This window comes from Pseudonaja textilis, chromosome Z (genome assembly GCF_049901715.1).
Source record: "Pseudonaja textilis isolate UNSWEBS1 chromosome Z, rPseTex1.2, whole genome shotgun sequence".
NCBI lineage: Eukaryota > Metazoa > Chordata > Lepidosauria > Squamata > Elapidae > Pseudonaja > Pseudonaja textilis.
Window position 1 is genome coordinate 72,230,609 of NC_142008.1, and position 121,745 is coordinate 72,352,353.

The 121,745-nt window shown below is 38.4% G+C and overlaps 2 protein-coding genes across 3 annotated transcripts; one reads left to right on the forward strand and one right to left on the reverse strand.

Moving 5' to 3' along the window:
- Positions 1–1,075: 1,075 nt before the first annotated feature.
- VOPP1 (VOPP1 WW domain binding protein) lies at positions 1,076–61,553 on the forward strand. Of its 2 annotated transcripts, none has more exons than XM_026702289.2 (5): positions 1,076–1,615; positions 29,257–29,315; positions 53,271–53,348; positions 57,081–57,217; positions 59,239–61,553. In XM_026702289.2, exons 1-5 carry the CDS (start codon positions 1,568–1,570, stop codon positions 59,418–59,420), a joined length of 504 nt encoding a protein of 167 aa, XP_026558074.1. In that variant the 5' UTR covers positions 1,076–1,567; the 3' UTR covers positions 59,421–61,553. The 2 variants fall into 2 exon arrangements, with proteins under 2 accessions (XP_026558074.1, XP_087771568.1); XM_087915442.1 differs by lacking the exon at positions 1,076–1,615 and adding an exon at positions 19,800–19,850.
- Positions 61,554–79,605: 18,052 nt separating this feature from the next.
- LANCL2 (LanC like glutathione S-transferase 2) lies at positions 79,606–121,240 on the reverse strand. Its single transcript, XM_026702291.2, has 9 exons — positions 120,865–121,240; positions 113,908–114,025; positions 89,467–89,674; positions 88,435–88,582; positions 86,400–86,546; positions 85,131–85,313; positions 83,975–84,151; positions 82,845–82,917; positions 79,606–80,894 (listed from the first exon to the last, which is right to left on the reverse strand). Exons 1-9 carry the CDS (start codon positions 121,081–121,083, stop codon positions 80,779–80,781), a joined length of 1,389 nt encoding a protein of 462 aa, XP_026558076.1. The 5' UTR covers positions 121,084–121,240; the 3' UTR covers positions 79,606–80,778.
- Between the last annotated feature and the right edge of the window lie 505 nt (positions 121,241–121,745).

Below are 121,745 nucleotides of genomic sequence, written 5' to 3' on the forward strand. Positions count from 1 at the left end.
CACTATATCAGATTGGCTCTCCATAGAATATGCGACAGGAATTCTATTGTGTGGCTATGAGGATGGGAATTAACATTTGCCAGATTTTAGGATCCAGGTGGGGCCGTAACATCCTGAAAGGGGAAAAGATTGTCTTGACTGCTACTTCACCAGAAGTTCAGAATCCAGGGGATCTCTAAATTCAGAACATGTTCCTTCAAGGAGAGAGCAACCTCATCTAGTCAGTAACAGAGCTTGATCTGAGCCAAGATCCTTCTGGACAACAGCAACTCCATCTTGCTGGGATTAAGTCTGAACTTCTTTCTATCCATTCAGCCCTCCACAGCTTTCTAATCCTGGGTTACAACTTCCATCACATCTTGACTTGGCATGTGAAGAGCATGTAAAGCTGCATGTCATATGAAACAAAGTTCTTTAATGTATTATCCATCCAATTCCATGGACTCAAGTGCCTTTAAGAAGGTTCATGGTTGGGACTGGAAAGCAGATTTACATAGTATCAAATTTTGTGTGTGTGTGTGTGTGTGTGTGTGTGTAGCTTGATATTTTCATTTTGCTTTTTAAAACACTACAAACACCTGTTACCTACCTAGCAAGAAGTATCCTCCCAGCTTCTGGAGTTTTATTGTAGTATATGATAAGAATTAACATATATGTAGCTAGAAATTTCTCAGCTTCCCATCACTTGATTCTTGACGAATGTATCTTTTTATGTACAGAGAGCATATGCACCAAGACAAATTCCTTGTGTGTCTAATCATACTTGGCCAATAAAAAATTCATTCATTCACTTTGTAAATAACCACGTAGGAGAAATGGTAGAGATGAACTAATCGGCACAACAAAGGTCTCCTTCCCCACCAGTCCGCCGTCGACTCATTTCCCGACTTCTTCTTTTGCTGCTCTTTAGCTCTGCATTCTGGGCTAGCTCGCCTTTCTCCCGAGCCCTGGTTGCCGCCCGCTCTTCCTACCTAAGTAGTGGGAGGCAGTCCTGTGGGCGAAAGAAATAGCTATTGCTTAGCAAAGTCTGCAGGCGGTCCCTGGGCGGGGACTTTCCACCCTACAAACCTACCCTGCTATTCATTCCGTTTCCGCCAACTGCGTTGCGGCCTCTCTTTGTGCTGCTTATATAGCCCTCCCACCCGTCCTGGTCACTGGAAGCCCTCCCGGAGCAGGATCGACGTCCGGAGGCATCAATTACGGGAGACATGCCGTGATTGGTAGTTAAATAAGAGGCGTTTTCCAGCGATTGTGGAAATCCGGAGCTCCAATCAATTTCTTTTCGTCTCACCTGGAAAGTGAACGATACTTTCCATTTCAAAGCCAAGCAAAGGAGCGAGGATCCGTTTGTCTCTTTGGTCTTTGCTCCGCCTTTCTCTCCTCACCAGACCACTTGGGGTCTTTTGCAACCACCACGCCTCACCCCTATCCTGTTCTTGATCTCTTCCTTTTTCAACCTTTTAAAGACGGCATCCTGGAGGGAATGCCGCTCCTACTGACAGCTTCCAAGTGCATCTGAGAAAACCAGGCAAAAAGAGGGACCCTGGACGGAGGGAAAAAAGGAGAAATGAGCCCTTTTCGGCAGGGAATATTAGTATTGCTCTTATTCCTGGAGGTAAGTTGAAAGGGCCAAAAATGGCCTCTGTAAATGCAAATCACCTCTTTTCATCATTTGAAATGTTCTACACAGCAGCCTTATGGAGGGAGTGACTTCTGAGGTTTGCAGAGATTAGAATCAAGATAGACAGCCAAGTTGAGGGAGACACCAAAATATTTCTTAAACCTGTACCCAGGATTTGAAAGAAAAGGATTCTTTGTGCCAACAATGCTTTCTCTTTTGTATGAGGGAGTGCTTGGTAAAGTCTGAAGTTACTCAGCTCACATATGGTTTGTTATCTCAGACCAGATTTTATATGTATGTTATTTTCCAAGGAATACTTCTTTTTCTCCCTGAAAAGTAGCTCTGGGAAATGTAATGAAGCATAGAAAGGGCTACTTAATGTTTTGAGGCAATTTTTCTCCACTAAATTCAAGAAAAAGTAAGGCTTTGGTTAAGATTCCAGTTTCCTTTGCATGATTGATTTGCTGTTTTTTTCCAAATTTCCTGCAATGCACATCTTGGTCTTAAACAATGAGTTTTAACTATGCGTCTTGTCTATAACTAAATTAAATTTCAATATGAAATTATCCCCTCCCCTACTTCTCCCCAATTATTTTTCTTTTTCTTGTTATACACTTTGGTTTATAAAGAGCACAAGGATAACTAAGTGTTGAAGAGGTGTATCACATAAGCTTTTTGAGTCTCTAATAGCTGTGCCAGTTATGAAAGAATCTCTATTTAAAGTACTTTTTATGGGGAAGATCACAATTACATGGTATGTTTTAAACTTCCTAAAGAGGCTGAGTCCTAAATGGGCCAGCCCATTAAAAGCTCTTTATATTAAAAGCTGTGTGTATATAATCCATATATCTGAAGAGCCTGCTGCTAGAAGTGCACATTTGGCATGGAAGTGTCTTTCCCCCATAGGAATAGCTGTGAGGGTGTGGCCATTATGCCTATTAAAGGTGAGGTTAACTCATCTGTTCTCATGACTGCGCTTCTGTGAGTTGCAACAAATGCTCAGGTTTGCTGTACTTGTTTTGGTTACTTTCTTAATTCTATTCTTATACATTTCTCTCAAAAGCTGAATTATGTAAGTTAAATTCATCAGGTTATCTATCATTAGAAAGATTTTAGAGATGTGCTAAAAAGCTCTATTTGCAATTTCAGAAAAATAAGGATAAGTGGTAATTATGCAAAAAAGCTTATGCTCAGGGCCATATTTAGATTTCAGGAAGCTAAGACACAAGGATAAATTCTGACTTAACTTGACATGCCCTAAGGCTGGATGGAACTGAGCAACCAGGACTATTCATAGGTCAGGTCATAGTACATAGGACTTTGGGAGCAAATTAAATGCATGATTTGAACTTAGAGACTGTTGTGAAATTGTTCTTTCCAGAAATTAAAGGAAGAAGGTTCAGCTAGTTTTTCTTGACCACTTTTTGTTACTATTCTAGCGTCCCTATGTGTTTTTCCCTGTTTTAGGAAGAGTGAAAAAGCAAATACTTAAATAGGAACATGACATGGACATATTGACACATACATTTTTATGGTTACCTGGAAGTAATTTTTAACTCACCACATTTATTACGTTGAGGATCTGTGTACCAAATGAGTGCAGAGTAGTGATATCTCTTTAAATATATGGTGGGAATGATCAAGAAGCTACTTAGATGGCTTTTGTTTTTGCACGTGCAATCTGCCTTTTGACTTTTTTGGATGTTTCTCACCCAAACTATTTGAATTTGGATCTGGTATCTTGCTGATAGTTGGCCCTAGAGAGTAATTGTGTTTTATTTTTTTAGAGAGAAAATTATGCAAAAAAGATGGAAATGATATTTCATTGTCTTTAGTGATACAATATTATGGAACAGTTCCTGTGCACAAACCCATGTGGTTCTATTGTTCTATTTTGGCTTTTGGCAGATTTTTAAAAATTGAATAGTTTGTGTAATAGTAACTTCTATCTTTACTTTTAATTTCTGCCATCTTTGCAAAGTTTATTCCTTAAACATTTGTTAATTTATTTAAGAAAATATTTAAAATAATTGCATAAGATAATCCCACCTCTTCCACTTTCTAACTAAGATGACAGTTTGGTTTTGAAGAAACTCTCAAATACCTTCCTGATATTTAAGTATTAGCAGGGAATTAAAAACATCTGTAAATTCCTGCAAGGAGTGTTTAATTTAGTTGCAGCGTGATCCTCTCCTTGTTGGGAAGAAAACCTGACTGTACAATAGCCTGTTAGATAACGGATAACAGATAATCAGAGTTGGAAAGGACCTTACAGGTCATCTAGTCCAACCCCCCACCCAAGCGGGAGACCCGACACCATTTCTGACAAATGGCAGTCCAATCTCTTCTTGAAGGTCTCAGGTGATTGTGCTCCCACAACTTCCGAGGGAAAGCTGTTCCATTGGTTGATTGTTCTCACTGTCAGAAACTTTCTCCTTATTTCCAGATTAAATCTCTCCTTGTTCAGTTTCCATATTATTCCTTGTCTGGCTTACAGGCACTTTAGAAAATAGCTTGACCCCTTCCTCTCTGTGGCAGCCCCTCAAATATTGAAAGACTGCTATCATGTCTCCCCTGTCCTTCTCTTTATTAGACCAGCCAAGCCCAGTTCCTGTAACCGTTCTTTGTATGCCTTAGTTTCCAGTCCCCTAATCATCCTGGTTGCTCTTCTCTGCACTTTTTCTAGAGTCTCAAGATCTTTTTTATAATGTGGTGACCCCAACTGGATGTAGTACTCTAGGTGTAGTCTTACTAAGGATTTATAGAGTGGTATTAGTACCTCACTTGATCTCGATTGTATCCCTCTGTTAATGCAATTTAGGATTGCATTAGCTTTTTTGGCTGCTGCTGCACATTGCTGGCTCAGTTTCATTAACATCCCAGGGTTTCTATGAATTTTGCTTTGTAGTGAACTGAATGAAAACATATTTATTTAGCACATGAAACATTAAATTGTATGGCAAATGATGATGATTTAACCTAATGCCTTTCAGTTGCAGAAAGGATTATGCTGCTTTGGGAAATCACTGATGCTAGAATAGGATAGGATAGGATAGGATAGGATAGGATAGGATAGAATATAATTCTTTATTGGCCAAGTGTGATTGGACACACAAGGAATTTGTCTTGGTGAATATGCTCTCTGTGTACATAAAAGAAAACATACATTCATCAAGAGTCAAGAATCATAAGGTACAACACTTAATAATAGTTGTAGGGTACAATAAACAATCAAATCATACTAGGAAACAGTCAATAAAAATAGTTAGGATACAAGCAACAAGGTTACAGTCATACAGTCATAAGTGGGAGGAGATGCGTGAAAGGAAGGATGGGAGGATTAATAGTAACTAATAATGCAGACTTAGTAAATAGTTTGACAGTATTGAGGGAATTATTTGTTTAGCAGAGTGATGGGGTTCAGGGAAAAAATGTTCTTGTGTCTAGTTGTTCTGGCGTGCAGTGCTCTATAACATAGTTTTGAGGGTAGGAGTTGAAACAGTTTATGTCCAGGATGTGAGGGGGTCTGTAAATATTTTCACAGCCCTTTTTAAACTCTGCAGTATTTAGGTCCTCAATGGAAGGAAGGTTGGTAGTAATTGTTTTTTCTGCAGTCCTTTTTCTGAAGTTTGTGTCTGTCTTGTTAGATTGCAGAACCAAACCAGACAGTTATAGAGGTGCAGATGACAGACTCAATAATTCCTCTGTAGAACTGTATCAGCAGCTCCTTGGGCAGTTTGAGCTTTCTGAGTTGGTGCAGAAAGAACTTTCTTTGTTGTGCTTTTTTGATGACATTTTTAATGTTAGGTATCCATTTTTGGTCTTGTGATATGATTGAACCTAGAAATTTGAAGGTCCCTATTGTTGATACTGTGTTGTCTAGTATTGTAAGAGGTGATAGTGTGGTAGTATATAAATCTCTGATGCTTCACTGGAAAATGGACTCTCTTTCTTTCTTTCTTTCTTTCTTTCTTTCTTTCTTTCTTTCTTTCTTTTCTCTCTCTCTCTCTCTCTCTCTCTCTTTGTTTGTTTTTCATTTAATCTTTTAGTCAATTTGATCTGTTTGATATTCATTAAGCCTTTATTACCATAAAGTAATAGTAGCTTCAATGCATCTTCACTATTCTTCAGATAGTCTTCTAGTGCCTTTTTTCCCAACTTGCAACATTCCACATCTCAGTAGTCTGGCAATATCATTGTATGGATGAAGGGCATAGTTTCATTGATTTTATTTTTCTGATATATCTTATCCAGGCTTTCTACTTCTGTTTGGGTCCAATCCAATATTTATATGACTGGAATTCCCCAGGCATTAATTGCCTTAATGATATTTCCTTCACTGAGTTTGGACATTGAGATCTTCATTCTCATAACAACAAATAAGCTTGTGGGATGCTGTTTTGATCTATTCTCTTCAAGAATCAGCAATATTATGCTAGGCTTAAGAGTTCAAAAAAGCATTTTATTATGCTAGAAGCCTTGAATTTCATATTAAAACATTTGGTACTTTAATGACTAATATTGATGATGCAAGCTGTTCTTGAGCAGGGGCCCTCAAACTTTTTAAACGGGGGTCAATTCACAGTCCCTCAGACTGTTGGAGGGGGCAGACAGGCTGGGTGGGCATGACTAGTGGTCATGTGACTGGGTGGGCATGGCCAACTTAACAGTCCATTAAACAATGCACATAAATTAAACTTTAATTTGTTTTGCTCCTTTTGTTTCCATATTGCTCTTTTGGTTGACTTTTTTTTTACTAGATTTTTTTAGTTGTTTAGAAGTCTAGTGGTCCACTTCAGGAAACTCAGTTTTGTAGCAATTCTTCTCGGCACCAAGGAACTTACGATCAACAAGTCTCTCTGTCTCTTTCTCTGTGACTGGCCTCTCTCTCTCCGTGCGCCCCATTTTTTACCTCTCCCACCTTCAGAATCTCTCTGTAATAAGGGCTAAAATGACCCACTTTCATCCTCCCAGGGCATCTGTGCATAACCTCTCTTCAGGCCAAAATTGTTGGCTTTACCTTTCAGTTCCAGCCTGAGGAGCTCACAAAGGTAAGTCCTGCGCTTGGCCGAAGGGTGAGCCAGCGGTAAGTGGGGCAGTCTCCTGCGTGGACCAAATTAATGGCTTCAGTGGGATGGGCTCTAGTTTGAGGACCTTTGCTTTTGAGGTATATTAGTATTGCATCATAACACTGAAGACTCAGGTCAAAAGTAAAGAGTCTGGAATAAATGATAGCAGGAATACTTTAGCTGTTTGTATGGAAGATCATTATGCAAACTTTCCCATCTCATTGGCTTTCTTGGAATCCTTATCTTATAGAATTGACCCACTCTGTGAAGTTTTTTTATATGAGTATACAGATCCTAGAGGTCTCATTTAGTTCAAAATTTAGCATCAAGTGCAGATGTTGATGCTTTTCCATTCTCACACTTTTTAAAATTATTGTGCTGCTAGGATTTCACTTTATTCTGTTCTATAAAAAAAAATTTCTACCAAAAGCTGGTTAGTTTCTCAGTTTCACTGCTTCATTTCTCTTTGCTATCAGTAACATCTCATTTTTCTAAATAATATTGCCTACTTTCATCCAAAACTTTTGAACCAGTTTCACATTAAATGTTTGTGCCCTTATCCATGCCACAGAGGAGATTGCATATTAGACCAGTAATTTTCTAATTTCTAAGCAATTCTTTATTCTTTTGATTATTGCTCCATCTGTTTCTGAGAATTTAAAAGAACTTTTTAAATATAAGCATTTACATTAGAAAATGGACCAATTAAATATGTTCTGTATCCTTAGGACTAAATTCAGTTCATAATTTAATGTAGTAGTGTTCAGATTTTTCATCTTTACAGAAGGTATTTCTGCATTATTTGCAAAACCCAGTGCAAAATCCTTGTTTCTGAAGCCATACTTAAGAATTCCTCAGAATATCCCAGATAGGCCTATTGTGTAATTTTATTATAATAGTATAATTGGAAATGATAATCTGTCATTTATCTCATAAGATAAACGAGAAAGTTATGGCTTGGCCAAAGTATTAGATCAGGGATGTCAAACTCGATTTAATTGAGGGCTGCATCAGGGTTGCATCAGAGGGCCAGGGTGGCCAGGGTGGGCATGACACAGGACTGTGGTGGCCAAATGCTAAGGCAGGACTTCCTTGAGACCCTCCCTCACTCATTATAACCAACCTTCCTTCCTTCCTTCCTTCCTTCCTTCCTTTTCTTCTTTTTTCTTCCCCCTTCATTCTTCATTCTCCTCTTTCCTTATTTCTCCTTGCTTGCTCTCTTCCTATCTTTCCTTCTTTTTGTTTGTCTTTCCACTTTCCCTTTCTCCCTTCCTGTCCTTTCATTTTTAGTTTGTTTTGATAGCTCTCTGTCAGCAAAAACAGAGCAGGGGCGGGGGCTTCTGTGATAACAGATCAATGAAATTTCAAAGCACCTTTAGCTATGGGTTATTGGCATTAACTGGATTAAGGGAATTCCCTTTATGTAAGCAGAATATACAGTACTAAGTGCAAGAAGACTGGGAAATATTATGTAGCACAATACCTTCTTTTTCCTGTCTCAGTTGAGCAAAGATGAGAAGAGAAATTATTAGAATAGATAGAAGCAAGGTCTGTGGGTCTGATGAAAGAGATCCTGAACTGAATTGAATAATACACATGTAATTTCCTTATGTAATTCCTAAGGAAAATTAAAGAAATTGTATTACTTAACCTTTTAGGGATGTGGCAGTGTAGATAGCCAGATTGAATAATCTGGTTCCCCCTCTCCCTATATTAATGTAGGCTCCTTGATTGCTTTTCATTGAAAAAGCAGAATGGGAAAATATGAAGAGATGTGCCATTGTATTCCAAGCCAGTTTCCTTCATCTTCCCCATATACATTTTCTAGAAAAAAATAGTGATACTAATAAACTATGCTTGTTATTTTAGTATTAAAGAAGGTAAATATATATCAGTCATTGTTTGCAGACAAAACAGTTAACTAATAGATTTGGGTCCTACAATTATTGATGACATAAGTCCTCGAATGAGGGATTTAAAGCCACATGAAACCTTTAGATTAGTTAAAGAAGTTCAACTAAAATCAGTGGATATATAAAAACAACTATATTCTTTATTGTAAACACTAAAGCTTAGATTTCAAGCTGTGGTTATAAAACATTGCTAGGAACAGTGGTGGGATTCAAAATTTACCACCACTGGTTCTGTGGGCATGGCTTGGTGGGTGTAGCTAGGTGGTCATGTGACTGGTGGGAGTGGCCAACTCGATGTCACTCATGGCAAGATGGGACAGCACCTTGCTGTGAGTGATGTTGAGTTGGCCACACCCAGTCAGTCACATGACCAATGCTGAAGAGACAGGGCGATTGCCCACATATGTATCTTCCCCCCCGCCTCTGCCCTTGGGCTGACAAAATAAAAAGAAGGACTTGGGCGAACTTTTCTGCTTCCTGCCCCCTGCTTCACACGCACACAAATGGGACAAACAGTGACCATCAGCTTCCCCGGGGTGCACCGAATGTATGATTCACACGTGCAAATAACAGCAACATCAACCATCAGCTGTTTCTTAGTTCAGCTGTGGCATGGCAATCCACTCTGCTGCACAAATCAGCTGAGTTAAGAAACAACAGAATATAGGAGAGGTGAGAGGTAAGAGCGGGGGCGGATGGAAGGGGCCTGTCAAAATTTTCCTTACCAGTTCTCCAAATCAGTCAAAATTTTCTCTACCCAGATGCAAGAACCGATCCAAACCAGCTGCCTGGCAGGGCCCCTGCCTGGTTGAAAACTACAGACCAATCTGCAAAGTTAAGGAATCAATTATTAATCAATGCATTACCTTCCACCTAGAGTCAAACAACTTACTCTCCAATAAACAATTTGGTTTCAGAAAAAAATTGTCCTGCAATTTGCAACTTCTACATTGCAAAAACATATGGACTCACTACACTACTTGACCAGGATAAAGCAATAGATGTAATTTACATTGACTTCTGCAAAGCCTTTGACTCAGTGTTACATGACAAACTACTATTAAAATTAAATTCTTATGGCATTTCCGGATCCCTTCACAAGTGGATTACTACCTTCCTGTCAAACAGTCAACAAATAGTAAAAATAGGAAAAGCTCTATTAAACCCTGCACCAGTTATCAGCAGTGTCCCCCAAGGGAGTGATCTAGGACCAGCACTCTATACAAATGACTTTGTGATCACCTTATTAGCAACTGCGTCCTCTTCACTGATGATGTAAAACTATTCAACACCACCATCAATGCTACCATCCTTCAAAAAGACCTTGATTATGTGTCTGAATGGTCTAACAGTTGGCAACTCCAAATCTCAACCAACAAATGCTCTGTCCTACACATTGGAAAAAAAAATCTATATACCAAATACAAGCTAGGCGGATATGACTTTGTTGATGACCCTCACTCTGTTAAGGACCTTGGAATTCTCATATCGAACGACCTAAGCACCAAAGCTTACTGCAATAGTATTGCCAAAAAGGCTTTAAGAGTTATAAATTTAATTTTATGAAGCTTCTCCTCTGGTAATACTGATTTGTAAACTAGGGCATTCAAAACCTTTGCTAGAACTCAGCTCTGAAACCTTTGCTTGAATTCAGCTCTGCTGTCTGGAATCTGCACAGTATATCAGACATAAATACAATTGAGCAAGTCCAGAAGTATTTTACCACAAGAGTACTACATTCCTCTGATTGCCACAGAACACCCTACACCACCAGACTTGAGATTTTAGGCTTAGACAACCTTGATCTATGCTGGCTAAAATTGGACTTAAGCACACTACATAAAATCATATGTTACAATGTCTTACCAGTTGATGAATATTTCAGCTTTAACCACAACAACACAAGAGCACACAACAGATATGCACTTAATGTAAACCACTCCAAACTTGATTGCAGGAAGTATGATTTCAACAACGGAGTGGTCAATGTCTGGAACTCACTACCTGATTCTGTTGTCACCTCCTCAAACCCCCACTCCTTCACCCTCAAATTAACCTCTGTTGACCTCACTCCATTCCTAAGAGCTCTGTAAGGGGTGTGCATAAGCGCATAATCGTGCCTACTGTCCCTGTCCTATTGTCCCCAATTATTAGTTCCTATTTCTTATATTTAAACTTATGTTTATTCTTATTTCTATTGTATTGTAAGCTTTTGACAAAATAAATAAATAAACAAATAAATAAATAAATATTGGTATGAATGTCTGCACATGCATACATTTTGATACTGTTGGAAGAAAAATCCAATCCGGTTCCAATCCAGGAGAAAGGTACTGGAAATAAAATGGAGGCTGATTGGAAATAAGGACTTTGTTTATTAATGAGCAGAACAACCACAGCAGGCAGTTCTGGAATGGATACAAGGATTTTTATACAGTTTACAGTATTTTGCAATTTTGAGGTTTGTTTTGTGTCCTTTTATTATTTGATTGATTTTACTTGTTTTGCAAAGGCTCATGATAGGTTTTAATTATCGGCTTCCTTGGTCTCAATTCTGTCAGGCACATGTAGTTGATTTTTATCCTGTTATCTATTGCCTCTAGTCTGCCTTTCTTAATGGACCTATATTATTTCCACTTATCTCAATGAATGGGGTTAAGGTCAGGCCCTGTCCTTCTTAATACCATCATCTGGAGCTGGAGCTGTTTGTTTATGAATAGATTTGACTGATATCTTAATGGGCACAAAATATCAATCTCTAAAGACTTCAGGCATCTGCTGGAGGCTACTTTCTGCCTTTGTTAAGATTTTCTCAATTTCTTCTTTGGGGAAATATAATATTTTGCCTCTTTTAATATTCTCCAAAATATGTCATTCTTCTGGGGTGTGGAGGACTGTGACTAATACTTTTTGTAGTCCCCAGATACATTTTGAAGCTATTTAGGCATTGTACTAGGTCAGGGGTCTGCAACTTTAAACACTCAAAGAACCACTTGGGCCCATTTCCCACAGGAAAAAAACCCACTGGGTGGGCATGGCCAACTTCATGTCACTCCCACCCACTCACATGATCTGGCATGCCTACCCAGCCACAAAACCTTTCTCGCTCTATGTCTCTCTCTCGCCCTCTGTATTTCTACCTTTCTGCCCCTCTCTTCTACTCTCTTTGTATCTTCTCCTCTCCCCCACTCTCTCTGTATCTCTCTCCCCCTCTCTCTTCCTCCCTCTCCCTGTATCTCTTTCCCTCTCTCCCCCTTCTTTCTCCCCCCTCTCTGTCTGTCTCTTCTCCTCTCTGTATCTCTCTCTCCCTCTCTCTTCCCCTCTATATATCTCTCTCCCCCTCTCTGTGTGATGACCCAGGATGTGTCACAAAAGCAACACAGTCAAATAAGCAAGAAATGTCCCTTTAATACCTCCAACTTTTTTGAAACCCAGGAACAATTGCCAGCTGCAGCAGGGGCTTCCCTCTTTGACCCAGCCAAGGGGTGGGCAGGTTGGGTGGCGGGCGGCTGCTCATTTAAGAGAGGTCTCCCCAAGCGTGCGCACCCTCCAAGCCATGCCACAGCCAACCAGGGGGTTGTGAGAGGACGAGGGGGAGGAGGAGGGTTGCCTGCCCAGATTTGTGATAGTTCTTCAGTCAGCTCAGATTTCCAGAAAGAAAAAATAAAAGGAATAGCCAAGAGCCCCAAAGAGAGCTTGCTCACACACACACACACTCCAGTCCTCGTATTAGTGAGGCATACCCAGCACCAACAAGGGCCTTAAGGTACACCTAGCACCAACAAGTAGCAAGAGTAAGGTGCTGGAGAATCAGCCCCGGCCGCTTCTCCATCCCCCGCTGTTGCCATTACCTTCTAAGGCCAGGCAAGGAGCGGGGCTAGCCAGTGATGAGACAGGGTGCCACAACAGAGGGTCCAAAAAGCCACATGTGACTTCGGAGCCATGGGTTGCTGACATCTGTACGAGGTGAACTATTTTGAATCTCTTCCTCCTCCGTTATCACCACTATCACCACAGTTTTGAAATGGCTTTAATAAACAATTGGAGAATTTTCTATATAGCACCATCTATACAGTGCCGTTTTACCAAATGTAGAAATTTTCAATTATTTAGAATTATTTCATATGTGAATCAATAAATTAACTATATGCTATATAACTGTTATAATTGTTGCTGCACTCAGCGTGATAGGTTAAAACTTGGATTGCCAGCTTGGAGTTGGAATCTAAGATAAATCAAATATATCTTCGTCTAAGACCTAAGTTTGTTTGTTTATTTTTTTTGACTAAAAATAAACCTGAACGGGAAGGTTAATTGCTCGTATCTCAATTCTGAATTGCATCATTTTCTACTCCCAAATAAGGAAAGTTACTTTGTTGGTCATATAAAAAATAGGACGAGTACTTTAATAAAGTTTACCTAAATTAGTTTGGAAATTGTTCTCCTGAATCTTCCTCAGACTAGGTGATAAGAAAAACAGAAAAGTAAAAAAGATATTAAGAATCTCAAGAAGAAAAATTTTAAGTAGCCAACATCCTATCATGTTTTATCAGGTGTGTTGACAGTTTCTTGTTGTAATTAGAGTTGTCCTAGATTTCTGGAATGAGAAAAACAATAATGGTTGAGGATCTTTTTTTTTAAAGAAACACTTGAACCTTATTTTAATAAAAAAAAACAATAATCCACTTTTACATCAAAATTTCTTGATGAATAAAAACATAAATAGAACAAACGAGACAGTTTTTGCCAAATAAAAATTTGGGGATATAACAATAGCACTTTATATACCGCTTCACAGTGCCTTTACTAAGCAGGTTTTACAGAGTGAGTGTATTGCCCCCAACAATTGGAATCTCAGAAGGATGGAAGGTTGAATCAGCCTTGAGCCTGGTGAAATTTGAACTGCCAAATTGCAGTCAGCTGGCAGTCAGCAGAAGTAGCTTGCAGAACTGCACTCCAACAACCTATGGTTGGGGATGATGGTTGTTAAGTCAAGAAACCTATTTATTCTCCCTCGAGCTGCTCGGATCATCCAGAGAGTGGGAGGTGCTCCAGTCTGCGTCTGTGTAGGCTGGACTTAATCATTAGGGAACGCTCCGCCCTCTGTCACATGGTCCCTTGTAGCCTCCCAGTTTATGCCCAGCCTTTGCAGAGTTAGGCTGTGTGTTTTGATTGTGCTTCCCACTCTTTGGCTGATTCAAGCAGGATAATATTTCAGTTCAGGTTTGATTTAAGCTTATTATTTCCTTAGCCTCTGCGCATCTGGGGGTGTCTTGAGACTTAGGGGTGTGCGTTTTTCGCCCCCAGGGGACTGGGCGGGCAGCTTAGCAACACTTAGTGCTAACACCCCCCCTACCCCCTGCTGTTTATTTCTTTTTTTCCTGCCTTGCTGTCCTGGTGCCTTTCTAAGGTCTGGAGCCTTTTTTATACTGGTTTTCCCCCCACTAACGCCAATTTCAGCATCCTCGCCCTCGTGGCTTGCAGGATGCACCCACCCTGAGCCGCCCGCTTTGCCTTTCACTTTCGATTTCCAGGTGGCCGCCATTTTGGGTGCTGCCTCATGGCCGGCGACATTTTGCAGGCCTCCTATTGCTGCGACGTTCTGCTGGCCCTAGGCTTAGGCTCCCAGGCCTAGTAGGGCTGATTTCTCTATCTCCCTCTCCCAGAGGGGAAAAAGAAAGCTGTTCTTTACTCTTTACTCTGTTAATGGTTGGTGTAAGTGTTGGCTTCGCAGCAGATCTCAGGGTGGGGAATTAGAAAAGCAGCCACTCCCTCCCTGAGTGGGGGAAGCTGCCTGAGGCCTTGTATTGCTGGCGTTGATTTGGCTGATTGGCTTCTCTTCCTTTTACCAACTGCCAGGTTGTTATTCAGTCTAATACAGAATATCTTCATATTTCCTTACATGGGTAATCCAATCTCATTCAGTTGGCATTTTTTCTCTCTCAGATTTGCTTAGAGAGACCTAGCTTCCATCACTGTCGCTGCAGTGTGTTTTCCTGGATCCTTATCCTGGTGGGATATAATTGTACATTAAAAGTCTATATCTGTGGCAGTTTTTTTTTTTTTAATTTTTTTTTTGGTCATATTTTCAGATTATTCATTGCAAATTCCAAAAGGGGGCGCGGGCCAGTTTCTGGATACCCGGCCTTACCCAGGTCGTATCCTAGGCGTGCCAACCGCCTGTACACACACACACACACACACATATATATATTTCTATATATTCATTTTGATACTTCTGTTGTTTTACCATGGCAGATGATAACCCTAACTCCCGCCATTCTTTGAAGGCGAAATCTAAGTCTCATCATGTGCGCAGACAGGCTAAGGAAACCTCCCAGGAGACTTCTAAGGCCTCTCAAAGGGTCGCCTCAAGGCGTCATAAGGCACTAGAGAGGGAGTTCGATAGGCACTCTAGGGTGACTCAACCATCACCCCCAGCCGCCCCTTCTACTTCCAGGCACCCCCCACTCCAGTTTGTTCCCCTCTCTCCAGGCACAGCTCATCCCAGGAGTCTCACGACCCTGGACCAGCTACCAGCCGGATGCCTGAAGCAACCTTCACTCCCACGGCCGCTGGCCTGAGACAGGAGGACCCACCCACGATCGAGATGCCTGAGTACATGAGAACTTGGATGGAGCAGGCTATTCAACAGGGGATAGCTCAAGGCATGCAGCAGATGGCCGGATCAAGCCTTCCTCAGACGGTTCCCGCGCAAGAACCGGTGCCAACTAGGTCCATGCCCACCCTGGACCCTGCTCCTGGTCAGGTACCCTCCCGGGGGGCCAGCCCTCTTCCAGAAAGGGAACCGGAGGAGGGAATGGAAATTTTAGACCAATACAGGGAGGAGGAGCACCTTGAATGGGGATCCACCTTCCATGGGGAACCCTTTTCAGATTTAGACCCGATGCAAGCAGAGTTGTCGGAGGACGAGGGCCTTACCCCGTCCAGCCTTCCTTTGTGGGGTTATTCAGGCCCCACATGTTTTAGTCCATCTTGTTTAAGGCCAAGAACACATCGGGCCTGGCCACTCAACTTCCCCCTGTCCCCCACTCCTCTGGGGAGGAACTGGAGGACGCAATGTTCAAACAGCCCGTGGTGGCCGAGGATGTGATTCCCGCTCCTCCCATTTTCCACGATCTGGTTTCCAACCAACTGGGTTTACGGGGCTCCTCCGGCCCCATCCACACAGGATAAGAGGTTCTTTAACCTCGAACCGGGTTTCTGCTCCCTCCTCAATACCCCGGAGGTGGGACGAGCCCATTGTTGGTCTCGCCTCTTTCTCCTCCCCGAGTGACCCACTGGAGGCCCTCAAACCCGAGGATAGGAGGTCTGAATTGGCCTTGCGGCGGGCTCATCTAGCCGACGCCTGGGCAATTAGATCGGCCACCGCAGCCTCCTTCTTTACCAGGTCCTCTATCCGGTGGCTCCATCAACTGAAGGCCCACATCCCTCCATCCAATACACGGGCGCTGCAGGACATTGCCAAAATCACAGCGGTGGCAGAGTTCTCAGCGGACGCCACATACCATTCGGTTAAATTCGCCTCCCGGGCGTTAGCGTCCCAGGTCACTGCCCGCCACCTGCTCTGGCTCAAACCATGGCAGGCGGACGTGAAGAATAAGGTCAAGCTGGCCTCCACCCCCATTAGAGGGGAGAAGCTCTTTGGGCCGACCCTGGACCCTCTCTTGGCCGAAACTAGGGGAAAGAAGAAATTCCTTCCTCCTCTTTTTTCGGAGGCCTGACTCCCGAGCCCTCAGACCTTTCGAAGAGGATCCTCCCGGTCCTTCTACCAGTCCCCTTCCCCCCAGGTACCGAGACCTCCCTCGTATAGAACATCATATTCCCAGGATCGTTCCGACCCGAGCAATCGAAATAGGAGGGGCGGAGGATTTAAGCGTCCCTTCAGGGGTTCCGGGGAGACCCTTCCGGCGCTCCAAATGAATCCTTTCTTTTCCCCCCATTGGTGGTGGGCTGAGGCATTTCGCCGACCTGTGGGATTCTACCACTTCCGACAGATGGGTCAGGGACTCCATCAGGTTTGGACTCGCTCTGGAGTTCAACTCTCAACCTCCCGAGTTCTTCATGTCATCTCCCTCCTCTAGGGACCCCTCCAAACGCAAATTAATGGATGCGGCCATCCATCACTTACTCTCTATCCAGGCCATCCAGCCAGTTCCCCCCTCTCCAGCGAGGCAGGGTTTCTATTCCCACCTCTTCGTGGTTCCCAAGTCCTCGGGAGGATGGAGGCTATCCTGGACCTCAAGCGGCTCAACCGCTTCCTAAACCCCGCAAATTCAAAATGCACACCCTCCAATCCATTTTGCAGGGTACCAGGCAAGGAGATTGGCTATCTTCTATAGACCTCTCTGAGGCATACCTCCACATCCCAATTCGGCCTTCACACTCTAAATTCCTTAGATTCTGTTACAATCACCACCATTTTCAGTATGTGGCCCTTCCCTTTGGGTTAGCCTCCACTCCCAGAGTTTTCACTAAGATCCTCGCGGTCCTGGCAGCTCGCTTAAGGGACTGCCCGGTCCGTCTCCACTGCTATCTGGATGATATCCTCATCCTGTCCCATTCACAATCCCAAGCAGAGCGGGACACCAAGACTACTCTCTCCGCCCTCCACGCCCATGGTTTCCTGGTCAACCAAAAAAAGAGCCAACTGGTCCTTTCTACCTGAATTGCCCACTTGGGGGCCATCATTGACACGGTGCAGAAAAAGTGTTCCTTTCCTGGAAAGGCTTCAGAGTATTCGAAATTCAATTCAGGTTATTCGCCGATCAAAGAGGGCTTCTCTGTTAGATTTATCTAAATTACTGGGAAAAATGCTTTCATGCATCTCTATTATTCCTTGGGCCCGTCTTCATACCAGGTCCCTGCAGTGGCTCCTGCTTCCGTTTCAAAGGTCTGGCAGAAGCAACTCAAAATCCTCCATCAAGGTACCTCCAAAGGTCCTCTCGTCTCTCCTCTGGTGGACCAACCCTGCCATCAACAGGGGTCATCTCTTCAAAGATCCCCAGCGTCTCGTCATCACCACAGACGCCAGCCTGAGCGGCTGGGGCGCTCACTTCCAGTCCCTTACAACACAGGACAAATGGTCCCATGCAGAGCGTGCCTGCAGCATAAACTGTCTGGAGCTCCACGCCATCCACCTGGCCCTCCGCCACTTCCTGCCTCAGGTATGCGGGCGGCACGTCCTTATTCTCACGGACGTTACCGCCAAGGCCCATGTCAACAGGCAAGGCGGGACCCAGTCTATTCGGTTGATGAGAGAGGCCGAGAGACTCTGCCGTTGGGCAGAGTGTCACCTCCTCTCGATCAAAGCAGAACACATTTCGGGGGCCTCAAACACCCGAGCGGACTGGTTAAGCAGGGCCACCGTGGACCAGTCCGAGTGGCGCATTCATCCATCCCTTTTCAGGGAGGTGACCATGATCTTCGGTCTCCCGTTAGTGGACCTCTTTGCATCCCCCTGCAACTCCCAGCTCCCTCGGTTCTTCTCCAGATTCCCTTCCCCCGGGGCCGAGAATCATGACGCACTTCGCTGTCCGTGGCCCCCCCGGACTCCTGTACACCTTCCCCCCCCGTTAGCTTTGCTTCCCAGGGTCATTCAGAAACTGATCCAGGAGAAGGCAGATCTGATTTTGGTGGCCCCCTATTGGCCCAGGCGACCATGGTTTGCAGACCTCCGCAACCTCTCGGTGTCTCCCCGTGGAGAATCCCTCCGGACAGGATCTCCCTGTCTCAGGGGCCCATTCGACATCCGGAGCCCCAATGGCTCCAACTAACCGTGTGGAGGTTGAGCGGGAAAAGTTGAGGAAGGAGAATTTATCTGACCAGGTCATTAACACGATCCTGACCGCCAGACGGCCTTCAACCAATCGGATATACGATGCCACCTGGGTCAGCTTCTGCAGGTGGTGCCATTCATCCATGGTCAACCCGCTCTCGCCTTCGGTGGCCCAGATTTTGAATTTTCTCCAGGATGGGCTCAAAAAGGTCTCTCACCTAATACCCTGAGACGCCAGGTAGCGGCCCTCTCAACTGTCGTCTCCGGCGACAATCTGGGTCCCCTCTCTCACCATCCCCGTATCAGGGCCTTCCCTAAGGGGGCTACTAACCTCCGTCCCCTGTTGTGCACCGGTACCCCACTTGGGACCTTAACAAGGTCCTGGTGGCCCTCACCAAACCGCCTTTGAACCCATTAGAGAATCCTCTCTCCAAATTTTGACCTTTAAGGTAGTATTCCTGGTGGCAATTACCTCGGCTCGCCGAATTTCGGAGATTGCTGCCCTTTCGGTGAGAAAGGACCTCTGTATCTTCCATTCGATCGGGTGGTTCTACGCCCGACCCGACCTTCTTGCCCAAGGTCAATTCAGCCTTCCACAGGGCTCAGGAGCTTACACTCCCGAACTTTTGTCCCCATCCTTTGCGGGAAAGGGAGAAACAATGGCACACCCTAGATGTCAGGCGGGCCCTCCGCATATACATTAACCGCACGCAACCCTTTAGAAGGTCAGAGTCTTTATTTCTCTCCTTCCAGCCCAAGTCCTTAGGCCACAAGGTGTCCCCTTCCACCATCGGGCGATGGATCAGAGCCAGCATCACCAAGGCTTATTCGTCTCAGGCCTTGCCAGTTCCCAGTGGGATTACGGCACATTCCACCAGGAGTGCGGCCACCTCTGCGGCCTGGGCCACCCAGGCTCCAATCTCAGACATCTGTCGGGCCGCCACTTGGGCTTCCCCCTCCCCTTTCATTAGGCACTATAAGATTGACATCTTTGCGTCGGCTGAGGCCTCGTTTGGTAGACGAGTCCTCCAGCGGGTCATCAAGGACTCAGGGGAGCTTCCACCCCAGACGGATTCCCTCCCGTAGGACAGCCAAGCTTTGGTATGTCCCACTCTCTGGATGATCCGAGCAGCCTCGAGGGAGAATGGGCGTTGGTCTTACCTGACAAGCCATTTCTAGTCGAGCTGCGAGGATCATCCAGCCCCACCCTTTTTAATTTTTTTCCGTCTGGGGAACCTTGTTTCAGCCAATGATACTTTAGGTCTAGTTAGATGAGAGTTAGATGACTTTCCTCCTCTCTCGACTTCGCATAAACTGGGAGGCTACAAGGGACCATGTGACAGAGGCGGAGCGTTCCTAATGATTAAGTCCAGCCTACACAGACGCAGACTGGAGCACCTCCCACTCTCTGGATGATCCTCGCAGCTCGACTAGAAATGGCGTGTCAGGTTAGACCAACGCCCATTTTATTTATTTATTTGATTTGTCAATCGCTTACAAGATAATAGTTATAAGTATAAACATAGTTATGAATACATGAAATGGATACACATAAGAAAAATAAAAAGAAACAATAGGACAGGGACAGTAGGCACGTTGGTGAGCTTATGCATGCCCCCTACAGACCTCTTAGGAAAGGGGTGAGGTCAATAGTAGACTGTCTAAGGTTAAAGTTTTGGGGGTTTGGGGAAGAAATTACAGAGTCAGGTCGAGTATTCCAGACATTGACCACTCTGTTGCTGAAGTCGTATTTCCTGCAATCAAGTTTGGTGCTGTTAACCATGAGTTTGGATCTATTGTTTGCTCTTGTACTGTTATGGTTGAAGCTGAAGTATTCATTGACTGGTTGCAATGTATGATTTTATATACTATACTTAGATTGGACCGAAGGCGGCATAGTTCTAGGTTTTCTAGGTCTAGAATTTCAAGTCTGGTGGCACAAGGTATTCTGCAACGAGTAGAGGAGTGTTAAATATTTTGTTAAATATCTTGTTAAATATTTCTGGACTTTCTCCACTGTGTTAATATCAGATATGTAATGTGGGTTCCAGACTGATGAGCTGTATTCAAGTATTGATCTAGCAAATGTTTTGTATGCTCCAGTTAGTAGTGTGATATTACCAGAGAAAAAGCTACATAGGATTAGGTTAATGCCTTTTTGGCTATGTAGTTACAGTGGGCTCTAGCACTTAGATCATTTGAGATGAGTACTCCAAGATCCTTGACAGAGTTTGGATCATCAACAAGGTCTTGACTATTCACCTTGTATTTTATTTACTGATTTTTTTGCCAATATGTAAGACAGAGCATTTATTTGTTGAGATTTGAAGTTGCCATTTGTTTGACCATTCTGATACATAGTCGAGGTCTTTTTGAAGGGTAGCAGAATTATCTGTGGTGTTGAATAGCTTTACATCATCAGCGAAGAGAATGCAATTGCTCTTAATATGATCACAGAGATCATTTATGTAGAGTATGAAGAGAGTTGATCCTAGAACACTGCCTTGAGGGACACCACTGTTGACAGGTACAGAATTTGATAGGACGTTTCCAATTTTGACCATTTGTTGTCTGTTTGACAGGAATGCTTCTATCTAGCTATGCAGGTGTCCAGAGATACCATAAGATTTTAGTTTTAGTAGTAGTTTGTCGTGTACCACTGAACCAAAGGCTTTACAGAAGTCTATGTAGATTGCATCTATTGTTTTGCCCTGATCGAGTTGTGTAATCCATATGTTTTTGCAGTATAAAAGTTGCAGATTACAGGATAGTTTTTTTCTGAAACCAAATTGTTAGAGAATAGGCTGTTTGTCTCTAAATGGAGGATAACGGATTGGTTAATAATTGATTCCATGACTTTACAGGTGATGCAGCATAAGGAGATTGGTCTGTAATTTTCAACTAGGCTTTTTTGAAGATGGGGATGACCATGGCTTGTGACCATAGGTTTGGCAAGGAGCTGGTCCTGAAAGATTTTTCGAAGATTATGCTTAGACGTTCAGCTATGGCAGTGGATAGCTTTTTTAAGAAGTAGGCATGTATTCCGTCCAACCCAATAGATAGAGATGGTTTTAGATTGAGCAGTGCTTTTTCAACAATGTCTTCTGTAAAATCAATATTTATTAGATCATTGTAGCTGTCTGTGGTTCGACCAAGAAATACTGGGCATGATTCATTGCTGTTTACAAATACTGAACCAAAGAATGTGTTAAAGAGGTTGGCTTTAATAGTGTCGTCATTGCAGTCTTTACCATTAGGTCCTTTCAGGGGTGGGATGGACCTTAAGTCTTTTAGTTGTTTGTTTACAAAATTGTAGAAAGCATGGGTGGAATTGGTGCATGGAAGGTTTTCCTCTTTTTTAATGTGATAATTGGTGCATCCAGTCTTTATCTGGTGGCATAAATTTTTGTATCGGCTTTTGAAGTTGGCAACATGACCAGATTTGTTTTTTTGCCAAAGTGATCTCTTTTTGGATTGAAGCTTCCTTATTGTTATGGGTAATCTGTTTTTTTTCTGGTTTGGGGAGTTGTTATTGGTACGTATAATTTGATGACTCTTTTGACTTCAAGTAAAAATATGTTGTAATGGTCTTCAACAGTATTGCATCCAGTGAATAGAAATTGCCAATTAAGAGATGAGAGATCATTGTCTATAAGATCGTAGTTGTCTTTTTGAAGTTATAATTACGGATTACGTCATTGTGGTGATTTTTGTGTGGACATATGTTGAGACAAAAGTCAATCATGTTGTGGTCACTGTTGGAAAAGGGTTCTATAATTTGTATTCCGTAAATTGAATTCAAACTATTGCAGAAGATGAGATGGAGGCAGTTGTTAAGTCTAGTGTTATTGTTACTAGTTGTTCCAGTCCCAGTCCAGTAAGTTATTAAGTTATCAAGTTATTAAGTCAATAGGAACTGAGTTGAGATTTGAGGTTCAGGGGTTTGTTCTATGTTTAAAGAAGGTTTAATCCAGCACAGGATGGTGACCGGGGCTGTTTCACTAGTACTGTGCTTTTCTCCTAAATGCTGCTGCGAGATGGGTTAGACTCCTCCTGATGACATCATCAACTAGGTCTGTCTTGTATTAAAAAGGACTGCCTGTGGGAGTTTCCCCCCAGCTTTGACTCAGCTTCTTTCGATGACCATAAGCTGGTGTCTCTGAAAGCGGTTTAGTTAGCAAAAGCGAAAGCTATCTTCATCACTGGCATCCACTCTCCTGCAATGAGGATTCAATGTTTTCTTCAACCGAGGGAGACTGTAAATAGGGAGTAAGCCTTGATCCTCCCCCACAGTCTTCCCTCAGCGATTTCGGCCTCCACAATTGTAAAGATTGCATTGGGCAATAACAGCACCTCTCAGCTGATCGTAAATGTTCACTTTATTGCCGATTTTGCCGTTCGGGGCTGTTTACAACCTGAGGAGCGATTTAACCACTGTGCAGCCTGTAGCTCTTGTGAGTGGCCAATTTGGAGGCTTCTTCTTCAACCGCATGTGGTGAGTGGCCATTTTGAAAGCTTCTTCTTCTAAAGAAAGTAGCGAGTGGCCATTTTAGATAGCATCATCCACCAAAGGCCAGCTTCTACTATTCATAAGCTCCTATTCAGGCTACTGCATAGACAACACATAGTGAGGATCGCTTCCAGCACCTTTGTGTCTGTTTATGCATATTATGGATCAAGACAAGGCCCACACAGAGCCTTCAGGCCTCGTCTCTCAAGGCCCCCAAGCTGGCAAAAGAAAGAGAACATTCCCAGTCTGTTCAAAGGGAGGTGGTGGCCAAGATTAGGGCCAAAGCTTTGGGCCTAAGAAAACATCTCAGGCCGAATTAAAGGCAGAGAAACGAAGGCGTGCAGCCTTAGAAACGCAGTTCAACAAAATTATTGAGCAAATGAGGGGTCAACTACAAGAGGCTTCCTAACCAGCCAATCCTCTAGTTGTTAAGCAGATCAGGCCCCAATTTTTAAACCAATCTTGGGACCTCTCTTCAGCTCTTCAGGTTCTACTCCAGGTGTGCGGTTCCGGGGGTGGAGGGAATGAACGCTTTATGCAGCCCTTGGCCATGGGAACTGCTGTATGCCTTTTCTCCTCTGCCCCTGATTCCGGGGGTCTTCCAGAAACTGTGGGCAGAAGAGCAGAACTTATAGTTGTAGCTCTCACTGGCCCAGGAGGCCATGGTTCACAGACTACTAAGTGTTCCATCTCCAGTCCTGGGAGGATTCTGAGAGTGTCGCTCAGACGGGGGCCAATATTGCTTCCAGAGCCCCAGTGGCTTCAGTTGGCCATCTGGAGATTGAGTGGGGATCCCTGATCTGGAACTATCATTCCCCCAGAGTAATAAGAACTATCCAAGCCTCCAGGGGACCCTTCACCAACTGCATTTACGATGCAACCTGGAAGGCTTTCAGTGATTGGTGTCATAAGTATGACATTGCCCCTTCCAGGGCCTTAATTGCCAGATGCTGGACTTCCTCCAAGAGAACTTAGAAAAGGGACTTTCACCTAGCACTCTGCGGAGGCAGGTTGCAGCCTTGCCCTCTGTTCTATCCTTGGGGGGAGTGGAATCTTTGTCTAGACATCCCACGGTCCGCAGGTTTCTGAAGGGCGTTACAAACCTGAGGCCTCCAGTGGTCATCGAGATCCCACATGGGACTTCTTTAAGGTACTGCAGTCACTGAATAAGGCCCCATTCAAACGACTGAGGTCAATTCCCTTGCAGTTTTTTGTCTTGTAAGGTGGCATTTCTGGTAGCGATCACCCCTTCTAGAAGGATTTCGGTCCTGGCAGCTTTGTCTGTCAGGAAAGACATCTAGACCTTACCTTTTGTACCTAAGATTAATACTGGGTTCCTCAGATCCCAACACATAGTGTTACCTGATTTCTGTCCCCTTCCGTTCCACGCAAGTGGCACTCCCTAGATGTTAGCAGGGTACTTTGAATTTACATCAGATGTCCCTCTACATTTAGCAAAACTGAGGCCATGTTTGTGTCCTTTCCCCTTCCCACTGGGGGCAACAAAGCCTCTCCTCCCACTTTGAGTAGGTGGATCACAGCATGCATCGCACAGGCCTTCTAACCTTCCAGTACCCCAGGGCCTAATGGCGCACTCTGCTAGGAGTGCCTCAACTTCAGCAGCTTGGGCCACCCAGACACCTCTAGTGGAGATTTGCAGAGTGGCTACGTGGACCTCCCCATCTCTGTTCATCAGACATTACCATCTGGACTCCTATGCCTCGAGGAGTGCGGCTTTTGGCAGACGGTTGCTTCAGTGAGTGGTTCCAACTTCGGAGAAATTTGCCAGACGAGGACTCTCACATGGACATGCAGGTTTTAGTATGTCCCATCCTGGGTTCTCACAGCAGCATTTAGGAGAATGGGCATTGGTAAATTTACCTGAGAACGCCCTTTCTATTGATGCTGCTAGAAAGCCCAGCCCCTCCTTTATTTCGTCCAGACCATGGTAAGATGTGTTAATGTTAATGTTAAAGATTCTGTTCGGCTTTCAGAGACACTTCCTACAGTCTGTCAAGTACCTTCGCCAAAGCTAGGGGGAAACTCCCACAGGCAGTCCTTTTTATACAAGACAGACCCAGCTTGATGATGTCATCAGGAGTTTAACCCATCCTGGGCTCTCTAGCAGCATCTATAGAAACGGCATTCTCAGGTAAATTTACCAAAGGCCAATCTGTCCAACAAATAATGTGCTAGTAGCAACCTGATATACTTATGAGATTGATATGCTTATGAGTTTTGAAAAATCAAAATTTTCAGGCAGGAAAGTCCCTTTTATTATGCTACTGTCTAAGGTCTTGGATAGTGGGATTTCATTTTCTTTTAATAGTAACTGTCTTGAGTCAGAGAAATCAACTGACTTGGGAACTATATATTAGCATATTTTATTTGTAGTATATGCTTCTTTTGTACTAGATGTGTGTAAAGGTAAAGCTCTTAAGCAACGTGATGTTTCTGTCAAACCCCACTGGGGTTTGCCATACCTGAGAGGAGGGGGATTAGGGAACAACAATGGCATGGAGAGAGAGAAATGCGGAAAATAAACAATATACCTTTTATTCAAATAGACATGCATTATGGTCTAGAATAGATATGATATGAATGTCAACAGAATTGCTTTCCAACATACAAGACATTGAAATAGAAGCAAGCACCTGGGCAGATCACAATCCAATATCACTTGTATGGAAAGGACAAAAAAGGAGATCTAGATGGACTTTAAATAACACAATATTAAAGGAAAAAGACTTTAACCAGAAAATTGAGAGAGAATTGACTTTTTTCTTCAAAAAAAACACAAAAGAGATATATCATTACAGAACCTCTGGGACATGATGAAGGCTTATACAAGAGGCTTGATAATGGACTATACAAGGAAAAGAAATATAAAACAGAAAAGAAACCTTTAAAATATTGGAAGATGACTACAAGAAGTTGGAAAAAGAATTATAGAAATTTCCACAAAAAAGGACATTAAAATTAAAATGGACATAACTAAACATAAAATGGGGCTAATGAAAAAAGAAGAAATAGCACAAAAAATTAAAAATGCTAAGCAGGACTATTTTGAAGATGCAAACAAACCAGGCAGATGGCTAGCCTTTAAATTGAGAAAGGAAAGAGACTCGAGAAGGATACATCAATTGATAAATGAACAAGGACATGTATACTAAGGAAATGTGGAGAAAAAAATTATTCAAGATTATTATGGAAAACTGTACCATCAAGAGAATGTTCAGGAAGAAAGAATTCAACAATACTTACAGGAAGCAAATTTGCCTCAGATACCCAAAGATACTGAAATAATGTTAGAAAGTAACCTAACAATGATGGAATTAACAGAAGCTTTAAAAAAGTAAAACATTGGGAAAGCACCAGGTCCAGACAGTTTACCAGTGGAATTATATAAGACATTCCAGGAAACACTGAATCTTCACTTATTAGAAGTTATGAATGAAGTTATGACAAAGAAGAAAATACCCAAAACATAGTCAGAAGCATATATCACACTTGTACGGAAGGAGGACACAGACCCACAGCAAGTTAAAAACTACAGACCAATATCACTATTAAATTCAGATTAGAAAATTTTTGCTTCAGTTCTGGCAGAAAGACTGAAAAGATACTTAAACAATTTTATTCATCCTGATCAAAATGGATTTCTGCCAAAGAGACAGATTAAAGATAATTTGAGAATAATTTTAGATACACTGGAATACTATGAGGCACATTCCAAAAAACAAATGGCTCTGATGTTTTTAGATGCACAAAAAGCTTTTGATAATGTGAATTGGCATTTTATGGTGTTACAATTGGACCAAATGGGCTTTGGTAAAAATTTTTACTCAAGCCATAGAAATGATATATCATAAACCAACTGCAGAGGTTATGATAAATGGAGAATTAACAGATTTTATTGATATAAGAAAAAGGACTAGACAAGGCTGTCCACTGTCGCCTCTGCTGTTTGTGTTAACACTGGAAGTGCTAAATAGGAACATCAGAGAAGAAAAAGAAATAAAAGGAATGAAAATTTTAAAAGAAGAGTATAAATTACAAGCTTTTGCAGATATGGTATTCATATTAGAGGATCCATTGGAGTCAGCAACCAAACTGATAGAAAAGATAGAAGAGTATGGGAAAGTAGCAGGTTTGAAAATAAATAAAGATAAAACAAAGATTTTAGCAAAGAACATGTTAGTAAGACGAAAGAAAGAATTGGAGGAAGTTTTGGGGATCCAGGTCACAAATAAGGTTAAGTATTTAGGGATACACGTAACACCAAGATGTAGCACACTTAAGGAGGATAATTATCTCAAACTTAAACAACAGATTGCGACAGACTTGATAAAATGGGAAAATTTACAATTATCACAGATTGGGAGAATATCTACAGTTAAGATGAATGTATTGCCTAGAATCTTATACTTATTCTAGACAATTCCAATCAGATTAGGGAAAGAATTTTTTGAAGATTTAAACAAAATAGTGCTAAAATACATTTGGCAGGGGAAGAAAATGAGAATAAAACTTAAGTTGCTAGAAGATGCAAGAATAAGAGGAGGATTTGCTCTGCCCAATTGGGGATTATACTACCAAGTGACAAGTCTGATGTGGGTAAAGAAGTGGATAACACTAAGGAATACTAGACTGTTGAATTTAGAAGGACATGACTTTCTGTTAGGGTGGCATGCCTTCTTCTGGTATAAGGGAACTAAAATGCAGGGGTATTTTAGAAGACATTATATTCGAGAAGCATTGTTTCTAAACTGAGAGAAGATAAAAAAGCAATATTATTTAAAAATTCCACTATGGTTATCTACTATTGAAGCTTTTTCCTATCCAATAATATATAAAAAGGAACAAACGGTTAGATATGGTGAGATATTGAATGAAAAGGGTGAACTTAAATCTGTGCAAGCGTTGGAAGAACAAGGTGTAAAAATGAATTGGTTTTCATATTTGCAAATACAATCTAGATTTGACAAAGATGTTAAAACAGAAGGTATCTATGATAAGTTGACTGATTTAGATAAAATTCTGACAGGTGCTGATAAAAAAGTAATCAAAAAACTTTACGGACATTTGCTGGAGTTTAAATTAGAGGAAGAACAAGTAAAAGAAACAATGATTGTGTGGGAGAAAAATTTTGGATATGGGATTGACTTAAATAAATGGCAAAAATTGTGGTCTCAAAATTATAAAATGACAATGTCAACTGCATATAAAGAAAATTCGTATAAGATGTTTTACAGGTGGCACCTACCCCCAACGAGACTTGCGAGAATGTTTAAGAATACATCGGATAAATGCTGGAAATGTCATCAGATACCTGGTTCATATTACCATATGTGGTGGACATGCTCGGATGCAAAAAGATCCTGGACTATAATCCAGATATGGTTGGAAAAAATGACAAAACAACACAAAGACTTTAAACCTGAGATATTTTTATTGGGAATTATACCGGAAACATATTGTAAAGAATTGAAATATTTGATTGTAAATGTTTTAATAGTGGCTGGAATTGTATTTGCTAAGAATTGGAAAAATGAAAAAATACCTATGCAGGAGGAAATTATTAAGAAAATCATGGACTGTGCCGAAATGGAAGAAATGGTGTCCAAAAAACAAAAAAGGAACTCAAGTAAGAGAACATAGTTCCTTCTAAATTTTTGCATTTCTCCACCAGTCATACTCCTTTCTTTCCCTAATGCCTGCAACTAAGTTGGCCACCTGTGTAGATGATGGAAATCTGATGTAATTTGACTTTCAGAAATTCTGTAGTTGGTTCAATCAGATTTATTTCAAGATTAATGTTTTGATCAGAAACAACATACTAGTAGGTAAGCCTAATTTGGCATAGTAGGAAGATTTCCTTCAAATAAACGTGAAGAATTTCACTGCAAATGTTTGCATATGCTTGCAGTTTGTGATAAGAGAAAAGGTTTAACCTTTTTGTCTAGGATTCCTGGGGGCAAAGTAGATGTACGGACAAAAGATCCTTGCCATCTCTTTATTTCCCTTTTAATGGCAAGAGCCCTGAAGAAAACTGTGGAAGAAATAGTTCAGAGATAACATTTAATCTTTTCCCAAACTGGTAACTTTTATTATCCTAGGATTTATTTAAAATTATTTTCATTCAACTCCACATGCAAAATGTAAGAACTTTTGGAAATTATATTTCATTCACATCTAGATAGTAGCAGATTGGAAAAACCTCCTGGAGATATTTTTTTTACTTCATTAGAATTTCTGATAAATGAAGTTGTAATATCCTTTATGTTTATAATGATTCATGCTGGCATCTGATGAACAACACTATATTTTTTCTTTCTTTTCAGTATTCAGAGGCCAAAAAGCAATGCTGGTACTTTGAAGGGGTGTTTCCTACATATTATATGTAAGTGATCCTCCTTTTTTCTTTCTATTTATTTGTGTATATGACTGTGCTCATGTGGGATAAAAGTTTCAAATCCTGTTCCTAGTGGCAATGACTGCAATTATAGGATACATCAGTGGAAGCAAAACTAAATTTATGTATTATAACAAAAGTCACATTAGAAATTAATAACATATACTATCTAGAGCAGTGGTTCCCAAACTTTTTCAGTCCACCGCCCCCTTGGTGCTACAAACTCATCCTCAGTGCCCCCCACCCAGGGGTGGGATTCAAATTTCTGAGGGCGTGGCCTAATTTGAAGGTGTGACTTCTGGTCATGTGACTGGGTGGGCGTGGCTTTCTGGTCACGTGACTGGGTAGATGTGGTTTGGTGGTCATGTGACTGGGTGGGCGTGGCCAGGTGACTGGCAAACCAAATACCAGTGGTCCTCACTTAATGGCCGGTTGTTTACCAAGTGTTCTAATTTATGACTGGTCTTGCCAGAGCTACTTGATCTGTTTTTGGAGTTTTGACAGCCATGCACACACATACACACACACTCCCTTCTAATCCTGTTGAAGCAGGTCATTGGACTAGAATTGGCAAAGCATCTCTGATTAGATTCTAGTAGTGAATAAAATCTAATCAGAGATGCTTTGCCAATTCTTGTTGATTTGTTTTATTTGTATTTCTTTATTTTATGTTGCTGAATTGCATTGACATGTGTGTTCCTTCTTGTCCACAATGCAGAAGCTTTTGTAATTCTTTGCAGAAAAAATTACTGACCTCTGGCTTTGCCCTACTTTTCAAATGTGCCACCACTACCACGTTCTAGATGCCGGCCCCGCAGGTCCACTCCATTGAGCCCACTGCACCAGAGGGATCTGCCCAAGCAAGTCCGAGCAGAGTGGTGCACCAAGTCAATGGGGTGAGCCTGAGAGAGGGAAAGAGAGAGAGAGAAAGAGCAAAGGAAGAAAAGAAAGAGAAAAGGGAAAGAAAGAAGAAGGGACAAAGAAAGATGGGGGGATGGAAGGAAGGGACAGAAAGAAAAAGAAATAAAGAAGGAGGGAGGAAGGGAGAGAAAGATAATGAGATATCTATTCTAGTCCAATTACCTGCTCCAGCAGGGTTAGAAGGGAGTGTGTGTGTGTGTTCTTGTAATTTATCCGTACATTTTGGTTTTGCCTTTTTCAGAGTTGGCATTGTAATACATTGGGGAAAAGTAATTTTTTAGGGTGGAAATCTGGTCCAATGGATCCTGTTTAAAGCCTCAACAAAATGTGAGATCTTCCTGATAGTCTTGACTATGTTTCGTCCACAAAACCTTTAACAGAAGCCAAAGATGTTTCAATGTGCTGGCAAAGATATCTCTCTCTCCCTCTCTCTCTCTCTCTCCCTCCCTCCCTCTCCCTCTCCCTCTCCCTCCCTCCCTCCCAGACTATCTTTGCTCTACTTTCCTGATGTGCCTGCGGGGCCGCGTTTCGAACATGGATGGATGGATGGATAGAGAGACAGAGAGAGAGACAGAGAGAGAGACAGGTAGGTAGGTAGATAGATAGCTGGATGGATGGATAGATAGATAGATAGATAGATACATACATACATACATACATAGATAGGTACATAGATAGGTAGAGGCAGGCAGGCAGGCAAGCAGGCAGGAAGACAGACAGAAAGACAGACAGACCTTTTGGATGTATGTATGTATAGGTAGGTAGGTAGATAAATAGATCTATATTGGCAGATAGGTAGGTAGGTAGACAGAAAGACAGGCAGACAGACAGACTTTTTGGATGAATGTATGGATGTAGATAGATAGATAGATAGATAGATAGATACATACATACATACATACATACATACATACATACAGAATGTGACAGTGGCAGCACTTGGAAAAGTAGAGGCTTTGCTCTATTTTCCCAACGTGCTGCCGCCGCTGCGTTCGACATGCCAGCTCCACAGGCTCGCCCCATTGTGCCCCTTGCACCACACTGGTGCAACAGTCAATGGAGTGAGCCTGCGGTGCTGGCACCTTGAATGCCCCCCTGCTGCCTCTTAGCACCCCTCTGCTGGCCCCCTTGGTGGCGTTAAGAGGTGGCAGGGGGCATTCGAGGTGCCGGCACCGCAGACTCACCCCATTGACTGTTGCACCAGAGCAGTGCAAGGGGCTCAATGGAGTGAGCCTGTGGAGCTGGCGCATCGAACGTGGCCATAGCAGCATGTTGCTTTACTTTCCCCACATGCCACTGCTGCTGCATTTGAGGCACTGGCTACAGAGCGGTGCAAAAGTCAATGGGGTGAGCCTGCGTGGCCGGTGCCTCGAATGTCCCCTTGCCTCTTAGCACCCCCCAAGGCACCCCATCACTCTCAGGGGGTGGTATCACCCACTTTGGGAACCACTGATCTAGAGAATCGCCTTTCCCACTCATTGATGTCTCCCTCTGTTGTAGTCCTACTAATCTGCCTTTACAGATTACTGTAGTCCAACATGTGTCTACTTGATCAACTATTATCTGTTCTTGACTGAGAGCAGCTCTCATGCAGAGATAGCACAAGATTAGAGGTGGCAGACTGGCAGCCCACGGGCTGGATGCATCACATGCAGGCCACACCCACCCTGGCTCCACAAAGAGAAAAACCATCATGATACGTCGCGATATGTCACATGAGGTGATCAAGTTTTACAACCGTGCAGTAGACATATCTTATTTCCAATCTAGCAGAACTGGATTCATATGTTTACATGTCAAGTATAAAGCAGTTTTCAATAAGCTCGGCAAAAGGCCACTCTTTTTTCTTTCCTAAGAATTCCATTCATAAGTCTAGCTCTTAAAGTTGGCAGTCAGTTTAATGTACAGAATGATTCACAAGCAGTTGGCCTAAACAGATGAGTTCTTTTAAATAACAAATAGGAAATTTAAATTGCTTTGAACCAAAGTGTTTTGATGAATAGGCAACCAGTGTTTCATATACTGCTTCACATTAGGAAAGATATTAAATGGCATTCTTTGACATTGCCTTAGAGTGTCTTCTATGTCATCACAGTGAAGTTCCTGTTCTGGCTACAAAGATTCATAATCCAACTTATAAGCCCAAAAGGCAACTAGATAAGGAAGTATTTTTCAGTAGCTTCTTACCTTTACACACATCAGGATTAAGAAAAAGGGAAACAGGCCAGCATGTAGGATGTGTACCCAGATCAAGAGACCAAAGAGAGAAAGAATGAAATTGGAACTTATAAAATTGGCTTTGAATATTGAAAGAATTAATTTGGAGGTGAAAATCTAGAGGAAAATATTTGAACACAAAAGGCTTGGAATTTAAATTGGATAATTATTGGATTTTTGGCACTAAATAGGCATAAGTGAATGCTGGAATAGAATGTGTTGAAAAGAAATAATAGCTAATAATTTGAATTAGCAAAATTAACAAAAGTTTTATTAAAACAAGAAGAAGTGAAAGAAAGGGTGGAACGTGGAAACAAAACTGAGAGAGCCACCTAATGGTATAGGAAATATTTCAGTGACTTTTGGAAAAGTGTCTGGTCCTTTTAAAATAGACATGAAACTTAAAAGAAAATAAGAGGAACTTCATTATAATAAAATAAAAACCCTGAAAAACCCTAAAAAGTGAAATATTGGAATATTATAAAGGGGAAGGCATCCGAAGAAATTGCTTTGAAACTATCCGGTGGCTTTGAAAAAACCAATAGAAGGAACCTGGAAACAAAGACTAATGGACATTGATTGTTGAAATTAAATATAAAAGACGCTGGTTGAAACAACTTACTGGATATTTGGATTGTATAATTATCAAGGAAAGGGGGAAAAAGGGATCAGCCTAAAAATGGGAGAACTATTTGCAGAAATGAGGTTGGATCTATAAGATATGAAAGAAATGATGAAAGTGAATCTGGAAATGTGCAACAATATATTACAAAAACTAGAAATGGTGACTCAGTTTGAAGAAGAACAAAGAGAACCAGAAGGGGAGGAGTTAAACAAAGAGGAAACCAGCCTTGAAGATCAAGTGGAACAATTACCATTTAAACGGGGGGCGGGGGGGGAAAGAATGAAAGTTAAAAATTTGTGGTTTGATGTAATAACAAAAGGGGGAATGGTTGGAAAGTTAAAGGAAGAAGCAGAAGAGGGAATTACAGAAGAAAATTTGAAAGAGGGAGTGGGATAAAATAAATGACTGGAATGAGAAATGGAGAGAAATAATAATGGGAAAAAGGAGAATTAAGAGAAAGGACCAGAAAAGAAACAGGAAACAAACAAGAATGAAAAGAAATTACATAGTTAAGAGAATGAGAGACAATGGGTAAAAGAATAATAGGGAAGAAGATTCTGCAAGGTAATGTGCTGTGATATATAAGAATAAGGAATTGAAGGAAAGATTTTTATAATTAATTGAACAGATTAATATTTTTGTAATATATAGATGATTTATAAGGTGATTGAGAGAAAGAATACCATGAGGAATCTGATCCAAAATATATGTATATGTGATATGTAGTAGACAGAAGAATATTGTTATTAATGTACTGTAGAATGAGGTAATTATATTGAATTAAAGGGAATAAATGGAGGGAAAACATAAGGTAAATAGGTGGTAAGCTCAAATTGACAACCAAAGGGGACAATTTTTTAACTAATAGAATAAGGATGGAATTATAGGATAATAAATGAAATAACAATATTTGATAAAATTGCAAATGTGACAGATAAAAATAATGTGTATAATGAATATAGAAAAGAAATAAGAATCCTAAATAATATTGTAAAGCAAGATATGAGACTATTTTAAGAAAAACGAAATAAGTTAAGCTATGAACTGAAATTTGATAAAATAGATTTAATGAATATAATATTTGGGAATATTTAAAGAAAATAGAATAAATAATAATGTGATATGAATTTGAACAAGAAAGATGGATATATAACCATGGTCATGTTTGTATTGAAATGTAAAACTTGGAACCACACTGCTTGCCAAAACAGATTTTTTTTAAAATATAAAAACAAAAGAAGAATTTGAATAATGAAGTTATTATGTATGTTTAAACAATATGGTGATTGGCATTAGAAGAAGGTATTGGAATGTTGAATAATTAAATAATGAAGGATCATAAACTATTATAAATATGTGTATCAATATTATAATTATATATACAAATGTGATGAATATAAGGGATGTGATAAATGTTGTTATTTCTGTTTGCACCAAAATGTATGGTGATTAGGTGTCATACTGTTTATGTATTGATGATTAAGTTGTTGGGTCCCTCAAGGCCTCCTGGCAGGTCAAATTCTGTGTGATACCATGGAGTCCTATGAAGATGTGTTGTATCGGTGCAACATCAGCCGCCCTCGAAAAATGATTTAACTTGATCATCATATATATATATATATATGGATATAAAGATTTATTTACTATTGATATTGTTCTTGATATATATATATATATATATATATCACATCTGTTTATTTGTTTGTTTAAATAACAATATATGATTGATTAGCTAGGTTTGGGGCTCCACAGAGGAGAAGCCCAGTAGATTATTATCCAAATTGGCCAAATGAATGCCTGACGCCAAAGCACAAGCCTGGAGATAAGGCCTCTAGCAGCTTGCCTCCCAGGCCACAACCGGGAGGAGGTGACTGCTTTTACTTCGCCCTGAGCGCTGCTGCAGAAAGCCAACCATTCTGAAAAGCTGAGCAATTGACAGTACAGAATAATAATAGCTCCAACGGGCTCGGAGGCCTGCATGACGAGCTAGCACCCTCGCAGCCGAATAAAGAGGCCGGAAATTGGTGCCTGGGTACAAGGCGGTGCCCAAAATGGCGGCCACCTACAGATCTCCTTGTCGGGGCTGCTCAGGGTGGAACTAGGCTCCCCCGGCAAGCTTAGAATGCCGGAAGGGGCAGCGAAGAGAAATTCGCCCCTTCCTGGGGCGATCGGCGTTCGGGTGGGGGGAAAACCAGCAGCGCTCGCAGCGCTCTTTTTTTATTTTTATTATATTATTATATATATATATATATTTTAAAACGATTCAAGCCGCTAGCAAGGGCAGCGTAGAGAAGTGGCAGGAAAGAACGATCGAAAATGAAAGGAAGATGGGGGAGATAGCGCAGAAGCGCCATTAAACCGCCCGCTTTTTTTCCCCCTTGGGGGCGAGAAACGCGCTCCCCTTGCTCTAGAGTCACCCAAATGCTCAGAGGCTAGGAGAGAAAATAATAGGCAAACCTTAAGCTTAGAGGCTTGAATCGGCCAAGGAGTGGGAGAAACACAGCCTGACTTCATGAAGGCTGAGCATAAACTGGGGAATGCTACAAGGAAGCCACGTGACGGAGGGCGGAGCGTTCCTCAGTAATTAAGCTCAGCCTACAAGCAACGCAGACTGAAGCACCTCCCACTCTCTGGATGATCCGAGCAGCTCTAAGGAGAATGGTGTGATACAGACCATGAAGGATGCATTGCTTGCTGATGCAGGCATGAGTAAAGTATACTGGGGGGAAGCCATGAGGACATCAAATTATATTAATAACAGGTTTTGGAGTGTGGCAATACAAGAAACACCATATTTTATCTTACATGGTAGAAAACCCTCATTAGCCTATTTACGGACATTTGGCAGCTATGCCTGGGTACATATTCCAAAAGGTACCAGGAGAAAAGGACAGTGTAAAGACAGGAAGTTAAGGTTCATTGGGTATGAGCCAGGAACAAAAGGGTACAGATTTTCAGATGGTACCAAACAGGTAGTTTTTTCAGGATCTGCTAGTTTTGCAGAGCAGAATAATTGAAATAATGTACATGCGAATCATGAAAGTGTTCATGCCAACGAGTAGTCCTAGTTTACCAGATAGTGAGACAGGGAAGGAGAGACAAGAAACCAGGTCAGATACAGATAACTGGATAGAAGAGGATAGATCTGAGATAAAAAGAGAAGACACAGAGCATGTAAATATAGAAGATATAGAAGAAGAGAGACTTATAACAGACACACAGGAACATATAATACGTAGGAGATCTGAGAGGAATTACAAAGGAATACCTCCTGAATGGTTCACAGCAAGTGGGATGCTTCGTACTGGGACCTCAGAGCCATTAGGCAGTCTATGACTCAAAACTGCCCCTATTCCATTTGCAGAAGCATCGCATGCCAACACTAATTGTAAACATTCGTTGAACTGTATGAGAACAGAGTCTGAAGTTAACAAGTCCTTCACAGCTTTAAAAGAGTTAGCCTCTTTTTTGCCCCAGTCCCAAGGAGATTTTTGGTCTAAAAGTCTGTGTAGGGGTTCAGCTACTGATGCCTTGTGAGGAATGAAAATGGTGTAGAAATTCAGGAGGCCTAGGAAAGCCTGCAGTTCAGTTTTGTTGTTTGGAGTGGGAGCATTTTTTATGGCCTTGACCTTAGCAGTCATGGGATGAATTCCAACAGCATCGATCAGGAACCCCAGGAACTCCACCTTAGGTACGCCCAAATGTCACTTGCTCTTTTTTAGTTTCAAACCTGTGGCCTGGAATCTCTTAAAAACTTCCCTTAGACTGTTTAAAAGTGACTTTTAATCTCTTGCTGACACAATAATCTCATCAAAGTATGGAACGATTCCAAGGATGCCTTGCAAGAGTCGTTCCATTAGGGACTGGAATATCCCAGGGGTAGCACCAATGCCAAATTGTAGCTTTTTGCATCTGAATGCCCCTCTATGTGTTACTATGGCCTGGGCTTCTGCGGTGGCTGAGTCCACCGGCAGCTGTTGATACACTTGAGCCATGTCAAGCTTTGCAAAAAAATTTCTGTTACCCAGTGAATGCAACAGATGTTGCACCGCAGGCACTGGGTACGTGCTTTACTGTAATGCCTATAAGCAGGGGTCCCCAACCACCGGTCCCTGGACCGGTACCGGTCTGTGGATCATTTTTTACCGGGCTGCAAAGCTTGGGCGCCACCATCTTGTTTCGACGGCGCTTCCGGGTTTTCGGTTGCTTCCGGGTTTTCAGTTGGAAAGCGGAGTTTGGGTGCTCGCACCTTAGTTTCGTCGAAGGGGGGGCGGCTTCAAACGAAGAGCCACCCTGATGGCGGTGGAGTCTCATGTTACTCAGGTACCGGTCCGTGGAAGAATAAATAATCGTGAAACCGGTCCCTGGTTCAAAAAGGGTTGGGGGCCACTGCCTATAAGGGTTGCCTTATAATCTGCGCACACCCTGATTGATCCATCAGCCTTGAGTGGCATGACAATTGGGGTCTCCCAGGGAGCATGATCTATTGGCTGTAGTACCCCTTATGATATAAGCTTATTGAGTTCAGCATTGATTTTTGGGCAGAGTGCGAAGGGCACTCTCCTGGCTTTCAATCTCCTAGGAATAACTGTAGGGTCTAAATTCAGTGAAATAGGTTTACCAGTATATTTACCTAGGTCATTGTCAAAAACACTAGCAAATTCCTTTGCCAGTGTGTCTATGGGGTCTGTGCTTTGGCCATTTGTGGCATGCACTCCACTTATGGCCAGAGCTAGGGTTTTGAATAAGTCAAGGCTCAGTAAGCTTGGCAATGCCCTTTCCACAACTATTAGTGGGAGACGGCCTTTGAATTGTTTGAAAGCTGCTGTCACTTTAGTGAGGCCCAAAATGGGAATTGTATTCCCTTGATAGTCTCTTAAGGTGAGGGAACAGGGTCTTAATCTTTTCTTTACCATTTTGGGTACAATCTTTTGACTGTGCTCCAACTTACTAATAACAAAGAAGATCCTGTGTCAACCTCCATTTGACAATCCTGTCCTTCAATTTTCACTGAAAGAAAAAAAAATTCTTTAGTGATAAGTTTGTTTGCCCTACTCTGGGGTTGATGTGGCAATTATCCCTTTGGATGGTGAAACACTCTTCCCCCAACCTAGGAACTTTTCTAGGGTCCCCTTCATTTGCCCTTATTTTGCCTGGACTCTGTCATCAGGCAGGATAGCTTTGCACATCCTAGCTAAATGGCCTAGCTAAATGGCCTCTCTTCCTGCAATGCTGACAGTTTGCATTTTAAATCTGTGCAGGCTGCTCACGGATACTTCCCTCCGCACCCTATGTAGGATTGTGCCTGGGCTGTTTTTGTGGATTGCCATTTATTACCTGACACAGTCTTAAGACAGTGGATGTTGTCATCCCCTGATAGATCGACGTCTTCCTCTGTAACCTCTTCTTGGTGGACAACTAAAGTTTTTCTCCCCGAGGCTGGGCTGCTTGCACCATGAATCTCTACTGTCGACTTGTTGGATAGCTCCGCAGTGCAGGCTTCGTCCAATGCTGATTGTAGCATCAGGTCAGGCTTTGCTAGTGGTCTGCGCTGGATTAGGAGGTCTCTCAGCCTACAAACTAATCGATCCAGCAAGGCATCATCCAGCTCTTTGAACTCGCAATGGAGGGCAGCTGTTCAGAGACCCGCCATAAATTGATTGACAGATTCCACCTCAGCTTGCTCATGCCGGTGAAATGCATGCCTTTGGGCAATTTGTGAGAGTTGGAGCGTAATGGTTCTTAAGCTTTGCTATTAACGCCTCCCAGTTGACAGAATTCAGGGGCTGAGGTGCTAACAGAGATCTGGCTGCGTCAAACATTTGTTTGCCACAGAAATTTAGAAACAGCGCCTTTCGCCGGCTGCCTGTCAAATCCACCAGATCATTTGCCTCTAGGAAACAGTCAAAACGCTCAATATATGACTCCAAAGTCTCTGTGGATGCATCAAATGGCGTGAATGAATTTAACGCTGCCATTCTGAACAGCTTCACAGAACCCTTGATCCTTAGGCAGGTGGTTGGTGGACTTTATTGAGCTCCCTCAGCGTGACTTTGCTCTTTTTGTATGCCCTTCTGGCTTGTTTGTCTTTCTCTGCCACAGTGATCAGCTCTTTTGGTTGCCTCACAGGAGGACTTCAAGCTCGCCTAATGCCTCGAGGGTGACAATCCCACCTTCATCGCAATATTATGAAGCGCATCTGGAAAAGAAATGACGTTGGTTTTTCTGGATGTGCAGAAAACATTTGATAATGTAAACTGGCAATTTATGTTGTTACAACTAAAATTTATGGACTTTGGTGAGAGATTTATTAACATGATTAAGGCAACATATCATAAGCAAAAGGCAAATGTGATGGTAAATGGAGATATGACAGAGAATTATAACATAAAAAGGCACAAGGCAAGGATGTCCTTTATCCCCTTTATTATTTATATTAACATTGGAAGTATTAAATAGAAATATTAGACAAGATAAAGAAATTAAAGGTATGGCGATAAGAAAGGAAGAGTAGAAGTTACAGGCATTTGCAGATGGTTTGGTTTTCATTCTAGAGGATCCACAAGAAACTGGACTTAATTTAAAAAACAGAAGAATGTGGGGAAGTTGCAGAACTGAAAATAAAGACAAAACTAAAATATTAGCTAAAAAATTACAGATACACCAAAAAAGAATTAATGGGGAAAATAGACATATAGATTGTTAAGAAAGTTCAATATTTAGGAATTCAATTAATGGCAAGATGTGTAACGATTAAAGAAGATAATTATAAATTGATGCAACAAATTAAAATGGATTTGGAGAAGTGGAAAAATCTGCAATGGTCATTGATGGGAAGAATAGCCACTATAAAAATGAGTATCTTGCCAATATTATAATATTTATTTCAAACAATACCAATAAAATTGGACAAAAATTACTTTAAGGCATTAAACAAAACAATATTAAATTTTATTTGGCAAGAGAAAAAAGCAAGGATAAGTTTGAAAATGTTGCAAGATTCTAAAAGAGGGGGTCTTAAGCTATCAGATTGGATGAAAGAATGGATTGGCTTGAGGAAAAAAAGACTATTACCTTGGAGGCACATGATCTCCAGCTAAGTTGGCATGTTTTTTTATGGTATTGAAAAAATAAAATACATAGCTATTTCCATAGACATTATATTAGAAATCCATTATTATCAGTATGGAAGAAAATTAAAGAACACCACTATTTGAAAATACTGGTCTGGCTCTCCACAATGGAGGCATTGATCTACCCAAATGTTATTGATATGGAAAATATTACCAGATATTAAGATATTCTGAGTGAAAAGGGGGAACTTAAAATCAAACAGGAATTGAATGATCAAGGAATTGAGATAACATGGTGGTCATATTTGCAGATACAATCTAGATATGAGAAGGGTGTCAAAATGTATGGTTTCCATAAAGAACTAACAGAAATAGCTCAGTTGTTAACATGGACAGATGAAAAAATAATAAATAAATTATATAGCTATTTATTAAATATTAAGATGGAAGATAAACAAGTAAAAGAGACAGTGATAGTATGAGCTAAAAAATTTGGCTATCCATTTGAGCTAGAAAAGTAGCAGAAACTATGGGAAAGAAATTATAAATTAACAATGTCTATTGCATATGAAGAAAATCTTTATAAAATGCTTTAGAAATGGCATTTTCCACCATCAAGATTAGCAAAGATGTTTAAGGATAAGTCTGCAAAATATTGGAAATGCCACGAGACACCTGGCTCGTATTATCATATGTGGTGGACATGTCAAAAAGCGAAAAAATAATGGACAAAAATCCATTCGTAGCTGGAAAAAAAATGATAAAACAGCTTATTGACTTGAAACCAGAGATATTTTTTTTATTTTTTATTTTTTAAAAAACAATTTTATTGGTTTTTTAACATACAAACAAAACAGACAAAACATAAAAGCATCAGCTCTCTTCCATACTTATATGCAAACAGTGTGTCGGTTGGTTCATCAGTTTTGTGCATTCATTTCGTAGTCACAATTACAATTACATTACATAATAACTCTTATTATCAATCCAAACTTATATATCCTCATATCATTATTAAAAAAAAAAATCATTTGACTATACTTTTATTCATTCATGCCTTATGAGATAACTATAATTTAAGTAATTTATTCTATAACAAATCATATAATCATACCAATTCTATCCTAAAAAAAAAGAAAAAAAAAACACTTTATAAATGTAATGTCAAATAGCAAAAGAAAAAAGAAAAAAAGGCAATAATATTCCTTATTACCTAACATTCTAAATATTCTATTTTTGTATTTCATCGTCCAACCATTGATAGAAAAGGTCCCAAATTGTATAAAATTGTTTATCTTCTTGCTCTCTAATTTCAAATGTCAATCTACTCATCTCAGCACATTCCAATATTTTCTTAATAATTTCTTCCTGCAATGGAATTTTCTCATTTTTCCAATTTTTTGCAAATACAATCCTAGCCGCAGTTAATACATTTACAATCAAATATTTCAAATCTTTACTATATACATCTGGTAGGATTCCCAATAAGAAAAGCTCCAGTTTCAAATCTATATGTTTCTTTGTCATTTTTTCCAACCACATGCGGATTTTAGTCCAATATTTTCTAGCGTCCTCACAAGTCCACCACATATGGTAATATGAACCAGGTATCTGATGACATTTCCAACATTTTTCCGATTTGTTCTTAAACATTCTTGCTATCCTTGTCGGGGGAAAATGCCACCTGTAAAACATCTTATACAAATTTTCTTTATAAGCTGTAGACATTGTCATTTTATAATTTTGCAACCATAATTTCTGCCATTTCTCTAAGTCTATCCCATATCCAAAATTCCTCCCCCAAGCAATCATAGTTTCTTTAACTTGTTCTTCCTCTAGCTTAATTCCCAATAAGTAACCATGCAGTTTTTTTTTTAAATTTTTATTGTTTTTTAACATACAAACAAACAGACAAAACATAAAAACATCAGCTCTCCCATATTTATATACAAACAGCATATTAATCACCTTTTCATCAGTACCTGTCAAAATCTTATCTAAATCAGTCTGTTTATCATAAAATCCCTCTGTTTTGGAATCTTCATCATACCTTGAGTGTATTTGCACATATGAAAACCAATTCATCTTTATACCTTGTTCCTCTAAATTTTGTATCGATTTAAGTTCACCCTTTTCATCTAGTAATTCCCCATATCTAACTGTTTGTTCCTTCTTATAAATTATAGGATAAGAAAATGCTTCTATCGTCGATAATCAAACTGGAATTTTCAAATAACATTGTTTTTTTATCTTCTCCCAATTTAGCCACAAAGACTCCCGTATATAATGTCTTCTAAAATAGCCCTGTGTTTTGGTTCCCTTGTACCATAGAAAAGCATGCCACCCAACAACAAATCATGACCTTCTAGTGTCAACAATCTAGTCTTCCTTAATGTTATCCATTCCTTAACCCACATCAAATTTGCAGCTTGATAGTACTACTCCCAATTAGGCAGGCCAAACCCTCCTCTAGTTCTAGCATCTTGCAAAAGCTTTAGCTTTATCCTCGCTTTCTTACCTTGCCATATATACTTCAACACAATTTTATTTAGGTCCTCAAAATAGTCTTTTCCAAGCCTAATTGGTATTGTTTGAAACAAAAATAAGATTCTGGGTAGAATATTCATCTTGATTGTTGAGATCCTCCCTATTAATGACAGTTGTAAGTTTTCCCATTTCTTCAGATCTAGGACTATCTGTTGTTTAAGTTTAATATAATTGTTCTCTTTTAATGAACTACATCTTGGTGTCAAATATATCCCCAAATACTTAACCTTGTTCGTAACTTGGATTTTCAACAGATCTGCCAATTCTTCTCTTTGTCTTAGTAGCATATTCTTTGACAAAATCTTTGTTTTATCTTTATTTATTTTCAGACCAGCCGCCTCACCATATGTCTCTATCTTTTCCAGTAGCTTCGAAGCTGTTTCTGTAGGATCTTCCAAAATAAAAACTAAGTCATCTGCAAAGGCTTGTAATTTAAATTCTTCCTTTTTGATTTTCATTCCTTTTATAGTTTTATCTTCTCTAATATTTCTATTCAACACTTCCAGAGTCAATACAAATAGCAAGGTTGAAAGGGGACATCCTTGTCTTGTGCCTTTTCTTATGTTAATAGACTCTGTAAATTCTCCCTCTATCATTACCTTTGCAGTTTGCTCATGATAAATTAGGTAAAGAAATCTTGGTCCTAAAACAAATACCTAGAAGAGTGAGAGAGATGAGAGGAGAATATTGATTTCTGACCAAAGTGTTATTGAAAAAGGAGGTGAATTACAGATGGCTGATCCCAGAAGGACTGATGTTTATATGGCAAGAACAGAGATATAGAATTGATTCAATTGAGAAAGCACAACTCTTCTACGCAGAATTTTTTGGAAGGAGAGAGGAAGAGGCAGAAAAAGAGGTCTTATTAACTAAATCCGAAGAGGAACAAATGGAGATTGAAAAAGAAGAAGGCGTAATAGGTGGACAGGTGGATATCAAAGACCAACGTGAACCAAGATGTATGAGACCTGCCAAATCTAAATATAAAATATCATCATGGAAGAGAAAAAATTGATTACAATGAACATAAACGGATTGAACTCAGCTGTTAAGAGAAGGAAGATTTTTCATAAATTAGGGAAATTAAAGTTTGATATAATTTGCTTACAAGAAGTACATATTAAAAAACAACATGAACAATTGTTAGTACAGCCAAAATTAGGGAAATTATTTACTTCTTTGACTCAATGTAAGAAAAGAGGAGTGGTTTTATATATTAAAGAGGCCATCCCCGCAAAATTGATCTACACTGATGAAGATGGAAGAATATTAATGGTGGAAATGATGGATAATAATATAAAAATACTTTTGACTGCAATTTACGCCCCGAATGATAAACAAGAAGAATTTTATAAAAAATTACATATGAAAATAACTGGACTGGACTATGCTAATATAATTATGATGGGAGACTTTAATGGAATTGTGGACAATAAATTGGACTATATAGCAACAACAGCAAAGCACAACAGAAAGATACTTCCTAAATCCTTTTTTAAAATGACAGACGAATTAATTTTAAAAGATATATGGAGAGAAAGAAATGCTAAAACCAAACAATATACTTTTTATTCAAATAGACACTTATCATGGTCCAGATTAGATATGATCTGGATTTCAACAGAATTAATATCTAGTATTCAAGAAATAAACATTGAAGCAAGTACTTGGGCAGATCACAACCCATTGACAATTAAATGGAAGGGCCAAAAAAAAAGATCGAGATGGATGTTAAATAATACTATTTTAAAGGAGAAGGACTTTATACAATGGTTTGAGAAAGAACTTGCCTTTTTCTTTAAAGAAAATAGAAAAGAAGATACTTCAGCGCAGAATGTTTGGGACACAATGAAGGCATATGCGAGAGGTTTGATAATAGATTACATAAGAAAAAAGAATATTAGGAAAAGGCAAGCCACTAAAGCCCTGGAAGACGAGCACAAAAGACTTGAAAAAGAACTACAGAAATATGCCACAGAAAAAAGACATTAAATTGAAACTGGATATAACTAAACATAAAATGGATTTATTAGAGAAAGAAGAACTGGCACAGAAGATTAGGAATGCTAAACAGAACTACTTTGAAGATGCAAATAAGCCAGGTAGATGGCTAGCATATAAGCTGAGAAAGGAGAAAGAGTCGAGGAAAATATCGCAGTTAATAGATGATTAAGGTCAAGGTCAAGTTTGTTATGACAATAAAGAGAAAAAGGAAATTATTCGAGACTTTTATGGACAACTATACAAGAAAGAGAATATTGATGAGGAAAAAATTAAACAGTACTTGCAGAATGCAAACTTACCTAAAATATCTAAAGAGACTGAAGAAATGTTAGAAAGTAATATAACAATGATGGAACTAAGTCAAGCACTTAAGAAACAAAACAATGGGAAAGCACCAGGTCCAGATGGGCTGCCTGCAGAATTCTACAAAATATTACAGGAATCATTGAGCATTCCACTTTTAGATGTTATGAATGAAGCTATGTCAAAGAAGATGATACCTAAAACATGGTCAGAGGCTTATATTACACTTATTCCAAAAGAGGAGGCTGACCCACTGCAAATTAAGAACTATAGATCGATTTCTTTATTAAATGCAGACTATAAAATTTTTGCTTCGATATTAGCAGAAAGACTTAAAAAACTTAAAAAATATTTGAATAATTTTATTCATCCAGATCAAAATGGATTCCTGCCAAAGAGACAATATGAGAGTAATTTTGGACACTTTGGAATATTATGAGGCACATCCTGAAAAGCAAATGGCTTTGATATTTTTAGATGCCCAAAAGGCATTTGACAATGTGAATTGGAGATTTATGTTACTCTTACTGGAACAGACGGGTTTTGCTAGAAGATTTATCCAAGCAATAGAAGCAATTTATCATGAGGAAACCAGAGATATTTTTGTTGGGCATTTTGCCGGATCAGTATAACGAAGAGAATGCATATTTGATTCTACATGTATTGACTGCAGCTAGAATTGTGTTTGCACAACAATGGAAAAGTGAAGAGATCCCAACAGATGAAAATCTGATTAAAAAAATATTAGAATGTGAAGACATGGATAGGCTAACACTGATAATCAAGGAAAAGAAGGAAACTGAATACTTTCTGACTTGGGGTTTATTTTATCAATGGCTAGCTGAAAAAAAAAGGAGCTAGATACAGGGAAATAGATGGATAGGATCAGTGATATAAGGAAGGTATATTGAATTGGTTAAGCAAATAATATTGTTATTACTATTATTGACACTACTATAATTAGTAATCAACAATATTAATGAATATTGTTGTAAACATTTTGATTATTAATTCCTAAAAATATTTGTACCAACACACTGTTCAGTTGAAATTGGAATTTCTATATGTTATAAAATAAAAACTTGAAACAACAAAAAAAGATAAATAATTTTTGTTTGTTTTAAAATAATGAATATCTTGTTCTAATATATTAGAGAGATGACTTAGTTTGGTACACCTTGATACTGAAAAATATGGGGCATTTTGCAAATTTATTTTATGTTTAAGCGTTATTTTTGTTTAACAACATTTGCTCCATCTCCAGTCTCTATCTTTGGGTAATTTTGGATAAGATTATAGTGCATCTGCTATAAAGAATCATGGATAGAGCAAATTGTTTTGATATCATTTGGTCAGCTATCAGACCAACATGTGGAATGTAAACTGCACTGGTCAGTCTAGTGGATGTCTTCATCATGAGATCATGGATGGAGGAAGTGCTCCTGTGGCATTTGATACTATCAAAAACTGTACTTTTTTGGATTGCCTGAGGGATGAAACACTTCCAGTTGGCCAGTTCCAATTGGAACTGGTAAGAGAGGATGAGTCATACAAATGGCCAGTACTTTTTGATCTTCTCTAGGTTTATTTCTTTTTCTCCTTGTATTTACCCTCTGGATGAAGAGACAAGCATTTTCAATGGCACTCCTCTAAAGAACATTCTATGTTAGTTGCTTGTAGGTGTGCATAGAACTGAATGCATTAATTAGTTAGGCTATTGTTTCATCTTTGCTTAAACCTTAGTTTAAGCAATTTTTTAAAAAGTTTTATTGGTTTTTAAAAACAAACATAAACAAACAAAACATAAAAACATCAAGCCATCTTCCATATGTATACATACAGTGTGCCGGTTGGTTTACAAATTGTTTTGTGCTTCCATTTTGTAGTCTTCAATTACAATTACATTGCATATAATCTCGTATTTTCAAACAAAAACTAAATACCTTAGTATCATTATTAATCAATCATTTGACTATACTGTTATTCATGTTTTACAAGATAATCATAATTTACTTAGTTTGTTTTATAACAGTTCATATTACCATCCCAAATCTATCCTAAAATCATTTGTAGATATAATAAGAAAGAAGTACATCTTTATATATTTATTATTTTCTAAAAGTCTACATATTTCATTACTATATTTTATTGTCTAACCATTGATAGAATAGATCCCGAATTTTATAAAATTGTTTATCCTCTTGTTCTCTAATTTCAAATGTCAATCTACTCATTTCAGCACATTCCAATATTTTCTTAATGATTTCCTCCTGTGATGGTGTTTTCTTATTTTTCCAGTTTTTGACAAATACAATCCTAGCCGCTATTAATACATTTACAATCAGATTTTTCAAGTCTTTACTATATATTTCGGGTAAAATTCCCAATAAAAATATCTCTGGTTTCAAGTCTATATGTTTTTTTGTCATTTTTTCCAACCACATGTGGATTTTAGTCCAGTATTTTTTAGTCCAGTATTTTTTAGCATCCGCACAAGTCCACCACATATGGTAATATGAGCCAGGTGTCTGATGACATTTCCAACATTTTTTGGATTTATTCTTGAACATTCTTGCTATTCTTGTCAGGGGGAAATGCCACCTGTAAAACATCTTATGCAAATTTTCTTTATATGCTGTTGACATTGTCATTTTATAATTTTGAGATCACAGTTTTTGCCATTTCTCTAAATCAATACCGTATCCAAAATTCTTCCCCCAAGCATCCATAGTTTCTTTAACTTGTTCTTCTAATTTAATTTCTAATAAATATCCATACAATTTTTTAATCACCCTTTCATCAGTACCTGTAAAAAATCTTATCTAAATCAGTCAGTTTATCATAGAAACCTTCCATTTTAGAATCTTTATCATACTTCGAATGTATTTGCGCATATGAAAACCAATTCGTCTTTATACCTTGTTCCTCTAGTTTTTGTATAGATTTGAGTTCACCCTTTTCATTCAATATTTCACCATATTTAACTGTTTGTTGCTTTTTGTATATTATAGGATAAGAAAATGCTTCAATAGTCGATAGCCAGACTGGAATTTTCAAATAACATTGTCTTTTAACTGGAGTCTCCCAGTTTAACCACAGAGACTCCCATATATGTCTTCTAAAATACGCCTGTGTTTTAGTTCCTTTATACCATAAAAAAGCATGCCACCCCAACAACAATTCATCTCCTTCTAATGTCAACAATCTAGTATTTCTTAGTGTTCATCCATTCCTTAACCCACATCAGATTTGTGGGTTCTAGCATCTTGCAAAAGTTTTAACTTTATTCTCGCTTTCTTACCTTGCCATATATATTTCAACACAATTTTATTTAAATCTTCAAAGTAATCTTTTCCAAGCCTAATTGGAATTGTTTGAAACAAATATAAAATTCTGGGTAATATATTCATCTTGATTGTTGATATTCTCCCTATTAGTGACAGTTGTAAATTTTCCCATTTCGCCAGATCTAGTGCTATCTGCTGTTTAAGTTTGATATAATTATTCTCCTTTAGTGTACTTCATCTTGCTGTCAAATATATCCCCAAGTACTTGATCTTATTTGTGACCTGAATTTTCAATAGGTCTGCCAGTTCTTCCTTTTGTCTTAATAGCATATTCTTTGTCAAGATCTTTGTCTTATCTTTATTTATTTTCAAACCAGCCACCTTTCCATATGTCTCTATCTTTTCTATCAATTTTGGTGCTGTTTCTAGAGGGTCTTCTAAGATGAAAACCAGATCATCTGCAAATGCTTGCAGCTTAAATTCTTCCTTTTTGATTTCATTCCTTTTATATTCTTTTCATCTCTAATATTTCTGTTTAGCACTTCCAAAGTTAACACAAACAACAAAGGTGATAGTGGGCACCCTTGTCTTGTTCCTTTTCTTATATTGATAGAGTCTGCCAGTTCTCCCTCTATCATTACCTTTGCCATTTGCTTGTAGTATATAGCTTCTATTGCTTGAATAAATTTTCTAGCAAAGCCCATCTGTTCCAACAGTAATAACATGAATTGCCAATTCACATTATCAAATGACTTCTGTGCATCTAGAAATATCAGAGCCATTTGTTTTTCAGGATGTGCCTCGTAGTATTCCAAGGTGTCCAAGATTACTCTCATATTTCCAAGATTACTCTCATATTATCTTTAATTTGTCTCTTTGGTAGAAATCCATTTTGATCAAGATGAATAAAATTATTTAGATATTTTTTAAGTCTTTCTGCCAATATTGAAGCAAAGATTTTATAATCTGCATTTAGTAGAGAAATAGGTCTATAGTTCTTAATTTGTAATAGATTGGCCTCCTCTTTTGGAATAAGTGTAATATAGGCTTCTGACCATGATTTAAGTACCTTCTTTAACATAACTTCATTCATAACTTCTAGCAATGGAAAATTCAACGATTCTTGTAATGTTTTGTAAAATTCTGCTGGAAGTCCATCTGGGCCTGATGCCTTTCCATTATTTTGCTTCTTGAGTGCTTCAGTTAACTCCATCATCATTATATTGCTTTCTAACATTGTTTTAATCTCTTTAGGTATCTGAGGTAAATTAGCATTCTGTAAGTACTGTTTAACTCTTTCCTCATCAATATTCTCTTGCATATATAGTTTCCCATAGAAGTCTTGAATGATTTCCTTCTTCTCTTTACTACCATAGCAAACTTGGCCTTGGTCATCTGTTAATTGCAATATTTTCCTTGATTCTTTCTCCTTTCTCAATTTGTATGCGAATCATCTACCTGGTTTATTTGTGTCTTCAAAGTAGTTCTGTTTAGCACCTCTGGAACTGGTAAGAGAGGATGAGTCATACAAATGGCCAGTACTTTTTGATCTTCTCTAGGTTTATTTCTTTTTCTCCTTGTATTTACCCTCTGGATGAAGAGAAAAGCGTTTTCAATGGCACTCCTCTAAAGAACATTCTATGTTAGTTGCTTGTAGGCGTGCATAGAACTGAATGCATTAATTAGCTAGGCTATTGTTTCATCTTTGCTTAAACCTTAGTTTAAGCAATTTTTGTTTAATTTAAATATTGTTTTAATTGATTATGTGCTTTTGGTTGAGTTTTATGATTGTAAATTATTGAAGATTATAATTTCAAAAAAAATTTGGTCACACAATTGAACTAGATAAATGGCAAAAACTGTGGGATAGGAATTATAAATTAACAATGTCAACTGCATAGAAAGAAAACTTATACAAGATGTTTTATAGATGGCATTTCATGCCGGTGCATCTAGCAAGGATGTTTAAAGATAAATTGGCTAAATGTCAGAAGTGTCACCAGATACCTGGGTCATACTATCATATTTGATGGACCTGTTCAAAAGCAAAAAAAATATTGGACCAAAATACAGACATGGTTAGAAAAAATGATAAAACAACATATTGATTTAAAACCAGAAATATTACTATTGGGGATTCTACCCGAAGAATATAGTAAGGAAAGTGCATATTTAGTTATTCATATATTGACTGCAGCCAGAATTGTATTTGCACAAAGTTGGAAGAATGAAGAGATACCTACAGATGAGAATGTGATTCGGAAAATACTAGAATGTGAGGAAATGAATAAATTAACACTGTCAATACAAGAGAAAGAGCAATCTGTATATTATATGGTATGAGATTTATTCTATCAATAGTTAAATAATAGAAATGGAAGTTAGAAATAGGTAAACAAAATAAAGATGATGTGTTAAAAGTGATAAGTTAATATGATGACTAACGTTGAATATTACCACATTAATATTGTATAATTAATTAATATAATTAATAGGTGGATATTACTATGTTAAAGATGCAGAATTAATATGTAATGAAGAATGTTATAATTTTGATTATTGTTTAACAAAGATGTTTGTACCCAGACAATACACTGTTGAACTGAAGATGGAATGATTGTATGAAAATAAAAAACTTATAATAAAAAAAAGATTATAATTTCAAAAAGGTTTTGTTCCCAGAGCTTCTGAGTGTGGCAGTATAATATTTGTAATAACTAAATAAATAATAATATATTATTATATTAATATATTTATTAATATTATTTGTTATAATAAATAAACAAATAAATATATTCTAATAGAATGGGAAAAACAGGAATCATCTTTTTGCTCCTGTTTAAAGGTGGCATTAATATTGGTCATTGGTCAATTAATAGTCATTGGTTTATTTGTTTGTTTAGATCCTCCTTTCATTTTCTTTATAAATAATTCATGGTAACAATATATCCAGCATATCTTTTTCCTTTTATTTTATTTTTTATTTTATGCCAATGCAGGTTATTGAGAAAAAGGGGGGGGAGTAGGGAAAAAGAGAGAGAAATTTCTATTTTGAACCTCAGAATAATTTAATGGCACCCTCTTGATCTTGACGCGTTTTCCTTGTTGCCATTTTTCAGCATATTGAAAAATTAACCCTGCTGTAAATATCACTAAGTTCTGATTGAATCAGAAGAATCTGTCCATGTTTGCAGACAATATTGCAGGAACCGGTATTTTGCTGATTTACTTTTATTTTTGTTTTATCTTGAAATTGAAGGCACTCTTGAAATATTCTAATTTTAGTTATTTAATTTAGTTAGTCTACTTCTACAAAGTCCAGCATTGCACACATAATTTTCTATAAGCACAGCCATTTAATTTTACAATTCATTTCCCTGGCAAATAAAACTGTTATATCTGTCTTTTTGTGTGTGTACGCGTGTGTGTGCATGCACATGCAGATGTGTGTGCGTGTGCGTGTGTAAGAGAAGGAAAGAGAAAAAAAATTGTCATATTGAAATTATTTGGATTTTTGAAACTTAGAAATGGCATGCTTATATGTAGGGAGCCACTGAGGACTAAATTGCTCATAATGTTGAATACTGATTTGCATTTCTTTTCCTTTCTTTTTGCTGCTATTTGCAGCAAAGTTAGGCAACAGAATGATACACATGTACCCACACTCACAGACATGCCAGATCCTCATAACCTACTATAGAAGAAAAAATAAAGATCCTTTCCTCCCACACAGGTCTTATATAGCAAGTTGGGAAAATCAGAGTGGTGGTGGTAAAAATATACAATGTCTGCGGAAAACAACATCTAAATATCACATGGTTTATAGCTCTTCATATAGTTGCTTCACAGTAAATCTATGTTTCTGAAGGGTTTTTTATTGTAATTAAATACTTTGGGCAGTGCTTCTTTTTATCTAGCCTTAGACTTCATTGTCCATATCATGAGCAGAAAAACATTCCTATTACAAAACCAATATAAGGTGGTTTTGAGATCTCTCCACTGGCATATAGCCTAAAAAAAAGATTCCACCGGGGAATATTTATAGTGAAATTCCTGTAGTGCTAAACCAACAACATAACAACTTACTATATGAAGTTTGGGAATATGTATTTTTCCTTTCCATTTAAACTGATACTAAATGGAGGGATAATTTGAGTACAGGAAAAAAGTGACCAATAATTGCAAAAGGCAGCTTTACTTGGAACAGCTTATATCCATATAAATATGTTATTTCTAATGTTATTAAATAGCAACATCTGCCTATCCCAGGTTCTTGATAAGGACTTGATAGGTGAACAAAAATGCCAAATCCAGTATAAACATCTGGATGACGTTTAATGCCGTTAATTAAGAAATGGAATAATGGATTATTTTAATTTATTTTGTTTTTTCCCATATTTTTCTATGAAAATTTTTATTTTATTTTATAAATATGGCCAGATACTGGTGATCTCTTTATCTATATTTTGTGGCTTGACTTCATCAATATAAATATCCAGTTTTGAAAATATATTATTTTATGTCCATGTGAAATTGTAGATAGTTTTGTTTTCTTCTTTCCTAGTGTACCAAAGTATAATCCCATGAATATGAATGAAGCCAAAAATCAGTTGTATCAACAGCTAAATAATTGTCTATCTTTGAACCTGTGGTAGTTGATGATGAGTAGGTGTGACTTCTTGACAAGTCCAAATTAGCACTGTAATTAGTTTCTAAGGAGCAGCCTTTTGATTTTGGATAGCTAATCCCACAAATAACAGTCCTGAATGTAAATTTCTTTAAAGAAAAACTGTGGATCTTCCAGAATTTGTTATCTAGCAATCAGGTTCACAGTTAAAGCAAAGAAACAGAACTCCTGCATTCTGAGGTTCTGCTTTCTTGCTAATTCTTAATTCTAAGAATTCCTAAAATTCTTAGTTTTTAAAAAGTTTTTCCATTGCTATCCCCAAATGTCTTTTTTATTCAGATGTCGATCCTATGAAGATTGTTGTGGTTCAAGATGTTGCGTGAGAAGTCTGTCGATCCAGCGACTATGGTATTTCTGGTAAGTTGGTAAGCAACTAGCAAAGTTAATGTGATATCCATGAAGCCTACCTTTGTGGCTAATTTACTATGAAAATGAATTCAAGTGCCTAAGGCAGCACTCCCCCATCTGATGTTTCCTAAATCAGTCAGATAAGAATTCCTGTATTACTAACTATGACAGATGATTTAACTATGACAGATGATTTACAACCTATACCTGCCTTCATATAAGTAAGCTTCATTCAGTTAAGTGGGCCATAGTATCCAGTGAAGTAAATGGGTATAAAAAGAATAGAAGATTAAATCTGGAACAAGAGTCAGAGTTTACTTTTATGCATGTACAATCTTAGAATGAGTGAATAGCATTAAGGCAGGCACCTTTTCCACATCATGAAGTCTCCCTCTGGTCATCCCTTCTTTCTTTTAGATGCAGTCTTTAACTCCCTAAAGATCAGAAGATAACAGATAATCAGAGTTGGAAGGGACCTTGTAGGTCATCTAGTCCAATCCCCCGCCCAAGCAGGAGACCTTACACCATTTCTGACAGATGGCAGTCCAATCTTGAAAGTCTCAAGTGATGGCACTCCCACAACTTCTGAGGGCAATATGTTCCATTGGTTGATAGTTCTCATTGTCAGAAAGTTTCTCCTTATTTCCAGGTTAAATTTCTCCTTGTTCAATTCCCATCCATTATTCCTTGTCTGGCCTAGAGGCGCTTTAGAAAATAGCTTGATCCCTTCCTCTCTGTGGCAGCCCCTCAAATATTGGAAGACTGTTATCATATCTCCCCTGGTCCTTCTCTTCATTAGGCTAGTCAAGCCCAGTTCGTGTAACTGTTCTTCATGTGTTTTAGTCTCCAGTCCCCTAATCATCCTGGTTGCTCTTCTCTGTACTTTTTCTAGAGTCTCAACATCTTTTTTATAATGTGGTGAACAAAACTGGATTCAGTACTCTAGGTGTGGTCTTACTAAGGATTTATAGAGTGTTATTAGTACCTCCCTTGATTGTATCCCTCTGTTAATACAATTTAGGATTGCATTAGCTTGTTTGACTGCTGCTGCACACTGCTGGCTCATATTTAGCTGGTTGTCCACTAAGACTCCAATATCCCTCTCACAGTTACTGCTATTTTTTTTTTAAACAAGTTTTATTGATTTTTCAAGACAAACAAAACATATATAACCTCCTTTCCAAGAACTACCCATAAACTTCAACAAGACAAACAAAGCATTATTCTTTAAAACATGGTTCCACATTATCACACTTGAAGCAAAACATTGGAGAAAAAAAAAAAAACCTCCTTAGTTATCATTTATACATATCTTTTCCCAATTTCTCTCCCTTTAATTTCATTTCTCCATAAAACATTTCTCCATAAAACATAAAACTTCTTTGAAAAGTGACTTGGCCCCAGGTTACATCTTTTTTGACAGACCTAAATCAAATTCATGCCCATCTTATATACCCTTCATATCTTATTAACCATTTTGTATTTTCTATATAACTTCTCCCATCTTTTCACTCTCTTAATTATATTTTATTTATTTCATCTTATTTCAAAGTCATTATACTTATGTCTTTTGTCTGTTCTTTAGTAAACATCTATGTATCTCTTCCCTTTAACCAAAAAATTTCCCCTGTAATCGCTTTTTGAAGTATGACGCCTTCTCCTAAAATAAAACTTAAAATAATACATAATTTCCATTCTGATTCTGCTTAGTACCTTCTACATATTAAATCTTAAAATGAAAGAATAACAAACTTATAGTATAATTAAATATATAATTTCTATTCTAATTCTAGTTCTCATTATTAAACATTAATATTTCATTAAATATTCCAATAAACTGTTCCAAATACAAATACTACAATACTATCTTATGCACTCTTGCAGAATCTTCTTTAATTATAAGCTATCTATCATCCTTCATCTCTAAAGAAAAACTTTTTTAAAAAAAAATCTTGTCCTAACCCGTGGCTTTTTTTTTCTTTTTCCCTCCCTTTCTTCTCCAATCTGGTCTTTTGCCCCCTCCTCTCCTCTCCCCTTTTTAAGTTTCCTCTCTGTTGTAATTCTATTTTCAGTTGCTTTCTAACATTGTACCTTCTTTTCATCCTATTTTTCTTTTTCTTGGTTGTTTTATTAAATCTTAAATTCTCCTTTTCCTTCCTTCCTTCCCATTTTCTTTCTTAATCAAACTTTTTAGTCCATTAAAGATGGCTTCTTCCTTTTCTTCTTCTTCTTCTCCTTCTCCTTCCTCCAGTGTTTGCTGGTACGTAGAAACCGCCATTTCTAAAAAGTGGAAGGCAGCTCCCAAAGAATCCTTGCCACTTTGTTGTCTTTCTTTTAATTTTTCATATTCCATTTTCAGTTCATCAACCGGTGGTACCATTATAAGTTCTTTTTAAAAAACAACAACAACAACAACCCAGATGCTTTCAATCTTGAAGTAATTTCCAAATGTCAGAGTTATCAAACAATCCAAACAAGCAAAACTTTTTTCCTCTTCTTCTCTTTACAGTTTTTTCTCCAGAGGCAAAATCCCAGATATATTTTAAAAGCCGTATTTCCATTAATTAATGGTCTTGAAATCTTCAAGGCGTCTCCTCCAGCAAAGTTTAGAAAAAAAGTTTTTTTTTTTTTTAGTCCTCCTTCCCACTTATAACAAAGAGCTTATTTTTACCTTTAGAGAGCAGGTTTTTCTGTGCTCCTTTGCTTTCTCCGTAGGGAGGGGTAGTGAGCTTTCCTTCAGCACTTTCGCCGATGTTACAAATTCTTTTGGAAACAAATGTATCAATCCAAAGTCAGGTTTCCAGGGTGTTTTAAAAGTAACATCATGTCCTGGTTTAGCCAAGAAAACTTCTCCTTCTAAGTCTTCCTCCTGCACAAACTTGTCCGGTTGAAGAATCCTTCATGGCTGCCGAGACAGCCGCTCATCCGTCTCGGAAAAGGAGTCTAGCCGGCTGGGGAGGGGGTGTGATGTCCCCAGACCCCTGCTCGGATCTCCTCTGTCTTCCGCTGCCCCTTCAGGGTAGCGACAACCCCCAAATCCAGTTGGATCGGGGGTACCTTGACGGCGAGCACAGCAGGGACCCGCAGAGAAGCGGATTCCTGCCGTCGACGAAGCCTTACAACCCGGAAGTGTCACAGTTACTGCTATTGAGCCTGGTTTCACCCAGTCTTCCTCTCCCTCAAACCAACTTGGGATTGAGCAGTCCTCAAAGTTTAGACCAGATGGCTGTTATGTGAACATGCAAAAATTATTAGTTTCATTGTCCCAGATCAGTGGTGGGATTCAGCCAGTTCACACCACTTCGGGAGAACCGGTTGTTAAGTTTCTGAGCAGTATGGTGAACTGGTTATTGGAAGAAATTATTAGGGAAGAGAACTGGTTGTTAAATTATTTGAATCCCACCTCTGTCCCAGATGGTCTTTGAGACATGGAAAGTTTGTGGAAAAAACTCTTAATATATTTTCACCTCCAAAATGCTCAAATATTTGGCCAACTTGGGAGAGCTCTAGGGACCAAAATATTTTTGCTAAGCAAGTTGAAATTTATATACTCTGCCTAAACGGAACTTGAAGCATAGTCAATTCCCCCCACCACATTTTCTCTAGATTAAGATGGTCAATAAATCATTTAGATTTATTGACCATCAGATTAATTACTTGTATTGGAATCAATAATTAATTATATAGTAAATTTTGTACATAATTAAAGTTTTTTTAACCTGTTTCTCTTTTTCTGCTCAGGTTCCTTTTGATGATGGGAGTTCTACTTTGCTGTGGAGCTGGTTTCTTTATCCGAAGACGGATGTATCCTTCACCACTGGTTGATGAAACAACTTATAATGTGTCATTCACTCGACCACTTAATTCCAATACACCAGGTTAGAGATTACATTGTTTACATCTATAACTCAATAATATAGTAATTATTTCAGTAACTACTGCCAGGCCCTCACTGATTTGATCGTAAGGTAATCTAATGCATTACTTTATGAAATCTGTTAGACATCTTAAAAGACTTAAGAGGCAGGTTGAAGAAGTACAACTTCAAGGCAAAATTTGTGCCATGAATGAATGATGTGACTCCAAAGGATCATACTTGTAAAAAGTTTTTAAAAACTGCTTGAAGGCCATCTACGCTATCTCAATGCAAGTTAAAACCATAGTTGTTCAACTTACACATCTCCAATAAAGGAGAGTCCATCCAAAGCAGACAGATTTGCTATTTGAAATTTGCTATTAAGAAATTTCTTTTAATACATCGCCAGAATGCGATGAAGAAACTGAAGAAACAGTAAACCACATAATAAGCTATTGCAAGATCACATAGACTAACTATAAACAACAGCATGACAAAGTAGCTATAATACTACATTGAAATATCTGCAAAAATTGCCCGCAAGCAAGAACTGCTGGGACCACAAATACCGTAGGTAAAATAATAGAAAAGAAAGAAACTAAATTGTTCTGGAATTTTCAAATTGAAATTTCAATTTCAAACACCAGACTTAACATGGTGTGCCAGGTTGGGATGGCTCTTTAATAAAAAAGAAGATAAAAGCACAACTGTTTTAAATTGCTTTTTCCATGGAATAAAATTATTATTATTTGTAATCAAAGAAACAACACTAATATTTCTAAGAAACTCAAACATAAAAAATGGTTTCCTTCAGTTATCAAGCCAGTCCACTCAAAATGTAAATATACTCTCACACATAGGATTCCAATGACACACAGGGAATTTAACACATTTATCTATTTTTCTCCTTGTAGTTATTGTAGTAAGCATGTACTAAACAAAAATATAATTGAAGAGGCCATACCTTGAACAAGAAATGATTTTTTAAGTATATACTATATGTACTATATACTTCAAATTCAAGCACAAATTGTTGCATTACTGTGATAGAAGCTATATCTTTCCACTGCTGAAGAATAAGCCACCAGAAATACCAGTCCCAGTTATGTTACCTACTTACAGATTTCAAATCTGTGGATTATAATTCAGAATTACATGAACATCTGTAAATCATGAAGGGAAAGGGGTGAATTTATACCCTCAATGATTTGAAGGGAGTCATCATATCACATCATATAGGATGGTGAATGCTTTCATAGAGGAGGTTCTCTGAATGTCAAAAGTCATGGTGGATCTATCCTATCTTTTGTAGTACTCCCTTTTTAAAGAAGAGCTTAAATATATAGGACAAAGAGTATGAAATTATTAGAGAATTATATTTTCCCAATAAAATCTAAGACCATAGCAATAAAAAGTTACAATGAAACTGTAAAATAAAAACTTTATCTGAAAACACTTACTTTTTCTGAGGGGAATCATTGCAGCAATGTTTTCTGGATAGAGCCAAATTACCATATAAGTGTCAGATAATTGTCCAATGAATTCTTGAAGAGTTTTTGAGAAATCCATTTTAATTTCAAAACAAAGACTGCCTTTTCTCTATAGTATTCTGGTTTCTGTTTATTCAGATATTCTATGAACTGAACTTGGTTCTGTCTCACATTCTGTTACCTAGGCTTTGCCACAGCATATATGATAATTTGTTAAATATTAAGTTGGATGACTGATTCAAAAAATGGTGAAAGAGGAATGAATAGAAACAAGGCTTGTAGATATAATTTGGCAAGTGCAACAATCATGAATATCAATTAGTAGCTCAAAAAGAAGGTAGACATTGTCTCATTTCTAAGTTACCAAGAAAAAAGACCCACTTATTTCAGTTTGCAGAAATATGATCCTGATGGGGTATTTTTTATATTTAATGTTCTCTAAACTATACAATATAAAAAATCTTGTGAATAGCTTGAAGATCATCCAGGATTACTTGTTTAAACATGGTAACATTAACAACTTCTGATATTTTCTATTATGTCTCTTTTTCAGGAGTCCAGCAGCCAGGAATGGCCTATTATACAGATCCAGAAGGAATTATGATCAATCCTACGGCTATGAGTTACCATGTCCAACCTAAGTCTCCACAAATGAACCAAGTTTATCCCCCTCCACCTTCTTATTGCAACACTCCACCCCCATCATATGAGCAGGCTGTGAAATGTTCCACATAATCTCTTTATTGAAACCAGCAGGACCTTGGTCAGTAAGGAGATGAATCATGAGTTGAGCTGAAGACTTCTCAGAACTCTACCACCCTTTGCTGTTGTTTCAACCAGAATAATTTGGGCAACAGTCATGGATTTGCAGCACAGAACAAATTAAGTTTTGACATATACAAAAGGAGAAACTTTTTTGTGTGCTTCACTTCCAAAACCTGTATTTAAATTTCCTTTGCTGACCTTTTTAATTTATTTTCTTTGTGATTTGGATGTAGTACAACATGTTAAAGGGAAAGAATGGTAGCAAGCACAAAACAATTTAAAACTCTAGGAAGATATTGTAGCATTTTATAGATGAAAAGAGAAAAAATATGATGATGGACTGAAGGCAGTTGAATTAGTTGAAGCAGATGAACTTGTTAATAAAGTTTAGACAAATAAAAAGTTGATAAAGTAAACTTGGAGGAATTGTAATACAATATGTGGAAAACCTTTCATGTCAGAATAAAATCCTTTTGTTTCACTAGCACAAACATTGGAGCAAAGAATATTACAAAATCTATGTTACCATTATTGAATATGAGCTGCCAAAAATATGAAAATGCATTATTCTTTTGGGAGTGCAGATATCATAGCAAATTGCTGATTTGGGATGGAATGGAAAATGGTATTGAGAGTCAATAGTAATTTGCCAAGATAGCGTAATACAAAAATTAATGTCTAAAAAATACTGATTTTGTAAAGAGAAAGTTTGGAGTTTTTATATTGATTCAAGAGACTATATGTTAAAAATCAGAGTTTTTTACAACTGTGTTTTGGCATATGCTGTTTTTATAGGTATTCCTTAATAATTGAATGTGAGAGGTGCATCTGAAAGCAGGAAAACTCAGTAAGGTATTTTGGTTGGTTATAATGATCTGATTACAAACTTGGGCTTGCTTTTATGTATGAGAATAGATTGTTAGTACTTCCATTTTGTTTTCAGTTGTTTTCTTCCTTCCTTCCTTCCTTCCTTCCTTCCTTCCTTCCTTCCTTCCTTCCTTCCTTCCTTCCTTCCTTCCTTGATATTGGAGACTTATTTCCACATGACTTTTTCCTGGGGAATTTTACATGGTGAGTTATTTATTCAGAGTGAAAATCGTACTAAAATTGGGATTTGCCAGGTACTGAGAAGTGATTGCAGATTCTCCAGGATGTGATAAATGCATCATGTAAAAATCCACAGATATAAATCTCACCCATCAAAAGTATGAGACTCAGTTTCCATAGATTTTTCTCATTAGAAATATCCTGCATTTGGCTCCTGACAGCCCAGGTTCAAGACCTGAGTGCTGTGCGACTAGTGAGTTCCTGTTATTTGTCCCAGCTCCTGCCCACTTAGCAGTTCGAAAACATCCAAATGCAAGTAGAAAATAGATAACAGTTTGGTGGGAATGTACTAGTGTTCCAGGTCCTTCGGCATATAGTCATGTTGGCCACATGATCAGAGAAAATGTTTTCAGACAGTGCTGGTCTCCTTGGCTGAGTACTGTCCCCTAAAGTCAGACATGACTGGACAGGGGAAATCTTTACCTTTACTGGCATTAGAAATATTTAGGAGCTCAGCTCCTAGATCTAGTTTCCACTAAAGAATAAATGAAATTTTCTTAAGGTTACTAGTTTGTATGTGGACAGTTTTTCTTTTAGCTAGGTTTCTGCAGCTAAACTGGGAAAGGTAGGCAATTGTAAATTCTTTCCTTTAATCTATACATGATGGACAGCAGAGTGATATTCAAATGAAGGGAGAAGAAATGATGCAATGAATGCTTACATGAATGGATAGTGTATCCATCAATTCATTTATCCATAATATTGGACTTCCCTGTCTTAAAAAAAATGGAAAATTTCTAGGCAATCTGTAAGATCTGAAGGAGTACCTGAGAAGCACCTCCATTTCAGTACATGGACATCTTTGGAAGCAGTTTTCAAATGAGACTTTGATTTTAATTAATTCAGTTACCTTGAATGAATATGTTATTTTCATTGTGTATTGGTCAAATGAATATATTTTGAAAAAAAGTGAAACTTTTTGTGCATTTACATTTTAGACATATACCTAAACTATTGTAAATATTTTTGTACAATATATAAAGAACTTGCATCACAGCTATAATGCTATTTCTATGTGTTTATTGATGGCTGATTTGACTAAATGCCAAACTCCTGGAATTCTTAGATTTAGCTTAATCTAAGATGCTCATAGTTACCTACTTGAAACTATGGTTGAATGTGTCCATGTGTTATGAGATTATGGAGTTTTCATCTATCTTCTGATTGCTGGCTGGTGGTAATATATGTGCTCTACTGGTCTTTTGCCTGCCTGTCCTACTTAATAATTGTACTATCCTTATACTATGTATTATAGATGACTCTGGTTCTTTTCTTCTTGGCTACTGGGTCTTTTGGTTTACTTAAGATATTTTGGAGGTCTTTAGTTAATTTGTGCACTACAGTAATGCTATTTGGTTGTAATTTGATTGAATGGTTTCTGAGATGTTGGCTTTTTTGCTTTGTGTGCAATACTGATGTATATTGTTGTAATTGTCTGTTCGCTGTTTTTGAGATATTTTTTATATATGATAGTGTTTTTCTTTTCATAGCTTGTGTTGATTGTCCTGAAATAGGTTGAGTGGTCAGGCACCTTTTGATAAAGTTGTATGGTATCTATTTTATTAGAAGATGTTGTATAGGGATTCTATTTTCTTTTTCTGATGTTCTTGGTTGCTGCAGTATGAATGACTCATATGAATAATGTCCTTATACAGTTCCTCTTATGAGAGACTGGCTTGTTATTTTGTAATGGAGCACTTGGTTAGTGTAGAATAGATTGTTTTTTGATAGATTTACACTTCCTATTTGCTGTCAGTTCCTCTGCTGAGGATATCCAGGAAAAGTAATATGTTGCTTTCTTTTTCCCGTGTTAATATTATTAACATAATAATATTGAGGATGAAATTGATTGTGTCTTTTCTAATTGTACCCTTTTCATTATAACAAAGGTGTCATCTGCATACCAGATCCATACTTTTGGTTGTATGTATGGGAGGGCTGTAGTTTCTAGACACTGCATTAGTCTCTGCTATTGAGACTACTATGAGTCACGAGAGTAGTCATTCCATGAGTGTTCTGGTTTGTTGCTGTATTTGTCCATTAAGTAGGTAGTGAAGCAGGAGTTAATGAATTTCAGCTTCTTCTATTTTTAGGTCTTTGATTTTGTGGCAGCACCATAATGTTGAATTGATAGAACATTCACTCCATTCTGTGAGATATCCAAGCTTTTTTGTAAGTTCCTTGGCTGTGTTGTATGTTGAGTCTCTGGCAATAATACAATTGGATGAGGATGTATGCTGGGCTTGTATAATTTGGAAGACTGGGAGGATACATCCAGAAAGATTAATGCAATCTGTTTGTACTGTGTTATGGAACATATTCAGTTATATTTAAAGTTACTCTTACATTATCTTTTAGTTGTCTTTTAGGTAAGAAAAAACACTGGACTTCATGTATATAATCCTGTAAAATGTTTTAAAGTCTTTCAACTGAAATAGAAGTGAAGAGTTTGTAATAACTATTAAGGAGGGAAATTAGCCTATAATTCTTCACAGAAGTTAAATCCAGTCCATCTTTAGGTATTAAAGAAAAGTAGGCATCCTTCCAAGAGTCTAGCATAGAATTCACTTCTAGAATAGAATTCATTAAAATTTTTTATTGGAAGAAGTAGTTGATCTACAAAAATGTTGTAAAATCCACTTAGTAAGCTATCTGGTCCCAGGGCTTTTTTCTTTTCATTGATTCTATTATTTCAAAGGTTGTTATTGGACTGTTCAAAATTTGCTTGTAGTTTTCTGATGGTTTAGGAAGATTTTTACTTGATAGATATTTCTTTTATATTAATAATGTGAAAAGAATATTTGGAATGTTTTTATTATCCATGTAAATCTTACTCCTGTCTTGAAGCTTATCATCTTTTCTGTCTATTTTCAACAGATTTGTTAATTTTAGTTGATTAAGTGTGTTAGAATCTTCTGGTGAATTCTGGCGTTCTCTCTCCTTCAATTTCTTGTAGCATATTTTGCATTTTTTTCATCCATCTTCCTCTTAATTATTATATTATATTGCAAAAAACGTCTTTGTACCACAGTCTTAAAAACTGATGTCAAATTGGTTCCCTTACCCAACTTACTATTTAAGTAGTATTGAAGTGCTATTCACATTCTTTAACAATCTGTTGCTTGTGCAAAACAGACTCATTTAATCTCCATTTCAAAGGCATGGGAGTCAGGGTCAGCATCAAGGCAACCTGAGAGCTCCAAGGGGGAAGAGGGAGTGGAGCTGGCAGATAGAGATAGATAGATAGATAGATAGATAGATAGATAGATAGATAGATAGATAGATAGATAGATAGATAGATAGAGGGGTGGAGCCTGGGCCATCCACCAGCCCTCAAAATAGAGAGTCAATAGCCCCCAGGTCTGGATGTGGCTGATGAGGAAGAGGAGGAACACCTGGGTCTAGTGCCTGATACACAGATGTGCAGAAGGAAGAAAAGAGCAGTGGAAATCTGTGGGCCAATCCTTGGCAAGGAAGAGCCACTGCTGCTAGCGAAGCCTCATCCTAGTTCTGGGGATAAAAGGCAGGAGACAAAGATGAATAGATGTGGCAGACAACTATTCATCTTCTGAACTCAGCCTGCGGTGAGAGATAAACTTTTTGCCAGGGCTGCCAGCATGCCTAATAAAGGAATCTTTGAGTTAACTTCAGAGAATTTGTAGCATTTGAGGAACTGGGTCAGAACAAAAGCTTTCAAAAGAATAATAACTTTAGTTGTTTTGTGAAGTAGATTTTTTTGTAGCCCAAATCATATTAATGCTAGAAAAGGATTTGTGTGTCCCTGAAAAGACACTCTTTTGTTAGTCCATTTTTACACCTCTAAACAGCAATCAAACCTTAAATATCAGCCAGCTTGAAAAAAGTATGAGGCAGTTCCCTTGTGTTTCTTTAATTCCATTATCAGCTGATTTGTCCAGTTGTGGGGTTACATTGTAGCCTCTAATTCCACACCAGAACTGAAAAGAGTAAGAGAATAAGTATTTGGACAAAAAATTAAAATTTGGCTTTTCTTTTTTTTTGGTATGGGATGTATAATCTCACCATAATAGATTTTATTCCCTGTCAGTCTCTTTGATATGAATTTCTTTCAAACATATTACATCAATAGTTCACTTGTTTCAAATAATGAAATACTTTTTTCTTGTTTGTGAGGAATTTGCCCCATTAATATTCCATGTCTGAATCTTGCAATCCGTCTGTAATGAAGATGAAGTTCTAGGGATTCCAGCTATGGCTGCCATCTTTAAAGCCTGTCCTTGATAGCTTCAGACCTCTTTTTATCTTTTTCTTTCAGACTTAATTCTTGTGGTAGTTGATCTATATCTTTTAAAAAATAATGTAATTCTGATCCATATTTTTCTAAAAAATATTGTGTTTTAAGGACTGAATTTAGTCTATACTGTTGATTTCTGAAGGTAAATATATCTCTTCCAGCTTATCACAGTGAAAGGGAGTATTATTTTGTTTTAGGAGATCTTTCAGGAAGAAATATTCTTTATGTTTCCTTTATATTGTAATTGTGATTTTTCTGAATATTTGCACCTCTTTTCCAGAAATGTTAAATCTTTGATAGCAACAGCAATAGCACTAATATACTGCTTCACAGTGCTTTGCAGCCCTGTGGCTATAAACCCTGAGGTTTACAGAGTCAGCAGATTGCCCCAACAATCTGAGTCCTCATTTTATTGACCTCGGAAAGATGGAGCCTGGTGATATTTGAACTGCCAAATTGCAGGCAGCTGGCAGTCAGCAGAATTAGCTGCAGTACTTCATTCTAACCACTGCACCACCATGGTAATGATGATAATGTTTCTGAATTACTTGCTGTTTAATAGATTTTCTTATAAATTGAATCATAACTTCTCTTGACAATTGTCTTGTGGCATATGCTGTAAATTTTGTCTATTTTTTTTTAGAGAAGTCTACTTTCTCATTATTAAACCATTTAATCATTTTGGTTACAATTACATATTTAAATTGTGAATTTACTGAGAGATGCCCCAAGCTGCAGAAATATTTCCTTCTGTTTCCAATCCAATAACAATACATTTGAGGTAAGAAGATCTAACCTTGTGTCTGTCTTATCTAATTCAATCTGTATATTTTAACAGCATTAGTTTGTTTTAATGATAATTACTAATCGTTAAAACTTTTAATCAGATTTTTCATTCATGTCTTGTAATATATCATGGAACATAAAAATCTTTTTCTCAAATGCTTCCGTAAGGAGTTTGGCACTGGGCTCCTCCAAGTCATGTTTTAATTCCTTCAACTCCTTCTTAGGAGGCATTTTTATAAATACCCTCTCTTACAATTAATTGCTGGCAGCTGAAAAGCAGGCAAGAATACACAGTTCCCTTTTCAAGATCAGATAAAGAATGAGAGCATAACTAAGAGCATAACTAAGCAGCTAGAAGGGGAAATTGTTGATATACAAACTCAGAGAAGAGGGGAAAAGGTATTACTAAGCTTTTAACATAGAAATCTGAAAATTATATGTAGAGTATGGTAGAAATAGAGTAAGGGTATAAAATCTTTTCAGCTTAATAATATGAACAGTCTTTTGGTGAAAGTTCAATATAATTAAATCAATAATTCATTTTCACAGTAATCTTAAAACAACAACAACCTTGTTGCCATTTGCCTCTTCCCTATGGAATGATTAATTATTTCAACATACTCTTCCTGTGTTATTCTAATTAAATCAATTAGAATCCAAGAAGAAAGGCATCAGAATTCCAGCACACAGCCAGCAATTAACATGAAATAAATAAATAAAAGAAAAAACCTTCGCAAAGTTGTGAAGTTAAAACAGAGATGTCTTTGAAAACAAGATGTCACTCCTCTCCTTTGGCATAACTAAGAAAAACTTCACTGAATATTCATCCCCCCCCACCTCCCCGGCCAAGGAATGCTGTCCAAGAAGCTTCAGGTGATTCCATGTCACTCCTTTTCTAATCCAGAAGTGAAATAGCTGCTCCTAGCTATCAAATCAGCAAAGCAAAACGAAGATATGTGCTGCTAGTTCAGACACTATATTGGGCAGAGTCAAGCATTTGACAACTTGAACTTGGCCTTTACGTTTAAAGTAGAGGAAAAGGTGGACTTTGGACTGGGCTTTATATGGGATCTGAAGTCGATCTATACACTCCAGAAAGCTTGAATATAGTGAATGGAGATTTTATAAAACCATGTGAAATCCAGAAGGGAACAAGATGGTGGGGTCCTTTATGCCCTTCATTATTAATTCTAGTGTTGGAACTGTTAAATAGAGACATTAAGCAAGGTAACAGAACAAAAGGACTACAAATTAAAGTACATAATTACAAAGTACATGCATTCATCAATGATTTGGAATTTATTGTGCAAGATCCACTTGAGAACATTTGACATGAGTGTTAAATTTGCAGTGTCATGTTGCACTCATGTGACGTATGGTGACTTTTTCCCCTTCGTGGAGGTGGGATAGGCATGACCTGCCTGTGATGCATCCAACCTGTGGCTGCCAGTTTAATACCACAGTGCTATGAGGAAAATCAAAATTTTTGGAGAAATGTGTTTAAAAATAAATCAAAGACAACAACACTGATTTAAGAATTTAAATGTGGAATATCAGAAGAAATTGGAACTTAAAACTGGTTTTAAAATTGTGAAAAAGGTGTCAACCTGCAAAACTGAAACCTAAGATGTACTACAGTATTTGGGGGTGACTCTTACTGAGGAAAATTCTAACATTTACAAAAATAATTATGATAAAATATGGAAGGAGATAAAATTGGAATTAAATAGATGGCAAAAAATAGATTTGTCATTAATGGGAAGAGTTTCAGTAATTAAAATGAATGTACTATTTAGAATATATTTTATTTCAGAATATACTGATATTGATTATTTCTCTTTCAAACAGTGGCAGAAAGATATATTTAAATTAATTTGGCAAAATAAAACACCAAAAATTAAAAATAAGATGCTACAAGATTCTAAAGATAAAGGAAGTCTGGGTTTGCCGGATTTTAGATTATATTATAATGTTTATTGTCTGGTATGGTTAAAAATTTAGTTAACTAATAAATTCAAGGCTGTTAGACCTTGGATCGGACATGTACGGTGGAAGTATGAAAGAAGATTAGCTGATAAAGTGCTACTTTCAGTATCACTTCATATAACACAACATAGATGATATTAGAATGCAAATGGATGACATATTGAGACATTGATATTTGAAAAAGAGGGATTCAGAATAAAGGCAAAAGAAAAATTAGTAAGTGAAGAATTTGCTTGTGATTGGTTTAATTATTATAGAATTTTTGAAAGATTTGAACTTCATTAAAATAGTTGTTTTCACAGGAACTAAATCTGAAATGGACATTATGTTCTGGAGATGACCACTTGATTTCTAAAATATATAAAATGTTACTTAAGATGAATCTGGAACATGAATACATTAAAGATATGATAAAATGGGCAAAAAATTGGATATATTATAATGCTAGATAGATGGGAGAATGCATCGACATTAAAGTTTGAAATTGTTTTTTATAAAGTGATGTATCATTGGTATTTGACTCCAGATAGACTAGCGAAAATGTATAAAGGGATTTCTAATAAGTGCTGGAAATGTTGTCAAAATCCAGATTCATTATATCATATGTGGTCAGGGGTGGGATTGTACCTGGTCAGAACCAGTTCTATAGAACCAGTTGTTATGATTCTGCACAGTTCGGAGAACCGGCAAATTATGTCACTGGCTGGCTCCATCCCTTCCTGCCCACTCCTTACCTGGCATGTGTGCCATCCAATTTGCCTGCCTTGTGCCTTCGCCTAATTTTTGGTAACTTGCTATTTTTTCCTTCCCACCCCCCGTCATCAGCTGTTCCAGGAGATTTAGTTTAGCCAGAAAGCAGGAAATCATTGTATTTCTTGCTTTCTAGCTAATTTAAGAGCAGAGCTGAACCTTTCTTAGAACTAAAGCCTCTATTTTAAAAAAATCATTATTTACATACATGCAGTGTTGTGAGTTTGCTTGCAAGCAAATTTTATATGACAGACTCAGGCAATAGATTTCAAAAAGGTAGATCTATGAGTGAATCTGATTCTGCAAGCAGCTCAATCTTCCTGCCTGCTTTTGGATAAAAGTTGCTTTTTATATAAAAAATTCATTATTTACATACATGGTGTGTTGTAAGTTAATTATTTGAGTTTGCTTGCAAGAAAATTTTAATGACAGACTCAGGGAATAGATTGCAGAAAGATAGATCTCTGAGGGAATCTGATTTTGTGAGCAACTCAATCCGCTTGCCTGCTTTGCCAGCTTTGTAGTAAAAGTTGCTTTTTTTATAAAAAATTCAATATTTACATAAATATTTGCAATATTTACCTACAAGCCACGCCCAGCCAGTCACATGACCACCAAGCTACGCTCACCCAGTCACATGACCACCAAGCCACACCCACAAATTAGGCCATGCCCACAGAACTGGTTTTTAAGAAATTTGAATCCCACCCCTGTATGTGGTTATCTTGCAAATATGTGAAAACATACTGGATAGACACAACAATGACAATGCAGAAAATATTTAACATACAAATCTTAATGAAAATTGAAGCTTTTCTTTTGAATAAGATGGACAAGCCAATTGAAAAAAACAATTTGGGAGTGTGATTCCTTCACATGGTGACAATTACGAGGATTGTACTTGCCAAACACTGGAAGAAAAGGGGATGCTGACTGTTGAAGAATAGATTTTGAAATTGACTGAATTAGTAGCAATGGTGAAATTAATTGTTTTGATTAGAGATAATGGATTAGATAGCTTTGTAAGAGACTGGAAACCGTTTATGGACTTTCTACACATTCAGTACAACAACAGATGGTTAAAGGGATTTAAAGATCAGTATGTTTAACTTAATTTGTTACTGCTTTCTCTTTTCTTCTTTTATGTGTGTGTATGTGCGTGTGTGTGTGTGTGTGTGTGTGTAAAAGGGAAGGAGAATGTACTATTTTTTCTTTCTTTTTTACAGCACCCAGACAGGATGGATTTTATATGTTAAATGTTAAATTTATTTGGTATTTGGAGAACCTTTTTCTCTTTTTTTGTACATTATTTTTTGTTGTTGTTAGTGCTGAATGTATGCTTTTGTTTTGTTTTTGTATTTTACCCTTTAGAAAACAACAACAACAATAATATAAGCAGCAGCAGCAGCAGCAGCGGCAGCAGCATGGGAGGATGGATCCACAGCTTTTCATCTGCGCTGTTCTTTTCTGCTTTTATATTCCTTGGTTAGGTTATTGAGAGATTGCTTAATCAAGTTGTCTAATTTTGGTATTAGGTTGGAGTTGATTGAGAAGTGAGTTTCTTTTTCATCCAACAATTCTTTGACTACAGTACTACTTTTTATACTATATCTTATAATCAAGCTAAGCTGATGTTTTAGTGAGTTCTGGAACACAAGAAGAAGTAAATCATAATTAAATATATTGGATATTTTAATTTTTGCTCTGTATAGAATCTATTTTGCTCTGTTCTTGTGTTACGACTATGCAACACACACGTTTGAATCGAAGCCACAGTGACCTGAAGGATGGCATTCCTCTTCATCAGAGTAAACTCTGTATCATAATAATATGCGTAGTGCGAAACAAGGGACAGTTACCTCTGTCCTAACTACCCAAGGTAGTCTCGGGGTTATACGATAGTGGAGATGAGTCTTGGTGAGGATGATTTGGTGAGTAATCCTGTGTGACCATTTGTTATACCAGTAGTATTGGAAAATCTAACAAGCAAATTGAGGGGTCAGTATGGAGCATTAATTGACACTGGATGTACTAGATGTTTAATTAGTAAAAAAGTGGTCGATGAATTACAGTTAGCAGTGGAAGAACTGCCCAAACCTATGCGTTTTGAACAAGTGGATGGTTCATTATTAGGTGGGAGTCCTGCTACAATAATGACAACCTCTATCAAACTAGAGATAGGGAGTCATTGGGAGTCTTTATGATTTATTGTAGTACCACAGATGAGAGAGGCATTAATTTTAGGTCTAGTATGGTTAGACAAATGGAAGCCCACGATATGGTGGGAAGATGATTTTAGGAAGTTATGAATTGCAGTTGGCCCTATGTCCCTTCCATATGTAAATAGGGCAGTTGTAACAGCTATAGACGATTCTGAAGAACTACATTATCCAGAGAAATATAAAGACCTAGCAGATGTGCAGCGAAAAGGACTGTGAAACATTACCACCGCACAGAACAACTGATTGCGCAATTGATTTAATTCCTGGAGCAAAGTTTCCAAAACCAAGACTGTTTGCCATGACTCCAAAAGAGATGGAGGAAATGAGACAATATATAGATAAAAAATTGGCATGTGGATTTATTCAACCCGGGAAATCACATATAGCTGCCCGTTTTATTTCGTGAGAAAAAAGATGGTGGATTATGTCTTTGTGTTGATTTCTGTGGGCTCAATGCTATTTGTATAGACAATATATATCCTTTACCACTGATCAACGATTTGTTAGCAACATTAGCAACTGGCAGTATTTTATGAAATTGGACTTGTGAGAAGCCTACTATCGAGTTCGAATACGAGAGGGGGATCAACGGAAAACTACTTTTTATTGCCCCCTTGGAAGTTTTCAGTTTTAACGTTATGACATTTGGGTTGCAAGGGGCACCCGCTGTCTTCATGCAATTTATAAATGAAGTATTACAAGAACATTTATATCGTGGCATTCTCATATATTTAGATGATACTTTAATTTATACCAAAACAATGGAGGAACATATGGGCTTATTGAGGAAAGTTCTGAAAAAATTACTTGACGCCAAGTTAAATGTGAAACTTTCGAAGTGCGAGTTTCACTGTATGTCGTTGGATTATTTGGGGTACAGAATATCCAATAAAGGAATAGAAATGGATCCCAATAAAGTCAGAGCTGTAGTTGATTGGAAAGAGCCAAAAATACGAAAGCAATTACAAAGTTTAGGATTTGTGAACTTTTACCAGCAGTTTATTCCTAAATTCACGCAAATTGCTTTACCACTAACAGAATTGTTAAAAACTAAGCATCAAGTGCAAAAATCCAGACCTAGTCAACCCATTGTATGGTCACAGGAGTGCCAGCGAGCGTTTGACGACCTGAAAGCTTTATTTGCTCAAGAGGCCATTTTACAACATCCTGATACAACTAAAAGTTTTGTAGTACAAGCTGATGCAAGTGATGTGGCTGTGGGCGCTGTCCTCTTACAGTATAACATTGATGGACGATTACAGCCATGTGCATATACATCACAGAAATTTACAATCACAGAACGCAGGTGGGCTATTTGGGAAAAGGAGGCTTTCGCCGTAAAATGGGCACTTAGTACATGGAAATAACTATTAGAAAGGTTGAAAGAAAAATTCAAAGTTTGGACAGATCATAAAAATTTACAAGCATTACAAAACCAAGAAAACCATCCCCTAAAAATAAGATGGGCTTTGTATTTTAAACATTTTGATTTCCAGTTGTGATATGTTCCGGGAGGTAAAAACTTCATGGCGGATGCACTATCTAGACTACCTCAATACAATGTGTCTAGAGACTAAGTTATTCAGCCCATGATCTCTGTAGGTTTGTCAACCGAACAAATTCAGATGTTGACCACGAAAGAGGTAACCAAAAAGGAATTAGAAGAGGCTACAAAAATGGATGTATGGATAAAAACAAATAATAGTGCCTGTTTACATAAAGATGGGTTGTATTGGAGAGGGGATAAAATATATGTTCCATCAAATTGTAGGAAAAAGATATTATCCCAATGTCATGATGTAAGGTAGGCTGGATACTTTGGATTTTTAAAAACACTACATTTGGTAAGGCAGCAGTTTTGGTAGCCACATATGAGATCAGACATTGAACAGTACCTTAAAGAATGCCACATTTGTGCTACTACGAAACCTCAAGTAGGAAAACCTTTAGGACTATTACAAACTGTATCGGATCCAAACCAGCTGTGGCAAGATATAGCCATGGACTTTATTGTGGAGTTGCCCAGCAAAAACGGATATACAGTAATCTGGACTATTATAGATTTGTTTTCAAAACAAGCTCACTTTATACCATGTAAAGGATTACCTTTGTCAACAAAATTAGCCAACCTGTTTATAAAACATGTATATAAATTACATGGCACACCTAGGAGGATAATTTCAGATAGAGGTGTGCAATTCACAGCACGATTTTGGAGAGCGTTTGTACGCCTTTTAGGATGCTCTCAAGGTCTTAGCTCTGCATACCATCCCAGCACCAATGGTGCTGCTGAAAGAGCTAAGGCAATGATTGAAAGGTATTTGAGATCATATACATCTTATCAACAGCGAGAATGGGCTGGTTTACTTCCATTTGCTGAAGTAGCATATAATAATGCTATACATGAAAGCACAGGATATAGCCCATTCCAAGTAGTAAATGGGATAGAATTTGTGCCAATCCCTGATTTACAATGTGATGAACAACAACCTATAAGTGTCCAAATGTAATCGAAAAAGGTTCAGGATAGTTGGGATAAAGTAAAAGAGACTCTCAATAAAACAGCACTAGAATATAAACAAGAAGCAGATAAGAAAAGAGTATAAAGCATTCAAACCTGGAGACCATGTTTACCTATCAACTAAATACATAAAATTACATATAAATAGTCGAAAATTGGGACCAAAATATATTGGACCTTTCCAAATTATGAAAGTGATGAACCCCGTAACTGTAAAACTTAAATTGCCACCACGGTTACATCGAATACATCCTGTGTTTCATGCTGGTTTACTTAAGCCTGTAGAACACATTGATATACCTCAACTTGAGGAATCTCTAATAGCTAAAGATGTAACCCATGCTGAAATTGATAAAATTATAGATTTGCGGATATGTAGTAAAGTGTTACAATACTTAGTGAGATGGAAAGGATATCCTGAAACAGAGGCAACCTGGGTGAAAGTAGCAGATGTGTGTGCAAATAGACTGATAAGGCAATTTCATACCAATTATCCTGATAAACCTGGACCACAAATAGAGACATAATTAGTGATATGTATATTGTTTTATAGACTGGTTCCTGGCAGAGGGGGACGTATGTCGCAACTACGCAACACACACATTTGAATCGAAGCCACAGTGACCTGAAGGATGGCATTCCTCTCCATGAGACTAAACTCTGTATCATAATAATATGTGCAGTCTATGTAAAAGGCTGTGAGGTGAAGCTCTACGTATTAACCATGATTCATGTGAATGAGTTCATACAAATAATTATCATTAAAAATGGTAATCAGGGGTAATGAAGGGTAATGAGGGTAAATTATTATAAATATCGAATCCCAGGAAACTCGGGTTAGATCCAACTTTATTTTGTTTGCTTAGCTATTATCTCGGACTCCTTGCAGAGGAAGGAATAAACAATAAGCTTTTGTGTTGCGACATACTGAAGCGAAGAGTGTCTTATTTTCTCCCTGCATTTGTGCCAAAGAGTAGCTGAGATCTTGTTTTTTAATATATATTTTTCATAGCATTGTTAAACCTTTGGAGGTTATGTTTTCTCTGTAAATAAGTAAAAGTGAGCTGAGGGATGCACAGCATTCTGATTGCTCTCCCATGGTCAAGTTTACTACTAGGAATAGCCTTACACAAATTATAATTTTGTAAGGCTTTCTGACAACCTACATAATAAAACACTTATGAAGGAGAGCAAGGTTAAAACACAGTTTTAATTCTCCATTTATGTAATCTTACCTTTACATAATTCTGAATCCTGAAAAAGTCACAAATAGGTCGACCCACAAAACTCATCTTAAGAGGTCAATTTCATGGAATAATCCAACTAAATAGAATTGATGTGCTAGAGTTGTATTTGAGAGTACAACCAGAAATTTTTCCCATGGAAGAGTAATATCAATTGTGTTTAGTCACTCACTCACTCAGAGAGAGAGGGGTGGGGAAGAGAGAGAGGGAGAGAATGTTAGAACTGGTTGCAAGTGCTTTTATACTTGATTAAGCTGAAAGAGAGCACACAAGATAAATCCAATAAACAGGCGAATTTTAAAGGAACATAGAAATATAGAGCATTGCTAGATGAAATTTCAATGACAGTGCTTTGTACTGAAATAAACACAGCTTACTTTCAGCCTCAAATAATACATTCTTCCTAGAATAATCTTTCATTCCTCATAACTCCAGACCTAATTAACCAAATTTTAATCGTCTGGAATTATAGCTAGGCAGAGTATCGAAGCTTTGTTCAAAATTCCTTAATATTTCCACCCCCCAATCTCAGCTTTCTAGACAACAATGAGCCTCTTTGAACTAGCTGTCAGATCCCACCTAATGCAAGGAAGAGTGTTCCTTTGGGGCAGGCATGCTAACAGGATCCTGCAAGCTGGCTCCGAAAGCAACAGGCTATGCTTGCTAATGAGAGACAGTTCTATAGCATAGCTCTTTGTCTGGGGTTTCTGTTACATCTAATAACTGCATTCCTTCTCGGAAAGTTTGGGTGCAGGAGTATGGCCGCATATCTATTTCATTTAGACTAGACAATGGCAACAATCCCACTCACAAAAACCAACCCATGTATTCCATAATTGAACCATGTGCAATTTTAACTAACAATAGCTAGTAAAATTTCAATACAAATTAGTAGCAATGGTGATGTAAATCATAATAGTTAAGAATTCTGCCTGATGAGCTACTTGTGCAAACCCGTAGTTTACAAGCTATTATTTCATTCAAAATAAATACCAACTTAGTTTTAGACCAAATTTGGAGTTTTTATTTCTACTTTCTCTCATAATTCTCATGCAATTGGATATTAAAATAGCCTATACTCATTCTTTGAAAACCAATACAGCAACAATGCATTTCCATCTATTTAATGGCCCAAATAGAATCCGATCTGAAAAGGAGCCTTTGAATAATGATATATAAGTAGTGTGCCAATGTAAATCAACCCATTTCTAAGCTCCTAGCCAATGTCAGATTATCCTTTTGGTTTGCTGTAATTTCCTTAACATATTTACCCTGGAAATGGATACCTCTCAGTCACCTACTACTGATAGTACCATGAATGTCCACTTACTCAACTCACATTTGTCTTTTTTACTTATAGACAGTTGACAGGCAGAACTTCACTTTTTTCACTCAGCCTTCAAGTCTACATATAAAAGGAAGGCTTGATTTAAACTAAAAGTCTGCAGAAAACCATGGTGAATTCTATACTTTGCTGGCAAGGTAATCCAGGGTCAATTCCTGGACAACATTCAGTTGACAAATGATTTACAGCAGGGGTGGGCAAACTTTTTGGCTCGGGGCCTCATTGACTTTTAAAATTTGACAGACGGGCCGCCACCTGGTGTCGAAATGCCTGTCATTACAAGTCAAAATAAAATGAATGCAATCATTCAATCATTCACATCAAACCTTAATTCTGTACCAATCTTCGGCGGGCCAGATTAAAAAGACCAACGGGCCGGATGTGGCCCCCGGGCCGTAGTTTGCCTACCCCTAATTTACAGCATACTTTCAAATCAGATGTAAAGCAAATACTCTTAGAAGCTTCCATAAAACTATGTTTAAAATCAACAGTCTGACTAGTTCCGGGATTAAGTTTAGTAGCCGGAAGCTAGTTCAGAAAATTTAAATGGGGGAATCCTATTTCTCTGCAAACTCATTTAGAAGCGAACTACAATATTTAAAGCAAGTTCAGACAACATGGTAGCTTGAAAGATTGCAGCATTTTCAAAGATAACTCAGTCTTCCTCATTTCAAATTTTTTTTTTAAATAAATTTTTTATTAATTTTCAATAAACAAACATACACAAACAAAACACAAAACATGAAAACATAAAACTTCTTTTTGGAAAGCGGCTTAGTCCTGGGTTACATCTTTTTGTACAGACTTAAATCAAATTCATGCTCACTTTATATACCATTTCATATCTTATTTACCATTCTACATTTTCTATATAGTTTCTCCCCTCTTTTCACTCTCTTAATTCTATTTTATTTATTTCATCTCAATTTAAATCATTATGCTTGTATCTTTTGTCTGTTCTACTTCAATTATCTATCTTTTCTCATTAACACAAAATTTCTCCTGTAATCACTGATTGAAGTATGACGCCTTTATATCTTTCCCCTAAATTTAACACTTAAAATAATATATAATTTTCATTCTGATTCTGCTTAGTACATTCTAAAGCTACGTATTATATTTTAAAATAGGAAAATAATAAGTTTATAATATAATTAAAACAATAATCCATAGCAAATTAAACTCTATCATTAAATCTTAAGCATTTTACACATTTCTTTTAATATTTTATCCCATTTCATAATCATATAATGTTCCAGTTTTCTAACATTATTTCAAATACAAATACAACAATACAGTATTATGTACTTTTGCAGAATCTTTTTTAATCGTATTTTTACCCATTAGCTCTAGAATAAATCCTGTTTCTTTACATCTTGTTTCAAACCTTTATAACTTCTCTTCCCTTTTTCCCTTCCTTTCTTCTCCAATCTAGCCTTTTTACCCCCCCGTCCCTTGATCTCCACCCTCTTAATCTCCACCCTCTTCTGTATTCCTCTTTTCTGTTGCTTTCTGACATTGTACCGATTTTTCACCTTATTTTTTCCCTTTTTTGGTTGTTTTTTTAAGTCTTAAATTCTCCATTCTCTTTCCCCTCTTTCCCTTTTCTTCCTCAGCTAAACTTGTTTGTTCATTAAAGATGGCTTCTTCTTCTTCATCCCAACCGTCTTGTTCTTGTAATGTCTGATAGGTAGAAATCGCCATTTCTAAAAAATGAAAAACAGATCCAGAAGAGCCCTTCCCTTCTTGTTCCTCTTCTTTTAGCTTTTTAAATTCCATTTTCAGTTCATCAACAAGTAATGCCATTGTGAAAAAATTTTTTAAACAACCCAAATGATTTTAGTCTTTCAAATAATAATTTCCAAAGGTCCTAAAGTCACCAAGCAATCCAAATACACACAAACTGTTTCATTTAGCACTTTCTTCTTTTTATACTTTCTCTTCCTGGGGTACAGTTCAATTGCAAAGTTCCAAAATATATCTTTTAGAAGTCTTGTTACAATTTAACTCTAGTCTTATAAGTTCCAAGCAGTCTCCTCCAGCAAAATCTTAATATTAATTCTTTTCCTCTCCCTTCCCACTTATAGCAAAAAAAATTTTTTTTCTTTCTTTCCACTGTTCAGAAATCTTTAATGTCCCCTTGGCTTTAATTTTCAAATTTAATTACCTGCTGGTACCAAAACAGATTTTTCCGATTTCCATCTGCTATCACCATAAGGAAGGAGAGTGAGAAAAAACAAACTTTCCCTTTTAACTTTCATCCACTGCTTTTTCCGATCTTCTTTGGGAATGATGTATCTTTAATTAAATTAAAATTCCAGGGTATTTAAATGTTACTTATCCCGGTCAGCCAAAAACTTTCACTTCTCACTTTCCTCCTGCACATTCTTATCTGGATGAAAGCTTCTTTGTGGCGGCCATTGCTGGCCGCCGTTCTACCGCTTTCGGAAAAGGGAGTTAAGCCAGCTGAGGAGGGGGGTTGCGATTCCTACGGACCCCTGCTGGATCTCCCCTGTCTTCAGTTACCTCTACAGGGTAACTATTAGCCCTCAAATCTGGCTGGATCAGGGGCACTCCAGTGGCGAGCACAGCAGAAACCATGCACAATCATGGATTCCTGCCACCGCCGAAGCCTTGCAAACCAGAAGTCGAACCTCATTTCAAAAATTCTTAATATTTCTGTCAGAGAATTGCTCTTCCAAACAGGTCTAAAAATTCTAAGCACTTAATCACGAATAGATCTCAGTTATAAGTATGTAGAAGATTAGATTGTAAGATTTGAGCTGCCTGTTACCAGGGAAATTATTTAGTAAATCTTCTCCAGCCTTTATAGATTTGTTGTAACCAGGGGTGGCCCACTGGGGGTTCATAGGGATTCAGGAGATCCTCTAGCTAAGATTCTGCACAGTTCAGAGAACCCCCAAATCCCACCCTGCTCCACCCTTCCCAGGAATCCCCGCACAGCCTGATTTGGATGCAGGTAAGTGCAAGGTGCATATGGAGGCATGGGGAGGGCAAAAAATGGGCCTCCTGGAAGTTCAGAAGGCTGGAAATGAACCCATTTCTGGCTTCCACAGAGCCTCCGGAGCCTGGGGAGGCTCAAGGAAAGCCTCCAGAGTCTGGGGAAGGCAAAAACAACCCCACAGAGTGTTGCAGGAGGCCGACTAGGCCACAGTCACCATGGCCATGCCCACTCAGGAATCGGGCAGAGAATCCATTACTAAAATTTTTGAAGCCCTCTGGTTGGAACTAAACTCCCAGAAAACACAGCTGGAATGAGAAATGTGAAGTGTCACAGGTTGGGGAAGTACAGTTTAGGATTTTTAATATTAAAATGTTGTGTTGCAGATTTCCTTAAGATAGACACACCTATGGAATGAGCATAATAATGCATCTATGCAATCAAGAAACAGTGAAAAATCATTTTCCACATCAGAATTTTATGAACATTTTGGAATCTCTTATTTTACAAATTTTTATAAGTTTTTACAAATGGGCAGGTTGAACTGTTCAACTATTCTGTATCTTTCTTTCTTTTTGAAAATTTTGAACTGCAAAATATTTGGCGAGCACTTTTCTCTTCCCAGGCCCATCACCTCTCCTTCAAAAAGTGTTACTAACTGAAATTACCCCTCCATGTTAGACTAGAAACAATACAATGGGCATCACAAATATCAGAAAAGTTTGATACAACTTTTAAATATCCATTCTAAGAGTGGAGTTTATCTTTCAGTGACTGGAAAGTTTTGGATTAATTTTAACAGTAGCCTTCTCCCTTCAAATGGTATACAAATCTTGTTTAGATTTTTTTTAGAAGATCTGAAGTAATAAAGATGAAGAATAACCATTTATTTATTGAGAAAGTTCAGTTTAAGTGATCTACTCAATTACGTAGCTCTTGTATGGAAGAATGCAAAAAAATGAAATGACAAAAATGAGATTTATTTATATGGTGGGAATTTTTGACAGTGCATGTATTTTTATATTTATATCATTGCCTTCTTAAGATATTAGTTGAGTTCCATTGAGAAACCAAATGAGAATAAGTTATTTTATTTTTTCTTTGGTTTGTTTGGTTGTCTGCCAAACACTATAATCAAATACAGATATGCAATACTATCAAAGGGGTAAGATTTTTTTTCATAAACTAAGATTTATAATCTAAATCCAACAACAAAGTAAGCATATGCAGTAAGTCTGTTTCAAATAGAAAAGTGTGAATTGAACAGATTTTAAAGAAAAATTTCCACACAGCCCAGAATTGATGGGTGTAGCACAAGTATAATAAAGAAGAAGGGGAAATAGTTATCTTATTTAATTTCAGTGTAGTTAAACTGCCCATATAATCTGGAGCCATAGATTTCAATGATTCCAGAGAAATGAATGTAGGCATGTCAGTGTTGTACTTTGGATGAAATAAATTATAAAAATGTTCCCTATGGAAGCAAACAATAACTGTAAAAATATTGGGCGTAATACATCTAGAAACTGAGTATTTCTAGATTCTTTAGAATGAGATCACGGCAATTTAAGCACATGGGACTTTAAAACTACTGTACTGTGATGGGAGCAAACAAAATGCTCTAGAACTCTGAATTTGTTTCCCGAAGAAAAAAGGATTCTGTGACTTGAGTATCTGGCCTTTCCTGCTTCTCTCATTTATTGTGTCCAACAGACTGATCCTATTGTCATCATGTACTTGTCAGCTGCAGAAAGAACTGTGTTGTTAGTACAGTCATGCACAGAAAAAACAACAGGACTAGATATTAAAGAATGCTTTTCAGCTTTGCAACAAACGAAGAAGAAAACTACAACACCAAGAACATGCAAACACTTGAAAGACTTGAAGAGACAGCTGTGAAAGCCGAACAAGAAACATCTCAACAAACTGAAATTTGCTCTTTGTCACTGTTAAAGATATCTCTTATAAGGAAACATCAAGGTATGGAATTCTCTCATTCATGCGCTAATGACAAACGCAGTCCTTTGAAGGACAGCAAGAAAATTATCTTGCTGTTTGGACTCCAACATTGATCCAATATATTTTAGGCACTCGGCAGTCATATTGCCTCTGGCACCACCTTCAATTCCCATTTAGCTGTTGCGCTTCTCTTTGTTTTCTTTCATTTGGGGACTAAGTTCAAATGCTGGGAAGCGAGACTTTTCTGGAACCAAGATGTCAGAAAGGAAATGGATAGCTCCTGCCATACCTGAAAAAGTAAGTTCAAAAAAAATGTGGCATCTTCATTCATAACTTTAACCAGGGCATGGTGGCAGATATTTTGCAGACAAACTGGACTAGTTTTAAATCAATCTTTTCCCATTAAGATGCACAGCTGTTAAGCAAGCCTACCTAAGACTAACAATTTTAATGAAGAGATCAAAGCTTGGAGAAAGAGTCAAAAACAACAATTGGCATCAAATATCTTCCCTGGAAACATAGTATCTACCAGTACCTTACTTTTTTATCTCTTAAAAAAAAGAAAATACAGTGCTGAAATCTAGTGGTATGTTCTTGGAAGAGTCTAATGAGTTTTTAAAAATAATCAATTCACAACTTGCCCATTGCAATCTTATGCTGATTAAGATACATGAGAATCCATGCAAGAGCTCTTCCTAAGTTGATTATTTAGTAAGTAAGTAAATGCTCTAGAGGAAGACTATTTTCTCAACCCTTTTCTGTCAGGATTTAGTCTCAGGGCTGGAATGGAAGTAGCATTATTGTTCTGGTGCATGAAGTATGCCAATATCTGGGTGGAGGGAAAGTGTTCCAGGGTCTCAACAGAATTCATTACCATTTACAATAATATCCTTCTGGATATCTATTGAGAGATAAATCCTTTCTATAATGGATTTATATTATTCTGAGTGGTAGATAGTGAAGGTTGGCCCAATAGATATTCTCTTGTATAATGATCAAGGTTTGGTCATTTTCATCCTTTTTTTGACACCTACATTCAATCACCAAGAGAGTCTGTGGGAGGAGGTATCGTCTACTGATGATAAACAGTTATATATTTTCAGCTTGAGTCAAGTCAGAGATGCTATTGAGAGCTTGGCAACGTTTGTAGGGAAGGAACAAAATAGCTGAATTTAACGGAGAATGATTTATTGGAAAGGCTTTCTATCAGCTCTAGTTTTGATTTAATTTAAATTTAATGGGATGGCACTCTCTCTGAAAGAGCAAGTCTGCCAGATGAGGACTTGTAGCTGCTTCAGATGGGCAAGTGGAGACCACAGCCATAAGGTCTTTGAAGCAGAAGGCTGTGATGTCAGTAATTTATTCTCTTATCATCACACAGCTAGACCACTGCAAGGAGCTGCTTTGGAAGACCTCTTAGAAAATGTAGTTGATCAAAATACAGCAGCATGCTTGTTGATTGGTAGGGGAAAGGCACTATAGTCCTATGGACCTTGGATTGGCTATATTTCATCCTGGGGATGTGTTTTCTATGGAAAAATACAAGCTGCAGGATAGTCTGCAGTCTAAAAGAAAATGTGACAGCATATATTTATCTGGCATTGGGGCAACACCAGCATAAATGATCTTAGGAGAAAGGACCACTAAGCTCCATTGGACTTATTTTTGAGAAGGGAGAGATTTGTGCTTGTGAATTTTAATTTACTTCTAAATAAATCTGGAAAATATGGAGCCATTGAAAATAACATGATTCACTTAGGCCTTGTTAATTTCAATGAGTTGCTGTGTGATGGGGAAAGGGAATATAGTTGTATACTATCACCCACTTCAGTGATTTTCTACTTATTTGGATCTATGAAGTTGGAATTTTTTTCTCCAAATCCAAATCCATTTTTCAACCTGCTGCCTCCCAGAAATTTTGGATTAAAGTTTGGCAACTTTCCAGCCAGCATGCCATGGGAATGCTTGGGAATTCTAGGAGTTACACACCAAACTCAACTGAAATGCAACTCTTTGTTTAAGCATTCAAATATTCCATATTTACATTTCATATGCATTCTGTAATATAAAACCAAATATAAAACCAATGCTTTAAAGTTGTTATTCAGAGCTTGACAGATGTATTTTGGTTGAACCCCAATCAGTTTATCAGAAATTTACATACATGCCAAACCTGGCTTTATAGTCCTATAATGCAAATTTATGATTATTGAATAGAATTCAAAAAACAAGCTCTTGCCTTCAAACAATGAGTAGGGTCGGTCAGGAATACGGCATCCATGTGCACCGTAGTCTAGACACCATTCAGCAAACTGAGAAAATATGACAAATAAATAGGATGATTAGTACATTTCTTGTTAAACAATATACCTAAATAAATATGTAACTCTGCACTAACTACAGATTGTATAGTGATGTTAATCTCTATTAGTATTAACTCTAAAGAGAAAATGATCAACAGTTTATATAATGAGCTCTAGTGAGCAACAAATGAGCCACAGGTCATTAATTCAGAAATTCAACTGCTGAACAGAAGATAAGGTCCACCCCTAGTCTGGACCATCATTTTGTTATAAATTCAAATTAATATAAATTGTATTATCATTATCAACAACATCTTCATGCAAACTCTCGCTCCTTAATTCCAACATACCTCCACTAAAATGACTGAATAAATAAGGTAAAAACCTAATCCAGTTATCCTTATTGAAACTTTTTAAAGAATTGGCTTAATAAATCAGCTGTGATTCTTCATAGCCTCTATTACCAATTGCTAACTAGATTCTTGGCATTTTCTTTCATTTAAACAAACAAATCCAACCAAATTAAGTTTGCAAATATGAATTCCTGTGCTTACCTAGCCAAGCACCTTCAAGAGACTGGCAACAGGTGGAAAATAGAATATACTTGGCTGGTGGGGTGTGTGTGTGAGGAAAACTATGGGTGTGATCGAGAAATGAAATATAAAACTTTGGAAGGAAACATGGTTGGCTGGCAGCAGCCTAATTGCAGCTCTGAAACCAACAGTAAAGGGTTAGGGTTAGGGTTTTCTGTTGGTTTCTACAATAATAATAAATATAGATTCTGGGCATACAACTGCTTTCCTTACTATCCCTTTGGAAGACAATAATTTTAGCAGAGGGCAGTCAAATTCATTCTTTGTTTAATAAAAGTGAAAGACTTAAAAGAAAATTTTGATTACTGTGTTCAATGTAATTTTGCTTTACAGTATGAAACCCTTTCTGTTAGAAAACAAAGCGATAGTACTTTATTCTTCCCTGTTTGATTTGATTAAAGAAAAAGAAATCTGTCAGGAGGACATCAATAAGAAGAACAGGGTTTAGTGTTTCTCTAAAAGGAAAAAAGTACCTTGCAAGCTCGGTAAAGATACTTTTTATCTTGAGTAAGGTGATAGAGAGAAAGGAAAGAATAGCCATTTCCAGCAGTCCCATGACAGATTCCGTATCCTTTCCTCAACAACCCCCTTTGCCAAATGACATCACTACATTCCATAGCATCCTTCAAATATTTATCTTCCTTGAAAACCTGTGGATATCAAGAAGCATAAAATCAGATGCCATTCTTTGCCAAACCTTAGCACAAGCTAGGAAATGGTTTTATAACTACAGATAGTCCTCTAATTACAATTGCAATTGAGCTTGCAATTATAGTCATTAGCTATGAAGGTTTTTAAATGAGTCACCACATGACCATGTCTGATTTTGTGGTTGTCATTAAGTGAACATAATGGTTGTTAAACAAATTCATTCTTCTCTATGGGGTATTTTTTTTGCCAAAAGCTGGAAGTAAACATTGTTTTCTGGTTAAAAAAAAAAAAGCTCATTAATTGTGATTATGTGACCACAGGATGCTGCAAATGGAGATACTATAAAAGTGAGGCGCTGCTGAGTGTGCAAAATGTCACATAAGTTCAGGTGTTTCAAACTGCTTGCAAAAGCTCTATTCATGATTTAATTAGGGCAATCGCCAGAATCCTGACAGTACCATTATTCCCACAGCTATCTGGGCACATGAAGGGACTGAGGCTGACAAATTTAAAAACCAACTTCTTCGATGAGGTGAATTTTCAACTAAAGACTTCAAAGTTCAAATGTAATTTCAATGTTGTCTTCTCTCTCATCCCACTGTCTAAATCCAAATGGAAAGCTTCTCAAAACAAGATATATCTTCAATTTATAACATCAAATATAGATTTTGTATGTTCCAAGCTATGGAACCAATAAAAGAAACAGCCATATGAAGCTTTGGGTAAAACTTCATTTAAAACACAGTTTGTCTTAACTATGGTGAAGCAAGCATTGTAAGTTAATTCAATTTTAAGATTAACCTGACTAACTCACAGAATAATATAAACTGCATTACATTTTAGAAAGCAACATTACAAAGTGTTGGAAGAGTGGACAGTATGTGCTAGATAGGTTAATATTAAAAATCTGAAAAATTACTTTTCATTTCAAAGCACATATTTTTCTACTATCATTGTGTGGGTCAAACAAGGACGCACCGTATAAGCTTGCATGAGCATATGGATGACTCCAGGTGCCCCATGACACCAATGCACCAGCCTGTCAGTTTCATTGCTTAAGGATGAGGGATAATTCCCAGATCGGAATTTTTTATGCCGCACATAGTCAATGCTTGGTTTCAAAAGTTCCATCAATGTCTCCCGTTCAACATTAGCTGCTGGCTGCAAAAGCAAATAAGATTTTGTTTTTTTTCTTATCCAGTAAAAAAAACATTGTCATAAAAATTAAATGTTTTGATCACACATTTTGATGAACCTCATATCCATGTTGAAAATTTATCTTTATTTGGCTATCTTACAGTTAAAATAAATCTAAATTGCACTTTGCTCACTATGCATTGCTTTCTGTATTACAAGAATGTTAACAATATTAACAATAATATGAATCACTTGGCTTTGAGAAGTAGAATAATAACTGCAGGCAAGTGATGGCAAATATTTCATTTCAGCCAGGGCTTCCTTGCGTATTGCTTTATGTTCACTTTAAACTCTTGGCCATCATCAAGAAATAAACTAACAGAAACAGTAAAAGTGACCTGAGTGCAGGATCAGGAGATTCTAGAACTCAGGCACAAGTTTAGGGTCAAGCCGGTGCTGTCCTCCAAAACTAACTAATCATGTTGCTCACTATTTATAATGGTTCTGAATAGGGGTAAATAATTTTTTTCACAATACTGAGAAACTGCCAGTCACTAATCGAATAGCTCCCTTTCAAAAAAATAATTCCCCAGTAAAATTAAGTTCTGTGCTCTCCCAGTAGAGCAATATTTCAAAGTGGAATTAGAGAATTCCTTTTAGCATAGTCTGAAAAGTAGACAGCTGCAGACCAAAAGTGATCTTTAGAGAATTAGATGACCAAAAAACAAATTCATGGAACAGTTGAAACACCATGAAATCCTTGATGCTGAGATTGGTTTGCTTGAGGTGTTTCATTCAACTAGGTTTACTTAAGATGGTCTGGAGGGTTCTCCAATTTTGAATTAACGCCAGACAAAAAAAATCACACAGAAAAACAATATGCTAATCAAGGAACAACCAAGAAGAAAACCACATTGCTACCAACATTGGCAGGGAAACTATTGTAAATAAACAGGGAACAAACCTCACACTCACAAGCTCTGATGATGTTACGTAGTTAGGTAATGAAATATCTGAATTGCGAGCAAAAAAACAAGCTCAAAGAACACCAACTCAGCTGTTCAATTCTGAGCTACAAGTATTCTGTTCTGTTGGAAAATGGAACATCACCTGCATAAGCATGTAGTAAATCCCAGCCATACCATGGGCTGCCCCCACATACTGTTTCCGATGCCACTGGTACAGCAATGGGCACCGCTCCGTCTTTCGTTCTTCTCTGGAAAAGTTTTTTCCCGATTCAATGATGGATTCCACAACCTTATGCAGACAGAGGAGGAAAAAGAACAATCTAGAAGTACATTGTTCTTTTAATTTAATTATTATTTTTCCTAAACAATGCAAACATATTCCTGTAGTACTTGTCTTCTCTAAGAAGCTCCTTGGATACAAAGGAATCAAGTCTAATCTCAGATAGCACTTGAGATTTCCTAAAGTATCATGCCATTGTTTCTATATAATGCAATATTTTATCACCCACAAAATCACTTTTATCGCCAAGCTAGAGGCAATACAAAAATATCTAAATTTGTTGGAATTACGATACATTACCTATTCAGACAGCACTCTTGCTATCACTAATTTCCTTCATTTTTGGACTACTTTAAAACATTTGAAAGGTTTATCTTGTTATTACTAGTTTTTGTAAGTTTACAAGAAGGCTAGATGCTGGAAAACAAGGCTTATTCATCTTTGATTAAGAACCCCTCCATAGTAATACAGTAATACATGGGATCTTTTGGTTTATATTCTATAATTTTCTGAAAACTACGCATTCTCCTTTCCTGCTCTTTAAAGCTGATATCAAGTTAGACTATTGCTTTAACTTCACCATTACCATTGACACTAATAGGGAGTATTTCCAGGTTTCAAAAGGCAATGTGGACATTTCCATGAGCTACATTATGTCCTTTGGTACACATTATGTCCTTTGATACTGTGCACCCCAAAAATACACTGCAACAAAAAACCAGACACCCATTCTACCAGGGATGGGATGCATATATTTTTACTACCATTTCTGTGGGTGTGGCTAGTGGGCACGGCCATGGGACTGGATGGGCGTGGATTCTTTTTCTTTTTTTGCAACACCCACCCGCGCTCCGTTTTTTTTGTGCCTCCTGGACCTCAGGGAAGCCTCCTGGGAGCAAAACCAGGTTCAGGCCCAGGAGGCAAAAAAACAGAGCGCGGTGTTTGTGTGTATGTGTGCAGCACCCCCCCCCCTCGCACACCCCTTTTTGCCTCCTGGGCCTCAAGGAAGCCTCCTGGGCGAAGCAGTAGAACAGTGAGGGGGATCTTGGCACAGCTGATTGTCGGAACAGCTGATCATCAAAACAGTTGATTGTTGGGAGGGAAAAAAAAGAAAACAAAAACTGGTTCGGCCAAACTGGTAGAATACCACCACTGCATTCTTCCAAAGAAGAAGAATGGCAGAAAGAGGATAAAGTGAAGACAGCCAAGAGGGAAGTCGCACCCCCAGGAACTATATCTGTCTTTCTCTTCTACCTTCTTTGGGAATACATAGGCATGGACAGCAATATCATGTGGGCACTGCCTTAGATCAATTGAATTCCAAACATTTAGAGGCAAAATTGATACTTTAAAGTAAAAAAATAAGTCTGAAGTGGATGGCTGTGAGAGATTTGATGTCTTAAGTCAACCGAAAAAAATGAAAAACAACTCCTCTCCTGATTGCTTCTGGACTGCGGGTTTAAAATAAAACATTTAGGAAAAGGCAAAGAAAGATTTGGGTGAATAAGGCATAGTTCAGCACAATAAAACTGCTGTGGTGGGACATATAAAAAAGAAGAGAGGAACTGCAAGAACTAAGCATTATATGAACATTTAGAAATATCCTCCTTTCCAAAGCAGATAATTCAAGTTGATCTCTCTGAAATATCACTGAAAGAAAAAATATACAAAAAGTATACAATGGATTTAAGAGTACATTTGTAGGACAATGTCTACAACATTTAAATTGAATTATGCAATTAGGCAAATGATGTAAATTAATACAAATGTCAATTTGTGATTATGCAAATGACATCAGGCTTTAGGAAAAGTGGGGTTTTTATTCTTTGGAAACTGAAATCCCACATACAAAGACAGCTGAATGGTACAGAATCAAAGTTTATTGTATTTCCCTTACCTCTTTGATTACTGATTGTGGCACTGTCTCAGGATCAATTTCAGTATTCAAATAAAGCAAAGCATACAGGTAACCAGATCTTCCATAAAGCAACTCATCTGGAAGGTCAGAATCTGAAGCAAGGACTATTCGCTGGAGCTGCAAAAGTCTGTACAAACCAGAATTGAAAAAAATATGCAATAGAACTCTCATTTTTACATTAAATCTCAGATGTGATTATGGAATGTGTTATTGTACGTCTTCATTTGACTTCTATTCACATTACGTAGGATATGTCCTAAAATGTCACAGATGATGCAATCCATGTAAAAGTGGGAGGTGCTTCTGGAGTTTTTAGAAGCTTCCTCACAGATGCCCCTGGCAGCCAGATCTTTTGAAAGACAACTCTACTGATTCCAATCTCATTTATTTCCGATGAAGCGTGTTTATAATATCATCTCTATCATTCTTTGCTTCTGTTTCATAAAACTCCCCAATCTTATTATTAGGACATGAAGAAGTTTCGTGTGACAGTGAGATGTTATTTGCAAAAGTATGACAGTGATTAATTCACCACTAAGCATGGATTAGCAGACAACTGATTAACGTTCTAAATATAAACATCAATAGAAGAGTGGAATCCCTGTGAGCCAATCAACCATCCAATATAGAGGCAAGAAAGAATATAAAGAATGCAAACATCAAACATTTTGTGTTTATAACTCTTTAAACATGACTGTTGTCAATTTCAAAGTAAAGGAATGACAGGAAGACTTTCCAAAAGCCTCAAGACCAGAATATTACTTTCCAGAATACTTTAAAAAATTAGAATAATTAAATTAAGATATACATACAAAATTAAAATAGGTCATTATTTAGCACAGGAAAAAGGACAACATGAGGACATAGTGCTCTACAATCATCATTTGACAGAGAGATTACTGGGAGTGCTTGCCAGTAATCATCTGCCTGAAACAATCCAAAAGGCAGTCTTATACCAAGGAATACTTAGTTGACCTAGTCTTTTTGTCCTAATCAATCTCAGTCACTCACTTGGTCACACATTCCTTGGATTCACTATCATTTTTCATCTTGTGGTACACAACTGCTCCCACTGCTAAAGGTCCAGCATCACCACAAAGAAACGTAACTCTTCTTCCATTCAGATTACGTAGGATTCTCTTCACATAATCCAGGGATCTCTGTAGGTGAGTCGGCTCCTTCGTCACACGATATAGCTGAAGATACAAGAGGGCTATGCCTGAAATTGCCATACAAAAAGGAAGATGGAAGACTTAGTTGGTGGTTTTCTCTACACTTCTGATCACATATCTGTGATCTAATATGTAATACTGGAGGCATCATTCATGTACACATCTAAATCCAGTAGTTTAACACATGTTAAGAAAGAGGCCTACTATTGAAGTATTACATGGCATAAATACAATTCTTTACAATTTTCTATTCTTTTTTCCCCTTACCCTTTTTTCCTCTTCTCTCTATAATTCTCTAGTGCTCTTTTTGTAAGAAACTGTAAGAGTTGGATTTTGCTAAAAGACTAAGAGAATTACCTGAATCAGTTTCAATGCTGATATATTGTGGACATTAATCACTCATATTACCACAATCTGGGCCAATTGGAAATTCCACATACTTTTCAAGTTCGACCCTTGTAAAGGTGCAATTGTAGAAAGGCATACTTGATGTTAGGATGTGTCACCAACATCATGTCAATCTTCCCCAGAAAGGGATGCAATTGGTTATTAGCCAAAACTAATCGAAACCCCCCTTGTGGGGATCCCAGATAAAAATAGGATTTTTATGGAAAAGTTCAGTCTCATCCAGAAGAGGGTTGAGCACATATAAGACCTTGATGCCACAGTGGTTAGAATGCAGTATTGCAGCCAAATTCTGCTAATTGCTGGCTGCTAGCAGATTGGCTCAGCAGCTCAAGGTTGACTCAGCCATCCATCCTTCCAAGGTGGGTAAAATGAGAACCCAGACTGTTGGGGTCAATATGCTGGCTCTATAAACCATTTAGAGAGGGCTGGAAAGCACTATGAACTGATATATAATCGAAGTAATATTGCTATAATCACCAAGACCTCAGATTTGTTTGAATTTATCTTTAGATTGTTCTCCAGTATCAGACTATTACAGACTAAAACATCTACAATGGAAACTCCTGAAACAGCCTATCTTGAACTTTCAGGAAAGAAGTGCAATTGGGAATCATTATGTACTGATAAAGCTGACTGCATATCTATGGATAGTTTTCATAGATATTAAATAATGGGGAACAAGATTAACTATGCAGTATTGTCTGCATAGTTGCAACTGTCACAGGACAATTCCTAAGGAGGTCAAATTGATATCTGCCAAGATCACCTTCTGATAGCATTGTAAAAAGGAGAACCAGTTGAACTCAAGCTGTTCAGATAGTCAGGGGCATCAACAGAGTTCCAATTTCTCTGTTTCATTTTCACTTCCTGATGCATTTTGTCTATTAGGCCTATCAAACCCAAATGGGAAAATGCACTGGCTTCAAAAGATGGCAGTGCTTGTTCGTTCAGAAAATAAGGACTAGGCCTCATTAATACTTGAAGGGAATACCTGTAAAAATATCCCGTAAATGGAAGTCACTTCTGTATTACTGTCAAGAAAATTACCTGGGTATGTGTACAAAATTATCAAGTCTTTGACTCAAAGAAGACTTTATTTCAATCCACTGACTTCCATTACTCTAGATCAACATGTCTAAATTGGTGTTGTTCAGAAACAAAAATACAGTAGAATAATGGAATGGAATAGAATGGAATGGGATAGAATAGAACAGAACAGTACAGTTCTTTATTGGCTAAGGTGATTGGATACACAAGGAATATTCCAGTGTATATGCTCTCAGTGTACATACAAACAACAAAACGGTAAGTCATAGATTATAAAGATAGTCATAAATCATGATACAAACAAGTGATAAATCATAAGATATCAATAAGAGAAAGTAGTAGGTAAGATGATAAGAAGGATAATAGCAATACAGCCCTATTACATGGATAAATATCTTTAGGCAGTGCTGTGGAAATTAGGGGTTTAGTAGTGAGATGGCATCGGGGAAAACTATATTTGTGTCTAGTTGTTTTGACATGCAAATGCCAAATGTTGTCCCAGTACTTATCATTTATTTGGTACTATGAGATAGGAAAAGAGGGATTGCTATGGAGAATGGACAGGAAGTCAGCTATGCTGGGAAAGTCGCTGACATAGGAAACGGTACAGGTAGGAGCCAACACAAAAGGTCATGTAATTTGTTTGGCACACATCATTTTTAGTACTCATCGAGCCTCCCAGAACCAAGTAACAGTGAGTATTAGGTACCACTGAATTTTGTATCACTGAAGAGAAATATGTGAGCAAATAATGCATTTTGCTAAATCATCTTATTTATTGAAATACAATTAAAATGCAAAATTGCTTTTTAGATTTAAATTAAACAGGTTAAAAGAGGAAAGCTATATGTGTCCTTTATTACAAAAATATCGATTCCCAATTCAATTAACTAGCAATGGTCCTAGCTTGTCTCACAAGACCTATGGCTACACAATGGGTAACAACATGTATATATCATGCTGAGCTTCTCCAAGGAGAAGATGGACAAAATGAGTGGGGGGGGGGGGGAAATCCAAAATAAAAGTAATATGAACAGATTTATATTTAATTCACATAAAGCTCCAAAAATATTTTAACACAATGTTGTATTTAAATGTTCATTTTTAAAACTAAGGCTTAGGAGACTTAGGCGACAGTCTCCTAGGAGACTGATACGATTCCTCTTTATTTCTTATTGTATGCCAAAGTTTGAATTCTTTCATCATGATTCAGGAATGAATCAGCAGTGAACTACCTGCACCAGAATTTTGTTCTATTGCATTTCTAAAAAAAAAAAAAAGGCAAGTGAGAGGCAGCAAAAATTTTAAAAAAGCATTTCACCAGCTTTCGGCTGTTTCCATTTTTTAAAGCAAACAAATCACAAATGCTACAATTTTGTCACCTCTCCTCCTCCAGAGCCATCTGCCTAGAACGCTTTGCATCCTCCAGAGCCATTAAGAAGGAACAAGCTGAAAAATACTGATCCCTTTTAATAACAGAGAGTGGGCTAATCTGCTTTCAAATTTAACTTTTGTTTGGGACAAAACCAAAGAAATGAATGTTCTCTCCAAAATGCCAGCTTTTCAGGTCATTCCCTGAGCTAATCCTTGCAAGCAATCTCTGGACAAGGTCATAGAGAGTAGGGAGAAACAGCTCTCCAATGGTGGTCTGAGCAACCAGTTTTAGGGACTGCTCCTTAACTGTTTATACCACAGAGGATCATTATTACAATTTATCCAAATCAACAATTACTGCCCAACTCTGTTCTTTTGTTTTGCTCACATATTCCTTTTTTACAGAAAAAATTAGTTTATTCAAAAAAGATTAAAATACAAAACACCAAAATATTTTTAAAAAGAAAAAAGAAAAGAAAAAGACTAACAAAATAGGTATCTTAAAAGAAACGAACACAACATACACCTAACATCCTCCCTAGAATATTTTTTAGTGTAATACAGCAATGTTGATTTTCCCTCCCTTGCATAACAGGCCAAAATAATTTCAAACTGTTCAAGTACTAACACTATTTACAAATTATTGGCCTGTCATTTATAAACTATATTAATAACAAAATGGTTAACAGTTAACACAATAATAATAAATATATTATGTAAAAGTATAAGAATAACAGAATAATAAAAATTGTAAACAGTAATAAGAAAAAAACAGAAGTTGAAATCTCAAAACCCTCTGTTAACAAATGATTACTGTGATCAACTCACAGAATATTTATCATGGCTTCCCAATCATTCCAAATATTAACCCTAATTGATCCTGGATCAAATGTCCACTTTTCCTTCTTTATAACATCTCTTATCAATTGCTGATTGATTAAATACAATAAGTCAAGTCTCCAAAGCCAATCTATCTTTCACAGATAAAATTATTTCTCAATTAGATGTCATTGTCGTCATCATCATCATCATTTTAGTCATTATCTATCCATTGCAGGATTAAATCTTCTTCAGCATGTTTCCAGTTAGATATATGAAGTCTATTTCCCATTTTTCTTAAAAAAACTTCTTAAAAACTCCTTAAAAAATATTTGCCACTCACTCACCCAGAAAATTATCTGCTATTATATAAAAGCAGTTTTAAGCTTTCACTAGGTGTATGTAGTCAGCTCTATGATTTCTGACTTTTTTCCTGGCCAGATTACATTATGTGTGTGCTAAAACTGGACAGATCACAGATTAATTTAAATATTCTCCATTCTTTAAATCTTTCGGTGTGGTCTGGACTCTTTAGAGCATTCCCACGGACCCAGAGAAAATTGTGCCACCATGACTAAATGTATTTCAAGCATGCATTAAAAGAAGGAAGAATTCTTGCCTCTATGTGATCAGACATTTAAAAATGTCTAAACATTTGATTTTCTGAATCAAATGTTTCTGAACTAAGAGAAGATGGCGATTCTAGAAATAGTGCAGTGATCAGTAACAAAGATTTAGGGGGATGGAAACTAAAACATACCAAGAATAATTGCAGGAATTGGGGTGACATGATAGCAGTGATCCAATATTTGAGGCAGTGGTGGAATTCAAATGTTTTTACTACCGGTTCTGTGGGCGTGGCTTGAGGCTCATGTGACTGGGTGGGCAGTTTGATGCTTATGTGACTGGGTGGGCGTGGCTGGGTGCTCATGTGATGGGTGGGTGTGGCCAACTTGACGTCACTCATGTCAAGGGGCACCTTGCCCGGCCTCTCCTCGCCTCAAAGAGATATAATTTCCCTGTCTATTTATTTACTACTACTGAACATCCAAAATACACTATTTAATCCTATGTATATATGCCATATGTGTACATACATATTACATAGTATAGAGTGTGTATAGGCACACAAAAAGATACATTATCTACTATATATACCAGTGATGGCGAACCTTTTCGGCACTGAATGACCAAACTGCAACCCAAAACCCACTTATTTATTGTGAAGTGCCAACATGCAAGAGCGGGATCGAACCGGTGTTACAACATGCATGAGGCCGTGTGCTGTGCACACAGCCATGTCTGATGAGCGCTGTGCACATGTGCACAGCATTTGCAAGGAATCATCGGCTGTGACGCCTGGACAGCTGACAAGCGCTGCGCGTGAGTGTACAGCATTTGAAAATCCTCTTCTTTCCTGCTTTTTCAACTTCAGCTATGCCACGCAAAACAGCTGAGGTTGAAAAAGCAGGAAATAAAGGACACCCACACGAGGTACAGATAGTGGATTTCATTTTATTCAAATAATAACAAAGAGACCCTCTCTCCCGTTTCAGGTGGGGTAAAGTGATGAGGGGACTCTTGCTTAGATAACTCCCCTTTCCCATAAGAAGCAACATCTATCTCTCTTTCTCTCTTTTTCTCTTTCTCCCTCTTTTTCTTTCATCTTTCTCACGCTTTCTTTCATCTTTCTCCCTTTTTCTTTCATCTCCCTTTCTCCCTCTTTATCTTTCTTTCTCCTTTTCTCCCCCCTGTCTGTCTCTCTCTGCCTCCCTTTCTCCTCCCCTCTGTGTCTTTCTCCTTCTCTTTCTCCCTCTTTCTCTCTGTTCCCTTTATCCCCCCTCTCTGTGTGTCTCTCTTTCTCCCTTTCTCCCTCCCCCCCCCTCTCCCAGTTCTCTGGCTACACACACTGTTGCCTGGAGATGAACCGAGGGGGGAGGAGGGTGAAGCCTTCTGTAGCCCTCCCCACGTCTCCTGAATTGACACTTGTGACAGAGGGAGACCAAGAGCAGGAAGCCGAGCTTTGGATTGCGGCGAGCATTAAAGTACCTGGCGGCAGTGCTTCCTTAGCCACGACTGCCGGGCAAGAGAAAAGACATCGGGCTCTGCCCCCACAGAGGAGAACAATAGCGATCGCAGACAGCCCTGGCTGGCTGGGAAGGGGGACGCTCCTCCTGTCTCCCAAACTTTTTTCCCAGCCGAGGCGGGAGGGTAGAAGGGACTTTCAGAAGGTAAAGGGGATTAAATTGCGATCTTTCTCCATGCTCAAGGGGAGCTGCTTCAGGTGACCATGGCTTTCTCTCCTGCTTAGAGATAGAAGTCCCACTGATCGGGAATTTTTTTTTTTGTCTTGGAGCTAAGCAAAACGAGAGCTTTAAACAAGACACAGGGGCCTGAGGCAGGCATGAGGGCACAGGGGAGCGTGTGGTGGCAGCACTCTTGGCTGGCAAGGGGGCAGATGTTCCGGGGCTGCATGAGACCACCGACAGCAAGCAGACCAGGAGTGGGAGCAGCTGGGCCTGGGCTGCGGCAAGCAAGCGAGAGAGGTGGGCACAAAGTCAGCAACTTACCAAAAATTATGCAGGCCACAGAAGTCAAGTGAGGACAGGACAGGCAAACAAGCAGCCGTGATGACAACAAGAAAAGAGCGGGAACCAGAGAGCAGCCAAAGAACCATTAGGTAGCGTGTGTGCCTCTGGAGGCAAGAGGAGGCAGATAGGGCAGGGCCAGCCAGTGGGACAAAAAATTAAATGATTTGGTTGGGGTTTTTTGCAAATGGGATGGGGAAGGCATGATCTAGACCCAAAAATCAGTTGGGAAGCACACATGCACAATGGAGCTGAGTTGGGCTGACCACTCGCATGCCCGCAGAGAGGGCTCTGCATGCCACTTGTGCCACGCGTGCCATAGGTTCACCATCACAGATATATACTATGCTATATATATACTACACACACACACACACACACACACACACACAGAATGTTCTTCTAAAACTATACACATTCAATCTCACTTACTGTGTTTGGAAAAACACGCCCAGAGTCCACTTTCTGCCACACATTTAACTATAACTTCTGTATAGTAGAAGATTACACACACCTTCAGATGTTCTTCCCTAACATGAACATGACTGTTAGAGCCAGATGTCATGGATTGAGTAATGTGGTGAAACTCACTTAACACTCTTGCTTAGCAATCAAAATTTTGGGCTCAATTGTGGTCATACATCAAGGACTATCTCTGCCTTCCTCTGCATGGCAGCCTTCTCCTAGTAAACTCTTTCTCTTTTCTGGAAATTTTCCTCTTAGAGGCACCAAAACAATCCAGACGATATAAAGATTCTGTTGGAGCAGGACTAGATGGCCTCCAGGGTCCCTTACAGCCCTAGATTGCTGTGATGTTTCAAAGCATCTTCTGAAGCCACGTCTAGTGCCAGTGTTTGTGGTCCTTCCTTCCTTTTTCCCCCCTATCTCTCTGTCCCTTCCTTCATTCCTTGCTTCATGTATCTATTTATCCATCCATCCATCCATGCAACTATATGTCATTCACTTCTCCTCCCTTCCTCCCTCTCCCTTTCCTTTCCTTTCTTTCTTCCATGTAGATTCCACACAGCTCTGAACCCTTAAGGCAAACCAAATACAAGTGGTCCTCGCTTAATGGCCTTTTGCTTAGCAAGTGTTCTAATTTATGACTGACCTCCCCAGAGCTACTTGACCTGTTTTTGGAGTTTTGACAGCCACGCACACACACACACACACACACACACACACACACACACACACACACACGACCAGTTACAACATCCCACAAAGTCACGTGACTGAAGTTTCCTATGTTTTTCCCCCAGTTTCCAACAATTCCTTCTGGTTAAAAATGCCCATTGGGGAACATGAGCTTGTTTAACAACCACAGTCTTCGCTTAATGATCACAAGGTTCACTTAATGACCATGGTTTGCCTAACCCAGGGGTCCAACCTTAAACACTCAAAGAACCATTTTTCTATTTGCTTTTAAACAGGTATTTCCCTCTCTGTGTATCTCTTTCTTTGTCCCCCCTCATCTCTCTCTCATCTCTTTTTCTTTCTCCGCTTTTCATCTTTCTCTCTCATCCCTCCCTCTCTCTCTCTCTCATACACACACACCTTTTCTTTCTTTCTCCGTTTCTCATCGCTCTCTCATCTTTCTCCCTCTCCCTCAATCTCTCCCTCCAGCTCTCTCATTTCTCTCCTCCCCCCCATTTCTTTCTCTTTCCTCTCTCTCATTCTCTCCATTTTCTCATTTCTCTTTCTCTTCCTTTTCCTCTCTCTCATCTCTTGCCTGCGCGCACATACACACAAGTGGAAACCCTCCTGGGCTGGGATCACGGCAGCGGCAGGGATGGCGACTCCTCTCACTGCCGCCACTGCATGCTCAGGTGATTAGTTGCTCACTGTGCAGGAGAGCCAGAGCTCTTCCCTCCCTGCATTTGGCCTAGCGAGGGAGAAGTTGTTTGATATCCCCCTCCTGGGGACCCCAAGGCCAATTGCTGCAGGAGTATCGCTCGGGCATGCCCCTCACTGCCCATCTCTGCCTATTTGTGGCAGAGCAACTTCTCCCTTGCTGGGCGTTAACCAAGGGGAAGCAGTAAAATCAGTTTTTATTACTTTGCTAAAGCTGCTATTCCTTTCTTCACATGGCTTCGCCCAGCAGCCAAGAGGGAAAGGGAAAAGGCAGTGGCATATCTGTGTGCTGCTGCTCCTGCTAGCAGGGCTATGAAAACTGGAAGGGAGCATGTTGGCACCACCGGCAGCTGCCTCAGTGAAATGCGCTCTAATGGTTTCTTTATTCTTTATTATTCCCTGCAATTCACTACGGATTTCATACTCACAAGACCATCAGCTAAGAATTGGGCAATTTTTCTTTAAGGAGCAGCTTTCTGATTTCTCACACATCCCCTCCATCTTTGCAAATGCTATGGATTACAACAGTGGCCCCCAACCTTTTTTGGGCCATGGCATCACAAAATGATCCGCGGCCCGGTACTGGCATCAGCACACATGGCAAGGCGAGCCGAGCGACTGGCCAGCCAGCTGTCCTCCGCTTCTCCCTGCCAACTTCAACTCCTCCTTTGTACCTTTGTTGATGGGCTTCGGGACGGTCGCTCAGCTCGCCTTGCCTTGGGTGCTGAAAGAATCCTCGTGCCTTAGTTTTGTTCGAAGCCGCCCCCCCCTCAATGAAACTAAGGCGCGAGGATTCCTTCAGGACCTAAACGCCGCTTTCCAACCGGAATAGCTCACCGGAAGCACTTTCTCATCAAAACAAGATGGCGGTGCCCAGCAAACCGGCGGCCCGGTAGAAAATGTTCCACGGACTGGTACCGGTCCGGGGCCCGGTGGTTGGGGACCCCTGGATTACAACAAACAAAGGAAAGAAGCAGCAGTGCTGAAAAAGGAGACAAGGTAAAAGAGCAGGAATTTTAAATAGACTAAAGAATTGGGGGGGAGGGAACCCTCTCCCTTCAATCTTTCTGACTAATTTATGCTCACTTGCTAATAAGATGGATGAAATACTCCTTTTAAATAGATGCAATTTTGATTTCTACAACTCAGCAATTCTGTTTTACTGAAACCTGGCTTAATGCAAAAATTCATGACAACCGCATATATATCCCAGGATTACAGATATTTAAATCAGACAGAATTGAAGAGACATCAGGTAAAGCGAAGTGTGGAGGATTATGTTTATATATCAACAACAACTGGTCTCAGGATATAACTATAATATATAAATTCTGTGATAAAAACTTAGTCTTTACATATCAATTGCAAGCCGTTTTATGCTCCACGTGAGTTCTCCTCATTTCTCCTAATAGCTGTATATGTTTCTCCACAAGCTTGTGTAAACAAGACATTACAAACTCTAGCTGATCAGATTATGGAGGATGAAGCCAAATACCCAGATTCCCTTCCCATCATTTGAGGAGATTTCAATCAGGCAAATTTAAGGAAATAGCTCTCCAAATATTTCCAGCATGTCAATTGTCCCACTAGAGGCAAAAATACTTAGGACCACTGCTACACTACAGTAAAAGATGCTTATAGGTCTTTACCATGAGCAGCTGTGGGACACTCTGATCACTGCATGATTCACCTTGTACTTGTCTATAGACGAAGACTTAAAACCATGAAACCAACAATTAAAGCAGTGAGGACTTGGACTGATGAGGTAAAGCTGAAGCTTCAGGCTTGCCTTGATTGCACTGATTGGAATGTTTTTGAAGATACTTCTGCAGACCTAGATGAGCTCACAGATATTGTAACAACATATGTCAGCTTCTTTGAAGACCTATGTGTACCAACAAGGAACCTGCAAATATACAGTAACAATAAACCTTGGTTCACAGCTAAACTTAAGTAGCTACATCATTCCGAAGAGGAAGCCTACAGAAAAGGTGACAGATTTAACAATAGCACTTAGACTTTATAGTGTTTTATAGTCCTCTCTAAGCAGTTTACAGACTCAGTATATTTTCCCCAACACTCTGGGTCCTCATTTTACCCACCTGGGAAGGATTGAAGGCGCGAGGGGTAGGCTGCAGGGCGAGGTCGTGGCCGACCACCCTTGCCAGCCCTGCTTCTCCAAGGGGGCACCTGGATGTCCTTACCTGGCTGTTCTGCTGCAGCAGTCGGGAGCAGGCCAAGTCAGACGAGGGGGAGGCTGCTGCGCTGTAGGCCCCGGCAAAGGCAGGCAAGTAGGCTGGGCCACATGGTCAAAGCAAGGAAGCCAAAGAGCAGCTACAGCTATGCTACAGAATAACTCTAAGGCACCAGCCAAGGCGTGCGAGACCAATAAGTAGTGGTGGGGTGGGGCGGGACCAACCAGAATTTTTACTACTGGTTCGCCCAAACCGGGCCATTCTGGCTGAATCCCACCACTGTTTGAGGGGCTGCCACAAAGAAGAGATCAATCTATTCTTATCCTGCATGTGAGGGCAGGCAAGAAATAATGGATGGAAACTTATCAAGGAGAGAACCAACTTAGAAGTAAGGAGAAATTTCCTGACAGTGAGAACAATTAACTAGTGGAATGGCTTGCTTCCAGAAGTTCTGGGTACTCCATCAATGGAGATTTTAAAGAAGAGATTGGACAGCCATTTGTTTTATTTTTTAAAAAATATACTTTATTGATTTTACAATTAAAATAGACCAACAACACATACATAAATGCAAGAGAGAAAAAGAAGACAAGAGAAAAAAAAATAGAAAAAGATAGAAAACAGTTAAAAACATTTTCATCTTCAACAGTTTGTGAGACCTCCTTTTTATCCTTATTTTATACCATATACACAATTAAGTCTTACATATATCTGTATATCACTACTATGGTTCTATCATATCTTCCTTTGCCTTTTATTATGAAACCTATCTTTGATCTATCCATTTGTACCAGCAGTTCCAGCTGTCATAATATATTGAAGTGTCTTTATCTTTTAATGCCAAGGTTAATTTGTCCATTTCTGCACAATTTGAAATTTTTTGGATAATCATCTCCTCTGATGGAACATGAGGCTGTTTCCAACATTGTGCAAAAGCCAATCTGGCCACTGTCAAAATATGTATTTTTATATATTTCACTTTTTTTGGTAGTTCTTTATCAAAGATCCCTAATAGAAAGGACTCTGGTTTAAATTCGATCTGTTCTCTTATCATTTCCTCCAACCAATTTCTAATTTTCTGCCAATATTTTTGAGCTTCTGTACAAGACTACCACAAATGGAAGGAAGTTCCCTCTTTTTTTTTTTTTTTTTGCATTTCCAGCAGTTTGGACTCATATTGGGGTGCATCTTCACTAATCTAGGAGGAAGGTGCCACCTGTAAAACACTTTATAGGCATTTTCTTTGTACGCTACTGATTTTGTGATTTTATTATTTCTACCTCAGACCTTTTCCCATTTTGTTAAGGTGACACTACGCTCTATATTCCTACTCCAGGCTATCATGTTCCCTTTATCAATTTCTTCCTCTAATTCTACCTCTAATAAATAATTATAAAATTTTGTTATTTTTTTTTGCCTGATCCTAATAAAATTTTATCTAATTGCTGGAGTTTATTATTAATTCCAAATTCTTTCTTGTCCTGTTTGTATCTACTTTGAATTTGAAGATATACCTACTTGTTGTGGCTCCGATTCCCGAGCCTATGCTGTTAGAGGAAGAGGACTGGGAAAATGAGGAGGAGGAACAGGGAATATCTTCCTCCCCAGGACCTTCCTCTCTGGCAATGCCTTCCTCCCTGATAATGCCTCAGGTTTCATCAGACAACCGAGAGGAACAGCCTGAGATTAATCAGGAGGAAGGCATATCGGAGCACCCCCTGACAGGGAGTCAAGAGGAAGAATGTTGGCTTGATCCTAGGCAGCGTCGTAGGGAGAAATGTCAGCAGCAATGTAGGAGGCGTGGGAGGGTCAGAGAGTGAGCTGAGTCATTGAGCCACACTCCACAGGGGATAAAAGTGGGTGTGTTGTCAGCTGGAACTTTGTATGGGACAAAGTTTGATCTTACTTCAGGTTTTCTTTGTGAATGATTTTTGTGGTCTGCCTTGTAATTTTCTATAAGTAGATTTTTACTTGTTATCAGTTTGGACTTGGCAGGCAGAGCGTGTTGGAATGCCAAGGACGTTATCGGTTCCAAAGAATTAACTCTGTGAAGTCCGAGCCAGCCTGCCTGCCTGTGTTTGTGTGAGTTTGTACTCTTTTATCTTTTGGAAAGAAGAAAGGTGAGACAGAACATTTTTGTCCTGTACCAGACTTTACCTAAGATGGACCAGCAGCAGCAGTTTCAACAGCAGCTGCAAGATGAAAATCAAACTCTACAACAGCAAGTGGCTCAATTAACAGCCCAACTTGCTTTGCTGCAGGCTCATGCAGCTCCTCCTCCTCCCCCTCCCTGTCGGAAATGCCATGTGGCTGTGCCAGATAAGTTTTCTGGGCAGCCTGAGATGTTCCCGGCTTTCATGGGACAGTGCCAGTCATTTATTGCTATGAGGCCAGAGGATTTCCCAGATGACCAGGCTTGGGTAGGGTTTGTGATAAGCCTCCTTTCTGGCTCAGCCGCCAGATGGGCCACACCTTTGTTGCTCAAGAACAGCCCATTATTAAGTGATTACCAGGGTTTTTGGCAACACATGCGACACATGTATGAAGACCCCAGTGCAGACGGCAGCCAGGTGTCTTAAGGATCTTCGACAAGGGAAGCGCCCCTTGTAAGAATTTATTTCTGAATTTTGGCTTTTATGCCTGGACTCCAACTGGAATGACGCAGCGTTAATGGACGCCTTCCAAGATGGCCTGTCAGATGAGCTGCAGGACGAGTTAGTTCGAGTGGAACTGGCCCCGACCCTCAACGGTCTGGTGGTGCAATGCTTGCGCATTGACGCACGTCTCCAATGGCAAAAGAACCGTCGCACCATCCAGGAGCAGCCATCCGCATCTGTACCGCAGCGCTCTGTGCTAACAGCGCCCCGGGTCACCCAATGTGTCGTGGACATGGCCAAGGAACCAATGGAGTTAGGAGTGGTCAGACCTCACCTGCCGGCTCAGGAGCAAATGCAGAGACGCCAGGGGGGGGCGTTGTACTTGTATTGTGTGGGGGGCAGGACATTTCGCTATTTCTTGTCCTCTAAAGCGAAGTGGGGCACTCAAGCCTGTGTCTGAATCTCGGCGTGATCAGTCGGGAAACAAGGCAGGCCCAACCTGGGGGGAAACCCTAGGCTGGGCACCTATCAAACACCCGCCCGAATTAGCGGAGGTTGATTCTGGGCCCCCTCGGCATCTGATTTTGGACACTTGGGTTTTCTTGGCTAACTAGTTGAAAGGGATTCCAGCGAATGCGCTGGTGGACTCAGGGGCCATGACTAACTTTATGGACCGGGCCTTTGTGGCCCATTTTGATGTCCCCTTGGTTCCGACAGAACCTCCGATGAGGGTAGAGACTATTGATGGGCGGGAACTTATTGCAGGACCCCCTTCCTCCATGGACGGTGCTGCCAGCAGAATCCTTGGCTTCAGTCCAGGAACCGGTGGACTTGCGGACTCAGGTGCGAGAGGCGCAGTGCCTAGACGCTTGGTCGCAGCAGAGGATGGGGGAGATTGGACTCGAATACCCATGGACTTTGGAGGAGGGCTTACTCAAGCATCGGGGCTGGTTGTACATACCCATGGGGCCGCTTCGAGCCCTTATTATGACTCAGTGTCACGACAACCCTGCAGCCAGCCATTTTGGGTTTTTTAAGACCCTCCATCTTGTAACACGGACTTTTTGGTGGCCTCGAGTATGGCATGATGTCCACGCCTATGTCACATCTTGTGTACCATGTAGGCAAGCGAAAGCCATGACGGGTGTGCCTCCTGGTCTCCTCCAACCTCTGCCGACTCCAGAAAGACCATGGGGAGTGATTTCCATGGACTTGTTGACTCATTTACCATCATCCTCAGGATTTAAGACTGTGCTTGTGGCGGTCAACATGTTGACAAAAGTGGCCCACTTCATTCCGTGTCATAAATTGCCATCGGCCCGGACAACTGCCTGTTTGTTCTTGCAGCATGTTTTTCGTCTCCATGGTCTGCCAGACAGGGTAGTTTCTGACCGCGGTGTACAATTTACAGCCCAATTTTGGAAAAGCCTGATGACCGTGTTACAGGTGCAGGTGTGCTTGTCGGCACACCATCGAGAAACTGATGGTGGGACAGAGAAGGTCACTGGCATTCTCGAGCAATATTTCCATTGTTTTGTAAACCAACAGCAGAACAACTGGGTTGATTATCTCTCTCTGGCGGAGTTTGCATTCAACAACTCCCAGCACACCTCCACCCAAATGACACCATTTTATGCTAATGTGGGGTACCATCCGTGGTTCTTTCCATTGACTCTATTAGATTCCCCTGTTACTGAGACTCAGGAATTCCTTTTGGAACTACACTCGGTTCAGCAGTTAGTTCGGCAGCAACTGATACGGGCCAAGGAAGATTACAAGCGGTTCGCAGATCAGTCTCGACGGGCAACGCTTCCGCTGGCTGTAGGAGACCGTGTGTGGTTATCCACAAAACATCTTCAGGCCAACCGCCTGATAAAGAAGCTGGACCATCGGTTCATCGGCCCATTTCCCATCAAGGCGTTCATCAACCCCGTAGCCTATCGACTGACTACCGCACTCCATGCAAATTCATCCAGTCTTCCACCGTTCCCTTTTGGTCCCCGACACCCCTTCGTGTGATCTCCGAAGTCCCGCAGCTGATGACCCACCACCTGTGCCCAGTGAAGATGACGCCGTAGACGGCAATGTGATCAGCATTAGGGATTCCTGCTGGCTGAAAGGGCGGTTCCAATATTTGATCGAGAGGCAGGGGGATGGGCCAGAGGCCCTTTCTTGGGGGGATGTTTCCACGATCCATGCCCCAGAGCTTATACGGATGTTCTATGACCATTTCCCCTTGAGACCACATCCTGACTGTCAGACTTGGGGGAAGAGCCCTGCAGTGAGGGATAGTGTTGTGGCTCCAATTCCCAAGCCTATGCTGTTAGAGGAAGAGGACTCGGAAGATGAGGAGGAGGAACAGGGAATGCCTTCCTCCCCAGGACTTCCACTCTGGCAATGCCTTCCTCCCTGATAATGCCTCAGGTTTCATCAGACAACCGAGAGGAACAGCCTGAGATTAATCAGGAGGAACGCATATCAGAGCACCCCCTGACAGGGAGTCAAGAGGAAGAATGTTGGCTTGATCCTAGGCAGCGTCGTAGGGAGAAATGTCAGCAGCAACGTAGGAGGCGTGGGAGGGTCGGAGAGTGAGCTGAGTCATTGAGCCACACCCCACAGGGGATAAAAGTGAATGTGTTGTTGGCTGAAACTTTGTACGGGACAAAGTTTGATCTTACTTCAGGTTTTCTTTGTGAATGATTTTTGTGGTCTGCCTTGTAATTTTCTGTAAGTAGCTTTTTACTTGTTATCAGTTTGGACTTGGCAGGCAGAGCGTGTTGGAATGCCAAGGACGTTATCGGTTCCAAAGAATTAACTCCGAGCCAGCCTGCCTGCCTGTGTTTGTGTGAGTTTGTACTCTTTCATCTTTTGGAAAGAAGAAAGGTGAGACAGAACACCCACTGATCAATTCTTAATCCCTGATCTTGAAGATCTTGCCACGATTTCAGATTTCCTTGCGTATCCAATAGGTCCTTATATTTAATCATTTTAGTAATATACAAATTATTTGGGTGGATCATTGCCTCCATTGTTGAGATCCAGATTGGTATCTTTAAGTAGTGTTTTTTTCCGTATTTTCTTCCAATTAGTCAATAATGAATTTCTGATTACCGTATTTTCTGGACTATAGAGCGCATCGGAATATAAGCCGCACCCACTAAATTTTAAAAGAAAAAAAATATTTTTACATATATTAGCTGCACCAGACTATAAACCGCAGACAAATACGTTGTGAAATGAGATATTTATACAGAAAGATTTTGTAAATGTTTATTTACATACCTTAATTGTTTCCAAATGGTGCCTGTAACATGGCAGTAAAACGGCTGACCAAACAAAACAGAAAAGTCATTAAAGTTTTTATTCATCCTCCTCCTGTGTAGTGAAACCACTGAAGTTGTCTTCTTCAGTGTCAGAGTTGAAGAACCTCAGAACATCTCCATCACACACCTTTTCAGTCTCTCTGTCGGTGTCGCTCTCAATGTTACTTTCATCTCAAGGCAGTTACCGATGAAATTGTGCTGTTCTCTCCACGCAGCAATCCAACCTTTCGAAACCCCTTGGTGATCGTGGATTCTTGCATGCTGCTCCACGCTGTTAGGATCCACTAGCAGACCTCAGAAAAGAATGCTCTTCGCATGCGGCCAGTTTTTGTGAATGATTTCTTGCCACTGGTCATCCAAGCCTCCCGCTCACCTTGGAGTGCTGCTTTAAATGCACGATTCACACTGATGTCGAGTGGCTGCAAAAACTTAGTTGTACCTCCAGGAATCACAGCTGGAATAGTTTGTTCTCTTGATGGCTGCTTTCACAGAATCTGTTATATGGGCCCTCATACTGTCCAAAACAAGCAATGATTTTTTCCAGTGAAAAAATCCTCCCGGGCATTTACTGTAGCACTCTGTCAGCCATTCAGTCATTAGGCTTTCTATCATCCACCCTTTTTTGTTAACTTTAACGACTATGCCTTTCAGGAGTTTTTCTTTTGGCATAGTCATCCGCTTAAAAATCACCATCAGTGGAAGCTTCTGTCTGGATGCGGTGCAGTTCAAAACACACATGAAATGCGTTCTCTCGTGGCCAGTTGTTTTCACCATAATGGGTGACACTCCTGTCTTGTTAACAGTTCCAGTTAGAGGCAGGTCAAATGTTAAAAGTGCTTCATCCATATTTATGATGTCATCTGGTCTGATGGAATTCTCAGCTAGTTTTGTTTCAATAATTTTGTGGAAGTTTGCAACTTTTTCCTCATAGTCGAAAGGGAGTTGCTGACAGACAGTCATCTGCACCCTGATGGACAGATCTTTTCGTCTCATAAATCTACAACACCATGACGGTCCGCCTTTAAAATCTTCATTCCATTTCGCTGGCGATTGTTTTAGCTTTCAGTCAGATCTGCACGGTGGATAGACCTCGGCCATCTGCTTTCTGTGTGTTCACCCAGTCCTCAAGAACATTTTCAAGTTTAGGCCATCTGCTTTTATGACCTCTGAAAGCCTTTGTTGTCCTTTGGCATTGAATCAGTTCTTTACGCTGCCATCTCCAACGTCTCACCATTGATTCATTAACGCCAAGCTTACGTGCAGCAGCTCAATTTCCTTCCTGGATAGACAGATTGATTGCTTTCAACTTAAAAGCTGCATCATATGCTTTTCTTCGTGGACTTTCCATGATGAAGGTGTGAAAAATATTTTGCGTTCATGCGTGTCATGCTGCTTGTGTTGAGAGCGCCAAAAACTACCGGTAGCATCTTCTTCCTTGCATTGACCTGTGTCTGTCATGTTTTTGCGCCCCCTGATGGCAGTTAGCGAAGAAAAATCTATAGATAAGCCGCATTGTTGTACAAGCTGCAGTGTTCAAAGTGTGGGGGGGAAAGTAGCGGCTTATAGTCTGGAAAATATGGTAGGTGTCTGTGAAAATATTTCATGCCATCTCCTCTGTAAGTCATGGCCTTCTAAGAATAAGATTCTCTTATTAGTTAAATTTACCCATTCCTTCAACCATACTAAAGACGCTGCACTATAATACAACTCCCAATTTGGAAGTGCCAACCCTCCCCTGCTCTTCATATCCTGCATTGCCTTTAAGTTTATTTTAGGTTTTTTCCCTTGCCAGATGAATTTTGCAGTTATTTTATTAAGTTCTTCAAAAAACTTTTTGTGTACTTTGGAATCGTCTGAAATATATAGAAGAATTTTGGAAAAATATTCATTTTAATAGCAGCAATCCTGCCTAATAATGAAAGTTGCAGCTTGTCCCGTGTTTCTAAATCCTTCTTTACCTGTTGCATTATCATAATTATTTTCCTTAAGTGTCTTACAATGTGCTGTCAACCAATGTGCTGTCAATGTGCTGTCAACTAAATGTTTAACTTTATCATTTGTATTCCCATAACTTCTTCTAGTTCTAATTTCTGTTTTTCTGTTAAATTTTTGGTCATTAATTTCATTTTCTTCCTATTAATTTTTAATCCTGCTACTGCTCCAAATTGTTCTAATTCATTCATCAATTTTTGTCCTCTTTCTATTGGTTCTTCAATGAAAAAAATCATATCATCCGCAAATGCTTGCAACTTATATTCTTCTTTCTTAACCTTTAATCCTTTTATGTCTGGGTTCTGTCTAATTCGCGTTAATAATGCTTCTAGTGATAATATGAAGAGCAGGGGTGAGAGTGGGCAGCCCTGTCTGATTCCTTTTCTATTTTTATTGGGCAGGTATATTCCCCATTTACTATAATATTTGCCTGTTGTGTATCATAAATGATTGTTATAATATTTTCAAATTTGGTGCCTAATTTCATGTTATAAATTTTTTGGATTAAAAATTGCCAATTTAAATTATCGAAGGCCTTCTCTGCGTCTAAAAACATAAGTGCAATTTGTTTTTCAGGGTAGGTTTCATAAAATTCTAAAACATCTAATACTATTCTTAAATTATTCCTGATTTGTCTGGTCGGGAGAAATCCATTTTGGTCTTCATATATATGTTCATTTAACATTCTTTTTAGTCTACTTGCTATAACAGAAGTAAATATTTTGTAATCAGTATTTAGCAAAGAAATCGGCTTATAATTTTGTATATATCGGGGGTCTGAATCCTCCTTCGGGATCAGCGAAATCAATGCCCCCCTCCATGAATCCGGTATCCTGGCTGCCAATAAGACATCATTAAAAGCTTCTACCATAAGAGGTCCTATTTGTTCTATTGCCTTGTACATCTCTCCTGGGATTCCATCTGGTCCTGGGGATTTGTTGTTTTTCTGGTTCTCTATTGCTGATTTCAATTCGAACCAAGTAATGTCTTTGTTTAATAATTCTTCCATTTCTTCCCCAATTGCTTTATCCTTCATTTCATCTAAATAATTTCTTATCCTATCTTCTTCCTTTTTATATAACTCTTCAAAATACTTATGGGCAATTTCTTTTTTCTGTTCTATCCCTTGTTGTATATCCCCCTTTCCATCTATTAGCTGATAAATCAATCTTTTTTCTTTCCTTTTTTAAAGTCTATATGATAGCCATCTTGTTGGCATGCTCAAAATAAGCTTGTCTAGTTGTATTCAGACTAAAATCATTCTCTCTTGTTCAATTCAATTCAATTTATGTTTAGTTATTGTTATCTGATTTTGCAATTTTGAATCCTTTGGGGTACTCTGTAATTGAGTTTCTAATTCCTTAATTTTTTGTTGTAATTTGTTTTGCTGAGCGTATTTTTCTTTGTTCCTTATTACTGCCTTCATGGTATCCCAAATGTTTTGTTCGTAGTTGCTCCATTATCATTTTCCTTTAAAAAATAGTTTAATTCCTCCTTGAGTTTGTGAGTATAATCTTTTTCTCTGAGTATTTAATGTCCATCTTTTCTTGGGTTTTTCCCTACCCTTCCATATTATCTGAATTGGATTGTGATCTGCCCATACATTGGGTAGAATTTCAATCCCTTTTATCTCATTTGCTATTTCCCCATTCATCCATGCCATATCAATTCGTGTCCATATTTGATGAGGATTTGAATAAAATGTAAACTGTTTTTTCTCAGGATGTAATCTTCTCCATATATCAATCAAATTTAACTCCTTCATCATTTCCATGCATATTTTGGGAAGCTCTTTTTTTCCCCTTTGTTCCTTCCCCCAATACTGTGGTCTTTTTGATAATCAGCAATAGAATTAAAGTCCCCTATAATACAAATATTTCTTTTTTCCAATCCTACTATTTTTTTTCATAAAGATGCTTAAAAACACTTTTTGATCTCCGTTCGGGGCGTAGATTACCACTAAGAGAATTGGATGGCATTAATCCAGATCTGCAAAACCAGAGTTCTTCCCTCAGAATCCGACCATATTAAATCTGCTTTCATATCCTCTTTAACATATACTGCAATCTCTTTCTTTTTCCATGCGTCTGCTGGTGCATGGAAAAAGAGCTTCCCTAATAGCTTCCCTAATTTCAGGCATTCTAAGTATTTGTCATCTGATTTCTTTATATGAGTTTCTTGTAGACATACTATATCAGCATTTTGTTTGATTAATTTGGCTATTATCTTTTTCCTTTTTATCGAGTTTAAACCATTTATATTAATTGATAGTAGTTTCTTTTCTTCTTCCATTTAATTAGTTCTGTTTCGCTCTTTGTCTTGTAACGGCTCCATTCTCTCCTTGTGCCTGAAGATGTGTCCCACTTTCTTCTCTCTCCTGTTGTAATTGAGTATTTCCTTGATTTCCTAAAGTTCCATCTCTGTTGTTATGATAGCCTTGATCCTCCTGGGAGTTCGTTTCCAGTTCATCCTTACTGCTCTGGTCTTCTGGGCCTACCAACCGTTCATAAAATTCCTGGGCCTTTTCCATGGAGTCTATTTTGAATTTCCTTTCATCCCAAGAAACTAACACCCCCTCTGGGATTAGCCATTTAAATACGATTCTTTTCTGATTTAGGTAAGCTGCTAAGAATTTATAATCTCATCTTTGTTCTCTTAATCTTCTTGGTATTTGTTTGAGAACCAAGACTTCTTTGCCTTTATACGTGATTGATTCATCTTTTGACATCCTATATATGCTATCCCGGATGCTCCTTCTCGCAAATCGTATATGGACTTCTCTTGGGCATTTGTGGCATCTCGCATAATTAGTGCTAACCCTGTAAACTTCACCAAACTCCCTCAAGATGTCATCTTTAGCCTTTTCCAATAGTCCAGCCAATGTTCCTGCCATTAGTTGTTCCAAGTCTTCTTCTTTTGATTCCACTATATTTTGGAATCTCAAGTATGTAGCAGCCTTATCTATCTCTAGGTAGACCAGTGAGTCCTCCATTTCTTTACTCACATTCTTTAATTCTTCATCTACCCTTTCTAATTTCCTTTCAGTTAGTTCTGTCCTTTTCTTTACCTCTTTTATTATTGCTTCATTTTTCTCCAAGGCCTGCTATAATAATCCAACTTTGTCCTCTACTTTGGAGATATCCACTTTCATTTCTGCTTTTAATTTCCCCATCTTCTCTTTTAATTTATTTATATCTGCTCTCATCTCATTATGGTTTTTCATCGTTTCTTGCAGCTTCATCATCGATTCCTGTAAGGTAAGCAGGATTGATTGGATATTGGCATTCGAGATGTTAGCTTGTTTCTCCACTGGTAATATTTCTTTAATGGTTTCTTGTGCCATGGGCGAAGCTGTTGCTGACGTGGTTGTTAACGTCGGGATGACCTTTCTTCCAGTTTTCAGAGTTGTAGCTGTTGTGGAAGTCATTTCTTTTAAGATTTGTTTCTGTTGTTGTAATATATTAATTATATTATCCCAAATTAACATTCAGTAGTAGAATCTCTATATTAGGATTGACCGGTATCTATCTGCTGAATAGCTGTACTCCTTGCCAATTACTGGAGTATAAGTTCTTATAAATAAAAATATTATCACTGTATTATTTTAAATCCATATATAATTCTAAATCACATATATAATTTTGTAAGGCCTCAATGCTCAGCCTCTATACATAACTTCATGTAATAGAAAAAGTATATAAATATTATATCCAAGTCCAACTATATTTAAATATTATAAATATATGTATTATCTAACCTTATTTTAAATATTCTTAAACACAAACAGTATTACATTCATCCGCAAGTGGATTAATTATTTAGAGATCGCACAATGAATTGTAATATTAATATATAAAATCCCTTATAGTTATTAGTTAAATAATACTTAATGTTCTTACTATTTTCCTATATATCTAATCAAAGTATATCACTATTATTAATAAATCAATTAAATCAGTTAATTCAATTATTGAACAATCAATTACAACAATCAATTTTCCTTTCCCCAGTATACATATTTATAAACATTATAAAGAGAGATTGAAAAAGGAGAAATAGTTCATCATAGCGCTGGAGGGTGGGGGGAATAAAGAAAAATGAGCAGATGTATACAAGAAAAAAAAAGTAAAGAAGGGGAAAAAGGAGTTTTAAATTAAGTTTTTAGCTTTCTGTCTCTAAGTTTTAAGAGCTTACACTTCAAACACACCGGAAGTAGGGAGGTAAGAAATGCTGAGTAGTGACTGTAATTACACGTTATCTCTACACATTCGGAAGCTTCCACTTTTACTTTTCGTCTTAGCGTTCCTAAGTTTGATTGTCCTGATTTTCTTCAGATGGAACCACCTCCTCAGTTAAATCAGTATACTCCCTGAAGGGCAATTAAGTGGTTATCAGTTATATTGTTACAATAACTTCTGGATTTCTAAGTATCGCCTGTGGCGCCACACTGTCTCTATTCTGCCGGCTCCGATTCCATCTCTGATTTAATAAAGTCTTCCAGCATAAAAATCGAATGAAAATAGTCCGAATCCCCCACACCTTCCAGTCACTTTCCAGCCGCTAGATTCCCTTCTATTAATATCGGTGAGGTATATCTCCCGACCTCGTAAGCTTCCCTTTTTACTCGTTATTGTCCTCTATCTCTCTTCTGTCTGCCAAGCCCCTTCACTTTCACTTGCGTCGCATCCACTTTTTGGCCGCTTCCTTTTAGGGCTCCGTACAGACACTTGTAGCAGCCTTATGAAAGACTATAGCATTCCAATCATCCTCTCCGCCACTAATTTTCTCTGCCACACTCTTCACTAATGATCCCACAAACTGTCACTCACTCGCTTCTTTACATCAGTGGCAGTCCAGACTTTGGAGCCACCATTGATAGATAGCTGTTTCTTGCTTGTTGGGCTCTGGAGGGCTTCTCTTTGCTGCAGGAGGGTTGCCTTCCCCACACTGCAGCTCATGTCTCCCCCACACCGGCACGAATCTCTCCGGGACTCAAGCACCCTCAAAGGATCACACCAACCACAAAAAGAGATTAACCACAGATGGGCTTCTGTACCTCTGTTTGTCCTTGCCTTACCACCGGATGTTCCAAGCAAAGCCGGACAGCCATTTGTTTAAATGGTAGTTTCCTGCATGAGGAGGTGGTTAGACTTCCAAGGTTCTTTCCAACTATGCTATCTGTGTTCTGTGCCTTCTTCACAATACAATCAACTATGTTACAGATCAGTGGTCGCCAACTGGTGGGCTGCTACCCACTGGTGGGCTGCTACCCACTGGTGGGCTGTGAGAAAAGTTTGGTGGGCCGCAGAGAAATCTTAACCCCAGAGCACCCCCAACAAATCAATTAATCCAGGTTGTGAAGAAACACAAGGCTGTACCGCCCACATGGCCCGCCAGAACCCTCCCCACCCACTCACTCCTTACCCGGTAAACTTGCCTGCTAAATTGCTATTTTTCCTTTTTCCGACCATCATCTGTTCTGCTGTGCCAGGAGATTTAGATTAGCTAGGAAGCAGGAAATGATTGGATTTCTCACTTTCTAGCTAGTCTTTAGATTTTCGGCTCAGCACAGCCGACACTTCCTTAGGACTGAAGGTTTGCTTGCAAACAAATTCAGTGCAGACTCACAGCAAACAAATTTGAGAGACTGAGCTAGCCGATGGCAGATAAATAGATCACTGAATGATTCTGTGAGCAACTCAATCTGCCTGCTTTGCCTGATTTTGGGTAAAAGTTGCTCTTTTTTATAAAAAAATCAATATTTATATAAATATTTATAATATTTACATACAAGCTCTGCCCAGCCAGTCACATGACCACCAAGCCACAGCCACAAATTAGGCCATGCCCACAGAACCAGTTAGTGGTCCCTGGGATCTAAAAGTATGAGTTTGGTGGTCCCTAAGGTCCAAGAGGTTGGCAACCCCTGCTACAGATGTATTCATGGAAAGGGAAACAAAACATTATCAATGATTAGAATATCAACAGAATGCAACCTGAATGTAGAATCTAGTGCTTGATATATAGTGAACCTCTTATGACTTCATTTTCAAATCAACTATCAAAGAGTTCATGTATCTCACCTGTCCAGCCAGTATATGCAGAGCAATCATGAGGATCTGCTGTTTTTAATCCTTCTTCCATTTGCTGCAATAAGTCTTTAATTTTAGTTGTAATTTTCTTATTAAAATATGAGCTGATCTGCAAAAAAAAAAAGAAAAAGGCTAGAAATTTTTAAGACTTATGTGCACAGAAAAAGGTCTGATTCAGGTAACAAATTAAAGCTTCATGAATAAAACATGCAAATCTTAAGCAATAAATCATATTTACATAATAACATTTAGGCAATAAATCACATTACACATGTAATATGTAAGCATTGGAGCGGTTATAAAAAGTTTAGGGACTGAAATATTTTAACCCTCAAAAATTTCTGCTTTGGATGGAATGGGTTACCTGAATTGTTCCAATCTTACTGGAAATATTCCATTTTGAAATGCAGCATTTTGACTACAAAACAGAAACCACAACACTCCCCCTTCAAGAACACTACATTCCAGCATGTCCCAAAAATTTGGAACACGTTTTGTTTGTTCATTTTGATCCTGAACTGTTTTACATCTTCCTAATTCACACAAAGGTTAGAGACAAATCAGTAAAACTACATTATGGTTTAACATTATGTATGAGCTCAGCCAGCATGCTTGTTTAACACTCAAAGGAATATGAGAGACCCAGCAACTTTGATAATGACTTTAATTACTTTGGCCAAGGAAAACTTTCAACAACTTCTCTGTCTCTGCTTCAAATAGAAAAATAAATGGCACCCATACATAGTTTCTTGCTATATGATTGCGTGCTTTCAGTAGGATTTCATTTCAATTTCCTTTGTTTTTCAACTTCTCTTTGAAATAATAATTTTGTAATTTAGCCTTAACAATGGATTGCATCTGACCATTTGTTCATAACTAGATGGGGAGGAAGAAGACAAGAAGTAACTACAGGTATTTATGTTGCTAAGCGAGACATTTGCTAAGTGAGTTTTGCCCCATTTTACAATCTTTCTTGCCACAGTTGTTAAGTGAATCATTGCAGTTATTAAGTTAGTAACATAGCTGTTAAGTAAATCTGGTTTCCCATTGATTTTGCTTGTCAGAAGATTGGGCTCGCATGCCTTCTTGTGGTATGGGAAAATTAAAATACATGGTTACTTTCAAAGGCATTGTATTAGGAATGCATTTTTGCTAGTATGGGAGAAAGTGAGAGAACAACACTATTTGAGGATACCAGTTTGGCTTTCAATAATGGAAGCACTGATTCACCCAAATGTGATTAACATAGAAAATATTGTCAGATATAAAGATATTTTGAATGAGAAGAGGGAACTCAAAAATAAACAAGAATTGAGCGATCAAGGAATTGATATGACACAGTATTTGCAAGTGCAGATACATTCTAGATACCAGAAAGATGCAAAACTATATGATTTTTATAAAGAATTAACAGAGAAATTGCTAAAAAATGTACATCTACCTATTATACATTAAATTGGAAGATGAAAAGTAAAAGAAACAATTATAGTATGGGCCAAAAACTTTGGTTATACAATTGAATTAGATGAATGGCAAAAATTGTGGGACAGGAACTATAAATTAACAATGTCAACTGCACACAAAGAAAATTTTTATGTTTTATTTTGCACCAGTGCAGTTGGCAAAAATGTTTAAAGATAAGTTGGCTAAATGGTGGAAGTGCCATCAGATACCTGAATCATATTATCATATGTGGTGGACTTGCCCCAAAGCAAAAAAATACTGGACAAAAATACATATGTGGTTGGAAAAAATAATAAAGCAACATATTGATTTAAAGCCAGAAATATTTCTATCGGGGATTCTACCTGAAAAATAGTAAGGAAAATGTATATTTAATTATTCATACATTAACTGCTGCTAGAATTGTTTTTGCACAAAACTGGAAGAGTTAAGAGATATCTACAGATGAGAATGTGATTAGGAAAATATTAGAATGTGAAGAAATGAACACACCAACACTTGCAATTAAGAAAGAGCAAACTGAATATTATATGACATGGGATTTATTTTATCAATGGTTAAACAACAAAAATGGAAATTAGAAACAGGTAAACAAAATAAAGAAATGTTAAAAGAGATAAGCAAATGCTATGATTAGTATTTTGAACATTACTATTTTAATATTGTAGAATATGTGGAATATTACTTTTAATATTATAGAATTAATGTCAATGTAATTAATGATGTTGCAAACTTTTATTACTGTTTAACAAAGATACTTGTACCCAGACAACACACTGTTCAACTGAAGATGGAATTATTGTATTAGAAATAAAACATTAATTAAAAAAAGAAGATTGCAAAAGCTGATCACTTCACTACAGGACATATGCAACTGTTGTAAATATGAACCAGTTCTCAAGCATCCAAATTTTTATCATGTGACCAAGGGGATGCTGTAATGGTCATAAGTGTGAAAATTATCATAAATCACTTACTTCATTGCCATTATAACTTTGAACTTTCACTAAATGAATAGTTGTAAGTCAAGGACTACCTGTACTGTGATGATACCTTTTTGTGGCTAGTGAACCTGGTAATGGTGATTGTTCTTTCTTAGTTTGCAACAATATATGTTGGTAGTTTAAAGATATATGCTCTTCACAACTCAATAAAACAGGAATATCAGTAGGAATTGATGCATCCTAACAGTAGTGCCCAAGATAAGCTATACAAACATATTAAGATTTAGGTTTGTATTATAAAATATCAATCATTATTTGGGCTCTATAGTCAATGTAATATTTTTACAGTCCAGCAAATCATTCAACTTTACTGAATTGAATTTCAGCTACAGGAATCTGAAAATAATGGGCTGAAACTAGCCAATCCATCACACAATATTTTGAAGGGATGATTTATTCATCTAATAAAAAGAAAATAGTCATGTGGGTCCATTAGATTTCCAAGAAGATACGATTTTTTTACGAGAAGTCTAGTGTTTTGTGGAGAACTAGCCTACACTTGACAATATTACAATTATGGACCACTGGCGAATAGTTACTTTCTAAGCAATAGATTAGAAATTTTTGTTACTTTGAAAGAAACAATTTTCAAATCTATTTATATTCCTGCTTTTAGTTATTCTCTAGAAAGAAATCTCTTAATTAATAGTGTGTGATTCTGTAGATTGTCCTGGATTTCTTAGTGGTTTTTCATACCATTAGACATGATATCATTCTAAGTAAATATACTGAGGAGGAGTATGGACTCATTCATACATTGGCATAATCTTGGATGGAGATATATATATATATCTCTTTGGTTATTCGGGTAAAGCGCCAGAGATTAGAAGTGTCTAGGCAACATTTTCAGTGAAGTCTCATTCATCATCTTCAGGTTTGCAGCTTCAGCTCTGTGCTCAGAAGCACAGGCCAAGACACAAGCCTGAAGATGATGAATGAGACTTCACTCCAAATGTTGCTCAGATACTTCCAATCTTACGCGGGAAAACCTGAATAACCAAAGATCCACATACTAATACCCGAGAACCTCAGAATATGAATATGAATATTCTTAAGTTTTGCAGGTGTTACATGTATGGTATTCAGCTTTGTTTGTGATTTCACGTCATTGTGGCTGTGCTTTTAAAGTTGTAGCGACGTTCTGCCAGAAATTATCATCAAGGCTTCTCAGTATTGTTTGCCTGTGAGTCAGACTTTTATAGTGGTTTCAGATTTAAATTTGGGGTTGTTGTATTGCTGCCAGAATGGTTTTTTCTTCATCCAACCAATCAGGATGAAGAAAACCATTCTGGCACTAGCAATAGGCTAGCCCCAAATTTAAATCTGAAACCACTGTAAAAGTCTGACTCATAGACTAACACAATACAGAAGCCTGATGATGGTAGATGAGATTCTGCTGAAACGTCGCTTACAACTTTAAAGCACAACTACAATGACGTGGGAAAATACCCTGAACAAAGCTGAATACCATATATATATATATAAATGTATTTAGTGTATTTAACTCCAAACATTTAAATGTTCAGCTTAACAGTTCAAGCAAAAAGGGCCATGCCCCGTAAGGTTTCAGACAGTGTAAAAATGGTCTTTTTTGGACCATAATAGGTGATTTACCAAAGCGGTAACTTTAAGTCTTCAGTACAAATAAAAAGTATGAGCAATCCCAAGTGTATGTTAAATAACTAAACATCACTAAAACATCTGAAGTTGTCCCAATTACCGTAACTATTTTCTCCAGCTAAGTAATGCTTGCCATTAATTATCATTAGTCTTAAACTCACTCCAAAAGAACCAGTTAGAGTCTAAACTAAATCTTAATTATATGGAACATGCTGTTCAAAATACCAGGGTATATATACTCAGTGAATTAATTTTTAATACTCCTGGTTCAACTATGCAAAATCTATTTCAGTCCTCAATGTTGGTTAAAAAATATAAAACCTGACAACTCTATAAAACCTGACAACTGAAGCAACTTCTAACTGTGCTCTGCAAAGTATCTGTCATAACTCAATTTATATTTGACAAAATATTTATGATTTATGATTCAGTGATAATGGAGAGTCAAAATAAATAACAAGCAGCAGTTATTGTGCATACCATTTGCTTATTAATTTGAATATAGATATTGGTTTGGAGAAAATGTATGCATGAAGAAATAGAAAGCTGGAGATGAGACAGATGGGATATGAGAACAAAAGCAAAACATCCACTTGTAGGTGTGAACTGAAAGTGCTCATGGTAGGAGCTGTAGATTTCAGAGAAGAATGAATTGGGAAGTCTGACATGACAATTTTCTCTTTTTATTATCTATAGTTTATATTTAAAATAGATATTTTAAAATATTTAAAATATTCAGATTTCCTTTATCTAAAACCTTTGTCTGCTTTTCTGTACTACATCAAAATAGAACTTTTTGCCTATCCTTATGGGTAGAAAGTGAAGTTCTATTTTGATGCAATTAGGAAACAGAAAGTTGCAGTTCTGCTCTGCAGTACTTGCAAAGCGAAGTTCACTCACAGGACTGTCTTCAAGTTGGAGAAATCCTTTCTGGGGAACAGCTGGTCTTGCAATCAGCATCATTTTAATTTTTCACAAAAACCCTAGTGGAACTCCAGGGACATTTTTTTTGCTGGAAAGAAAGATATTGCAACTTGGCAGATTTGGCAGCTACCCAGTAATGCTGTATTACATTGACAATCCTGTATCCTGGAAACAATTCAGGATGTAAACATTTCAGATTCGTGAACTACCAAGTGACAGCCAGATATCCATATGTGGCAGCCTTCTTTGGAGTTGAAAATGAAAAGCAATTATTACGATATAAACGGCATGTTTGGCAAGAACTATAAGGGAATGGGACATGTCATTAATAGTCACAGAGAATAACACGCAGGTTGACAATCCTTGCCATGCTGAGAAAAATATTATTTAATAACAAAATATTTTAATATTATAGTGTTAGTCGTGGAAACAGCAGGAAATTAATTTCTGCTTTGCTTTTGTTTTTTGCTTGTATTTTTCTATCCACTCCTAGACAAGTTTGCTTAATATACAAATCCAAGGCATGTGGTGGATGAGCATTGTATTGGTTGATATCCTGCCAAACACTATTAGCTGATTGGATATTGAATTTTGTTGCCATAATCCTGGAAGACTCAGGGAGATATCAAAAGAGAGCTGTAGGTTGCTTATTTCAGGTTCAGAACTAGAGAATATGTCAATGGGCAGATAGCCACACTTCTTGAAAGTATATCCTACAGGAGCCAGTAAGGCTTATTTCTGAGTAGAGATAACAGGATATAATATGGTTTTCCCTGTCATCTGTTTAAAGATATCAGTCCATTCTATAATTATTATCCAAAAGCCTCCTTTTGTGTAAGTAATCATTTTATGACTTGTTATATTGAACCGACTCAAATAAGCAGATTCTATTTCAGAACACAGAAAAATTGTTGCCAGAAATTGTTACCACAAATCTTAACACTTCCTTGCATTATTAAAGGAAGATTGCTAACCAGGGCATACCAAATTGCACTTCTAATTCATACAGATTCAGTATAATTACATATACTGATTCAGTATGTGTCCCATGAATGAAAATCCATAGAAATTAGTTCTGATGCATGGGATAGACAGACTGGGATTGCCAAGAGATAATTCTCAATAATTGATCAAAGTGCAGCTTTATGCTCCTTTGGAAAATTCATGATAGCTCAAGAAATATCAGATATTTCTTCACGTCTATTTTTTTTAAGATACTGGAATGTTAATGGTGACTATCACTTCATATGACAAGTTCCCCAATTTATACTTCCATCATATTTGATTTTAATCCTTAGTTTTTTGTCACCTCATTGCTTACATCCTTAATGCTCCTGTCTCCATTTTCGCACAGCCCTGTAAGGTGGGTTGGGTTGGTAGGAAATGACAGGCCAAACATCACCCAACAGACTTGCATAGTAGTTCCCAGACTGCTTCCTAAAAATCTGATAAACCAGATGAGGCTCACTCCGCTCTCCATTGACACAATAGTAATTTCAGTATATGAAATTGAAAGTGGAGACACAAAAATAACGATTAAGAGAGGGAGGGAATTTCTACATTCAATGAGTATTTGGGAAAGTAATCATCCCATTATATTTTCCACCAGTCTGATAATATGTGAAAGGCAGCTAAACATCACTGACATACTATTTTTTAACAATCATACAAACAAAGACATCCAGTTCCTGACGTTTTCGGGCTTTGATTAGCTTCAAATTCTTCCACACGCTTTGGGTGTGGGGAAAGGCCTGGAGGCGAAGGAGACTAGTACTAACGCGAGGGACCTAAAAGAGGGAGAGAGAAGACACAAATGCTAACCGAGAATTTAACGGGGAAAATAAAGATAGAAATCTGCTGTCCATGACGGAACAGCTAGACACCAAAGGACTCCTTTCTCTCAGGACAGACTCCGCCGGGCCTGCATGTAGCTTACCTGGCTGTCGCTCTCGAAGGGGAGGGAGTCGTCTCGTTGGGGAGAAGCCGAACTGCATCGATTGTCTTCCGAATCGTTGGGGGTAGGCAAAGTAGTGCTAGCCGAGGCGGTGCTTCCATGAGGTTGATAATCTGGATAGGGGTTATTGAACGCCCTCTCCTCCATCTCCGCTTCACTTCCCAATTGCACCTTCAGTCGCTTGGACATGCCCTCTCCCATCTCAGCCTGCCCCCTGCCCTCCCACCGTCGAACGGCGAGCCAAGCAGGACAAACTCCCCAGCCAGCGATAATAACAGCAACGCGCCTTAGAGGTCGCAAAACGGCACTGCGATCGGCGCCTAGAAAGACAGCAGCTGTTGCATACCAGCCAAAAATTAAGGGGCGGGGGTTCGGCAGGTGGTGAAGTTATCTCCCAGAGAAGGTTGAGAAATCATCGCCTCACCGCGGAGAGAAAACCAAAGCGGGGTGAAAATCTAAAATCCTTAGCAATTAAGGATTTTAAGCAGTTAACGCCAGTCCTCGTCAGTCTGCAAGATGACAGGACCAATGTGAGACTATTGTTTGTCGTTTTCTCTTAATTCCAGTCTTAGATCCGCCAACTTTCCATGTGTGGGGGCGCATGTATAAATAATATTCGTTCCCACCCCATTCTCGGGTTAAGGGTCAGAGAAACAACACACCACCATCCCAATGATGGGGCAGTTTCCCGGAAATTTGGCAAGAAAATACAAGAGGACTAGCCCTCCTGCGGCACAACTGGAATGGGCAAACTGGGGAATCCTCTGGGGCTCGAGGGTATCCTCTAATTCCCCATTTCCTATGGATATCCTCCTGTCTCCCTCCTCCGAGACAGGTCAGGCCGTCACTGCTGTCGCTGCGGC

Coding starts and splice junctions, on each gene's coding strand:
- VOPP1 (XM_026702289.2), top strand. CDS start 1,568: ATGAGCCCTTTTCGGCAGGGAATATTAGTATTGCTCTTATTCCTGGAG. Junction 29,316..53,270: donor GTGTTTCCTACATATTATAT/GTAAGTGATCCT, acceptor TTTTTTATTCAG/ATGTCGATCCTATGAAGATT. Junction 53,349..57,080: donor CAGCGACTATGGTATTTCTG/GTAAGTTGGTAA, acceptor TTTTCTGCTCAG/GTTCCTTTTGATGATGGGAG.
- LANCL2 (XM_026702291.2), bottom strand. CDS start 121,083: ATGGGAGAGGGCATGTCCAAGCGACTGAAGGTGCAATTGGGAAGTGAA. Junction 86,547..88,434: donor CACAATCAGTAATCAAAGAG/GTAAGGGAAATA, acceptor TGTCTGCATAAG/GTTGTGGAATCCATCATTGA. Junction 85,314..86,399: donor TTTACTACATGCTTATGCAG/GTGATGTTCCAT, acceptor TTGCTTTTGCAG/CCAGCAGCTAATGTTGAACG.